This window comes from Bos javanicus, chromosome 8, assembly GCF_032452875.1.
Source record: "Bos javanicus breed banteng chromosome 8, ARS-OSU_banteng_1.0, whole genome shotgun sequence".
In the NCBI taxonomy this organism is placed as follows: Eukaryota; Metazoa; Chordata; class Mammalia; order Artiodactyla; family Bovidae; genus Bos; species Bos javanicus.
In genome coordinates, this window is record NC_083875.1 from 67842256 (window position 1) to 67986434 (window position 144179).

Consider the following 144179-nt stretch of genomic DNA (forward strand, 5'->3'; position numbering starts at 1 on the left):
AAGACTTATGCTGAAGCTGAAACTCCAATACTTTGGCCACCTGATGCGAAGAACTGACTTACTGGAAAAGACCCTGATGCTGGGAAAGACTGAAGGCAGGAGAAGGGGATGACCGAGGATGAGATGGTTGGATGGCATCACCAATTCAATGGACATGAGTCTGAGTAAGCTCTGGGAGTTAGTGATGGACAGGGAAGCCTGGCATACTGCAGTCCGTGGGGTCGCAAAGAGTTGGATACGACTGAGCTACTGAACTGAATATTTATTTATTTTAAAACTTTATTTATTTATTTTTGGCTGCTCTGAGTCTTTGTTGCTGAGCATGGACTTTCTCTAGATGCAGAGAATGGGGGCTACTCGTCATGGCAGTGCGTGGGCTTCTCATTGCAGTGGCTTCTCTTGTTTCGGGGTATGGGCTCTAAGGCATACAGGTTCAATAGTTGCAGTGCTCAGGCTTAGTTGCCCCACAGCATGTGGACTCTTCCCAGACCAGGATCAAAACCGTGTTCCCTGCATTGCAAGGCAGATTGTTTACCATTGGACCACCAAGGAAACTCCCTGCTAAGTGTTATTTATCTGAGATCTACATACACATTCTATGCCCGGCCCTAATGACTGATCCAGGGGGGTATTGTGATTCCCATTTTACAGATGAGAAAACTGAGACTTGCATTCCTTAACTTGACCACAGTCTCATGGAGGCTGGGTTGACAGTAGTCACCCTATCTGTTCTATGATTCCCAAGCCCTGGATTATGGAGCAGAACCCTCTCTCTCCACATGTTGGCTGTAGGCTGTGGCCTTGGTTTTCTTTTTCTTTTTAGCTGCACTGAGTTTTCATTGCTGTAGCGGGCTTCCTCTAGTTGCAGTGCTCAGGCCTCTCATTGCAGTGGCTTCTCTTGATGTGGAACACAGGCTCTAGGCACTTGGGCTTCAGCAGTTGCAGCAAGCAGGTTCAGGAGTTGCTAGTCCTGAGCTCTAGAGCATCTGGGCTTTAGTTGTTGAGGCACTTTGACTCAGTAGCTGTGGGTCCCAGGCTCTAAAGCACAGGCTCAGCAGTTGTGGTGCATGGGTTTAGTCAATCCACAGCACGTGAGATCATCCGGGATTGGGGATCAAATTGGTGTCTCCTGCATTGGCAGGCAGATTCTTTACCACTGAGCCACCAGGGAAGCCCTGTGGCCCTGGGATTTGAGGTGGAGTCACACGGTGTCACTGGACAGCCAGGTGGGACCCCCTTCTGCCACCCCGGTGCTCTGAACCTCCTTATCACCAAGCTTGCCCAGGGCCGCCTGGAAGTCAGCTGCCTTGAAACAAAGGGCCGCCCCGTGCCCTTCCTCCCCTCCCCCGTCACACACACACACAGCCCCGCGGGGACAGCAGGTATCAAAGCAAATGGGTAACAGGACGGCAGCTGCCGCCGAGCCCGGGCAACACTCGGTTTTCTTAATTCCCTTTCCCGCTAAGTGGTGATTACGAGACAGCCTGGGGCCTGATCCTTCCAGCCACCTGACTTCAGCCAGAGGGGCTGTGGGAGCGCTGGAGCAGCTGGCGGGGCGCATTTCCGGCGGCAGGGAGAGTGGCAGCAGCAGATGCCAGGCCCGCATTATCCCCGGAGGGGCCGCATTTGCACTTCAAAGGGGGTCAGGCCCCAGCGCCCCGTTCTAGGGAGCTGGGTCTATTCTGGGGAAAATCCAGTTGCTTTGAGTGAGTTCCCCACCCGGGTCCACCCTCTTTTTAACAGGAGGGCGGGTTTAAACAACCCAGGGAGTTACAGCCCACCCGCTGGGCCCTCTCAGGGACCCTCTGTCTGTCAGCTCTACTTCTGGTGGGGTCTATTCCAGGCTAAAGGGCTCTGGCGTTTAGCCCCCACTGTTTGAATGGCCTTTCATCTCAGTCCTCCCAACATCCCTCTTTAGGGGATAAATCACCAGCCCCCTATCCCCCACCCCACCCCACCCCCGCAATGTTGACGTCCTAACCCTCAGTACCTGGGAACATGAATTTATTTGGAAATAAGCTCACAGCAGACATAATTAGTTAAGATGGGACAGACCTCTAATCCAAGATGTCTGGAGTCCTTGCGAGAAGAGGAGCGAGACACAGATGGGAATGGCAGGCAAAGACAGAGAGGCGCAGGGAGAACACAGCCAGGGGGAGATGCAGGCAGAGATGGGAGTGATGCTGCCACCAGCCATGGGACACCAGGGAGGCAGAAGCTGGGAGAGGCGGAGAGCAGGTCCCCTAGTGCTTTCAGAGGGAGCATGGTCTTGCCAACACCTCAATTTCAGAAACAGACAAGACATGAACTTGCCCAGTTCTATCCCCCACTGCTAAAAAGCCACTGTCCTGGTTAGCCTCTGGGCAATGGGGCTATAACAGGCACACCAAGCTCAGGTGTGAGGGTCTTTGCATGCTGTAAATGCTGTTGTAAGCAGATAAGGATGTGGGGGCGGGGGGCGGTCCCTAGAGAAAGAGAATCAGACATGGCTCTCTCTCGACAGAAGAAAGGCCATTTTGGGGCTGAGTCATTTTGTGATCCAAGCCTCCCACAGTGAATGTTGAACCATTTCAGTCGTGTCTGACTCTTTGTAATCCCATGGACTGTAGCCCATCAGTCTCCTCTGTCCATGGGATTTCCCAGGCAAGAAATCTGGAGTGGGTTGCCATTTCCTTCTCCGGGAGATCTTTCCGACCCAGGGATTGAACCCGCATCTCTTACATCTCCTGGGTTCTTTATGACTAGTGCTACCTCGGAAACCCTTAGGTCTCAGTAATTAGTGATTTTAAGGGAAGTAAGGGAATGGCAGAACAAAGGGAAAGTAGTCAAAAAGCAACAGTCCAGTGATAAAGCAGAGTCCTAGTTCCTCCTCAAAGAACATATGTATTTTTGAGTTCTGCAGGGACTAAGACCCACACCCAAGTAGAAGATGGAATGATGATGCTGACCCTCCAGACTCTCATCAGCTAAAGCCTGGATTCTGTTCATCTTTGCCCCAGTTCTATGCTGAATTCTCTTCTGCTTAAGCCCCTTAGTGAATATGCATGTATCTTTAGCGTAAGTGTTAGTCACTCAGTTGTTCCTGATTCTTTGTGACCCCATGGACTGTAGCCCACCAGGCTCCTCTGTTCATGGGATTCTCCAGGCCAGAATACTGGAGTGGGTAGCCATTCCCTTCTCCAGGGGATCTTCCTGACCCAGGGATCAAAATCGGGTCTTCTGCATTGCAGGAGATGTGATTCTTTACCTTCTGAGCCACCAGGGAAGCAAAATTTCCCCAATTTTGCTGTTCAGGGAGGCGCTGGTTTGGGAAACATGCCCAATGTTCTCCTGACTTGCTGTTAGAAATGGGGCCTTCCTTCTCCTGCTCCTTGCCTCGGTTGCCTTTGGGCTCCGCATCCAGCAAGAGGCAAACCCCATTTTCAGGTAACACTGAGTCCTGTGAGACCCCAACCTACTCCCGGGAGTGGGTAACCTAACAGATGGGGTTGTGTCCCTACCCACAACCCAGCCCCCCACCCCCCAACCCCCTGGCTATGGCAGAACCGCCCTCCTCCTGGTCCTCCCCCGTCCTGGTCCTCCCCTTCCGGAGATGCTGGCCATCAGCTTTCCAGGGCAGGGCTAGTCCAGCACTCAGACCTGCAGAAGTTGCTAACATTTTTAAAATATATATATATTTATTTGTATTTATTTGGCTACATCTGTTACAGCATGTAGGATCTTCATTGCAACACATGGGCTTCTCATCGTGGTTCCCATGCTTGCCTGTGGCATGTGGGATCTTAGTTCTTGGACCAGGGATTGAACCCGCATCCTCTGAATAGGAGGGTGGACTCTTAACCACTGGACCACCAGGAAAGTCCCACTGCTAGCATCTTGGCAGGGTAGGGCAAGAGGCTGTAGAGCTAATATTTCTCAAAGTGTCTCTGCTGGCCTCAGAAGGTGCAGGAGAGATGAGGGGGACCGACAGACAAGCAGGAACCAAAGGGAAGTGTTGTTCCAACAGTCACTCGCCGTCTGGGTGACTAGACCTCATCCAGGGCACCAATGAAGTGGGGACAGCATTCCTCACAGTGCAGGGTCACTGTGCATCCTGGGAGCTATGGACCGGCAGCTGTACCACCAGCATACTTGCCCAGCAGAGTCTGCAGTCATCGGCCTCTCCCCACCAAGAGAAAGGAGGGCCAGTTATTGTGCTTGCCCTCATAGGGACACAGAGCAGGAGGACCCCGTCCCAGCTTCTTTGCAGGATGCTGCAGCAGCCTTAATGACCTCTGCCTCATTAGGCTGCTGAATGGACATTCGCTGCCCTCCCCAGGCCGGCCTCCCCATTGTCTGGCCATTTGTCCCCTGGCCTTTTCCCTTTCCGTTATGAACAGCACAATAGCCTGGAAATGGCCACTTCCTCTGTCATTTACTGTCTGGGACAGCCTCACCAGGCAGTCTGAGGATGAGAGCTTCGCCAAGTACTCTCCAGATCACCAGGGCCAAGGGGGTGGGGGACCCAGACCCTTGGAGGTTAAGGGGTTTGATCAAGGTCATTGTGAATTGTGGTGCTGGAGAAGACTCTTAAGAGTCCCTTGGACAGAAAGAAGATCAAACTAGTTGATCCTAAAGGAAATCAAACCTGAATATTTATTGGAAGGACTGATGCTGAGGCTGAAGCTCCAATCCTTTGGTCACTTGATGCAAAGAGCCAACTCACTGGAAAAGACCCTGATGCTGGGAAAGATTGAGGGAAGGAGGAAAAGGGGGCAACAGAGGATGAGATGGTTAGATATATCACCTACCCAACAGACATGAATCTGAGCAAACTCTGGGAGATAGTGAAGAAGAGGGGAAACTGGTGTGCTGTAGTCCACAGGGTTGAAAAGAGTCAGACCAGCTTAGTGACTGAACAACAACAAGGTCATTTAGGGGAACAGGCAATTGAGACCTGCGGGAAGTCTGACCCCCATCCAGAGCCTCCCTCTGAGCACTTGCTGTGGCCAGAGAAGTGCCCAGCCAGTTTCAAAGGCCCCTGCCCAGAAGTCACCTACAGCTGAACTGGTGGGCTGGCTCTTGGGCAACCCTCAAAACACAGAACACAGCACTCCCCAAACCCCCTCCCTTGCCAGCCCCAATTCCTCCCCATTCTGAAAGTCCCAACCCTGGAGATTTGATTGGGACAACCCAAGGGTCCTTAAAAGTGCCCACCATCAGGTACATCAGACATATCCAACCAGTTTTCCTTTTCTTCTCTGTAATTGACCCAAATGTGTAAAAAAGTATGGTTCTCGGCAGGCTTCCCAGGTGGCGCTAGTGGTAAAGAACCCATCTGCCAATATAGGAGACAAAAAGAGATGCAGGTTCTATCCCTGGGTTGGGAAGATCCCCTGGAAGAGGGTATCTCAACCCATTCCAGTGTTCTTGCCTAAAGAATCCCATGGACAGAGAAGCCTGGTGGGCCACACTCCATGGGGTTGCAAAGAGCCAGACACGACTGAAAAGACTTAGCACACATGTATGGTTCTCAGCAGTGAGTGTTGCTGAGCATCTACAGAGTTGTATTTTGGATGTGGAAAGAGCAGAGTTGTGGATGTAACCTGCACTTGAGCCTTGCCAGCTCAGGACTGTTGGCTTGATCTTGGTGGCATCCATGAGGGCTTGGAGGCTGTGGTGGAATAAGCTGGGATGGAGGCCCCCATCCATGAAGCTTTAGTTGGTGGTACTGGTGTTGCAGAAAGGGAGACCCCTTCTAGGACCCAAAAGTGGCCTCTTGCCTGACACTTGGAAATAAATTGTCCGAGGAGACACACATGCTGACAAAACAAGAGACTTTACTGGGAAGGGGCACCCAGAGGGAGAGCAGGAGGGTAAAAACCCAGGAAAACTGCTCTGCCACGTGGCCTGCAGTCTCAGGTTTTATGGTGAGGGAACTAGTTTTGGGGTTGTCTCTGGCTAATCACTGTGACCCAGGGTCCTTCCTGGTGGTGCACACATTGCTCAGCCAAGGTGGATTCCAGCGAGTATTCTGGGAGGATGCCTATGGGGTCACACAGAGTCGGACACGACTGAAGTGACTTAGCAGCAGCAGCAGCAGCAGCAGTAGGAAAGGTGGCCTCTCCTTTTGATCTTTCCTGAACTCTTCTGGTTGGTGGTGGCTTGTTAGTTCTGTGTTCCTTACCAGGACCTCCTGTGTAAAGTAACACACACATGGTTACCGTGGTGCCCGGCCAGGGCGGGCTATTTCCGTCAGTGCTTTCTTTAACACAGGGTTCTGAAGTGAGGGCGGGTGGTGAGGATGCAGAAAGGGAGGGGGGAGAGAGAGAGGAGGGGGTGTGGTGATCTGGTAGCCCAGACCCCTCCCCCCACCCCCCACCACAGGAGGAGCCTCACCCCTGTCCTGTCCAGGGTGCAGTGGCTGCCAGGCTCAGCCGAGTCCTTCTCTGAGTCTTGCCTTGTGTCCACAGCTGCAGTTCAGCCCAGGAGTGGGAACAGGAGTAAAGGCCCAGCCCTCCTGCTCCACCATGCACTAAGATTAGCAGAGACTCACAATGAAGTCTCCCTCCATGCCATCCTGCTGGCTTTCTTCTCTGCCATGCAGCCGGGAGAGATTCCTCCTCCAGGGAGACCTCTAGGGGAAACTCGTCTGTGTCAAAGGCACTTTTTGGAGGTTGATCTGCGCCCAGATGAGAGGTGAGGGTGAGAGAAGAGAACTGCAGGGCCTTTCCCCATTTAGAAGTGGCCTCCATCTCAGCCTTTCCCCCACACACCTACATACTCACACCTCTCGAGCCTTAATTTTCTTTTCCTTCATTTTTTTTTTTTTTTGGCTGTGTGGCATGGGGGATCTTAGTTCCTCAAGATTAGTTCCAGGGATCAAACCTATGCTCCCTGCATTGGAAGCTCAGAGTCGTAACCACTGGACCACCAGGGAAGTCCTGGGTCTTAACTCGCTTTTTAAAAATATTTATTTATTTATTGGCTGTAGTGGGTCTTTGTTGCTGTGCTCGGGCTTTCTCCAGTCGTGGCGAGCTGGGGCTACTCCTCACGTGGTTTCTCACTGTGGTGTGTCGGTTTCTCATTGCGTTGGCTTCTTTCGTTGCCTCCAGGCACGCAGGCTCCAGTAGTCGCAGCTCTTGGGCTCTGTAGCTTGGACTCTGTAGCTGTGGCACACGGGCCACACGTGGGATCTTCCTGGACCAGGGATCAAACCAGTGTCCGTTGCATTGCAGGGTGGGTTCTTAACCACTGGACCACCAGGGACGCCTGTGGGGTCCCAATTTTCAACATCAACTTTAAAAACATCTAGAAACCAGAGAAAAGTAGCACTGTTTTTTTGCTGCTTTAACCTTCTGCGTGTGTGTATTTGTGTGTTTAAGAAACGTAAATTAGCTTAGTAGGCATTTCCTTTTCTGTTTTTTGGGGGGGCAGTTATAATTAAATTTATTTATTTCTAATTGAAGGTAAATTGCTCTACAATATTGTGTTGGTTTCTGCCATACGTCAACATGAATCAGCCGTAGGAATACCTATGGCTTTTTCTTTTCTCATAGAGGTATGCCCTTTGGGAATCTGTAGAATTCCCTATGAAGCAAAGATATTTGAAAGAAGATGGCAGTGTGAAATTGAGCCTGAGAACGTCTACTTTTCTCGGGTTCAGGAAGAAGGAGGAGGGAGGGAGTAACCAGATTGAGAAAGACAGGCTTTGGGCTGGGGTGGGGGTGGGGGTTGGTTTACTTCAGTTTTCCCGGAGCTGTGTCTCTTTGCAGTGCCAGCTCTCGTTTGGAGCTGGCCAGTTGGCATCGCCGTGGCCCCTCCCGCTTTCTAAGTATAGTCTTTGAGGCCCAGCCAGCTGGGAGGTAGAGCCAGAATTTCCCTGGAAAGCATTTGCTTTCACAGGCCTGGGTAGGGGAAGCTGGTACAGGAGGCTGGGGGTCTGGATGGTTGGCAAAGGTGCTCAGACTCCTCCTGTTTCTTGTTTTCTTGGGTGGGCCTGGTTTCCTTGGGCCCCCTGTCTGTACAAGAAGGGCTTGGAGGGATGGTCCTGGGGCTCCTTCCAGGCTGGACGTCTGGGTGGGCAGCCTCTCCTCCCATCTGCATGCTTACTAAGTCACTTCAGCGACCATATAGACCTCTCCTCTGTCCATGGGATTCTCCAGGCAAGAGTACTGGAGTGGGTTGCCATGCCCTCCTCCAAGGGATCTTTCTGATCCAGGGATGGAACTCGTGTCTCTTATGTCTTCTGCATTGGCAGGGGGGTTCTTTAGCACTAGCGCCACCTGGGAAGCCCCTTCTCCCATCTGATGGTGACCAAAGCAGAGGCCAGGAATGGCCGTGCTCTGTGCTGCTCAGACAGGCATTTGCAGGGGCTGGGGGTCAGGTGGCCCCCAAGGGAGCCTGAGCCACTCAGATGGGAGTGAGGGAGAAAGGCAAGGTAGCCTTGAGCAGCTGACCCCCTTGCTGAACCCCTGTCCCATCTGCCCCCCATCCCAACCCTGAAGCCCAGCAATCTCACATGACCTCACTCATCTCCAGTTTGGGAAATACTTCAGAAACCAGTTCACTTCCTCTGGGGTCCCTCTCATGGGATATTGATACTTCTGAAAGCCCAGCCTAAGGACAGGCATTGCTAACAGTGGAATTTCAGGACTCTGTAAGGGACGAGCCTGATTGAGGGGAGGTGGGGAAGAGGAGCTCAGAACACAGCCTTTTATGGCGCTTCCAGATCTGCCTGCTGGTAGAAAGAAGGGTGAAAGGAAGAGACAGGCTCATGCCAGAGCGAGAGACTGGGCAGTGGCCACAGTCAGGCCTGATGCATTGGGGCAGAGGGTAGGGGGCTGGCTTCTCCGAAACACAGCTGGTGTGTGTGTGCTCAGTCATACTCAACTCTTTACAATCCCATGGACTGTAGCCTGCCAGGCTCCTCTGTCCATGGGATTCTCCAGGCAAGAATACTGGAGTGGGTTGTCATTTCCTTCTCCAGGGGATCTTCCCAACCCAGGGATTGAACCCGTGTCTCCTATGACTACTGCATTGGCAGGCAGATTCTTTACCACTGTGCCACCTGGGATGCCCAAACACAGCTTCTTCATGTATAAAATGCAGCCTCCAGTGAGGGGCAAACCTCATGTGGATTTGGGAAGTCATCCAGCCCCCACCCAGGAACTGGTAACTTCCCTTTTGGGAGTGGACTGCACCCACTGGTCCCCACCCCACCGTCTGCTTGCTCTGTTGTTCTCCTCGTTCAGCCTGGAAGAACCAATTAAGCCAAGGGAACGCTGGGCCTTGAACCCTCCGGCTACATACTGCCTTGCACTTGGCCCCACAGCCCAGGAGGGTGCCACCGGGTGACGGATGCTGGCAGGCAAATTGTCCTGTTATTTTTTGGTGCAAGGAATTTAATTTGCCTCACCTGTCACTGGTTACAAAAGCTGGCGTGAGCCTACTTACCGCTCAATTAGCCATAATTAAGGCAGTGGAGTTGGGAGCATGGGGAGAGTGGAAGGGAGAATACGATGGGGACTGTGTGTGTGTCCATGGGGGCACATGCGCATCGGTGTGTGCAGGGTGGAAAGAGGGGAGGGGCTGTGAGAGCAGAGGGGCTGCCCTGGGGAAGGTGGTGAACTGCCTTCTAACTGGCTCCCTCCAGGCATGGGGTTTGGCCTTTGTCACAGTCTGGCTGGGGCTCAGGCCTGCTCCATCATCACCTCCTCCCCCATCATCACCCCCAACCCCCCATGCCACCCCAGCAAATCCTTCTTTGTTCCTTTCTTCCCTCAGCTGCGCCCTCTGTCCCAGGAGCTTCTCCCCACAAGTCAGCCTTCTGGAGTTTAGAGCTGGGGAGACAAAGCTGCGGGGTGGTGGGGAGACAGCTGACCAGAGTAAAGTCAGCTGTTCTCCAAGGCAGGGAGCTTTGCTGGGGCTGCAGGAGCCTGGGCCACCACTGCAGTTTATCCCAGCTTGAAGCAGTGACATTATATTAACAAATAATAATAATAATGGTGGGCTTCCCAGGTGGTGCCAGTAGTAAAGAACCTGCCTGCCAATCCAGGAGATGAGTTGGGTTGGGTTGGGTAGATCCCCTGGAGAAGGAAATGACAACCCACTCCAATATTCTTGCTTGGAGAATCCCATGGACAGAGGAGCCTGGTGGGCTACAGTCTATAAGGTTGCACAGAGTCAGATATGACTGAAACGACTTTGCATGCACACACAAGCATGCAATAACTATGGTAACAATAAAGTATGATAGCAGTATAAAAATAATAGCAATGCTCGAGCTAACTTTTATTGGACATCATCTCACTGAATTGTCAAAACCACCCTCCAAAGCACAAGGAGGTTAAGTCACTTATCCAACATCACACAGCTCAGTAGCAGCAGAGGCTGGAGGTGAACTCAGCTAGCTCTGAGTCTGCATTTGACCCTTGCTGTGCTGCCTCCCATTGAGGCTCCTTGGCGGGGTCTCAGGGTAGAACACAGGACTGGGCAGCAAAGTGTGTTTTATTTATACACTTATTTATGGCTGTGCTGGGTCTTTGGTTGCTGCATGGACTCTGTCTAGTTGCAGTGAGCAGGGCCTACTGTCTAATTGTGGTGCACAGGCTCCAAGTTGCAGTGGTTTCTCTTGTTGTGGAACTCGGGCTCTAGGGCATGTGGGGTTCAGTAGTTGTGGCATGGAGGCTTAGTTGCCCTGAGGCACATGGGATCTTAGTTCCCTGACCAGGAATCGAACCCATGTCCCCTGCGTTGGCAGGCAGATTTTCAGCCACTGGACCACCAGGGAAGTCCGAATGGGTTTTTTACTTTTCATAAATATTGTGTCTGACAAGAAATGTCTTCATGTTTATTGAGCTTATGATGGTAGTTGTGATGTTTTAGGGCTCTGCACTTTGACCTGTGGTTAGTCAGGTTTGCTGAGATAGATGTTGGAACCATAAAAGGCAGAGACTTAAAGCCAGCTAAGGGGGCTCAGCCTTATCCTGAGGTTTGAGGGGAGCCCCTGAAGGTTCTGAGCAAGTGGGGAACCTAGTGGGAGCAGCACTGGGAGTATAAACCCGAGTGTTGTGTGTCCCTGGACTTAATGGACCAGAGTTGGGAGGGAGAAACCAGTGGGCATCTGAGAGTCATCAAGGTGACTACGCTCTGTCATTCACTAGCTGTGTGACCTTGAGAAAGCCCTCTCCCCTGTCTGGCTAGCCTCTCTTTTGCACATTTGTAAAAGTGAGGTGGTTGGAACTAGAAGACGTCTAAGATGTCTTGGGCATTCTGTGATTCTTTGGATGACCTCTGCTGGGTCAGTAGATGTTGGAAGAAAAGAGGACAGGAGGAGGGCTTTAAAGAGGGGACTCTAGAGGATGTGGGATCTAACTGGATAGACAGGATGATGGAAAAGCGGTGGTGGGGATCAGTGATGGCTCCAACCTGCAAGGATATATTGAGAGAATAGGGACATTGTGGGAAAGCAGTTTGGATTATACAATAGGCTGATAAACTTCTGCTTTCACACCCAGTAAGGCAGACCTCTCCCACCAAAACAAACAGACCAAAAAATACATAAATACATAGAGAAAGAGATGGCTAAGTTAATTGGCTAAGTTAGTTAAAATTGAACATTTCTCTATCAAGTTACATGGAAAGATGCTCTTTTAGCACTTATGTAAGGATTGTGCTATTTCACAAAATTTGGTTTTTAACTTTTACATGTGGAAGAACAGCTTTTAATGCTTCAGACTTCTCAAGGGTCTTCATGGGACGTGCTGGGCGGAGTTGTTTTTGAGTGAAAGGAAAGGGAGGTTCAAGGTTCCTCAGGACTGGGGATGTTTGGGGCCAGTTAACAAGTGGATGCTAAGGTTATGGGAGCATGGTGAGCGACCTACCAGGAAAAGGTCTGCTGAGACCCTGCGAGAAGGTGAAGTTCCCAAGGGAGAGAAATTGGGGTGAAGAGGAGTCCTTGTTAGGAAAGGACAGTGGTTGGCACAGTCTCCCCAAATGTTGAAATGAGGGGATAATTTGGTTTTCTGATCTTCTTTTCCTGAACCAATTCCCCCCACCCTTCCAGACACAGTACCACCTGGGTCCCACTGGCTCAATCACCCTATTTACTTCCTTCATCTCATTTCTCAGAATTGAGAAATTGATTTTATTAGTTTAGTTTTTTATTATTAGTTTAGTTCCAGAGTGTGAACTCCATCAGGAGAAAGAACCTTGACTATATTTGTTTGCGGCTGTATAATTCTTGGCCTTTAGAACAGGGCTGGGCATAGAGTTGGAGTTTGGTCAACATGTGTTGAATAGATACATGCATGCAGGCTTTCCAGGTTGCGCTGGTGGTAAAGAACCCACCTGTCAATGTAGGAGACATAAGGTTGCGGGTTCAATCCCTGGGTCTGGAAGATCCCCTGGAGGAGGGCATGGCAACCCACTCTAGTATTCTTGCCCAGGGAATCCTGAGGACATAGGAACCTTGCGGGCTACGGTCCATGGGATCACAAAGAGCTGGACACAACTGAAGCAACTGAGCACAGCACAGCACAGCAGATACACGCACGCACACGTGAATAAATGCAATGGTGATATTTCAGGCCTTGAGAAGCCTGGGCTGGGAAGAAATTTAGGGCAGCATGACCTTCCTCATATAACTCAGAAGGCACCTGCTGCGGGGGCTGCTGGGGACTTTCGCTGGTCTGCCTCCCTCCTGATGGGCACAGCACACACAGTCTGTCTATGGCTCTGTGAGAAACTCTGAGAAGCTATATATATAGTTCCCCTTTTGTTCTATTTTTTCCTAAAATAATAAGGAGGTGAGGTGTGTGTGTGGGTGCTCAAGGAAGGCTTACAGCCTTGACAGCACTCCAGAGGAAGTGGGGTGGGGAAAGTCTTTGCCCCCCACCCCTCACTTGGCTGCCCCAGCTGTAGCTGAAGCGGTTTCCCATGGCCCTGTCCCTTTCCAGACACCTGGCTTTTCTGTTAGCCCTTTGGGGCTTCCCAGATGGCTCAGTGGTAAAGAATCCACCTGCAATATATATAGGAGATGCAGGAGATACAGGTTCAATCCCTGGGTTGGGAAGATCTCCTATAGGAGGGTATGGCAACTCACTCCAGTATTCTTGCCTGGAAAATCCCATGGACAGAGGAGTCTGGCAGGCTACAGTCCAAAGGGTGGCAGAGTCAGACACGACTGAGCACGCGCACAAGCCCTGTGAACGGAGAGGGGGTTGCCACGAGATGTTTCTGTGAAGTGAAAGTGTAATTTTCTCAGTTGGGTCCGACTCTTTGCGACCCCATGGACTGTAGCCCACCAGGCTCCTCTGTCCATGGGATTTCCCAGGCAAGAATACTGGAGTGGGTAGCCATGCCCTCCTCCAGGGGATCTTCCCAACCCAAGGATCGAACCTACATCTCCTGTATTGCAGGTGAATTCTTTACCGTCTGAACCACTAGGGAAGCCCACCCTTTTCTGTGCCACATGGTAAATCACCCCCGGTTTACTAAGAGGCTTAAAAACAGTGCCATTCCATGTGCTCTGGTAAAGACTCTAGAAGGGCTGAATGGGGGAAGTGAACCTCTGCTTCATGAGGGTTAGCTGGGTCCTGGTCACTCGCAGGACAATAGGGCCTCTCTTGCTCCAGGGGGTCTCCCAGCAGACTTGAAGGTTTCTCACATGGCAGCTTGGGGGCCCCGAGTATATGTAAAAGTGGAAGCTGCCAAGCTAGGCCGAAACTGGTGGAGCATCACTTCTGCTGACTTGGATTAATTTAAGTGAGTCCCAGGGTTTGCCTGGACTAGAGGGGAGAGGGCTACACAGGGTCATCAGTGCGGGCATATTCCCATGGGTGTCACCAATGCAGCGGCCTGCCAGCCTTGGGCCAGGTCCAGGAGAAGGGGAGGGGTCACCCAGGCCTGACATGACATGCCCCAATACTGGGGTTCTGGATTTAGATGTGGGCTCCTGTCCAGGCTTGGCCAGCTGCCTGACCTTCTTTGCACTTTGATAGCTCACCCCCTACCCCCCCCCCACACCGACCCCCTGCCCACTGGTGGGACAGGACATCACCTTTCTTACTTCAAATGCAGGAGCTCCAGGGAGCTTCCAGGACACAGCCAGGGGAAGGAGGGTAGCTTGCTTGGGAGGGTGTGACTGCCTCCCCCGCGCCGACCCCCTGCACATCCCCATCGGCCTCGTTGGCCTCATGTGCTCCTTGCTGGCCTGTCACCTATGCAGACAGGCAGGGAGACCACAGCTATGGGAAGGCCGCCCTGGGGTGCATTTCTTGTCTTCCCTCTCCTCTCCACTTCTCTAATGTTCCACTCATGCTACCAAAGCCCCCTCCACCCATCACCTTCCCGGAGACCCTGATCTTTCCCACCCAGAGGCACTTACATCTACCCAACACATGTTCCACAGGCTGCCTCGTATTTTTAATTCCCTCTTTACAAGTCCCTTCTGTCTCCTGCCACCTGAGTAGAAAAGCCCTTTGAGTTTCAAATCTGGGCCCAGAGCGGTAGGGATTGCTTGTCAGTGAACAAGGCAGGCTGGCACGGAGAAGGCTGGACAGATGGCCATTGTGGTGACTGCACCTTCCTAGCTGGGAGGCCCGGGGGTGGTGACAATAGCCACCCTGGTCTCCAGCCAATGAGGCCATATGTAATAGGCCAAGGAGCTGGCTGGCGAGGTGAGAGGCTGGAGGGAAGAGGCAGGGAGGTCTGAAGTTGGGGCTGGGGGAAGGGGGCTCTCTTTCGGAGAACCCTCTGCCTTTGCAGGGGACCACAGCCCTTGGTTTCCTTTCCACCTCCTCAGGTTCTCCCCAAGACCTGGTCACACAGATAAGGTCACAGGGTTGGTGAGGGGCAGGGACCAGCTGAAGGTCTATCTGATGCCAAGGCCCCTGCTTTCCTACCAGCCAATACAGCCACTATCAAAGCTGTCCCTACCCCTCCACCCCACCCCCAAACCCCTCCCCCAACCCGCTGCAAACCATCCCCACCACTGGTGGGAAGGGACATCACCTTTCTTACTCCAAATGCAGGAGCTCCAGGGAGCTGCCATGCCACAGCCAGGGGAAGGAGGGTAGCTTGGGAGGGCATGAGAAATGGCATTCTTTATTCATAAATAAAAACATAAAATTACCAGAAATAGTTTACATGGCCAAAAGGGGGCATCAAAAATAAATCAAAGCTGTCAAAAGCAGAGCAAACCAAACAAGACACAACCAAGAGAAAAATAACTCTGTACATAGTCTTCCAAATGCTAGTCCATCCATAGCCAGCCTGGGCCGGAGTTCCCGCTTAGCCTGCAGAGGAAGCGCAAGGGGGAGCACAGATAAATGAGGAAGGCGGAGCATGAAAGCACACAGGTGCATACACAGGTGCGTGTCCTCCTGGCAGGGACAGCTGCAGCTCTGACCACCCAGCCTGCCTGACCCCTAGGATCTCTCTCCCAAGAAGTGGCCCAGGCTAGGCCGGGAGTCGAGCAGGGGCAGAGGCTCGGTGGGTGCTTCTCAGGGGAGAGGTACCCCCCAACGCAGTCCCCATGGAACTCGGTATTCATGGGGACCGACTGTGCCCAGCAGGGGTTAATCCAAATGCAGAGACCAGAGGATAAATCCAGGGTGGGCGCCACATGAGAGTCTGGTCACTCTAAAGCCCAGAGGCAGAGCCCCCCTCGGTGTGGCTGCCTCCTTGCTCACAGCAGAGAGCTTCACCATCCTTTGGCTAGCAGAGCCGCAGCTCTGATCCAGCGAGCATGCGTCTTAGCAGCCACTCTCGGGGGAAGAGGCGGCGAGCTCCCGCTGGCCCTGGGCCAGGCCGCCTGTTCCGAGGCCTGCGTGGCCGACTTCTCCAGTCCTGCTCAGCCTCTGCTGCTCAGAGGCTCCTTCCGGAGAGAGGCTGGGTCTGGCAAGGTCCAGGAATAGCATGGAGGTTTTAGCACAGCGAAGGGAAGGGAAACCACACCGCGGCGAGGTCGCTATGTTATAGGACACTCTCATTCTGGTGCAACTGGGCCACCCTGGAGCCTTGGGCTGGTGGCAACCCAGGGAGGGCTCCATGGGTTGGCCTGGGGCAGAGATGGGGACAGGGGTGCAGGGCACTATCACACTGAGGTGGAGCTGCTGTGCCCCTGAGCGCCCTCCCCTGGGGCTTAGCACCCACCTCTTTGCAGCGAGGTCTTGAGGGCAGAGCAATGGGCTTTTGGCTGCCCTTTGGGGGGGTGGTCTCCAGCCCGAGGAGGGGACAGCAGCCTCTTTCTATCCATCAGGACAGCCTCTGGGAGGAAAGGACTCAGACAAGGCACAGGCTGGTAGAGATGAAGCAACCAGGAGACAAGGGGTGGGAAGTCTTTGACTTGGGGAGTGGGGGTGATCTGCCTGTGTCCTGTGGAGGGGACTGGCCTCCAGGCAGAGAGGGAGCTCTGGGCCTGTGGATTCCGGGTTTAAGTCTAGCCTATGACTAAGAGTAATGGCTTGAAATTCCAGAGAGGCTCCTCTGTCACGTGAAGGCAGGACAGGCACAGCCTAGCTTGGGGAATGGAAGGCAGAGCCAGCATCCGGGAAGGCGGCCCTGCTCTCAGTCCAGGCTCAAGGAGGGACTGTGGGGGGACCCTGGCAGGATGGGAGGCTGGAGGAGAAGCAGCTCCCCACTACCACCTGGGGCCTGGAGGGGTCCACAGTCGGGGACAGAACTGGGGAGCAATGGCCTGGGGCTGCTGCATACTCAGACATTCAGTTAACCCCCCTCAGCATGCGGGCGTGAGCCCAGGAATCCAGCCGGGGCTGGCTGTCCCAGGAACAGCAGCTGCAGCTCGAGGCAAAAATAGAACATGGAACAGCCTGGCTGCCTGCGAGATCTGGCTTGTGTCTGAAAAGACAAGAAAGGAAAAAGAAGAAGAAAATTCCCTGAACCAAGCAACTGAGAAACAATCTTTTCTCCGCACATCTTTGAAAAGGAAAACCAGCCTTCTGCAGGCCAGGAGTCCTTGATTATGGGGCTCAGGTGGGGCTAATGCAAGCAGAGGGGGGTGCAGCCGGGGGCCCCAGGGCTGTTCAGAGGCTGTGTTTGAGCCTCTTACTGTCTTTGGACACTGGCACTTTGGGGCCCCTCCCTGACCTGTAAAGGCTCTGTCTGTACTTAGCCCTGGAGGTGACAAGGGACATGACCGGCAGCAGGATGGAGCTGAAGGTGAAGGGGGAAGGCCTAGCCCAGATGACCCTGTGCCATCTCAGTGGACAAAGGTTATTCTGAGTTCAAGCAAAGACTTGGTTCTTAGGAATCAAAACCAATGCTGAGCAACTTGAACAGGAGGGGAAATCCCTATCTCTGGTCTCATGATGAAAAGATCTGGGGGCTCCCCTGGGGACAGCTTGGAGTCACACACTCCCTGCATCATCTTTCTTCCTCAGCACCCATCCCAGGGCCTTGGGGCTATGGCTTTAAGAAGAGATCAAAGGCCACCAGTCATCCCGAGGCTGCTCACGTCCAGTCAGCAGGGCTAGAGGGTCTGGCTGTCACCACCTAGCTTCTCCTTCAGACACCCTCTGGTCTGGCTGAGTCTCGACATCCGCCGGGTAGCCCCAGCTCTCCCCTCCTTTCTGAGACCTACAGTGTTGGGAAGCTCTGATTGCTGTTCAGCCAAGTTCTCCACATCCCACTCCAACCCCTGTCTCTCCATGGCTGGTGGGAATAGATGAGGTATGACCAGGTCAGATTCCAAAGCTTCTGGTCATAAATGCTTGTGTTCTGTTCCCAAGGGGCAAACCCAGTGTGTTGGGAGCGGGGGTGGGAGTCAAGAAAAGTTGTAGGAAAAGAGGTGGAAGGGAGCTTCCATCAGTCACCACCCTCTCTGGGAGAGCATTTAGGGAACCCTCTAAATGCTTAGAGGGTTCAAAATCTCTAAGCATTTTGAACAAAGACCAAGTTTTAGGAAGCCAGTAACCAAATCTTGATGATCCCAGGACTCCTCTCTTGGCAAAGCTGGAGGTCTGGCCGGCTGCAGGGTTGCTAAGCGCTGGATCTTGGGAAAGGCCAGGAGAGGCCCTGTAGCAGCAACCGTTCCCCACCCCCACCCCGCAACCAATCTCCTCGCCTTGAAGTCTGTACTTCTCTCTGAGGCCTGAGCAGGGAAGCAGGGCAAGGGAGCCCCCATTGACAGACTCAGCACCCCTGCCTCCCAATGCCAGGTCCCCGGCCCTCTCCCAGGAGGCCCCTCAGATCTCGGTGGCGATGATGTCCTCGTAGGGGATGTCAGCCCCTTCAAGGTCGATCTCAAAAGGCTCCCCTGCGCCGTCCCCCCGGGCCAGCTGCTGCAGTGCCTTCTCCAGGCGCTGGTTCCGTTGGTACATGGCCAGGTAGCTCTGCTGCAGCTGCTTCTGGTACTGGATCACTTTCTCCTTCTCCTCCTTCCACACCAGCCGCTCGTGCTGGAAGCCAGAGGACATCTGGTCATGCCCCTGCCGCTCCTCCTTGAGCTCTGCGCGCAGCCTCTCCAGCTCGCGCTGAAGGGCGGGCACGTCGTCCGCGGAGGCGGGACCCAGGGCAGCCGCGTCCCTGCTCCGCTGCAGGGCGGCCTGGGCCCGCAGCTCCAGCAGCTCCTGCTCCAGCAGGTTCACCTTCTCCCGCAGGAGCTCCGCCTCGTTCTTCTTGCGCTGCAGCTCGTTTTCGCACACCTCCAGCTCCAGGCCCTTGGTGCGCAGCGCGTTCTCCAAGTCCTGCGTCTTCAGCTCCAAACTCTCCAGCCGGCCCCGCGTGTCCTTCAGCTGAGCCTTCAGGTTGAGGATCTCGCTGGCCTTGGCGTTGATCTCTGTTTGGGACTCCTTCAGCTGCTGCTTCAGGAGGGAGATCTCTCCGGACTTCTGGCACACCTGCCACGAGGCAGGGCAGGGCAGGGACAAGAGAGAGCCAAAGGGTGAGAGTCCGCACGTACGGGGCACCTGATTGCTTAAAAGCACTTAATCCTATGTGATCCAGTGATTGGGACTCGTGGTTTTCACTGCCGAGGACGCGGGTTCCATCCCTGATCGGGAAACTAAGCTCCTGAAAGCCACCCAGCCCCGCCAAAAATAAAAAGAACTAAACTAGTCCTCACACAGTGCCTGGAAAGAGCCCCCAGCATGGTGGTCTGGGCGACCCACGAAGGCCAAGCCCTGCTGTGAGGCTCCTTTCATTCTGAATCTGGCTGGGTCTGTCCACAAGCCTGCCTCACCCCCCATTCAGTCTAAATCTCAGTCCATACCCAAACTCGTGTCCCTGTTGTTTGGTCGCTAACTCCTGGTTTTGAGACCTCATGGACTGTAGCCCGCCAGGCTCCTCTGTCCATGGGATTCTCCAGGCAAGAATACTGGAGTGCCATTTCCTTTTCCAGGGGATCTTCCTGACCCAGGGATTGAATCTGTGTCTCTTATGTCTACTACTTTGGCAGGTAGATTTTTTTTTTTTTTTTTTACCACTGGGGAAGTCCACCCAAACTTATAGCTATGTATATATTAAGGGCCAGTGGTTTAATCTGCTCACAGCCGGTAGCTCCACTATCTACATTAACATCGATGATGTCAATTTTGGGTCTAACTTCTATCATCTGTGTATATGCTCACACCCTCTGGCCTCACCCCTGCACATATTCTCTTCTCTTTCCTCTTGGGATAAAGACAATATTCACACAATCATGGCTGCACCCCAGCAACCTATTGGGCTCAGAGACAGTGCCCAGCTGGCATCTGCCAAATGATGAGCCGCTGTTCTCCCCAGTGCCCTCCACCATTTCTGCTTCAGTCTCCATCAAAAGTTGGCTAAGAGCAGCAAACAAAACTAATGACACTAATGAGACTGACTCAGACCCGTGTGTCTATGGAGTCCTGGCCACTGGGGGTCACGTGTCCAGGGCCAGTCTGGCTGGCTGTGTCACAAGAGCATTTTCTGCCAGCCTGCAGGAAAGATGGCCAGAATGAAGGCCAGGGTCTGGGCCTCCACAGAATAGATTCTTTGAGCAAGACTGGAAGTATTAATATTTCCTCTTTTCTTCTTGAGGCAGAACCACCCCTTTTTCTCATGCACCACCTCTGAAGTGTGCACAGCCCTACCACCATGCTTGGCTGGGACTGAAACAGCCTTCCGAGGGTGAGCCTGGATTTGCGTCATGCAGGGGGCAGCAGAGCCGTGGCTGAGGATGGGGCCTCGCTTTGAATCCTGGCTCTACCAGAGTGACCCGGCCAATTCTGCATCCATTAGCACAGTAGCATTATGAACATAAAACTCTGAACTCTGGGACCTAATTCAGGATCAGATCCTGCCTCTGATATCTGTTATGTGGTGACTTTGGCAAGTCATCTAACAAGCTCTTTGCTATTATAATTGTTCTCCGTGCTTCAGTGTCTTTAACTCTAAATTGAGTTTCACAGGGCTGTTGTAAAGGTTAAATGAAAGAACCTGAGGCCTGGCATTAATAAACACTCTATGAATTATTGTTGTTATGTTTGTAATATATTTCTATGTTTTTGTGAAAATTTACTTCATTTATTGTTTTACTAATAGTCTGACTGGACAACCTGGGAATGAGGTCACAGCCATGTCCAGGTTAGTTCTGGATTAGACAAGCAAGAATGGATGCATAATGCTAGCGTTGGCTTATGTTCTGAGATGGGCCAAAGTGTTCCCAAGTCCTGGCTGAGAAACCATGGCTGGGAAAGGGTCTCCTGAACCAACACTGATGAGAAGAAAGGCACTGGTCCCATGGATGAGGTCCTTTCCTCTTTGGGAAACCTGGCAAACAGAAAGTGACACTCCCTGCCCACCTGTCTAGCGCCTCTATCCATCACTTCCTCAGAAAGGATCTTTTTTCTCTACCCTTGATAACACCTGTCACTCTAATTTCCAGAATAAGTACAGGAGATCAGTTCAGACAGATGGCTGCATGGCTGATGGTGTGTCACCCCTACCTAGGGATGATGCTGGTCTAACCAGACCCAGTGAGTCCTCAGCCCCTTCCCAGGGCAGCCCCTTCCCAGTCTTTGAGGTGACTGCCATGTACACGCCTCTTCTGGTCCTTGCACCATCTTTAGAGGCCCATCAGGTGAGAAAAGTGAGCAGGATATGGGGGTTAGGCTGTTCTCCAGTGAGACCAGGTGCAGCCACCTAATTTCCAGGTGTGCCTGAGGATGTGCATGTGTACATGAGTCCTCTTTCTTCCTGTTCTATGCTTCCATCTCAGTCCACCAAACAGAAGCTCCACTTGCTCTTCTATGAGGACTGGCCAACTCTGTCCCTGAGACCTGCACAGATGTGACCACTCCCACCAGTGGGTGAAGTCCCCTTCCTCAAATGTCACAGATGAGGGACTTCCCTGGTGGTCCACTGGTTGAGACTCCATGCTCCCAATGCAGGAAGCTTGGGTTCGATCCTTGGTCAGGGAACTAAGACCCCACATGCCGTGTTGTAGCCAAAAAGTTAAAAAAAATAAAAAATCCCACAGCTTTGGAACTGTGATGTTTTCAGAGTGCACACAGAACCTTCCATAAAGAAAACAACAACAAAAAGATGAAGAAAAAACATCGCAAATAGTGCTATGGTCTCTTGTGGCTTTGGGACCATCAGGAACCAGGGATGGTTTGCGGTCCTGCAGAGCCTCTGCGATGCACAGAGGTGGCCCTCAGACAGCCTGGCTGGGACTTGGTTCTCTTGTTCTAGTTTCTCAGCCAATGACTCAATTAGTAAATTCAATTCTGGCCATGAGGCATGGGGTTGGGGAGATGAAGAAGCCCAGGCTAAGAAAATCTTCAACATGGTTTACTGGGAAGCCCTTTCTTTGGGTCAGGGAGCCATCAGTCCAGCCCAGTTTTCCGGGGCAATTGTGTTCCCACCCCTGTTGCTCCGGTAGCTCAGCTGGTGAAGAATCTGCCTATAATGCAGGAGACCCCGGTTTGATTCTTGGGTTGGGAAGATTCCCTGGAGAAAGGATAGGCTACCCACTCCAGTATTCTTGGGTTTCCCTGATGGCTCAGATGGTAAAGAATCTGCCTGCAGTGCAGGAGACCTGGGTTCGATCCCTGGGTTGGAAGATCCCCTGGAGGAGAGCATGGCAGTCTGCTCCAGTATTCTTGCCTGGAGAAGCCTGGTGGGCTACAGTCCATGGGACTGCAAAGAGTCGGACATGACTGAGTGACTTCACACTTCTCCCTGTTGCTTAGAGCCTGGAGGAGACCTGGAGAAAGTGGTGGGGAATGCAGGCACTGAACCCCTGCCCGTCCCCTGCCCACGCCCTCATCCTCACCTCCCACTGCGTCTCCTCCAGTGCAGGGGCAAAGCTGGTCTTCTCTTTCTCGTAAGACCTGAGTTTGGTCTCCAGCAGGTCCTGCTCCTTCATGAGGCTCTCGAGTTCCTGCCGGAGCTGCCGTTTCTCCTGCTGAAGCTGGAGCACCTGGAGATGCAGGACCTGCTGAGCGCGCTGGCTCTTCTGTGTGGCCACCTTCATCTTGCCCTTGGCCTCCAGCCCCTCCAGCTCGTCCTTGCAGCGCCGCGGCCGCTCCTCGTAAGGTTGGCTGGCGGCCAGCTCCTTCTCCTCGAAGCTGCGGTGCAGCCTCTGCAGCTCGCCCTCCCTCTCCAGCAGCTGCTTCTCCAGCTCCTGGATGGTGCACTGGTCCGTGGAGATGGGGGAGCGCACAGAGCCCTTGTCTTTGCTTGCGTGGGCCAGCTTGCTGCCCCCGTCAGAGAAAGACAGGGCCTTTAGGCTCATCATGTTGCTGTCTTGGAGGACAATGCCCTGTGTGATGTTGTGGGCTGAGCCCCCAAACCGGCTGGCGGGCCCCACAGGAGTGACCAGCGGGTCCAGCTGGTAGCTGCTGCTGGTACTGTGGGTGGGCAGGCTGGACATGGAGTTCCGGCCGGAGTCGGACAGTGCCCCGGAGCACAGGCTGGGCTTCAGCTCCTGCTCCTTGGGCTTGTCCAGAGGCGCAGGATGCAGCTGGTGGCCGGCGCTCTCAGGGGATGAGTGGAGGATGGCGCCTGACCGTGGCAGCACCGGCTTGAAGGCCGTGGGTCTCACAGCACCCTTCTCAGAACCCTGGGGAGGAAAACAGCCATACTGACCCTGTGTCTCCCTGCGATGAGCCCTGAGTCAGGTATGCAGGCCAGCTACATGGCACCTTCCTGGTCAGGGGCTGCAGGTGACCTCACCTGTTACTCTGAAGGGACCAGAAGTGGTGAATCTCCCTCAAGGAGGAGGAATTCCTCCATGCCTGTCCTTAAATATCATTAGGCCCTTTGTTCTGCAAACTGCCAACCAGTTTGTCACCAGTTTCTCCGAGATGACAGCCCTTTTAGGTTCACTGGCTGAGACCCCTGTGCCAGGGTTCTGGGGCTCGGTGTGCTGCAGGTAAGGATGCTGGACACACTTTCCTCGGGGAAGTTCATCCCTGCTTCTTCCCCATTACTTCCAGTTGGCCAGCAGCTGGAACTCTGGCTGTGGCCTCCCCCAATGGTTGGGAGAACCACTTGAAATAACAGTCTTTTCCCTAAAGCCATCATTTTCTTTATTAGAGGACTTCAAAGTTTACAAGCTCTTTACTTTGAAAAGTTGAAACTCTATCCAACATGTGGGCTGTTTCCTAGCATATCAATGCATAGATTCATCCTCCCAGGTGAGGCCAGGGTGCTGAATAGGAACAATACTTCTAGCACCGACTGGCAGGACCCATGAGAACTTAAACTGGGACGTGGGCTGGATTTCTGAGCACCTGGGACTCTCTGCCCTCATCCTTGCTAGATTGGTGATGATAACAAACCCGAGGGACTTCCCTGGTGGTCCAGTGTTTAAGACTCCATGCATCTACTTCAGGGGGTGCGAGTTCCATTCCTGGTCAGGGAACTAGGATCCCACAAGTCACGCAGCATGGCAAAAAACTAACTACCAAACTCACAGCTCTTATCCCAACAAAGATGCTTTAGGGCTGGTTTGAGTGAGAGCTGCTGTCCCACCAGAGAAGCAAAGGAGGAGAAAGCCCACCTCTGTGAGTCCTCTAACAAGAGAGCCTATCAGATCTCTTCAGGTGGGCTCTCCCCCTGCTTTTCCAGATGGTAAGGGAGCCCTTCCTGCTTCCCATGCACTTGAAAACATGGCTATGGGTCCTGCCTTGGCAATCCTGAGTTATAGCCCAGCAGAGTTCAGAAAGGCTTGCATTCTCTTATTGCTCTGTGCTAAAAAGCTCACCCAGGACTTTTGCATTATGAGACTGATCAATGTGTTCATTCCTTTGTCCAATCTTGCTCTCTGGTGTGGCTAAGTACTCCTGCCCTCTCTGCATCATTCAGTAATGTAAGCGTTCTCAGTGATGTAAGCACTTAAGACCTTCCCCACCACCGCTCTCAGCCCCAGGCCTCTTCCCTGCCTTTCCAATCCAGCCACCCACACCAGAGACCCCTCCACTTACCATCTCTAGCTGATTGGAGAAGGGCATGAGCTTCGGTGGGGTGGATGGGTCAAAGTCCACTCCTGCCTGGCCCCCTAGGTCCCCACTGGACAGTGCCGTGTAATCAGGGCGGTGGGAGCCCCGGGCCTTCTGGCTGACCTTGATGTAGAAGAAGTCTTCGCTCTTGCCCATTTTGGAGCTGGACTTGCCATGTCCCGAGTCTTGGGAGAAGCCGAACCTCAGCAGCCCGTCTGAATAGCGGTTGAGCTTCTTGAGGTGGGAAGACTTGCGCAGCTTGTACTGCGAGGCCCGGCAGTGCTTGCTGTGGAAGCCGTGGCCAGAGATGAGGCTGCTGACGCTGCCCATGGCGACACGGGGGCCGAGGACAGGTGGGGCAGAGTGGGGACCTGGCGTGGCAGGGGCGGCGAGGGGCAGTCCTGGCTCCGAGAAGAGACTGCAGTCATAGCAGAAGCCTCACAGAGCCTGGGAGAGCTGAGACCTGGAAGAAGACATAAGCAGAAGTCAGCCTGGATGGGGTAGTCATGGCACGTCCCCACTGGTGACCAACCTCGAGATCTGGGCAGCAGAAAAATGCATGTTTCCCTTAACAGAGGCTCAGCCCTGTCTCTGTCTCAATGAGCCCCCCTCTCATTCTTCCTTTGTTCTCTAATTCAGCAAACATCTGCTAGAAGCCTACTATGGGATGGCTCTCTTCTTTTTTTTTTTTAATTTTTATTCTTTTTTTAACACCCAAAACATTTTGTATTGGGGTACAGCTGATTAACAATGTTGTGATAGTTTCAGGTGAATAAAAAGGGACTCAGCCATACATATGCATGTATCCCTTCTCCCCTCAAACTGCCTCCCATCCAGGCTGGCACATAACACTGAGTAGAGTTCCATGTGGTATACAAAGGTTTTTGTTGGTTATTCACTTTAAATATAGCAGTGTGTACATGACCTTCCAAAAGTCCGTAACTATCCCTTCCCCCCAGCAACTGTGAGTTTGTTTTCTAAATCTGTTAGCTTTTTTCTGTTTTGTAAGTCAGCTCGTTTGTATCGTTTCTTTTTGGATTCTACATAAAAGGGATGTCATGATATTTCTCCTTCTCTGTCTGATTTACTTCACTCAGTATGATACTCTCTAGGTTTATCCATGTTGCTGCAAATGGCCTTATTTCATTCTTTTTAATGGCTGAGTAATATTCCATTGTATCTATGTACCACATGTACAATCTTCTTTGAGATGGCTCACTTCTCAGCACTGGGATGCAGGGGTGAACAGTTACAGTCCCTGCACTCATGGGGCTTGTGTGTGGTGTAGTGTGGACTGGCCATAAACAGATCAACGTATGTGACCTCAAGCGATCTGTGTGCTACAGGGGAAATAAAGCCAAGTGAATGGGATGGAATTCTGTTGTTGTACTAGTTGCTCAGTCAGACTTCTTGTGACCCCACAGACTATAGCCCGTAAGGCTTCTCTGTCCATAGACTTTTCCAGGCAAGAATACTGGAATGGGTAGCCATTCTCTTCTCCAGGGGATCTTCCCAACCCAGGAATCGAACCCAGGTCTCCCACACTGCAGGCAGACTCTTTAGAGTCTGAGCCACCAGGAAGAGGAGGTGGTTGTTTTACGCAGGAAATACAAATGAAGCCTCTCTCTGTTTGGTGTTATTTGAAGAGAAATGACACCAAGAAAATGAAGAAGAAAGCATGTGGAGACCTGTGGGGAGAAATAGGAAGCTCAGGGGTAGACCCAAATGCAAAGCCCTGAGTCCCTGAGTGCAATGTGTTGGGCATTTGTGAGATCAGTAAGGAGGCCAGTCTGGCTGGAGGGTAGTTAGCAGTGGGGGTTTGGAGGATGCAGACGTCAGAGAGATAGTAGGTGCCAGGCAACAGAGAGCCTAACTGGCCATAAAGGTTTTGGCTTTAGTCTGAGATAAGAAACCCCCAGATGGCTTTAAGCAGCTGACAGCTTGATCTGACTTGGGTTGTGGAGGGTCGTTCTGGCTGCTGTATGGAAAAGAGCCACTGGAGAGCTTGGGTGGAAGTGCTGGGCCTGTTATAGCAGGTGAGTGACTAACATGGCTAGGCTAGTGTGGTAGCTGTGGATTCCATTTTTTTTTCAATTGTATTTATTTATTCTTGACTGTGCTGGGTCTTCACTACTTTTCTCTAGTTGTGGAGAGAGGAGGCTATTCTCTAGTTGTGGTGCACGGGCTTCTCAGTGCAGTGGCTTCTCTTGTTGTAGAGCATGGGCTCTGGGTTGCACAGGCTTCAGTAGCTGTAGCACATGGGCTCAGTAGTTGGGCTCCTGGGCTCTAGAGCACAGGCTCAATATTTGTGGCACGTGGACTTAGTTGCTCTGCCGCATGTGGGTTCTTTCCAGACCCACATGGGTCCAGGAATTGAACCCATGTCTCCTGCACCACTGAGCGAGCAGGGAAGAATTAAATTTTAGATGTAATTTTAAGGTTGAGCTGATGGTACTAGTTAAAAGACTGAATGTAGGGAGGGAAAGAGTGGAATCTAGGATGACTTCAATGTTTTTTATCCAAGTATCCAGAAGAAGTAAGTTGCCATTTATTGAGATGCAAAAGACCACAGAAGGAACCAGTTTAGGATGAAGAGGGGGTGGAAATAGGACTTTGGCTTAAGACATTAAGATTGCAAAGCCCATTAGAGATCCAAGCAGTGATGTGGAGTAGGATGGGTGTGGAGCAGGGCAAGCTGCAGATTTCCCTGTGTGAGCTGTTTGTGCATAGTCTCGGAGCTAGGTCTGAGACTAGATGAAAAAGCAAGGGCAAGAAGGCAAGAGAAATGTGAGGACTGGTTCACTGAGGCCGGGAAGATGAGTGGAAATGAGGAAGAGACACTAAGGGGTCTTTGACAGACATGCAGGAGATGCGTGAAAGGTAAGGATGAAGATGGTGTCAAGTGATGCTGAACTAAGATGGCGACTAAGAATTGGTCAATGGATGTGGCTATGTGGAGGCACCAGTGACCTTGACAAGAGTGGTTTTGGTGGAATGGTGCGAACAAAGGCCTGACTGGAGAGGGCTCACAGGAAGAAGAGAGAAACAACTGTACCCCTGAACAATAAATAGTAACTTGGCTGACTTGGTTTGGATTCCTAGTTATGCTCCCTGCCAGCTATGATGTGGGAGGTAAACTCTCTTACGTCTTTACCTTCTGTGTCACAAACCAATTCTAAGATACACTTAAAGTTGTTTTTTTTTTTTTTTTTTAAGTAATGGGACTGCATCTTATAATCAATGCTGAAAACAATAACAATGGCCTTGCCGGTCACCAGACAGAGGAATGCGATAGAAGGCAATGTGGGCACCCTCGTGGATGTAGGCAAATCGCTCAAGCCTGGGTCACCTGATTGTCAGAGCTTGGAAATGCTGTGTGATTGTCATGCATTGAGAAGGAGTATTTCTTAGTCAGTCAAAAGACAGATGATTCAATTAAGAAGCGGGGGGAGGGGAGGCACACGGCAAGTTTAATAAAATAGGAAATGCAGAAGGAACCCTGCATTCTTTATTCTGCTCTAAATTACCCTGTCAACTGAAAGGGGCAGAAGACATCCCAGGTGGGTGATAAGGGGGTATTATGACTGAGGGAGCCAGAAGACTCTTCAGACTCTGAAGATGAAGGCTCAGATTCAAACATGCATTGTCATCTTGAAGAATAAAGTAGCTATGACATGAATAAATACATCCTATATTCCAATCATAAGAGCAACCACACAACAAAACAGCGTTCCATAAGTGTAATATATGCTTTTCTATGAAAAGCTTTTATTATATTGATGGTCTCTTAGAATCAGGGAAACATGATGATACCTCATGGGGCCATTACAAGCAGTTTATTGGATCTTACTGGAAGCTAATAGGTCTGATACATTTATTTGAAGCCTAGTATATAGTAGGCACTCAGTGAATAGGAGGTATTTTCACTGGCATCTATGATTTATATTATCATTATTGTTCTCTCCAGGCATACATCAGCCCTGTGTTATCTTCAATGGCCACATCTCATTTTCCAGAACTAGTTCTCTCCTCTCCAAATGCAAGTTTCCTGCATCCCATTCCCTGACAGCACTACTTAGGTGCATGAAGTTCCTCTGCTAATTTAACAGCTGACAATGACAAAATGTGTTTCTCATGCCCCAGGTCATCCATCTCTTGCTTAGTTGAGGCCCCAGGGGCCTATGAGGCAATATTTTACTGCTGTCCATATATTGGGAAGCTATTTTTGGCCAAAAGACTCTTGCGCACTCTGCATGCTCTACCAGTTGGACAACTGGTGACTTACTTTTTGCTCATCCAGTTACACATTTATGAACATCTGCATGGACAGTGTTGTAGAGATAATACCATAGGCTATGGCATCAGAGAGACTTGGATTTGAAAATTAACCTCTCTGAGATTTCTTTGCCACAAAATGGAAATAATCAGAATTTCACAGGCTCAGTATGAGGATGAAGCAAACTCACAGAAGTCAAGTGCAATGCCTCACACATGGTAGGTACTGTCCAGGGAGTCCATGATCAACTGAAAGACAGGATTAGGGTGCCTTCTAGAAGTATAATAGCTGGAACAGAACTATAATACCAGGAAGACATGTGAAATGAATCTGTTTGCAGCTCATATAATTCAATAATAAAAAATGAACAAACTTAATTGAAGAATGGGCAGAAGATCTAAATAGACATTTTTCCAAAGAAGACATACAGATGACCAACAGGCACACAAAATGATGCTCATCATTGCTAATAATCAGAGAAATGCAAATCAAAACTATAATGAGGTACCACCTCACACTGCTCAAAAGGACCATTATTAAAAAGTCTACAAATAACAAATGCTGTAGTGGATATGGAGCAAAGGGAATCTTATACTGCTGATGGGAATGTAAACTGGTGCAGCCTCTATGGAAAACAGCATGGACGTTCCTCAAAAAATGAAAAATAGAGTTGCCATATGATCCAGCAATCCTGTTACAGGATGTCTATCTGAAGAAAACCATAATTTAAAAAGATACACACACCCTGGTGTTCACTGTGGCACTATTTACAATAGCCAGGGCATGGAAGCCACCTAGATGTCCATCAACAGATAGGAATGGTTAAAAAAGAGGTGGTACATATATACAATAGAATATTACTCAGCCATGAAAAGGAATGGAATAACGTCATTTGCAGTAACATGGATGAACCTAGAGATTATCATCCTAAATGAAGTAAGCCAGACAGAGAAAGACAAATGACATATGAATAACACTTATGTGTGGAATCTAAAACATGACACAAATGAACATATCTACAAACAGAAACAGACTCTCAGACATACAGAACAGACTTGTGGTTGCCAAGGGAGGTGAGGGAAGGATAGATTGGGAGTTTGGGATTAGCAGATTCAAACTTAGTATGTATAGGATGGATAAACAACAAGTTCCTACTGTATAGCACAGGGAACTATATTCAATATCCTATAAACCATAATAGAAAAGAAAATGAAAAGAAAATAAATACAGATAACTGAATCATTTTGCTCTACAGCAGAAATTAACATTGTAAATCAACTATACTTCAATAAAGTTAAAAAAAAAAAAAAAAGAATCTGTTTGCAGCTCTCCTGATGCACTGCCATCTCCTTTCACTTGGACCCTGAGACAGCCTCCAAATTTATCTTTTCCCCATCTGCTCATCCTAAGCATCTGAAGTGTCAAAGTTCTTCCGCTCACAGGTGAAAACCTTTCAAGGCTTCCCATTACTCGTAGAGTGAAGCAGGCTCCTCATGAGGTCATTGGGTTTGGCTGATTTGCCCACCACTCCAGACTCCTCACCTCAGTGACGGCCACACTGTTGCTTTTCTGCTGGTGGAACACACCAAACCTCTTCTCATCAAGGAGCTTTCATGCCTGCTGTTGCCTCTGCTGACAACTCTCTTCCCTTAGCTCTTCCTCTTCACACAAATTTCCCTTTCTCACGCTTTAGTTTTGAATTTGAATATCACCTCCATGGCTTTCCTAGTTACTCATAGAAAAATCCATTTCTCCCCTTCCTCTCTGTTAGAACCAGTCTGTTTATTTCCTTCACAACACTTGATTTAATCAGTCGATTCTAAAGAAAAATCAGCCTTGAGTATTCATTGGAAGGACTGATGCTGAAGCTGAAGCTCCAGTATTTTTGCCACCTGATGCAAAGAACTGAATCATTGGAAAAGACCCTGATGCTTGGAAAGATTGATGGCAGGAAGAGAAGGAGGTGGCAGAGGATGAGATGGTTGGATGGCATCACTGAATCAATGGACATGGGTTTGAGTAAACTCTGGGAGATGGTGAAACACAGAGGAGCCTGGCATGCTGAAATCTGTGGGGTCTCAAAGAATTGGACACTGAGCAACAACAAAATCTTTTAAAACAAAACTTTTTATTATATATTGGAGTATAATTGATTAATAATGTTGTGTTAGTTTTCAGGTGTATAGCAAAGTGATTCAGTTATACATATACATGTATTTATTCTTTTTCAAATTCTTGGCCCAATTAGGTTGTTATATAATATTAAGTAGAGTTCCCCGTGTCATACAGTAAGTCATTGCTGCTAACCTATAATAATCTGCTGCTAACTTATAATAATAACCACCAGAATTTCAGCTCTGTGAGAGCAGAGACTTTGTCTCTAGACTCCTAGGGTGAAAATGAAGCAAAACACAGAGGGGTTAGATGACTTGGCCTTTGTCATTCAACTGGCCAGTGACCAAGGTGGGATTTGAACCCAGACCCAAATTCCATGATATCCACATGTGAGCAGATTGCTGAGGACTATAGGTAGAGGCTCAGAGATAGGGTGCCTAGTTACCCAGTCGCTGACTCTTTGTGATCCCATGGACTGTAAACTGCCTGGCTCCTCTGTCCATGGGATTTTCTAGGCAAGAATACTGGAGTGGGTTGCCATTTCCTGTTCCAGAGATCTTCCCAACCAAGGGATCGAACCTGCATCTCCAGCAGCTCCTGCATTGCAGGTGGATTCTTTACCACTGTGCCACCTGGGAAGCCCCCAGAGATGTTAGGGATCCTATCCTGGAAGGCAGGTCAGTTTCAAGGGTTGACAGAAAGAAAGTCAGGAGGGGAAATTAAGCTCATGGCCTCCAGCCATAGCTTCATTTCCCAACTGGGCAGGAAACAAGGTTCTAGGTATGGGTGAGCTCCTTCACTGACCTGAACGGCAGCCTGGAAGATGTGCGAAGGGCAAGCACTGTGCTGGGTCCCAGGGGACCGAGAGGGAGAAGACAAATGATGCCAGGGAGCAAAGGCATGGAGTGGGTGAAGGATGCTGGCTCTGATCCTGAGAGCATTTCTGTCCCTTAGCCCTGGAGCCTCTGCTCTCCATTCCCCAGGTCTTAACACACAGAAGAGCTTTGAAGTTTGAGATTCTCCCCCAGATATATTTGAAGCTAACCTAATTACCTTTAAATGTCTAGACTTGTTTGGTTTTCAACTTGGAGAGAGCATCACAGAAAACCTGGCCATGATCCACCCTAGTTCCCAAATCTTGGGTCTTCCCACCCACCCCCTACAAGACTCATTGTCTCTGCCCTCAGGCAGGCAAGGGGAAGGGCACATTTTTCTTCCTGGGAAAGAAATCCTCACTGGCCCAGAGTGTGGGATACGGGATGAAAGTGAGCAACCACACAGATCTTGGAGACTGCAGGAGGGGAAAGGAAGAGGCAAGAAGGACTGGAGAGGAAAAGGTAAAGAAGCTACAGCTCCTCAGGCTGGGCTCAATTACGTGAGCTCCATGATCTCCATGGATGTTACAAAAGAAATCCAGCAAACATTAGACTTTATGAGAGGAAAGAGAAGGACAGCCAAGAATAGGTGGTGGTAAAGGAGCCCCTAGGATACACGTCTCAGAATCTGGCCCCAGGGAACTGAGGGGACTTGCCTCTAGGAGTGCCAGCGCCTCCCCACCCTGCCACGTGACCTTCCCCACCGAGGATGGCTTCCCCACCAGGAATGCAAGGACCTGGAAGCCCTGGACTTTGAGCTGCTGCTACTCCCACGGCAGCTGCTCCCTCCCCATCCATCTTGTACTCTTTTAACCAGGGCTCACACCAGGGTGACACATTCCTCCCTTTCTGGAATATGGAGCTAGAGACACAAACATGAAAAGGGGTCTGTCAGGACTCAGGAAGGTGAGTATTACTGCATCCCCCCTCATCTCACACCAAAGGGAGAAGCAGATATGGCCTTTTGTTGTTCAGTTACCATGTCGTGTGGACTCCTTGCAATCCCATGGACAACAGCACACCAGACTTCCCTGTCTTTCACTGTGTCCCAGAGCCTGCTCAAACTCATGTCCACTGAGCCAGTGATGCCATCCAACCATCTCATTCTCTGTCACCCCTTCTCCTCCGGCCTTCAATCTTTCTCAGCATCAGGGTCTTTTCCAAAGAGTCTATTCCTCACATCAGGTGGCCAAATTATTGGAGCTTCAGTCCTTCCAATAAATATTCAGGATTGATTTCCTTTAGGATTGACTAGTTTGATCTCCTTGCTATCCAAGGAACTCTCAAGTCTTCTCCAGGACCATAGTTTAGAAGCATCGATTCTTCCGCTATCAACCTTCTTTATGCTCCAACTCTCACATCCATAAATGACTCAGGAAAAACCACAGCCTTGACTATACGGATCTTTGTCCACACCAAACCCAGACTTCCTGCCTGGGGAAAGTGAGGATACACAGCTGCCCTCTTGTTTGCCCTCTTTGTCTGGAGAGATCACCTACAAGATCAGGATGCTAGCCTCCAGCCACCCTGCTCCTTCTCATGCCTCGCTCTTTCTCAGTCCAGGTCATTCCCTGACTTCTTTCCTTCCTTTATCCTCTCCCCATCACCACCCAGGCCAAGCTATCGGGCATCTCTATGTTCTCAGCACTCTCCCACCAGGTGCATCCATCTGGGGCATCCACTGGGCTGTGCTGCTGCTGATGGAGCAGGGGAAGCCCTTGCTGAACCCTGAGGAATTCTGCTCCAGCACCCATGGAGAGGGGGAGGGCGCCCACACCAGAACACACTCCATGGGGTGTTTCCTCAGTGAGCACCAAGTAATCTCACCTGTGGCCTGAGCTGACGGGGTTGCTGTGTAGGGGTTCATTGGGTCACTAATTCAACAAATATTTCTTCCTCATCTGACAAGGGCCAAGTACTATGCAAAGTGCAGGTGGAAGAGGGTGAGGAAGGAAGGAGAGGAGAAAATGCATAGAAGGAAAAAAAGAAAAGCCAGGGATAAGTGTCAGTCGTGTGCGTCTGTGTTCATGTGTGTGTGTGCATGTGTGTGTGTGTGTTCTCCACTTTAGTTGCAGCATCCAGGGAAGATCTTGGAGAAGATGGTATTTAGGAAGAGCCAGGCTGATGAAGGTTTTGGTAGAATGGCCCCTCGGCTCTGATGCAGGAATGGGCATAGGGGTTTAGAGCAGAGGGGTCTCCAGGGTGGTGACCTGGCAATATGTGAAGAAAAGACTTCTTTGACTGTCATGACCAGGGGTGCCACGGGCATCTGGTGGCCAGAGCACAGAACAACTCTCAGGACAAAGAATTATCTCACCTGAACCCTCAATAGTACCAAGGTTGAGAAACCTGGATTTAGAGGAAAGGAAAGAAAATATGAGATTTAGAGCCTCAGGTCTGCCACTCTTGCGGTGTGACTTTGAGTAAGTGGTTTAAGCTCCGTGCCTCTGTTTTCTCACTTGTAAAATGGAAGTGGCCACATTTGCCCTGCCACAGGGCTTTATCATGAAAGGAAGTGAGAGCTTAGAATATACCAGAAAAATCACCAACGCTGGTTATTGTATGATTTCTCACTGTCATCCGGGACAGTTCTCTGAGATATTCTATTATACAATATGGTTTATTTGAGAAGCACCATGGAGCTGCACCCCCAGTACAGACCCTGGCCTGGACACAGAAGTCTCATCATGATGGCTCGTCTTGCACAGCACCCATGAACTGGGGTGTAGACAGAGACTGGGCTGCAAGATGTAACAATCCTCCCCTCAGTTGGTGCAAAGCTGGGCTCAGTTTCCAACCAGAACAGGAGGGGCTGGATTCAGTTCAGCTCTTCTCTGAGATCTGAGAATTTAATCTCCTAAAATCTCGTGAGAGCTATCCACACCCTCCTCACAAAAATGTCACCTCCCACCCCGACTCCCCCGCACTCCAACATTTTGACTATCATGTCTTAAAATTCCTTGACCCCAAACACCTCTCGATGGACCTAGTTTAGAAACAGATGAATACATCCTGCTCTGGGGGATCAAACATGAGCTTTGGAGTTCCAGGTAAAGGGGCAATTGCTAAGTCATGGCCAACTCTTTGTGACCCCGTGGACTATAGCTCTCCAGGCTCTCTGTCCATGGAATTCTCCAGGCAAAAATAGTGGAGTGGGTTGCCATGCCCTTCTCCAGGGGATCTTCCTGACCCAGGGATTGAACTCAGGTCTCCGGCATTGCAGGCAGATTCTTTACCATCTGAGCCACCAGGGAAGCCAGAATGAATACTTTGCCTTGGATCATTGACTTAACTAATGACTCCCTGCTTCTCTGTAGAAGCAGGGGAGGAAGTGAACTAAAAGGATTGTGTGTCACCTCAGGGCAGCCCCCCACCTCCTACACTCAGGACCCATGACTTGGACATATCTCAGACCTACTACAAAGGGAGTCATAAGGTAAAAGGCTAGTTGTAGTGGGCAGCTACCTACCTACCTACCAGGGGATGAACAATGCTCCCCCAGGTAAGATTTTCACCAAAGCTTACCCTAGTTCCTGATGGGCCATTATTAAAACTTTCTTCTATTCAATTCTAATTTTAATTGATTTTTACAGTACTGAAATCCTATAAAAATCACCTAAGTAACTCATGCAGAACTAACAACTTTGAAAATGTTGTCATATCTGTTTCAGAAATAAAATATCTGCAAGTGGAAATCCCCGTTCCCTGCTCTTTTTCCTGCCCCATCTCTCTCTCCCCAGGGGGAATCCTTATCGTGACTTCTGTGGGTACATTTGTTTATCATTAAATGCATTCTTCACATAAGAGAATAGTCTATGTACTGCTTTGATTTTTGCTTTATAGAAATGTTATCCTGGGACCTAGCCGGTGGTCCAGTGGTTAAGAATCTGCCTTCCAATGCAGGGAGTGAGAATTCAATCCCCGGTGGCAGAACTAAGATCCCACATGTCACGGAGCGATTAAACCCGTGCGCCACGACTACTGAAGCCCAAGTGCTTGCTGCTGTTGCTGCTAAGTCACTTCAGTTGTGTCCGACTCTGTGTGACCCCGTAGACGGCAGCCCACCAGGCTCCCCTGTCCCTGGGATTCTCCAGGCAAGAATACTGGAGTGGGTTGCCATTTCCTTAGTGAAGCCAAAAGAAATCATCTCCTGTTGTGTGTGTCACTCTGAAACCGTGGTTGCTTTATTCAGTGCTTTATACTCGGGATCCATTTGTATCTTTCCTTTGGGTTTCTATGTGGCTCAGATGGTAAAGAATCTGCCTGCAGTGCAGAAGACCCGGGTTCGATCTCTGGGTCAGGAAGATCCCCTGGAGAAGGGCATGGCAACCTGCTCTAACCTTGCCTGTGGGGGCAGTGATCCTCACATGTCCTTCACCAGTCTCTGCTTAGATGTTCGCATTTCATTACAAGAACCCTGTTAGGTGATTACTTCTCCACATGTGTGGGAATTTTTCTAAGGTTCATTTTTCTCTGAGTCTTGGAAGCTATTTAGTTTTTAAAGCCACTCCCCACCCCCTTAAGTTGAAATCCTGGAGGAGAGGAAGCATCTGAGACCCTTATGGGCCAAAATATCAGAGGAGGGCGCCAAGAGTGGGAGGAGCGCCTCCAAATCACACTTGGAGTGTTACCCTGGGGTGGGGGAGGGGCACACCCGCTGTTATTAACAAGAGAGTGTCACCAGCGCAGCTGAGGCGGGGGAGAGGGACCTGGAGGAGCCTTGGCCAAACAGACAGGTCCTCCGCTGCAGGTGATGAAGCTGCTCTTCCTCGCTCAGAGGCAGCCTGGATGCCAAGGGTAGCATCTTCCCTGATCAAATCCCAGACTCTGGAGCCACATGGGACATTTACCCCAATTCCTTCACCGCCCAAAGGTGACATGGAAGTCCCAGAGCAGGGAAGGGTCACGTCACAACTTCCGGACCTGAAACTAATATCCTTTCCATTCTATCCAGAGCGCAGGACCAGTTGGAATCCATTTTCCAGATGAAGGGTGGGCAGTTCCTGCTTTATGTGGGCCACGTGTGTAAGGAGGAGGTATGGAGTGAGTGTGTGTGTGTGTGTGTGTGTGTAAGGCTGCCTGATACAAATGAGATTCTGTCCTGTGGGCGGGCGGCATGCTCCATTCAGAGATGCCCAGCCCGTGGGTTCAGTGCCGGAGAAGGCAGAGCCTCAGCCGTGGGTGGCAGGGCTGGCTGGCCTCCAGGAATAGCTGGAATAGCTGGTAGCTGCTGGGCTGGGACTGGAGCTCTGCCTGCATCACCAGCCCAGGACAATTGCTAATCTTGGGAACCACACCTTTGCGTTCTTATGTTCCGTTCCATCTGTGGGACTTAGCAAACTTCACACTCACTATTATTCATCCACATGGTCCTCAGGGTACACCACGTGCAAGCATTGAGTGCTGAGAAGGAGGGGACAAGTCCTCTCACAAAGAACTTGAATGTGGTTGTGAAACCTCAGCTTCCTTTTCTTTTTTCCTTTTTTTTTTTAAGGCTGCAACATGCAGCATGCGGGATCTTAGTTCCCTAACCAGGGATCGAACCCATGCACTCTGCATTAGGAGCATGGAGTCTTCACCACTGGGAAGTCCCAACCTCAGCTTCCTTTGAAAGGAAGACTTGGTTTCCAGACCTGGCTCTTTTCTCTCTACTGTGAGAAGCCCCACTGACCACCAGAAGCCCCCCACTCTGGGCCCAGAGCTGCTACTCAGCTCACTTGGCACTCAGCCTGTAGAGCCTGCAGACAGCTCTTGCATTACTGAGTTTTTCAGAATCTTAGGGTCTTTAAACTTCCTTAAAGGCTGGGATGGCACCCCAAAGCTTCCTTGTATCTCACATGGTATGGTGAACAGTGCTGAGAACACAATACATATTTTTAATGAAATCAGCTCCCAGAGGGCTCAGGCTTTACTGGCCAAGCTCAGTGGGGAGGATAGGTGACTTCAGCTGGGGTCCCATACCTGCAGACTGGAAGCCAAGTCTATAAAACTAGAATCCAAGTCTGTTTTCAACCCAAACTTCCATCTCTTGGACTTCATTGGAGCCAACTGGTCACCTTGGGAAGAAGGAAATTTACCCTCTCATTGACCTCCCAGTCCTGTTCAAACCTAGGGCCAAAACAAAGAAATACTGGGTTGCCCAAAAAGTTCATTCAGGCTCTTCTGCAATATGAACTTTTTGGCCAACCCAAGAAAAAGCAGAGTTATCTGGTTTCAATTGTTGAGTTGAAAGATAAGACAGAGACACTTAAAGAGAATTTAAAAGGTAGCACCAGTTTAACTAAAGATGCAAGACAAACCAGCAGGAGTTTGCTGGATTAAAGCCAGCTCTCTGACTCCAGCATATGATAAATTTTAAATGTTTTCTCTTATATAGGAGTGAGATAATTGTCTGCTGTGAATGCTTGTGTGCATGCGTGCTAAGTCGCTTCAGTCATGTCCAATTCTCTGTGACCCCATGGACTGCAGCCCACCAGGCTCCTCTGTCCATGGGATTTTCCAGGCAAGAATACAGGAGTGGGTTGCCATTTCCTTCTCCAGGGGATCTTCCTGACCCAGGGATCAAACCTGGGTCTCTTACATCTCTTGCATTGGCAGGTGGGTTCTTTACCACTAAAGCCACCTGGGAAGCCCTTATGAATGTCTGTGTCCCACTAAAATTCATGTTGAAGCCAAAAGTGATGGTGTTGGGAGGTAATTAGTTTTAGATGAACATGTGGGTGGGGTCTTTAAGATGGGATTAGTACCCTTATAAGAAAAGAGAGAGTACCTGTTTTTGTCTCTTTCCCATTCCCTTGTCCCCCACCACAACCAACGTGAGGATACAGTAAAAAGTCAGCCATCTAAAGAAAAAAAAAAAAAAAAAGCCATCTATAAGCTAAGCAGAGAGGTCTCACCAGAGACAGAATCTGCCAATGCCTTGATCTGGGACTTTCCGGCCTCCAGAACTATGAGAAGTAAATGTCTATTGTTTAACTCCCCCAGGCTTTGGCTACTTCATTCTAGCAGTCTAAGCTAAGATGGGCTTCCCAGGTGGCACTAGTGGTAAACAACCCACTTGCCAATGCGGGAGACATAAGAGATGTGGGTTCAATCCCTTTGTGGCAAAGATCCCCTGGAAGAGGACAAGGCAGTCCACTCCAGTAGTTTTGCCTAGAAAATCCCATAGACAGAGGAGCCTGGAGGACTATAGTCTATAGTGTCACAAAGAGTCAGACATAACTGAAATGACTTAGCATCCATGCACAAGCTAAGCTACTGTCCCTCTCCCTACCCTCCAGACACCCTGGCAGAAGGTGCTGTCTGGGCTGTCAGGTCACCCCATTTCTGGCATTGTCCTTTCCTTATATTCTTCCCTCCTGCTTCGCGGTTCACATGGTGCTGGCAGCCTCACAGCCTGCAGACATGCCATGCTCTGTGGGGAGCTCCATAATGGACAGACACTTGCTGAGAAGTTCAGGTACTCTAATCCTGGTTCTGCACTCCACACCCCTCCACCCCATCCCCAGCTCTCGGACTCCAGCAACCAGGTTACTGTCTGGCCCCATCTGCTATGACTTGCCTGCCCCTTCAGGTTGTGGGTCCACAGGAGAGAACCTCATATATGATAATATATGATAAATACACATTTATCAGATCCCATCCATGGAGCCTGTTCTACTTGCATTATTGTGTTAGGCCCTCAACAGAGAATCACAGAGTGATGGGTCTGTTTTGTCATCTGGCAGAAGAGTGAACCTTTCAGCATCTCTACTTCCTTCTGTTAGATAAGCACAGCTGATTCCCACACCTCACAGAGCAACCGTCAGGATTAAATGAAACCACATTTATGAAAATGCTTGACCACAGTAAAAACAGTACACACAGGATGAATTTAAACCAAGTGCTTGTGGAAATATAAAGCAGTATGGAAAGGTGCTAGAACTAGATTCTCTGAATCTTTAAGTTAAAAGGGCGAATCTTTAGGGAAGGACTACAGCACCCCCACCTTCCACCTCCCACCCCCACCCCCACCTCCTGCTATCTCCCTGTGGCGACAGGCTGGTGTCCTGGGGACCTGGCAGCCGCCAGACCTGCCTCTCAGCCTCCAGAAGGGCAGCTGGGGCTTGCAAGGATGTGAGAGCAGTCTCGTGGCATCTGCCAGCTGGGGCTGGGAGGTGGCGGGGGGAGGGGGCAGCGGGGTGGGGGGCGCGGTTGCAGGCTGCACCAGGCTGGTGGGAGGGCTCCCAGCCAGCTCCCCAGCAGAGGTCTCTCGGGGCTAAATGGGGCACGTGCCCAGGATTAATTGACTCCCCTTTTAAGATGCCTCTCCCCCTGGCCCCTCTGCCCCTCCCCACAGCATGTTGCCTGATTCAGCTTTCCTTATCTGGAATTCCAGTGCTAGTATTCCTGTCCTTGACCTCTCCTCCCATTTGTCACTCCTAAAGGAAGGTTGGGCAGGGGCTGGGGCCAGCGCTGGGGCAGGGGTGAGCCAGGGTGCTGGTTAATCATCTCAGCCCAATCTGTAAACCTCCCAGCACTCACTTGGTTTCTTCTTGCCTGGAGGGCTCCATGTGCAAAGCACAGTACATCTTTTTTTTTTTTTTTTTTGAGTGAATGGATGAATGAAAGAGAGGTGAGGATGAAGGAGGGAGGGGGTGGCGAGTGTGGGCAGTGAGACGAGAGGTTGAGGGGGAGCAGGGGCCCACGCAGCTCTCAATTAAGTGTACTTGGGTTCCGTGGAAAGGCAGAGAGTGAAAGAAAAATCGCTGGCAGGCTGAGTCACACCATCGGGGTGAACAATCGGAAGCAATTCTCCTTCCCACTGCCGGGGAGGAATCAAAAGCCATTTTGCCCCGCCGCCTTTTGTGTGCAGGCTGGGGCACTGCAGCTGAGCCTTCCTCCGTCCTCGGTGGGCAGCTTGTGTCTTAGCAGTGCTGATTGACGGTTCTCCCCAGGAACCAGATTACCCACCAATCCCAACCTGCCCTTCTCCCTTCCAAAAATAAAGCCACAGTTACATGCAAAGCTCATGCAAATTTAACCCCACAGCTGCTAGAGCAGTGGCTGCTCCCACGTGAGGGAGCAGAAGGCGAGCCTCATGCACATTCATGACTCGGGTACCACCGAGCCCCAGGGCCCTGTGAGCTGGGCAGTGCAGGGGTGAGGGGAGCCGCTTTTCCTCTTGGTCAAGGGGGTGGCATGTAAAGAACCAGATCTTAAGTAGAGGAGACATGAGACATCCAGGAGGGCTGGGAATCTGGCTAGACTCCTTCCCGTCCTCTCTGGTCAGAGATTAAAAATCCAGGACCAGTTGGGCTTTGGAGGCCTGAACGAAAGGGACAGATGGGTCCCCCTGTCTGCCAAACCCTTGCCAGCCTAGAGTACAGACTAAGTGGGTACCTCCTAGAAGAGTAAATTTGAAGGTACTAGGTCTGTGTCAGAACCAACTGGGTCTTGGACAGGCATTCAAACTTAGGTTTGACCTATTTATCATCTCCGAAGTGTTAGTCAGTTGTGTCCGACTCTTTGGAACCCCATGGACTGTAGCCTGCCAGGCTCCTCTGTCCATGGGATTCTCCAGGCATGAATATTGGAGTGAGTTGCCATGCCCTCCTCCAGAGGATGTTCCCGACTCAGGGATCGAACCTGAGTCTCTTACGTCTCCTGCATTGCAGGTAGATTCTTTACCATCTGAGCCACCAGGGAAGCCCTACCTCCCATCTTGGTGGCTGTCTAAAGGATACTGAGTCAGATTCAGGTTCAGTATGGACAGATCTGTGTTAAATCAGCCACGTGGGTCACGGGCTTGGAAAAGGGCCGTGGGGACACGCTGTTAGCTACGTGACACCCCCGGTACATGTGCCAAAGTTGGTACCTGGTTGCTGCTGTTGTTCTTTACTTGCTGACTTCTGTTCAGTGCTTTTGCAACCCCATGGATTGTAGCTTGCCAGGCTCCTTTTTCCGTGGGGCTTCCCAGGCAAGAATACTGGAGTAGGTTGCCATTTCCCTCTCCTGGGAATCTTCCCAACTCAGGGATCAAAACTGAGTCTTCTTCATTGCAGGTAGTCTCCTGCATTACAGGTGGATTCTTTACCACTGAGCCACCTGGGAAGCCCTGGAACCTGGTTAGTCTTTGGCAAATCAGGTGACCCAGCATCTTGAGTGGGAGATGTCTCGAGTTCTCTCAGGATCTCTGACACTGTGGAATGCCTTTGTGGCTCCACCTCTCCAGAATCATGACCCTTCCTTCCCCTGGCCCGGCTCCACACTGTGGTCCTCCTTCACTCTCCAGACCAGGTTCCTGGGTTCTGAGGAAATCAGCAAGGGAGTGACCTCACATTCCATTTCATCCCAGGAGCCAGGGAGAGGGAAATGCAGGGAGCCTCTCACTAGAGGTGCCATTTGAGCAGGAAAAGGGCTTCCGGGGCATCATAGATATACCTACATAATCACTCCACCTGTGCATGAGGTCTATCCTAAGACAGTGGGAGCCCCCAGGGAAATTGGTAGGACAAGAAACAAGTTGGTACCAGACCACAGAATGAAGAAAAGCTTTTAGAGACTAGAGGTGCTGCTTCAATGCTCCCCAGTAAGAGGCCAGAGAGGTGGGGTGACTTGTCCAAGGAAACACAGCAAGGCAAGTACAGAGCTGGGGCTCAAAGCCTGGCCTCCTAACTCCCCAGATGGCTTACTTCCCACTTCCAGCTTTCTCTATCAAGAGAGAAGGAAGGGCAGGAGTGAAAATATCATTCTGTACTGAGAGGTACTGATTTAAAAATACTCAGATTAGGGACTTCCCTGGTGGTCCAGTGGTTAAGAAGCCACCTTCCAATGCAAGGGATGCAGGTTCAATCCCTGGTCAGGGAACTAGAATCCCACGTGCTGCAGGGCAACTAAGCCCACCTCCCACAACTAGAGAAAGCCTGTGGTGTCACAATGAAGACCCAGCACAAAACAAAAAACAACAAACTCAGATCAAAGGATCCAACTAAAGATGAGATGAAGTTCCCCACCCCACATCCCAGCAACCGGCGATGCGTCACCATCAGCCATAAACAGGGGCTGAGGGCAGGTAATAAGTGGTATTTCTCCATGAAAAATCAATGGCAAACTGGAACTTGTAAGTTTGGCTGGTGCAGGGCTGTGACAAGGACTTCCCTGGGGGGCTCAGTGGTAAAGAGTCTGCCCTGCCAATGCAGGAAACACAGGAGATGTGAGTTCAATCCCTGGGTTGGGGAGATCCCCTGGAGGAGGAAAAGGCCATCCACTCTAGTATTCCTGCTGGGAAAATCCATAGACAGAGGAGCCTGGTGGGCTACAGTCCATGGAACTGCAAAAAAGTCAGACACAACTGATCACACACATACAGAGTAGAAAGATCTTGACCACCTACAACACCCTAGGGAGAGCTCTGCCTCAGGAATAAAAGAGGGAGATCTTACAACAAAAGGCTCTGAGTCTTCTAGAAGGTTGGTAGGTGTGAGAGAAGGATGGAGGGTCAGTGCAGGAGGAGACTGCTTGATCTAAATAAGCTCCCCTTCCCTCCTCACCTCTCCCCTCATCCCCACCACTGACTGGCTTTTATACCCATTGAGTGAATTCAGTACATGGGCTTCCCCAGGTGCCCCTAGTGTTAAAGAACCCGCTTGCCAATGAAGGAGATGTAAGAGACGCAGGTTCAATCCCTGGGTTGGGAAAATCCCCTAGAGGAGGCATGGCCACCCACTCTAGCATTCTTGCCTGGAGAATCCCATGGACAGAGGAGCCTGGTGGGTTACAATCCATCGGGTTGCAAATAGTTGGACGTGACTGAAGTGACTTAGCATACACAGCACTGAGTGTATTCAGTATGTGTGAGTTTATGCATGGGGTGGGAGTTGGGGTGGGCATCTGATAAGTTTCAGAACTCAGGAAGGAATTGGAATTGAGGAAGCCCTTGTTCTGGATGCTGGAAATGACCTAGAGGAGCTTGAATAATTTAACCTGGTCCCTTAGGGAATGTGCCCCTCAGTATTTGGAGTTGTCTGTGGGCATCTGACTGTTCTTTGTGGGCTCAAAGGAATGGCCTGTCTGTTGAGATCTCTGTGCATAGCAGGGGAACCTCCCCAAACCCTGATCATTTCTGACGAGTCTCTACAGGTCCTGAGTTAATCCTTTCTTCAGAGCATCTGATGTGTCTGGCTGGGGAGTTTTGACTTCTGCGTCAGTTCTGCCCTGATCTCTCAACCTTCTGCTTCTTCCTCCTCCAGGGCACATTCCTGGCAGTGAACTAGGAGCCAGAATAGGAGCCTCTGGTGAGCATGAAGCGCCCCCATACCTTCTTGGAGCCCCTGGCCCACACTGGCCCTGACATTGAGATAGGTAATCTCTCTTCAAAGCCCAGGGATCCCACAGGGCTGGCCCATGGCCGCCCCCTAAGTCTTCATTACTGTCCCCCCCACCACTGTGACACTGTACCTGGTAGACGTTACCACCTGACAGCCACAGGTGTGCAGAGAGGCTCCAAAGTACCACGTGGCGATGCTGAGCCTTGGGGGTCTCTTCCACTGCGCTTACGACCCTCTTTGCCCTTTGTGCCCCAGAGATGTTGCAGAGCTCCTGGTTGTCCAACTTGCCCCTTAGGGCTTTCTAGCATGCTCCTCCCTCTGCCAGGAGGACCCCCCCCCCCCCACCCAACCTTGGCTGCTTCGAGGGGAAAGATGGACAAGCACCCTTCCTTCCCCACTGCCTTCCTCAAATTGTCTGAAGGAAGCAAGGCCAGTTCTGTACCCTGCTAGGAAATCACATTCAAGGACACAAATACCCACCCCCTGCACTCTGGGAAGGAGGAGGGCTGGGTACCTGATTGCTGCTGGGGATGTCCTAGCAGATGCTGAGATCTGGGCTGGGGAAGGGATTTAGATCAGGAGTTTAAGATTATTGCCCCTGCCCCAGGACTGTCATGAAGACTTCTCAGGCTGAGCTGTCCTCTCAAAATGCAAAACTGGGGCACAGGGTTCTGAGTCCCATTTCCGCAGCCCACAGATTCCTTCCAGGGTATCCCTGAGCAGCCTGTGTATTGTAACCCACTGCACTGTACCCAGGTGGAAGAAAGCAGAGGGTATCCGGACTTCCCAGTCCCCACTGGGGCTTTGGGGCTCCTTCCCTGGGGCCTGTGGGCAGTGTCACTGAGAGACCAGGGTGACTACACCCGAGGAGACTTGTATGCAGCAAACATGCCAACCAGACTTGGTTCTCTCTGTATCCAACTAAAGCCACTGACCTGCAAACATAAGCTTTCCCAGGGACACGCAAACTTTGAACAGAGCACAGGCTCTAGAGAGGGTAGCCATATAATCTGGACACTTTCATAGTTAGTGGTTGGGAGGGAGGCTCTAGAGGGAGGGGCTATATCTATACTTATAACTGATTCATTGTTGTACATCAGAAACCAACACAACATTCTAAAGCAATCATCCTTCAATTAAAAATAAAAAAATAAATAAACAAATAAAACAGATAACAATGACAAAAAAAGTTAACGGGATCACTAGAATTAAATAGACTACAACAATGTAACTAGGATGTGTTTACCTATCAACCATATTTCTCATGAGGGCCAGACCAGGGGTAAGGATGTCAAGCAGGAAGTCTGACATCTCTTGACCTCCTGTCCCCTTGCCTTAGTCACTTGAAATTTTGTTGACTACATAAGGGACAAGGAAAGGGAAGCAGCTAGGAAGCAGAGTCCCAGCTAAATGGACCACTTACCAGGTGCTTTGCATACAGTGGTCTGTAGGGAGCTATGGCCCCTGATACTTCAAGCTGCTTTGAATTGGGTCCTGATCTCATCTGTCCTTCACGGCCCTATACAATCTCCCTTCTCTCTTTACCTCCCGTTATAGCACTTCCCAACTGGTCAGGGCACAGGGTCGTTGACACTCAGGGGTGCATCTGACATTGAGAGTGACCTCCTCGCCAGCATCCCTGATGCCCTAGAAATTTTCCTGTCTCCATGCCTTTGCTCATGGGGCTTCTTCCTATCTGAGGTTCAGATACACACACACACACACACTCTCTCTCTCTTGGGTCCAGTCCTCCCTGGTTTCTCCTGTTCAGTAGACTTTGTACTTTTGGGCAGTACTTTTGTCAACCAGATAGTAAATGCCTTTTGAGCCCAGATTCTCAGAGACACACCAAAGAATCAAGATCTCCTAGCAAGCCTGGACTGTGACTACTGCCTTTTGAGCTTCTCAAGTTACATCTATTAAAGCTTCTCTACTCCAAGCCCTGTACGCACTTCTGCATCTTACTACCTGCAGGCAGCTTCATCTCTACAAGCACTGGGAGGAAACTCCATCAAGTTCTTCAACTCCTAAACTTACATGCGATTGACATGATTCTTGCCTGTCTGTGTCTGTCACAGTGAACTTACATCAGGCTAATCTTTCCAGCCCTACTATGATTCCACCAACTCCAACCATCTCAGAGGTCCGCCTCTAAGAATCATGTCCTTTTCTTCTATTTCTTCACATTCTTGCTTTCTGTTATTCTTTAACAAAGAGCACTCAAATATGCAGAAGTCTGCCAACTCCAAAGCAACATCTGAACTCCATTTTCCCTCCCCAAATCATCATCTTTCCTCCTGTGCACAGCCAGCTTCTGCTACTTCTTTTGTGAAAACATTTATTTCTTTGGTAGCACCAGGTCTTATTTGTAGCACAGAGCATCTTCCATCTTCGATGCAACATGTAAGATCTTTTAGCTGTGGCATGTGGATTCTTTAGCTGCAGCACGCGGGATCTAGTTCCCTGACCAGGGATTGAACCCAGGCCCCTTGCATTGGGAGTGCTGAGTCTTAGCCACTGGACCACCAAAGAGGTCCCCAGCCAAGCTTCTTGAGAAAGAAGGTTATTCTCTCTTTTTCCACTTGTTCCTTCCCACTTGGCTTTAGTCCACAAAAGCTTGGCTTCTGTCCCTCCCAATCCACTAGAATTTCTCTTCAGAGATGTTGCTCATCCAGCTGATACTTTTCAATAGTTATCAAACTTGACCTCCCAGTCACTCCATATTATTTTTTAACTCCATCCTTTTGGGAACACTCTTTCCTTTACTTGCTGTGCTCAGTCACTCACATGATATTGTATCCCTTGACTTGTCTCCTATCACCTTCGGCTACTCCCTCTGTCGGTCACTTTTATTTCTTTCATCCTGAAAAGCTGGTGGCTCTTAAGGGGTCCACAGTGGACCCTGTTCTCTGCTCCTGGTTGGCCTGTCTTTTACATGGTTTCAGCTGCCCCCACACCATGATTTCTGGATTCAGGTCTGCAGCCCAAACATCTCTCCCAAGCTTCTGACTTGGAACATCCAACTGCTCACCTTCACTGGGATGGGCCAATGCATCTGAAACTAACGTGTCCACAGTGGAACTCGCCACTCTCTCCTCCCTGCTGCTACCCACCTCCCCACAACAAATAGGTCGCTCCTTCTGAGTTGCTAGGCTTGAAGAATGGTACAACCCACCCAGACCTCTAATTCTGAGAAATCTGACCAAGACGGGAACCCTTGATCCCTTCTTCTCCTTTCATCTTGTATCTGAGCAGTCACTATGTCTTATTTAATTTTTTTAAAACTTAAAAAAATTCATTGCACATCCAGGTGGGATCTTTAGTTGTGGCATGTTGGATCTAGCTCCCTGACCAGGGATTGAACCTGGGCCCCCTGCATTGGGAGCTCAGGGTCTTAGCCATTGGACCACCAGGGAAGTCCCAATCCCATTTTTATTATTGATTTTCCTCAAAACCATCATTTCCCTCCAAATCCACAGCATTGTCTTAGTCTGTTTCCATTATATTTCCCTTGGGATATTGGTAGGCCTGTATTTTGCGCTTTTCCAAGCTTTCCCAAGGATTCCCTATTGCCCAAAGTTTAAATAAAGTCCAAAGTAGCAGAGAAGCCCTTTGTGATCAGAACTATCTATCTTGTATCTTCATATTATATAGCACCATGCCCTTCCTTCCCTCACCTCCATCCACTTTCTATGGATTTGTTTTGGAAACGTATAGTATTGTCCAATGACCTTCATCCAAGTTTTCCCACACTGATCCCTCTACCCAAGTACCCAGGACTTTGCTGAGCTAGGACTTCCAGTCTGAGGCCTTCCTGCATATCCTCAATGTGTCCATATTCCTATCACGGCTTCAATCACCCCACAATGCAGGTCCTCTTCATTCATGTCTCTTTCTCAACAGACTTTTAAGACTATGTTTCATTCAATGCTGTATTCTTAACTCCTAGCATTGTGCCTGATCCAGAGCTTTATAAACATTTTCTGAATGGAGAAGCACATGTTTGAAAATCAAATTCTAGGGACTTCTCTGGTGGTCCAATGGCTAAGACTCTGTGCTCCCAAAGCAGGGGGCCAGGGTACAGTCCCTGGTCATGGAACTGGATCCTGCATGCCTCAGCTAGGAGCCTTCACGCCACACTAAGACGTGGTGCAGACAAATACACAAATAAAATAAAAACCATATTCGATTTCAGTGCATGGATTCTGTGAGCTGCAACACCACAGAACATTTCACAGTGATGTTTATAAACATTTTCATCCTAAGCCCGACCCTGGGGGGCTCCCTGGAACACACTAGAGCAGTCTGGAACACAGCTGTGACCATCCCCGCTTGGCCACACTCCAGAGAAGGCTCCTTTGGATGGCACTAGTGTCTCAGAGGCACCACGTCTTGAGTGTCTGGTGGGTACATTGGAGTGTCTTGACCTGCTAGGCCTAAGTGTGTGCACCATATTCAGTGCCCCTATTGGCATCAGGTTTTTCTAAGTCATCTGCACTCTGAACTCCATTTGTGAAGACTGTGGGATTCACAGAGTGACCACCCATCCTGTTGTGCTTGGAACTTCCCTGGGAGGTGAGACTGCAGCACTAAAACCCGGAAAGTCCCAGTAAAACTGAGATAAGTTGGTGGTCTCATCTAGTCTGGAGGGTGGGATTAGTACAAGAGAAGACTGAATTAGTCCTGGCGACACCCTGAGTTTCCGCTTGGCCTCTCACTGAGTGGCTGCTGTCTGGGGTGATGTGACAGGAAACCAAGGAAGGACAGCTGCCTCAGTACCTCTCAGGGCTGCGATCTTGGGCTCCTGGAGGGAAGTGTCTATAGGGAGGGCTGAGTCATGAATTGGGGTGGGGATTGGCAAAGAAGAATGTACGTGGATGGGATGGGTGATTCATTACGTTGGAGGGAGAAAGAAAGGGGAGAATTGAGCATATGGGTTAGCCCTCATGCCCAACATTCCAACAGACCTCGGAGAGACAGGGAAGCGGCAAGTGGAGGAAGGACCTGAGAGGGGAAGAAAGGGTGATGAGGAGGAGGTCCAAGAGGATCTGAGATGGGGAGGGTCCAAAAGGCTGAGGGGGACTCTCGAAAGGGGAAAGAGCATGGAAAGGAGACGATGGAGAGGGCGGGAGTAAGACGGGAGTGCCAGTTGGTCCAGTGTGCAGCAGCAGAAGGAAGGACCAGACAAAGCTGCTGGGTGAGGGTGGGGCCTCATTGTGATGTAAATGCAGCGATGGGGAGGGGGAGGCAGCTGCGGAAGGAAGGGGGAGGGTCCACTGCAGAAACAGCAGTGGAGATGAATGCAGAGATTATATCAGAGCTGCTGCTTATGGAGATCTAATTTCTTTTGTGCAGCTGTCACAGGCCGGGTGAGCTGTTATTAACTAAAAGAAGTCAGGGCTTAGCAGAAAGGAGGTGTGTGGTTGAGTGTATCTTAGTATGGCAGGAGAAATCATGTAGCCTGCAGAAACGAAGCTTTCAGGGACAGAGGCACATTTTAATAGCAAGAGACTTCTGAAAAGCTAGTAGCTACTACTCTCTCCCCCACTGCCAAAACCCAAAACATTTAAGAGTAAAAAATAAAGAATAAAGTCAAAATGAATCTTCAAAATCCCCTAAATTAAAACAATTTTTAAATTAAAAGATAAAATAAATTATAGAACCCTTGAAGATACTTGTTTTATTTGGTTTAAACCACAAAATGACTTAGACTTCCTTGGTAGTCCAGTGGTTAAGACTTCATGCTTCCAATGCAGGGGGTGCAGGTTTGATCCTTGGTCAGGGAAGCAAGATCCCACATGCCTCAAGTGGTGTGACCAAAAAGAAAAAAAAAAAATACAATGACCTGATAAGTAGATAACTATTAAAGGTATTTCCAATACTGGACATCAGAAATGAAGGTAAGTATACAAAAGTGGTGTTTTAACAGGACAAAACCAAGAAAAGAATGGTTTAAGAACAAGGCTTTTACCTGGGGGTTTTCATTCTTGAAAGTCGTTGGGTCAAAGAGAAGAGGGAAGAGCACTAGAAAAACCCCAGGAGCCTTGGAATGGCAAACTACTAAAAGCACCATTTTCCTCTTGGGCTTCCCTGGTGGCTCAGAGGATAAAGAATCTGCCTACAATGCAGGAGACCTGGGTTCGATCCCTGGGCTGGGAAGATCCCCTGGAGAAGGCAATGGCAACCCACTCCAGTACTCTTGCCTGGAAAATCCCATGGTCTGTGAAGCCTGGTAGGCTACAGTCCATGGGGTCGCAAAGAGTTGGACACGACTGAGAGACTTCACTTCACTTCACTTCTCCCCACTGAAGAGCCAAGAATCTCACGCAAGCTCCCAAGCCACAGGATGTGTCAGGGCCATCTGTGTCTACTGCTAATCCTGGTTTAGCACAGAGTTTGGGGATGCTGGGGCTGGAGGGAAGAGAGCAGTAAGAGGTTATGTGTGAGAGCCCCTCCGTAAACCAGGCGGGTTCTGGTGCCTTAGCAAAGAAGGGTAGGAATAGCCCCACTGACTGTGAGTCCCTTGGAATGTGTCACCACTGTGTCATTGAGCATAGTCCCTGGCACACAGTTGGAGCTCAATAAATGTTCAATGAATATATACATAAAACAGATAACCAACAAATACCTACTGTATAGCACAGGGAACTATACTCAGTGTTTTGTAATAACCTATAAGGGAAAAGAGTCTGAAAAAAGAATATATATACATATGACATGACTGAATCACTTTACTGTATACCTGAAACTGACACAAGCTTATAAATCAAATATACTTCAATAAATTAAAAAATAAGTTTAAAATAACATGTTTTCAAAAAGTTCAATGAATGAATGAACTTCCTACCTTAGAACTCTCCTAGTGCAAATGGATCTTCCCCATTCTAGCAGCTTAAGTTTCATTTCTAAAACACAGACCTGATTGCTTCAGGTTGAGATTCTTTACAGCCTCTCCCCCTTGGCAACAACTGTCCTAATTTCCTTCCTCGGAGACTTGCACTCCCAGGGCACTCACGATTCCACACGACCTACTCCCAGCCCCGCTTTCCAGCTCTGTTTTGCACTTCACCCTCCACTGACTGCTCACCATTTCCTCCAGACACCTCTCAGTACATCCTACACCCAGGGCTTTGCTCAGGCTGTTGGCTCAACCTAGAATCTCTTTCACCACTTGCCCCTGTCTCCCCAGCCTTCAGCCTGTAAGAACCGCCTCTTCAAGGTCCCACTCAAATATCACCTCCTCAGGAAGTGCTCCTGTGTCTCCCTTGCTACTTTGTCTGTCATTTCACAACGGGGGTGCCTGGAGGAAGATGAAGCCCTGCACTGGTTTCCTTCTTTCTCTTTAAGTCCTTTATTCTTTACTTACATTCTGCCCTAATCTTTGGGCTTCTTGAAGACTAACACTGTTGTCTTTGTCTCCATAGACTCAGCTATATGACTCTTAAGAAAGGAGGGAAAGAGAAAGTGTCAGTCGCTCAGCCATGTCTGACTATTTGTTACCCCATAGACTGTAGCCCACCAGGCTTCTCTGTCCATGGAATTCTCCCAGCAAGAATACTGGAGTTGAGTTGCCATTCCCTTCTCCAAGGAATCTTCCAGACCCAGGGATCAAACCTGGGTCTCCTGCATTGTAGGCAGATTCTTTACCATCTGAGCCAACAGGGAAGGAGGGAGGGAGCCAAAGAGGCTCAAAGAGGTTGGAAGAAGAAATGTTAATGGGTTGGTGTATAAAATGGCAGATTTCCCAGACTTCTCTGATAGTCCAGAGAACAATAAGACTCTGCATTCCCAATGCAGGGCCCCGGGTTTGATCCTTGGTCAGGCAACTAGATCCCACATGCCGCAACTAAAGATTCCGCATGCCATAACAAAAATCAAAGATGCCACATGCCACCAAGACCTCGTGCAGCCAAATAAGGAAATAAATATTTTGTTTTAGGGACTTCCCAGGTGGTCCAGTAGCTAAGACTCTGCCTTTCCAATGCAGGGGGCTGGATTTTGATCCCTGGCTAGGGAACTAGATACCACATGCAGCAACTAAGAGTTGACATGCCACACCTAAAGATCCTGCATGCTGCAAAAAAATAAAACAAAAATAAACCTCAGGTACTTATTCACCTCTAAAATATATAAATATTTAAAAAATGACTAACTCCCTAGCTTTTTGCCGCAGAAATTGCTGTCATCGGCACTGAACTTCCTTCTCCTGACACAACTTCCATCCCAAGAGGTACAATTACTACTGAGGGGAGCCGGAGGAGGCATGGACCACCCTCCTATCAGGGCAAGAGTGAAGATGCTCTCATTGCCTTAGGCACCCACCTCCATTCTGAGTTTCATCAGAGAAAAGATGAGGGTGGATTTCCCTCCTTTTCTCAGTTCTTTCTTTGGAAGAATTGGCTGTGATCTTCTTAGAGCATCCTACAGCTGGCCTGTGCCCTTCTTCTTGCTTTAATCTAGCCAGTAATAGCACTAATTGGCAGGACTTGGGCTCTTTCTCCAGTCTTGTTTTGTCAGGCGTAAAAGTCCTCTCTAATTTTCTGGTCGTGGACACTGTTCCCGCTGGCACTCTTCCTTGGGAGCTCCATTGTCACTTGGGCCTCATGAAAGGCCCCTTGCAGCTCGCTCATTTACTGTACCTCATTGTCCACATCCATTCATTGACATTCTTCAGGATAATTCCTTCTCCCTGCTGCCACAGGCAGGGCGGCACGTGCACATGTGTTCAGATCCCTGGTCCCATTAGCAGCAGGGACACTTGAAGCAAAGGACAGTGCTGCCTGAATGGGGAACGGCCCTCCCCCTCTAATAGCTGAGGAGTCCTCTGTGCTTGTGTGATTTCAAGAAGTATCGGGAGGATTGGTATCCTCTGCAGAGCAGGCTGGGAGGAAGGGGCAGGGGGGCTCCTAATCTCAAACACTGTCAGCTACATCAGTCTAGACAGATAGCTTTACCCTCCCATTCCTCCCAGAACCAGCTAGTTCTGTTAGGGGAAACATTGAAACTGTCCACCCTGGCCAGGCACCATAGTAACTTCTCGCCCGAGTTATCTTACAACAGGAGGTTCAGGTAAAGAACACGGAACTAAAAGCTACCACCAACTAGAAGAATTCGGCAAAAAAGAGAGGAGATGCCAGTCCCTATGTCCTACCAAACTCCCAGAATCCTCCTCGCTGGAGTCTATCTTGCCTGAGAGATGCACACACCACCAGGAAGGACCCTGAGTCAGAGTGGTTGACCAAAGATGACCTGGAAACTAACCCCATCACTATAAAACCTGAGACTGTGAGCCATGTGGCAGAGCAGTTCTGGGTTCACTTACTCTGCTGCTCTCTGCCCAGGCCCCCTTTCCCAATAAAATCTCTTGCTTTGTCAGCACGTGTCTCCCTGGATAATTCATTTCTTAGTGTTAGACAAGAGCCCACTCTTGGGCCTTGGAAGGAGTCCCCCTTCCTGCAACAGTTCCAGAGACTCAATCTTCACCTCCCTCTTGGCTGTCAGCCTGGCATTCAAGGCTCCAGAAGACAGCTCTCAAGTGCCTTCCAGGCTTTTCCTCTGTTTCTTCCCTACACTGAATTCCATTCCAACCCAGTCAAGTCTGCTTCTAGGATCTGTGGCTCATACTTGGCTTATGCATTCTCTCCAATCACTGCTTAGGGACCGGGTGGTTGTGATGGCAGAATGGCTGTTCTATCTCAGTAACTCAGCAAAAACAGTCTTTCAACAGTTTTTAAGGTAATGGGTAACAAGATGGTTATTAGGACTGTGGAGAAAGTCATTAGAGGAAGCAGAGCAAAAGTAAGTCTCTTATATAGGAAATAAAAGAGAAAATAATCAGTGGACCGGAAGGGCTTTCATTATGACCTAACTCTGTCACCTCCCCAGCAAACTATAGGCCCAGCCCCTCCTGACCTGAACCCGGAATCAGGCTTGTTTCTCCCTAATTAGGACAGCAATACTCCCCTGAGTACTGAAATCCCACCACCAGGCCTTCCAGGACCTACTCTAGGCCTGCCGTTTCATGAAAGAACACACTGTTCTGTTCCCCACCAGGGCCTGCAGTCCTTCTGGTGACTGTGGGCTTCATGGCAGTGCCCTCACGCAGCACTCAGAAGGGTCCTGCTTGTGCTAACTGAGTAGGACCCTATGGGGCCTGCCCCAGACAGACCTTCCCGCTTATCCTCGGCTTTAGCTCGTCTGGGAAATACCTAGATAATAGTATTTGATGCACATTTCCTGAGTTGTTTTACTTATTCGAAGCCTCTGTTATTTTACTGCATAATAAACTTGTGAATTAGTTGGAGAAGGCAATGGCCCCCCACTCCAGTACTCTTGCCTGGAAAATCCTATGGACGGAGGAGCCTGGTGGGCTGCAGTCCATGGGGTCACTAGGAGTCAGACACGACTGAGCGACTTCACTTTACAGATGTGACCTGCTCCCCTCCCCCCAAATGGAGGAACTGCTTGATGACCATGAGCACATAGCCCCAGGCGTCCTGGAGCCCAAGGACAGAAAATGCTAAGCCCCATGACATCACCCTCGCCATCAGCCAATCAGAAAACTGTGCACAAGCTGATCAAGCAGCCTGTGACTCCCCACCCCACCTCCACCTGGCTTTTAAAAATGCTTTGCTGAAACCTTTTGGAAGCTCAAGGCTTTTTAGGGCATGAGCCATTCGTCTCCTTGCATGCATGCATGAGAGTATATCCAAATGCTTCAGTCGTGTCCAACTCCTTGCCTCCCCATGGACTGTAGCCCACCAAGCCCAGAGGTCCATGGGTTTCTCCAGGCAAGATTACTGGAGTGGGTTGCCATTTCCTTCTACAGGGGATCTTCCCAATTCAGGAATCAAACCCGTATCTCCTGCATTGCACTCAGATTCTTTAATACTGAGCCACCAGGGAAGCCTGTCTCCTTGCATGGCCTTGCAATAAACCTTTCTCTGCTCCAGACTCAACATTTCAGGTTGTTTGGCTTCTCTGTGTGTCGGGTACATGAACTTGTGTTAACACATGTGCACACATAGCTATTCAGATGACAGCCCTGATGTCTGGAGGGAAGAAGCAGGGGCTCATAGCTCTGTGATTCCCTAGAGAACCCTGTGGGAAAAGTCTGCACCACAGCAGCTGCTCCCAGCCTCCCTGGCTGGCGGCGCAGATCCGTGTTTGCTTGCCTAGAGAAATGATGACGTTTGTTCTGCTGGAGATAGGACCTGGTGGGTCACTGCTTTTGCATAGGGGCATTTTGTAGTCAAAAGATCACAGGCTTTCAGATCACACTGATGTGGACTGTACTGTCCCTGGCCATGGACTACTAGCTGTAAGGCCTTGGGGAAGCTCCTTAACTGCTTTGAACCCCCAGTCTTTCTGTTTTTGAAAATTGCAGTTGAATTTCTTGGGCTAAAGAATTCTTTATTATAAGCTGCAGTCCCATGTATTGCAGGAAGTTTAGCAACATCCCTGGCCTCTATTTACTAGATGCCAGTTGTACTGGCTCTCTGCCCCACCTCCCCTGCCCAGGCATGACAATGAAAAATGTCTTAGGGACTTTCCTGATGATCCAGTGGTTGAGAATCCACCTTCCAATACAGGGGAGTAGGGTTCGACCCCTGATTGGGGAACTAAGATTCCACAAGCTTGGGGGTAACTAAACCTGCATGCTGCAGCTAGAGAAGACTGTGTGCCACAACAAAGACCCTAGCACAGGAGGAAAAAAAAAAGGCTTAGATAGTGCTAAATATTTCCCATGGGAGGAAAATGGATCCCAGTAGAAAAGCACTGATATATACAGCCTAGGGTTGTTCTGAAGTTTGTGCTTAACTGCTCAGTTGTGCCCAGCTCTTTTCGACCCTATGGACTGTAGCCCACCAGGCTGCTCTCTCAGTGGGATTCTCCAGGCAAGAATACTGAAGTGGGCTGTCACTCCCTTCCCTAGGGCATCTTCCTGGTTCTGAAGATTAGATGGTGTGATAGTGAATGTAAAATAAAGTATCTGCATAGAATAGGTGCTCAAAAAACTTTAGTTCCATTTGCCATTGTAAGTAGAATTTGGCATTTCCCTTCCATCCTTTGGGGCTTCAGAAGTGGGTGGAGTGGGGATGGCTCAGCTAGGTGGAGGATGTTTGAGCCCAGGGACCTCCCCCAGAAGCTTCCTAGGTCTCAGAGGAGACCTTTCATGCATGCTCAGGTGTGTCTGGAAGTATCTGATGGGAAAGGGGCGGTAGACCCGGAGGTCCAGAGATGGATGTGGGTTCAACAGTTTTCTCTAGAAGACTTTTCCAAGGAGACAGCCTGTTTCGGCTTCAATTTCTCCTCCCCACCTGGTTGTTCTGGGGAGACACATGGTCAATTCTAGACAAAGGACCACAGCACACAAAGAGAAGCAGTTCATAGCAGGAAGGACTGTGGAAGTACTGCTGAGATGCTACATTGGGTGGGGCACAGGAAGGCAGGACTCGGAGCCTCCTGGCTGTACTGCAGACCCCAGAGGACAGACTGCCAGCCTGCCTTGGCCTCAGCACATCTGGCCAGTGCAGCTACCAAGTCCTGCCTGCCCAGCTCCAGGCCTTTCCATGGAGGCAGGAAGACAGAGGAAGGAGAGAACTCTCTAGAGGCTTCACTTCCTTCTGGGCCAGAATCCATGGAAATCTTTCAAGTTCACAGTTGGGTTCCCATGGCAGGCAACACTGACCCAATATAGGGAATTTCAGAGTTGCTCATTATACATACCCCTACCACCCGCCTCCCCCCAACTCCTGTGAGAGTTTTTTGGATCTTTTGTTGATGTTGTTGTTTAATGGTGGAGTAGTAAATATTCATCAGAAGGAGTGAAGCTGAAGCTCCAATACTTTGGCTATTTGATGCAAAGAGTGACTCACTGAAAAAGACCCTGATGCTGGGAAAGATTGAGGGCAGGAGGAACAGGGGGTGACACAGGATAAAATGGTTGGATGGCATCACTGACTCAATGGAGATGAGTTTGAGCAAATTCCTGGAGATGGTGAAGTCAGGGAAGCCTGGCGTGCTACAGTCCATGGGGTTGCAAAGAGTCAGACAGGACTTAGCAACTGGACGACAACAACAGCAAGTAATGACAATGGCCTAGAGGCTTAAACTTGCTCCCCTGGGCTGTTGACTAGTGAGGTCTTGCGCGTGGTTCTGAGTGAGTAATTCTCTCCGAGGCTCCTCTCCATCCTCTGCTCTTGGGCATCGAGGTCAATAGTCTCTCTGATACAGACACTTTAAGAGAATCTGATGAGATCAGAAACCAAAGAGGCTTTCAGTGGAAAGACTGGACTGTTGGTGTATACCCACTGCCAAGTTCAGCCTCATGCTGAGAGCAACAGCCTGCAGCAGAGCCATTTAAAGAGAGTCCTGGGATGAAAGAACCAAGTTAAAAGAGTGAGCACAGACCACAGCTGGCCATCTCTGAGAGACCAGAGCAGACTGTCCTTGGAAGATTAACGAGGTCAGTGTGCTCAGAGGTGGGAGCCCACAGCCTTCTGCTGGGAAAGGGGTCCAGCAGAGCAATGGGCAAGGTGGGGAGAATTTATTGTGTTTGGATTGGCTTTAATCATGAGAAGGGCTTTCCAGGTGGTGCAGTGGTAAAAAATCTGTCTGCCAGTGCAGGAGATACATGAGATGTGGGTTTGATCCCTGGGTCAGGAAGATCCCTTGGAGGAGAAAATGAGAACCCACTGCAGTATTCTTGCCTGGAGAATCCCATGGACAGAGGATTCTGGTGGGCTACAGTCCATGAGGCCACAAAGAGTCAGACATGACAGCACAAAACACAGCAACAACAAGAGAAAGGGTAAAAGAAAGGGACATTACACAGGTTTTTTTAAAAATGGGACACTGAGCTTCAGAAGCCCCAAAGGTACTTTCTACAAGTGGATCTGTCCTACGCAGAGGGAGCTGTGGATCTGACTGGGTGGGTAACTGACGCATCCTCACTCTGTACCCACTCTGCCCTCCTTGAGCATCTGCATCGTCTCTCCCTGGCACGTGGCATGACCTTTAAGAGGGCCTGCTCAGGGACTTTCCTGGGGGTCCAGCAGTTAAGATCTCATGCTTCTAGTCAACGGGCTCAGGTTTGATCTCTGGTTGAGGAACTAAGATTCCACATGCCACATGGAAAGGCCAAAAAATAATAATAATAACAATTGTTAAAAGGACTTCCCTGGTGGCACAGTAGTTAAGACTCCACACTTCCACTGCAGAAGGTTTTGGTTCAACTCCTGGTTGGGCATGTTCTGTATGCCATGTGGTGTGGTTGGGGGTGGGGGGAGGGGAGAAAGAGGACCTGTGTCTCTTTCAATTAACCCATCTGAACAAAGGTCTTCTAAACACAGATTTCAACACTCACATCTTATCTTCCTGATAACCTTTTCCTACTCCAAAGGCTTATCTCATCAAGACCCACAGCACCATCTGATAGTATCAGCAAACTTCTGCCTTAAGAGGGGAAATCAAGACTTGTGCTTGATGCCTATCTTCCCACTGACTTCCTCATGGACAGAGCTTGGCCAAGAGTCTTAACTCTCTGAGCCCCTTTCTTATCTTTGAGAAGGACAGAAAGATCTTAGTCAGTCTAGTTCAGTCCCTCAGTCATGTCCGACTCTTTGTGGCCCCGTGAATCACAGCACGCCAGGCCTCTGTCCATCACCAACTCCCAGAGTTTACCCAAACTCATGTCCATCGAGTCAGCGATGGATCCAGCCATCTCATCCTCTGTCGTCCCCTTCTCCTCCTGCCCCCAATCCCTCCCAGCATCAGAGTCTTTTCCAATGAGTCAACTCTTTGCATGAGGTGGCCAAAGTACTGGAGTTTCAGCTTTAGCATCATTCCTTCCAAAGAACACCCAGGACCTGTCTCCTTTAGAATGAACTGGTTGGATCTCCTTGCAGTCCAAGGGACTCTCAAGAGTCTTCTCCAACACCACAGTTCAAAACCATCAATTCTTCAGGGCTCAGATTTCTTCATAGTCCAACTCTCACATCCATATATGACCACTGGAAAAACCATAGCCTTGACTAAATGGATCTTTGTTGGCAAAGTAATGTCTCTGCTTTTCAATATGCTATCTAGGTTGGTCATAACTTTCCTTCCAAGGAGTAAGCATCTTTTAATTTCATGGTTGCAGTCACCATCTGCAGTGATTTTGGAGCCCCCAAAAACAAAGTCTGACACTGTTTCCACTGTTTCCCCATCTATTTGCAATGAAGTGATGGGACCAGATGCCATGATCTTCGTTTTCTGAATGTTGAGCTTTAAGCCAACTTTTTCACTCTCCTCTTTCACTTTCATCTAGAGGCTTTTTAGTTCCTTTTCACTTTCTGCCATAGGGTGGTGTCATCTGCATATCTGAGGTTATTGATATTTCTCCCGGCAATCTTGATTCCAGCTTGTGCTTCTTCCAGCCCAGCGTTTCTCATGATGTACTCTGCATAGAAGTTAAATAAGCAGGGTGACAGTATACAGCCTTGACGTACTCCTTTTCCTATTTGGAACCAGTCTGTTGTTCCATGTCCAGTTCTAACTGTTGCTTCCTGACCTGCATGTAGGTTTCTCAAGAGGTAGGTCAGGTGGTCTGGTATTCCCATCTCTTTCAGAATTTTCCACAGTTTATTGTGATCCACACAGTCAAAGGCTTTGGCATAGTCAACAAAGCAGAAATAGATGTTTTTCTGAAACTCTCTTGCTTTTTCGATGATCCAGCGGATGTTGGCAATTTGATCTCTGGTTCCTCTGCTTTTTCTAAATCCAGCTTGAACATCTGGAAGTTCATGGTTCACATATTGCTGAAGCCTGGCTTGGAGAATTTTACTAGCGTGTGAGATGAGTGCAATTGTGTGGTAGTTTGAGCATTCTTTGGCATTGCCTTTCTTTGGGATTGGAATGAAAACTGAACTTTTCCAGTCCTGCGGCCACTGCTGAGTTTTCCAAATTTGCTGGCATATTGAGTGCAGCACTTTCACAGCATCATCTTTCAAGATTTGAAAGAGCTCAACTGGAATTCCATCACCTCCACTAGCTTTGTTCATAGTGATGCTTTCTAAGGCCCACTTGACTTCACATTCCAGGATGTCTGGCTCTAGGTCAGTGATCACACCATCATGATTATCCGGGTTGTGAAGATCTTTTTCGTACAATTCTTCTGTGTATTCTTGCCATCTCTTCTTAATATCTTCTGCTTCTGTTAGGTCCATACCATTTCTGTCCTTTATCGAGCCCATCTTTGCATGAAATGTTCCCTTGGTATCTGTACTTTTCTTGAAGAGATCTCTAGTCTTTCCCATTCTGTTATTTTCCTCTATTTCTTTGCATTGGTCGCTGAGGAAGGCTTTCTTATCTCTCCTTGCTATTCTTTGGAACTCTGCATTCAGATGTTTATATCTTTCCTTTTCTCTTTTGCTTTTCACTTCTCTTCTTTTCACAGCTATTTGTAAGCCCTCCCCAGACAGCCATTTTGCTTTTTTGCATTTCTTTTCCATGGGGATGGTCTTGATCCCTGTCTCCTGTACAATGTCACGAACCTCCGTCCATAGTTCATCAGGCACTCTATCAGATCTTACATCCATGAAATTAAAAAGATCTTACATCCATGAAATTAAAAGACACTTGCTCCTTGGAAGAAAAGCTTTGACAAACCTCGACAGCATATTAAAAAGCAGAGACATCAGTTTGCCGACAGAGGTCCGCATAATCAAATCTCTAGTTTTTCCCGTAGTCACATATGGATGTGACAGTTGGACCATAAAGAAGTTTGAGCATCATAGAATTGATGCTTTGGAGCTGTGGTGTTGAAGAAGACTCTTGAGAGTCCCTTGGACTGCAAGCAGATCAAGCCAGTCAATCCTAAAGGAAATCAATCTTGAATATTCATTGGAAGGACTGGTGCTGAAGCTGAAGCTCCAATACTTTGGCTATCTGATCAGAAGAGCTGTCTCATTGGAAAAGACCCTGATGCTGGGAAAGAGTGAAGGCAGGAGGAGAAGGGGGTGACAAAGGATGAAATGGTTGGATGGCATCACTGACTCAATGGACATGAGTTTGAGGAAACTCCAGGAGACTGTGAAGGACCAGGAAGTCTAGCATGTTGCAGTCTGTGGGGTCACAAAGAGTTGGACACAACTTAGCAACTGAACAACAATGACATAGCTATGCAGTGAGGATCAGTTACTCAGTGGATAAAAACTGTAAAGTGCAGTACCAACATTACATCCTGTTCAGGCCTCTGGGACCTTTCTCAAGGTTGATTCAAGGTGGTGTTCTGGACTCTTCTTGTGTCCCAGTGGCAGTGAATCCACCTAAAAATGCAGGGGACTCAGTTTTGATCCCTGATCCGGGAAGATCCCACATGCTGCAGAGCAACTAAGCCCATGCACCACAACTACCTCTAGAGACTGGGAGCCTCAGCTACTGAACCCACATGCCACAACTACTGAAGCCCGAACGCCTTAAAACCTGTACTCTGCAACAAGAGAAGCCGTCAAATGAGAGGCCTGAGCACCTCTACTAGAGAACAGCCTCAGTTCACCACAACTAGAGAAAAGCTTGCCTGCAGTAACGAAGACCCAGCATAGCCAATAAATAAATAAATAAAATTAGAAGGTAGTTTTCTTATGGTTCTTGTGTTATTTCTCTCCATATGGATTCACCTTCCTTCAGTTGGCCCAGCAAATCCTGCCCTCGAGAGCTCACTGACTTTCCCAACCTGATGGCCTCATCCCCTTACTAAACGTACCCTTAGTAGCGAGTCCCTCACCCGCCTCATCTTTGGCACACAGATAGGAGTTGGCTAGCTCCGACAATGTGCTGGCGGTTTACCCATTATCTCATTTAACCCTTGCAATAAATTTAGAAAAGTCTCTGGATACAAAGCCAGTATGTAAAAAACCATTGACTTCTGTATACTAACAATAAATAAAGAAAGAAAAATTTTAAACATTTTAAAAAATGTGTATGCCTGGAAACAACAGAAGGTATACATGACCTCCACACCACAAACTGTAAAGTATTATTGTGATAAATTAAAGAAAGTCTGAATGAATGCAGACATATGTCAAATTCATGGATTAGAAGAGTCAGTATCGCAAAGATCCGAATTCTTTCAAAACTGACTGATACGATCCCAGTCTAAACTCAGCAGTTATATATATCAGAATGCAAAAGACCAAAAATAACCAAGACTACCCTGAAAAAGAACAAAGCTGGAGGGTGCATGCAGCCAGATTTCAAGATTTACAAAATAACAGTAATTAAGACAATGTAATTGACATAAAGGCAGGTAAATCAACAAATAGAATAGAGTGGAAATATTCTTGCACATGTACAATTACGTGATTTATGACAAACAGGACAATGCAGAGCAATTGAAAAATAAAGATCATTTTTAAAATTGCTGCTGGATCAGCTTGTATCCATCTATTTAAAAAGTGAATCTTGATTCCTACCTCATACTGCACACAAATAATTTCAGATGAACTGTAGATATAAACGCAAAACATCACACACTAAAGCATCTAGAAGGAAGCAGAAGAATAACTTCTTGGCTTTGGATAGGCAAACATTTCTTTACCAGGACAGAAAAAACAGTAACCATAAAGAAAAATTACTGAAAAATGAAGAATCCATCTTCATCCAAGGTCTCCACTGACAGTGAAATGGCCAACCAGAGAGTGGAAGAAGGTATTTATAATACACTTAACTGACAAAGAACTGCTATCAAAACACAGAAAAAAACTCGTACAAATCTCTAATAAAAAGACAGAAGCCAGGGGCTTCCCTGGTGGTCCAGTGGTTAAGACTATGCCTTCCAATGCAGGGGACACAGGTTCAATCCCTGGTCAGGGAGTAAGAACCCACATGGTGTGGAGAAACAAAGCCCACGCACTGCAACTACTGAGCCCACGCACGATAGAGCCCGCACACCACAACTGGAGAGAAGCCTGGTGCCGCAAACCAGGAGCCCACACTGCAGTGAAGACCCAGCCCAGCCAGAAAAATAAAAAAACAGCAACCAAATTAAAAATTAACACCAGATTTGAATTAGGCACTTGATAAAATAAGATATGGAAATGGCCAAAATGTATACACAGGTGCCCACCATGACTGGTTCAGGAAAATGCAAATTAAAACCATAATTGCGTGTGTTTAGTCACTCAGTTGTGTCTGACTCTTTGTGACCCTTAAGACTGTAGCCCACAAGGCTTTTCTGTCCATGGAAATCTCCAGGCAAGAATACTGGAATGGGTTGCCATTTCCTCCTCCAGGGGAACTTCCCAATCCAGGGAATGACACCTCTCCTGGTGTCTTCTGCATTGCAGATGGATTCTTTACCCATGCACTATAAGTGAAGTGAAGTCGCTCAGTTGTGTCTGACTCTTTGCAACCCCATGGACTATAGCCCACCAGGCTCCTCCATTCATGGAATTTTCCAGGCAAGGGTACTGGAGTGGGTTGACATTTCCTTCTCCAGGGGATCTTCCTGACCCAGGGATCGAACCTGGGTCTCCCACATTGCAGGCAGACGCTTTACCATCTGAGCCACCAGGGGAGCCTATAAAGGCAAATGAAAAAGTCCTCCTGACAACATCAAGCATTAGTGATGATGTAAAGCAAGTGACATCTCCTATACCATTGGTAAAAGTGCAGATACGTTTAGCCACACTTGAAAAATACTTGGCAAGGTCTATTTAAGTTGGACATATGCACACCTAATGACCCAGAAATCTCACTTCTAGATGCACACCCAGTAGACGCAATCACATGTGTTTCCTAAAAAGTCCTAGCAGCACTGTAAGAGTCCCAAACTGGAAATACCTGGAAACCTACATTCTATCCAAAGTAGAATAAATGAGCCATGACCTATTCTTACAGTAGAATGTTATGGAGCAATAAGAATGATGGAATTACTGCTATATGGACCTGTCCCTCAGAAATGAGTGCATACTATTTGATTCTATTAATAAGAAGTTTAAAAAGAGGTACCAATTATGGTGCCATGGTGAGTGACTGGTAGGGGGACCAGAGGTGTTTCTAGAATACTTCTAATGCTCTATATTTTAACTTGAGTTATATTTGTATGAAGTTTTTGAAGTTCACCTAGTTGTTCATTCATGATTTGTGTACACTTCTGTATATAAATTATACTTCAATAAAATTTTCACTTAAAATTATTCTCATAATAACTTCTCCAAGATGGTTCTTTCTTTCTAACTCACCAATGAGGAAATGAAACTTGGAGAAAACAAAGAACTGGTCCAGTGTCACATGGGGATGAGAGGCAGATGAGGATTCAAATCCACCCTGTGTGCATTCCTGATTTTACATGCAGTGCTGTTCTCTTCCAAGTGTTCCTCACTGGGGCTTTGTCCCCTCAGAGGCAGGAACCCTCATTTCTACTGGTCTTGTGCTCCAAAGGCTGGACACTACAGCCCAACATACGCTCAGTGCTATGGACTGAATATTTCTGTCCCCTAAATTCATGCATCAAAGCCATAACCTCACATGCGATGGTATTTGGAGGTGGGCCTTCGGAGGTGATCAGATTTAGATGAGCTCATGAGGGTGGGGCCCCCATGATGGGATTAGTGCCCTAATAAAGAATAGAAAGATATTAGAGCTTCTCCTTCTACCACTCAAGGACACAGCAAGAAGGTAACCATCGGCAAAGCAGGAAGTGAGCCCTCACCAGACACCAGATCTATAGGCAACTTGATCTTTGACTTCCTGGCCCCCAGAACTACGAGAAATGAATGGTCAATTTTTAAGCCATCTACACTATGGTATTTTGTTATAGCAGCCCCAGCTGACTGAGGCACCCAGTGAGAAAGAGAGGAAGGCCAGAAGCTAAATCTATAAACCTGGCCACCTACTCTTTTTCTCTCCCTCCCTTCTACTCTCCTTTACTTCCTGGTTCCCCAAAGTGCTCCCGAGCTTGCCTGGTTCTTGACTTGGCCTCCCTACTTGGCACAGCGATGTCATCTTTAGGACATGGGAGGCAGGGTGACCTCAGCAGAGCTCCACAGTTGGAGTGGTGGGGGAGAAGGGGGAGGAAGAATGCTGTCCTGGCTGCCTGCCTCTCCCTCAGGCCACCTGCACCTCCCACCACCAGGCAGGATAGGGTCTTTTCCACTCAGCTGCTCCCGGGCGAGGTCCTCAGGGTGAGGGGAGGGGCTGGACTGACCTGCTCAGCTCCCCTTTCTGGGCCTCCAGCGCGTGGCCCTGCCTCTTCCACCTCCAAGTCAGCTTTTCTCTTCTGCCCACAGAGAAGAGGGAGTGAAGCTGCTGTCTGTGATGGCAGATTACCAGAGCAGGGATTCCTTCCCTCCAGCTCCCTCCCTCCCCTGCACAGTTTGGGGGTGTTTGAGTTTCTGCCTCGCTGAAGAATCAGGACCTGGATATAGTCAGGAGCCTCCTCTGAACAGACTGATCACCAGCCTCCCACAGCTTAGGAAGGGAGTCGCTGCCAGGAAAGGCTGGGGGTGGGGGACAGCCGGCTTCTCCTTCCATTTCCTCTGGCCAGAGGAGAGCGCTCAGCTGACATGCAGAGTCTGAGGATGTCCAGCAGGAGGACTGGTTTCCTCCCAAGCTCCCACTGCTGTCTCCTCAGGTCTTGGACTAAGCACTATACATACATGATGGGCTGCAAGCTGCACCCCAAGGTGCCCTGAGAGGGCACCATTATTATCCCCATCTGACAGAGACAGAAAATGAGGCCTTGGGTTTGAAACCTAGCAAGTGGCCATGCCTGACTTTAAACCTGGCTGAGGCCAACAGAGCACTAGTTCTTTACCTCCAACGGCGTCAGGGTCGAGCATGCAGGGCCTGGCTCAGGGCAGACCTCACCGCCAGTCAGGGAAGCCAGCTCCCACCCAGGCTTGCAGGCTCCTCTAGACCTCACCTTAACTATGTTTGCTCTTTCACCAACCCCTGTACCCCGGGTTGGTCTATAATCTCCTTTAACCCCTTTCATCCCTAGTCTTGGGACCTTGCTCTAAGCTTCTTCCTTGCTTGTAAACTGAGGCTGACCTTAGTACCTACTCCATAAGGTTTCTGTATGTACTGACTGACTTTTTTTTTTAAAGATCAAATGAGAGTTTGTTACAATGCAATTGACAAGAAAATTTAGTTACTTCTGTGTCACACAACATTATAGGATAATAAGAATTACAGTAACATTATACCAGGACATATCATATGTTCTTAAATTTCATGTAATTTCTAAAATACTTACATTAATAATGTTCATCCATACAATATAACCTAAGACTTTTTCCAGGTAATATAAAGTACCAGATAAACCTAATTAACGTAATATGTCTCTTTCTCTCTCTTGTGATGTTTTATTTGCAAATTAGTCAGGATATAATTAAAAGCTTAGTAAATGGCAGCTAGTTTTTGTTTTTGTTTATTCAACATTCAGGATTTGGTAAATCAAGATACTTTGGGGGGTCTAACCCTAGGCTCAAACTCTTGATATATTTTTCTCCAACTTTCCCTGGGCTCTATTTCTTTTCCTTCATTATCTAAGGAACTGGAGACACTTCCATTTTGGACCTTTGGAGACTGTGTGTGCTGTGTTCAGTTGTGTCTGACTCTTTGCAACCCTGTAGACTGTGGCCCACCAGACTCCTTTGTCCATGGGATTCTTTAGTAAGAGTACTGGAGTGAGTTGCCATTTCCTCCTCCAGGGGATATTCCTGACCTAGCAATCCAACCCACAAATCCTGTGTCTTCTGCATTGCAGGCAGATACTTTACCTCTGAGCCATTAGTTTTTTTTTTTTTTTTTTAAGGTGAGTAATCAGTATCCGTTGTTAGTCAATATTGTTCTTAAAGTGCTTAGAAATCACGGATCTGACCAATAGATAGTAAACTCCCGAGGACACTGATATCCCTGGGGACTTAGAGTCTGCCAGGCAGGAAGAACTCAGCATATTCAAGGAGAGGAGGAGAGTCAAAACATGGTTCAGTATGTCCAGCATCTTGTTAGGGTGATACAGAAGGCCAGAGGTTAGGGTGCAGCTGGAGCCACCTCCTTGTGCCCCCTGTAAGCCCCCTGAGTCCCAGCCAGGAACACCTGCTCAGGCCCAGGGATGGATGAGATGAGACTTCTCTGCCTCCCCTGGAGGCATTTCTGGGGTCTCTGGCTTTGATGTTCCTTTGGGCCACCCCTTATCTTTTGCCTCCATGTTCAGCTCAGGTTGTTTTCATCACCACCTCCTTGTTGTTTAGCACGAAGTTGTGTCTGACTCTTTGCAACCCCATGGACTGCAGCACAGCAGGCTTCCCTGTCCTTCACCACCTCCTGCAGCTTGCTCAAACTCATGTCCATTGAGTCAGTGATACCATCCAACTATCTCATCCTTTATCTCCCCTTCTCCTTTTGCCCTCAATGTTTCCCAGCATCAGGGTCTTTTCTAATGAGCTGGCTCTTGGCATCAGGTAGCCAAAGTATTGGAGCTTCAGTTTCAGCATCAGTCCTTCCAATAAATATTCAGGGTTGATTTCCTTTAGGATTGACTGGTTTGATCTCCTTGCTAACGAGAACCCTTGTGGGTTTCCTTTTCACCTGAGTCCAGGGAGGGGAGAGGGGAGGACAGAGCTGAGGAATCCAGGGTACCACCCCCACTTAGCAGCTGAGGGCACGGAGAGTGACATGGAGCAGTGCCAAGGCTGCACCCAGCAGCAATGCTCAGTTTCCCAAGGGATCTGGTACATGCTGAACACCCTGAGATGAGATTTTCTGGCCAAAGAAACCTTTACAGTTACCTCTCTTAGAAACCAGACTCTCCCTCGTGGTGGCAACATATTTGTCGCAAAGATTGAGATCTTAAAAGGCCTTTCTGGTCCTCAGAAGCGGCTGATCACTGGAGTCCCTTTGCTCCTGTGGCCTCAAAAACGCTGAGCAGCCTGGACAGGCCTGTGCAAGGCAGGGAGACAGTGCTGTTGCTCCCAGAAACCGCCATGGCCTCCTTGTCCCTATCATTCAGCCATTCCTGGGCCAGGCAATAGAGCACGGTCCTTGTTGCTGGTGGAAAGGATGGCAGGGAAGAAAGTGAGGGAAGAAGGGTTCTGGGCTAGTGTTGTCATCTCTTCATCTTAACTTCCTGTCTTAGGACACATTTCCCTGCGGCCCTGCTGGGTGGAGAATCTTAACATACACCACTATATCCAACTCTTGGCAGACTTCCCTAAAATCACATCATGCCAATGAGACAAGACCTAATTTTGGGTTGCCTCATGTGGCTTTCACAAGCTCTACATCTCAGCTTCTGAATCCAAGAAGCAAGGTCAAGTGGGAGTTTAATAGCTGCCGGCCGGGATGGTGCAGAGGGCAGTCCTTTGAACTACGTCTCCAAGGTTCAAGGGAGGTTCCCACCATCCCTTAATTTAAAGGAGGAGACAGAGATAGCCTGGAGGCAAGTCCCATGGTTTCCTTTGTTCTAGGCAGCTCACTGAGGTCTCTTCACGTTCTCTAAGTCTTAGCACTTGCTGGCCCCTCAGCTGAGTTAGCATCCCCTCTCCCAAAAGCTCCTAAAAACCAGGTGCTCTGTCCTCAACAGATCCCAACATGCTAGAATGGAGAAATTGCTGGACTCTGAAGATAAGACCTAATGTCAGATCAGGTACAGGAAGTCACCTCAATTTTCTGGGTCATGCCATTACCACGGGAAAGCTTTCTTCACTAAACACACACACAGGGACTTTCCTGGTGGTCCAGTGGTTAAGAATCTGCCTTTCAATGCAGGGGACCAGGGTTTGATCCCTGGTTGGGGAACTAAGATCCTACAAGCCTCAGAGCTACTAAGCCTGCACCATAACTAGAGAGCCCAGGCACTACAAGGAAAGATCCACAGGACACAGAAAAATCTTCATGACAAAACTAAGACCTAATGCAGCTAAAAAAATGAATATTTACACACAAACACACACACACAACCACAGAGGAGGAGGATAAAGAAGGCAATATTGAGCTCTCCTGGAAGGAGCATGAAACACCAGTTTGCTTGTTTCACTAGAGAGGACTCAGGTATGGGATCCTGAAACTGACTCTGTCCCAAAAAGGAGCCATTTTTCCTGGGTCCCCCCAGGCTGCCTGCTCCCATCTTAAGTGCCATTTGCGTGCGTGCATGTTCAGTCACTTTAGTCATGTCCGACTCTTTGCAACTGCATGGACTGTAGCCCACCAGGCTTCTCTATCCATGAATTCTCCAGGTAAGAATATTGAAGTGGGTTGCCATGCCCTTCTCCAGGGGATCTTCTCGACCCAGGGATTGAAACTGCATTTCCTGCACTGGCAGGCAGTTTCTTTAACCTCTGAGCCACCTGGGAAGACCTAAGTGCCACTGCTGCTGCTGCTGCTGCTAAGTCACTTCAGTCGTGTCCGACTCCGTGGGACCCCAGAGACAGCAGCCCACCAGCTTCCGCCGTCCCCGGGATTCTCCAGGCAAGAACACTGGAGTGGGTTGCCATTTCAATAAATGTCCCTCAGATTCTCCAATGTGGAATTCAACCCCCTCAGCCTTTTGCATCCTCTTATGGGAGTCTCTGCCAGACCTGGACCGTCTTGCAGCTGTGCATCTCCCACGGACAGAGTGCAGAGACAGAAGTTTCATTTTATTTGTTTTTCTTTCTTCCCCCTTTCCTGACCATACGTGCTATCTAATCCAGAAAACATCCAGATCGTAAAAACATTGCCTTTGAAGCCAGAGGCAGGAGAAAGAAAGGGATGCAACCTAAACTGCTTCTCTCCAGCCATTCACCCTGGGGAGAAATCTTCCTCTCCTAAACTCTGCCCCACACACGTGCACAAGATGGCTTTGTGGGGTCTTCCTGAGGCAGCAGAAAATCCCAAGGTTTCTGAGTACCCCCCTCGCCGCTCATCCTCCTCTGCACACACATTTGGTACACGCCAATGTGAGCATCAGGGCTTACCTGGTGGCTCACAAGGAGAAGAATCTGCTTGCAATGCAGAAGAACCGGGTTTGATCCCTGGGTGGGGAAGATCCCCTGGAGAAGGGCATGGCAACTCACTCCAGTATTCTTGCTTGGGAAATTCCATGGACAGAGGTGCCTGAGGGCTATAGTCCATGGGGTCTCCAAGAGCCAGACACTATTAAAGCGATTTAGCACAATGTGAACAAGAGATTTACTTTCAGTGCTGAGCCTTGATGTCGGAGCAGTCAAAGATGTCCTGTTCATCTGTTCTACATAATTTTATAAGTCAATTTTAATGTAGTCAATTTGACAACGGCGGTGGAGATCCAGAGTGACAGAGGTGGTAGGGATTCCCTCCCATCTGTTTTCGGTTACAATTACCCCCTTTCACCAGAGTGAGCAGACAAGAGGGAAGCTGTCATAGGCATCATTGCCTGACCCCTTGGCCATGTACCTGGGCCAACGGTTCACGACGCTTCTGCATGGACAACTCAGCCTCCTGCTGGGTTTCTGCCGTTGGAGCTGATGGAAAGGGGATGAGACTGACATAAATTGAGCTCCTACTATGTTTCACATGCTTTGACTTATACTCACTCTTGTAATTTTCATAAAAATTCTATGTGGGACACAAAAAATCTTACAGATGAGACAACTGAGGCTCAGAGAGGCTAAGTGACTTGCCCAATATCACACACAACTCTTATGTAGCAGAGGTGAGATGTGAACGCTGGTCTGATTCCCAAATATACATTCTTTCTGCTGTCCCCTCCCAGACTCATCCATAGTACTGGCAAGCATGAAAAAAATCTATGCTTTACCTCTATTAGGATTTACCTACTCTCTCTACTAGAGCTGAAGGTTGCCATCCAGGTGAGAAAGAACTGCTTTGGGAGCCTAAGAGCAGGTGGCATAGGCTGGAGTGTTTTGGGAGAAAGAATCTGTGTCCCGGTGACACCTCACTGGAGACGTCACAGGACACTGCCACAGCCTTGCCCCTCCCTTGGCTAGCCAGGTTTTAGCAGGTAAGAGGTAGCTAGCTCTTGGGTAGATATCTTGCTTGAGGAACCTTCCAGAGGAAGATGGGGAATGGTGTTCCAAGAGCTTCAGAGATAAGGGCAGGGGACCCCTGGCATCCTGTCCTTCTGAAACTGAAGGAGGTCCCTGATTGATGAGACCGGCCTCTCCAGGCCCTGGAATGCACACCTGCCTCCTGTCCAGGAGTCTCTCCTGATGTGGCATCAAACATGCTGGGTGGCTACAGTGACTGGTGGCACCTGCAATCTTCCCATTTAAATGTCCCAAGCTGAAACTGAGCTCCAATCCTTTGGACACCTAATTCGAAGAGCTGACTCATTGGAAAAGACCCTGATGCTGGGAAAGACTGAAGGCAAAAGGAGAAGGAGGCAACAGAGAATGAGATGGTTGGATGGCATCACCAACTCAATGCACATGAATCTGAGGAAACTCTGGGAGATAGTAAAGGACAGAGGAGCCTGGCGTGCTGCAGTCCATGGGTTGCAGAGTCAGACACGACTTAGCAACTGAATAGCAACAACAAATCTTCTCATTTAAACTGAGCACATGTGAGACAGAGGCAGAGACCTCATTTCTCATTTTTGAAAGACGGCAACTGGTAACTACAGCCAATGGCCTCGTAAACCTTACTCTCATGTTAGCCAGGAGCCCCTCAGAACTTTTAAGACAAAGGAACCATCAGAGGAAGAGAAGGAAATAAAGCAGCTGAAGCACTCAGAGAAACAAGACAAGAGAGAAAAATGGAGACTGTGGGTATCAGCTGTCTCTGGCATACAAGGAGAAAGCCTCAAAGACTGAGAGCATCCCACTACTGATAAGCTCTCAGACGTGCCCTTGGGCAAACCTTCCTGACGCCCCAGGTTGGAGGACCTGATGCATCCTACTAGCCCCCAGTCCTTGTCTACAATTAGCAGTGGGTGAATGAAAGGAGTCTGAAGTGGGAGCACCAGTCCTGGTTCTACACAAACTAGCTGTGGGACCCTGAGCAAGTAAGTCCCTTTCCTGCCTAAGTCTCTGTCTCCATCCATTAAAAAACAACAACAACAAAAAGCCCTGGGCTTCCCTGGTGGTCCTATGGTTAAGAATTCATCTTGCAATGCAAGGGACACCGGTTCGATTCCTGGTCTGGGAAGATACCACATACTGCGGAGCAACCAAGCCTAAGGGTCGCAACTACTGAAGCCTATGCACAGAGCCTGTGCACTGAAAGAAGAGAAGCCACTGCAATGAGAAGTTCGCACACTGCAAAGAAGAGCAGTCCCTACTCGTGCAACGAGAGAAAGCCCTCATGTAGCAATGAAGACCCATCACAGCCAAAAGATCCCTCCCCCTCCCCCACCCACTCCCTCATCCTCCTTGATTTCTTCCAGGTCCAAAGCTATGAGGTGTTGCCTGTATCTTCTGTCATAAATAAGGCCTAGACCCTGCACACTGACCTCTGACCTTTGAACCTGGACTAGGAACTCCTCTTTCCTTGAAGCCTCGGCCACACTATGTTTCCAGACTGCGTGGGATCTCTGGGAATGTGTTCCATCAACTGGGACATGGGAGGAGACTAGAAAAGCATTCTAATAAATGTTATTTCTAGAAAGAAGCCTCTCTACCTCAAATCCATCCTACACTCCGTTGCTAGATGAACTTCTCAAAACCAAGGTCTGTTCAATGTCACTCTTCTCCCTAGGACTTCAGTGGCTCCACGCTGCCTGCCGAACTCTGAGCCAGGCACACAAGACCATTCTTGATCTAACTCAACTTGCTTTTGTCTCCCTGCCATTTCGGGTCCCTATCTGTGCCACCCACTCCCCCATCTCTTTGAATCACACCCAACCCACAGGGTCCTTCTCAAATCTTCCAAGATGATTTTAGACCAGCTGGGCTTTGTACTGTGGTTTTGTAAAATGTGTCTGTCTCCTGTCCCAATACAGGATGCTCCAGGATTCAGCAGAGTATTTGACACGAACCTAGCATTCTGTGACTTTAAAAGAATGAAACTAAAAGAGAATGAATTGTGTTCCTGGATTCTGATACAGCAGCTCTTAGGGGTAAGTAGAAAAAAGACTTGAGGAAGGTTTTGTTGCAGATAGATTGGGATTTAAGGAGATTCCCTAGCGGTCCATTGGTTAGAACTCTGTGCTTTCACTGCCAAGGGCACAGGTTTGATCCCTGGTCAGGGAACTAAGATCCCTGTAAGCCCTGTGGTGTGGTAAAAAAAAAAAAAAAGATATTTAAGGGTCCTTTCCACCCAGAGACTTTGTGTTTTATGCAGAGTAGGTTGCACTTCTTCAAAGAAGGCTCTTTAATTTCCTAATAAATCTTGGAATGCTGGCCTTGATGGTCCTGTGACAGCTCTACCTAGAAGTGAGTCTATCATCTAGAGAAGGTTCTAAGTCAGCAGATGGCTGAGGCAAGGCTAGGAGGCCTGGGGACACTGACAGCCCTGCACTCCTGGTTATCCTTGTAGATGAGACATCGGCTCGGGAAAAGCCAAGCACCCTGTCCTTGCCTGACTGCAGCTGGCCCGGAGCCTTTGAGCAGGGCAGCTGCAGGCCCTCTGAGGGGAGGGGCGCCGGCAGCTGGGGTGCCTTCCTGGGTCCCTAGGCTGGGGCCCTCCCTTCTCTGTGCAGGTGGAGGGCTGGGGACTCTGCCCACTGGCTCTTGTTTTCCCCACCTGCCTGCAGTGCGGTTTGCCTGCCGGCGCCGACAAGGCGTAGGGGCTGGGGGAATTTGATCAGCAAGGAGGGGGAGGTTGTCTCCCTGAGATATGAGCACAGTCTAATCCCTCCCTCCCTCCTCCAGGGCAGGCAGGCTTGCTGCTGAGATGCTGGGCAGGCAGGGGAGCAGACAGGAGCTGAGGCTGAATTAGCTGAAGGTTACCATGGGTCAAGAGGTACCCTGGTTGCCTAACTGTCCTTCTGAACCTGTGCTGCCCTGACCTCTTGACTGCTAAGGTGCTGAGGCAGATGTGGCCCAGGCATCCTCCAGGCGCTGTCTCTGAGCGATTGGTGGAAGGTCAAGGGCAGGTTCAGGGCTCCTTCACCCAGACTTATGCCCTTTGATATTCTCAGCATGGTTCCCTGGTGTCCCTACCTCCCTAGCTGTGCAGAGGCTTCTGTTCACAGGGTTTTCCCATTATCTTTCTTGAGAAAAGGGTGGGAGGGAAAGGAGGCCGGGTCATGGGCCCACCAGGTTTTAAGCCAGCTGGGGTTGGCACTGAGTTCTTCCAACCTCTCCCAAGAGACCAAACAAATGTTATCAGTGACTCAGAGAGCCTCCTGTCAAGGTCACTCTGTTCTGCCTGATGCTGTCTCTGCTGTTTGACGAGAACTGACTCTGCTGTCCGCCTCCCACCAGCTCCAGTGCACTGCCCAGGCACTGGGTGGCCTCTCTCCATGACAGTCTTGACCCCTGGCTGGAGATCACGGGGCCTTCCATGCCAGGGCAGAGGGCCTCCAGCTTTCTGCTTCCTTCGCTCTTCTGTTCTTTTGTGGTATTAACCCTTTCCCTCCCTGAAACTTCCTCACCCAGATAGGAGACCAAGCCCTGAAAGCTCCCTTGGGATTCCTCCTCTTCTCATGTGCCTGAGATCCCAGACCCTATGGTCCTAGGGCAGCAGGTAAGGAAGTGTTAGTCTCTCAGTAGCCCCCCATACTCCTCTGTCCATGGAATTCTTCAGGTAAGAATACCTGAGTCGGTAGTCATTCCCTTCTCCAGGGGATCTTCTCCACCTAGGGATCAAATCTGGATCTCCTGAATTGCAGGTGGATTCTTTACTGTCTGAGCCACCAGGGAGGGAGACCTGAAATGGCTGGCTAGGAAGGACCACCATAGCCCTCACTACCCTCAATCTCGACTATGTGGGGCTCAGCCCCGAGTATGTCCAGGGCCTGGTGCTAGGCACAGGGGGCATGACACACTTTCCTTTTCAAGAAGTTTATCTCTGAGAATTCCTGGGCAGTTCAGTGGTTAGGACTCCAGGCTTTCACTGCTGAGGGTCTGGGTTCAATCCCTGAGTGGGGAACTAAGATCCCACCCTTGCAATATTGCTAAAAATAAAATTTTAAAAGTTTATCAACTAGGCAGGGAGGAAGGATATATAAGTTACATTTTAATTCATGGGAACAGATGTTCAAGGGAGAAATAAAGGACCAGACTGGGCAGGGCAGCCCCAGTAGTGAGCATACCCCTCTTACCCTGGAAGGCCTGGGTCTCCTAATAGTCCAGCACCCACTCACCTATGGCCCATTGCCCCACCACCCAGGGTGGCTGGGGTCACAGGGACAGGTGCTGGCAAGCCTGAGCTTTGTTCTCCTGCCTCCCTTGCTTTCTCTTACCTCCTTCCCTCTCCCCTTTCCTTGCATGCCTATGCTCAATTCTCTCTCTCTTCAGCAGGAATATAATGTTCGGCTGCTTTCCACCCACTCTCTGAATGCTGCCAGCGAATAATGACTAAGGTGGTGGGTGGAAGTACAGCAAGTTGAGACCAATTTAGCAGTCCGGGGTGCCAGGAGGAGGGTGATTTAGCAGCAAATAGCTTTGCAAACAGCAAGGAGAGTGAAGATGCCCCCAAAGCCAACAGACCAGTGAGCCAGGTGCACAGCCCTGCCCAGGTGCCTAGGGCAGGGACTGCCTCAGCTGCCTGGCAGCCTGTGCAGGGAGGTTAGGTCATGTGAGGGGCAGGACTTGTCCTGAAATGCCAATTCATTTTCAGAGTCATGCCCACCCCCGATCTCAGCTCTATTTTGGACGTCTTTGAGGGGTCCACGTTCCTGTACACCCCTGGGGCTGGCAGTTTCACTAGTTAGGTCCTTCTTCTAATGGATGCTGGGGCCTCAGAGGATCTACAGCCCTGAGGGGCTGATGGGAACTGGAAAGACTGCTCTGGGCATGGAAGAAACAGAGGTCCTGTGGTTTTGGGGGAGGGGGCTGCCCCCAGCATGCTGTGGACCATGCCCCAGAGAGAGGCCAACCCAGGTGGACACTGGTGTGGGGCTTGCAGGGCAGGCCAGCTGGGAGTCTTGAGGACTGGTATTATGGGATATGACTGCAAGTGTGGTGGGTATCAGAGGAGAGCTTACCTGAGATGAAGAGATGATGAGAATGCATGGGATGTGTGTGTGTCTGTGTGCGTGTGCGCGCGCGCGTGCATGTGTGCACATGTCTGCCCACAGTCATCTTAAAGGCAGTTCTCTTCTTCCACAGTGATTAGCTGACATGGAAGCAAATCTGTGGGTGATCTGGGGAGGGCGGCTCTTTCCTGCCTTTGTTCCAGACGCTGGACGAAACCCACATCACATCTGTTCAGACACCAATTTGGCCTGTCACTTATGAAGAAAAATCACCTCTCTGCTGGACTGATTAGGACAATTAGTTTTAGCTGTTAGGGTACGTATGCACCCGCACATAAACACACACACTCACTCTCTCCTCTGTCTCTTTCACCCTCTCCCCATTCCCTGCCCCGCCCCCCCCCCCCCCCCCCCGACTCCCTTGCCTCCCCTACTTGGAGCCCCACTGCACTCTCTTGCCACCAACCCTCCATCCAATTCTGTCATCTGGGAGGCAGCCTCCGTATGTGACCACCCCTGAAGTCTGGTTTCCACACGCTGCTCACACTACCAACGAAGAGACCGCTAATCCCATTTTAGTTTAGGACTTTGTTGCATATGGATAAGGTGGGAACACTGAATTAGATTATAGATGAAAACTCGGTATTCCAATGAAACGTCATTAATTCAGACTCTGTGAAGACAAAATCTGCATAATTTCAACATGGCATGTACTAAACCTTATGAGTTGACTAGCTATAAAGAGAAAGAACCGACATAAAATACATTTCATTCCTTAAAGTGCATCTCAAGTAGAGATGCCATTATGCCAGATACTTGTTTCTTGTTTATTGAGCTTAAGCTATATGCATAACAAGTGCTTGGGGATAAGAAGGGGGCGAACAGAAAAAGGGGAGAAAAGTCTAAGACTTTCAACAAGCTTGAATTATAATAAATATGGAAGTAAACAAGTTCTTATAATTTTAAAAATCTTTCTTCTTTCCGTACGTTAAACACTTGACAACAATTCACTGAACCTAAATCTATTTACTTAATTCGGCTGCGTGGTTACTGCTCGGATTGGGAGTCAAGATAGAGCAGTTCAACCCTGAGCATTCCACTTAAAGTCTTGGGTAAAACTCCTTTACTTCTCATCTAATTTTCTCATCTGTCAAATTGCAGAAGAAATCTCAGAGTTGTAAATAATAATAATAATCCTTTTGAAGTTAAAAAGTGCTATTAAAATCATTACAATAGGAAACCCAGGGATGGTCAGGCTGTCTGGTGGGAGCCTATCATCTGGCAGGAAGTAAGAAAGAGAAGTAGGATGAAGATTGCAGGTACACAGGCAACTATGCAAAGCAGCAGCAGCTAGAAGCCCAACTCACCCCACCTGACTCTGGATGACAGTCAGCAGGCCGACTTTTCCGCACCCCTGGAAGAGCCCATCCGTGGCTAAGCTATACACTCACTCTGCTGGAGGCAGTTGTAAAGAGCAGAGTTACCTCCCACCCGGCATTGCCCAGTTTTGTCTGGTCTGCATGGCTGGTCAAGCCAGTTAAAAGGAGGTAACAGGCTCCCTCCAGGGGCTCCCCTTGGAGAGAGAGACTCATCTCCTGGACTGTGAACTTGCATCTGGGAGCTATGACCTTGTTGCTGCTATGCTTCCTCTCTATAGGAAAGGTATAAATTCCTTCCTTAGGTTCAACTTCAAGGTCTCATTCACAGCCACCTCCACCCTAGAGTCTTCTAGCTTACCTCCCTCCTGGGGAACAGCTGCCATATTCAAAGTTGTCCCGATCTAGTTTTCAACGTACTTGTCACTGACTCATGGGGGCTGGCTCCTCCTCAATCCTCATCACAAGTTTTATTTAGCAAGACCATTATTTAGTCATTTTGTTTATCCCCCATCACCTTGGCACCTTGCATGGATAAGACTTTTAATAATGAAGCAACTTAGGACGCATGCACCTCCATATAAGGTGCCAGGGAGATGAGGGATAAACTGGGCTTCCCTGTTGGCACAGTGGTAAACAATCTGCCTGGTAATACAGGAGATGCGAGTTTGATTCCTGAGTTGGGAAGATCCCCTGGAAAAGAAAATGGCAATCTATTACAGTATTCTTGCCTGGAAAATTCCATGGACAGAGGAGCCTGGTGGGTTATAATCCATGGGGTCATAAAATAGGCAGACATGACTGAGCACAAGAATGAAAGAACGCGACACATGAGATTTTCAAACTTGGGTGATGATCTTTGAAAGGAAAATGAAAATCATCAAGGATCCCTGAGAAAGCATGTGAAATACTGACATGAGGAATAACGGGGTGGTGCAAAGAGCATGGGAAAGGAGTCACCGGACTCTGAACCGTGTGACCTTGGGCAAATCACAGCCTGATGACCTCCCCAAGCATGGGAGCAACTCATACTCCCAGCAGAACTGTGAGAGTGTCCATTCCAGAACAGTGTTTTTTAAACTGCAGCAGCACAAAAATCTATTCAAAAGCCAGATCAGTGACCCACCATGTAAATCGTCTAAAGATGTCCCAGGCAGTTGGAAAGATTTCCCAGGTTTGTTGGCCAGACCCCAGAAACACCTCATCACTGCCCTGGAACCACTGCCCCCTGGGGGTTCCAACTGCAGGATTTTGAAACCTCAAATCTAGATCACACCTATCACCTCCTACTTGTATAATTATACTTCTCGGTCGAAGGACCTGGAGATATAGTGCGTAGGCTGGCAGGGTGGGTGGAGGCTGGGTTTTCTTTAGGCTCCCAAACTACTGGAGGCAGGAATCAGGATGGAGGAGCTCCAGTTAGACAGAAGCCCTGAAACAGCTGGCCCAGTAATACAGACAGGAAAATCAGAGGTCATGCCAGTCAAGTGTCCTTCAGCAGAAACCTGATGCTGGGAAAAGTGCTCCCACCAAGTCTCTGATACCTCTTTTATGTCCAGTTATTTTATTAAACACGCATTTCCTAAGGACTTCCTCCTAGAAGCCAAACACTACTCTGAACTGGGAATTGATGACACAATCTCTGCCTGTAGGAACTTTGGAGGCTCTTCAGGAGCCTGTGGGTAAATGCCAGGAGAGCAAGGAATGACGGGAAGGCAGGTGACCCAGACTTAAAGAGAGAAGGGACAAATTGTTGGAGGAGTTGCTCCTGTATGGTTAAAACCTGAAGTACAAACGGGGGCTAGCTGGGTGGAGGTAGAGGAAGAGGGCAAGAATATTTTGCACAGAAGAAACATGTTCAAAAGTAACAGAAGAATGTGCAAAGAGCCAGGGTCAGCGCTAAGCTGAGCTGAGACCCTTGCTTCTCCATTTCCTATCCTAGCAATGGGATTGACGTCGCCTCCTCTAATAATCATACATACCCTGTGGGGCTGTGCTGAGAATTAAAGGAGATAATGAGCCAAAAGTACTGGGCACACAGGGTACTTAGTGAAGGGTATTAAATGTTGCTAAATATTTCCCACTACACTAGTCTGTAAGCTGTGTAACCACTGGCTTGCCATCACAGGTTTATTCATCCTTGTAGACTCACTTTCAGGCCCAGGGCCTTGCCTTTTGTAGACACCGAATGAATATTTTTAAAATGAATGTTGAAAAAGTGCAAAGGAGTATATCTATGTTTTGGGGATCAAAAAGCCATTTTTCCATAGCTAGAGCCCATCTATCTCTGTGGCCATATAGGCAGATGCATGGTTTCTCGAAATAGCTCAGCAAATTTTCCCCTCACATGGTCCCAATGCACTGGCTCTCCCCAAGCCACACTACCTAGCCGCCCCCCTTCAACGGCAACTATCCTGACACATATCCACAGGGACACATGGGCAGACAAGGGGCTCTTCCTATAGACAGACAGGAGCAGAAGCCGAACTATTAAAACAGGTTCTACCTTGTGAAGCACAGAGGCTGCCATCAACATTCAAAAACCCCACCATCTCAAATGTCCCATCCTCCCTCTTGCTCACATGCTGGAACCTTCAAAGAGACACCCTTCTTTTCCAACCTGAGTTTCTTCTCATCACCAACAGATGAGTGTCCCCGGCTCACATCCACCCAGCCCTGATCCCTTCTGCTTGGACTCCTATTTGTTATGCCTGACTTTGCTCCCATGAACTGTGGACCTCAGGAAAGTCCTGCCGCTCTGTGGCCTCACTTTTTTCACTGTCAGAACACAGAGAGTCAGCGATGCTCCATGCTCACCTGGTAGTTATGTCTCAAGGGTAAGGGAGATAACAAATGAGATAACGTCTATGATGCACAGAAAACACCTCAAGAAGAAAGGCTCTGGATAAATACAAGGTGTAAACGCCACACCTGATTAGCGTGTATGCCTCTGTCCACAGACTTCAACCATAGATTCCTCTCTCCTCCATCCCTGAACATAAACACCCTTCCTGCCTGTAATCACTGTCTCTGCTACACATCTTCACGTGCGTACATATACCCACAGACTTTCAGCACCTATATTTCCCCCAACATGCCCAGGGAAAATTTTTTTTTTTAACTCAGAGGAAGCTCAGTTTACAAACGCTCCCTTGCCCCTACACACAGGCTCTTTTTCAGGACACAGGAAGAAGTGCCAAGCAGACAGCTTATCTCTCAAGCAGGGCATTTCAGCTCCCACCATGTGGCTTCAGGAGATCCTTACCTGGCACAGCTCCTGCCAAGGGCTTTCCAGGACGAGGTAACTCCTTACTAGTTTGCCAGTACCCAAGACCAGAACAGAGCAGCTGATGGCAGCGAGAGGATGTGGCTGGAAGGCCAGAGCAAGGACCCAGACACTTTAGATGCTCAGCGCCCTAAGTACTGCTCATTCCTGGGAAATTAGGGCCCCGAAATCAACGAATCAGGAGCACTTTCCTAGGCACGACACAATCGTGAGCAAGCAGACCGCTCAGGTCCTCCCAGTTTAGTCCTTTCCACGTGGAGCATCAACCGGAAAGCCTGTAGTGGTTGGTGCCTGTTGCTGCTGAGTTCTGTGCTCTAAAGGCTGGAGTTAAGCGTGTGGAAGGGTGAGTGTGTGTGTGTAGGGGAGTGGGGAGAGAGTGAGGGGCTGGCTGCCTGTGGTGGGTGAGGGAAAGAAATGAATGTGATATGTGTGTAGGTGGGAGACTGTGTGTGTGTGTTGCTTTGGCTGAATGAGTCCAGGCAGTGCTAATTTGCTTCACTCGTGTCCGACTCTGTGAGACCTTGTGGACTGTAGTCCTCCAGGCTCCTCTGTCCATAGGATTCTCCAGGCAAGGATACTGGAGTGGGTTGCCATGCCTTCCTCCAGAGGATCTTCCTAAGCCAGGGACCGAACCGGTGTCTCTTACCTCTAACCTGCATTGGCAGGGAGGTTCTTTACCACCAGCGCCACCTGGGTAGCCCCAAGCAGGCAGGGGGCCACTTAAATACCCAGGTTCATCACCCACCTTCTCTATCGATCTCAGCCCCTGTGACCTATTCCTTCAGTGGAACATTCTAAACCTCCAGCTGCACCCGTGTCCCCGCCACCAGTGCAGACACACACAGCCCGTCTCCAAAGTTCCAGACAGCAAAGTTCAGTGGCCCGGCCGCGGCTGTCAGACCCTGCCTGCACATCTCCCGCTTCCTCATTTCTGGACTTCAGTGTCACCCAACAACTCTGCCCTCGTAGATCAGACTCGGGACGGGGAGTAGATAAACCCGGTCTGTAGGAGACAAAGCCGGAAGGACGGGCGCACCCTCCTTTCTTCCAGGCGGGGACCAGACTCGCCGCACGAGCCCGGGCAGAGGGGAGACCCTGACAGTTACATGCGGAGACAAAGACACCTGGACAGACGCCGGCACAGACAGACAAAGACCCACTGACGCGCTGGCACGCCGCGGGGAGCGCAGTTTCCCGGGAGCCCGGCTCCCTCCTTGGGAACTGAGCGAGACCCCTGTCCACCTCACCTTATCTGTCCCTGCTCCTGGGGCTGACTTCAGGTTTTTTTCTTTTCTTTTCTTTTCTTTTCCAGTGTGTTTGGCGATGTGCTCCCGTCTCTCTTCTCGCGCTGGCCGGGCGGGTCCCGAGATTGCTCTCGGCTCCGGCTCGCTAGATGAGGCGAGCAGAGAAACTTTCTACCTCGCCTCCCGCCCGGCGCCGCCCGGCCGCCTGCCCGCTCGCTGGCTCCCTGAGCGCCGGCCCCAGCGCGGGTCCGGGAGCCTCGGGCAGGCGGGAGGGCAGGGCGGGGCGGGCGGACCGGGGCGGGGTTGGGGCCGCTCATTGGCCGGGGCGGGGCGGGGCGGGGCGGGGCGGGGCCGGCGCCGGCGCCGCTCGTTGGCTAGGGCTGCCGGCGGCTCTTCCCAGCGGCTCGGCGGCCTTTGTTCCCAACTGACAGCTGGGGTTGCCCTCCACCTCCCGCTCGCCTGCATCCGCCTACCGCGCGGGGTCCCGACTCCCCCAACTCTTCGATCTCACTTTCAGCAGATCCCTCCGGGTAGCCCCGTCTGCTCGATCTTTTTCTCCCCCCTCTTTTTCTTCCCCCATTCCTTTTTTGTCTTTTTCTTATTTCCCCCTTCTTTTCACAGCCTTCTTCTTACAATGTTTCATTTTCCCCAGCACCATCTCCCCACTTCAGTCCCCTGGATTTCTAGGTTCAAAGAAGGCACCAGCAGCCTGGTAAGAGGCATTGGCTCGCCAGGATTGCAGGTTGGAGCCTAGACCACTGGCACTCCCACTCCGAAAAGTTTCAGGTGAAAGTTGAGGACTGTTTATAGCTAGTAATCTTACCCAGTACCTTTCTAACACTATCATTTTCTCCACCACCCACTTCCAACTTCTAGCATTTGAGGTAGGAGAGGACCCAAGTTTACAAGATTTGGTTGGACAAAGGGCCAGTTTATTGGGTTTCCAAGGGTTGGATGAGGCTGGGGTCCTGAAGATGCGTGGAATCTAATTCATTAAAACCAGGCATGACCCTGCCCAGGGAGTGTCGAGGGCGGGAGCGGGGGTGGGGGTGGGGAGATTGAAGTGCCTGGCTTCTGATTATAAGTAGAATGATGAGGGAAGATGGCCTGAAGGGAACCACACCATATTGTTTCTGCCATTTCTCCACCTGAAACCCTGTAGAGGATCCTCACTGTCTCCAGTTCTTGATCCTAAAGACTCCATCTTTCAATCCTTGGCTTCCTGGGAGACAGCGAGGCATGAGGTTTAAGGGGTCAGTCAGACAAGCTCTGCTACTTATCAACTCTATGACCCTGAGTCACTGCCTTAAATTCTTTATATCCCAGTTCCTTCCTTTATAAAATTGGGATAACAATTCCCAGAATGTAAACTCCCTGAGAGCAGGGACTTTCTTTTTTATTCATGAATGAACAACTTGATCCCTTTTGTTCACATATATCCCCAACACTCAGAACTTGATACATAGTAGGCACTCAGTAAATAATTGTTGAATGAATGAATGACTTCTTTATGGATTTGTTGTGAGGATTTAATAAAAATCCCAGTATGTGGTAGGTATGGGCTTCCCAGGTGGTACTAGTGGTAAAGAATACACCTGCCAATGCAGGAGACATAAGAAACGTGGGTTTGATCCCTGGGTTCAGAAGATCCCCTGAGGAGGAAATGGCAACCCGCCCCAGTATTCTTTTCATACTGTCATGAGGTTCTCAAGGCAAGAATACTGAAGTGGTTTGCCATTGTCTTCTCCAGTGGACCACATTTTGTCAGAACTCTCCATTTTGATCCGTCCGTCTTGGGTGGCCCTACACAGCATGGCTCATAGTTTCATTGAGTTAGACAAGGCTGTGGTCCATGTGCTCAGTTTGATTAGTTTTCGTGATTGTGGTTTTCATTCTGTCTGCCCTCTGATAAGGATAAAAGGCTCATGGAAACTTCCTGATGAGAGTCACTTAGCACACATGCAAACGCGTGGAAAGCACATATGTGTGCATGCTAAGTCGCTTCAGTCGTGTCTGACTCTTTGCAACCCTATGGACTGTAGCCTACCAGGCTCCTCTGTCCATGGAATTCTCCAGGCAAGAATACTTGAACAGGTTGCCATTCTCTTCTTCAGGGGATCTTCCTGACTCAGGGATTGAACCCACATCTCTTATGTCTCCTGCATTGGCAAGGGGGTTCTTTACCACTAGCGCCATCTGGGAAGCCCTGAAAGTGCATATACATGGCAGCAATTATAAATCTTGGGGTTGACACAGAGAAATTGTAGCATTGTTTATAATAGCTGCCATGAAAGTACATATACAGAACAGCTATTATAAGTAATACTACAATTTCTTTGTGTCAACCCCAAGACGGGTTACTCAGCTTTCTCAGACAATACTTCCTACCCACCTTTGTATGTACTCATCCCTCATTGGAAAAGTCATTCTCTATTTGTCAAAATTTAAGACCTAAAATGCATTCTAGGGTTTGATGTACAGCCCACTTAGAAGGACTGAGTTAGGCAAAGGGTCTGGGCAGAGCAGTGATGTGTGTGAGAGGTGAAAGCCAGAAACAGTATGGAAGAATAGAAACACCCTGTGCAGGGAAGCTTCAGAGATAAAGTGGGGTGTATGGAGAAAGGGGGCAGAGTAAGGATGAAGAATGAGAGAGGAGAGCCATGATGGTACAGTGTGTGTGCATGTGTGTGGTCAAAAAAGCCTCAGGAATGTGGTCTCCTGAAGTTCGAGGCCATAATTAGCTTCCTGATTCAGCTGTTGGGTATGGAAATGCAATGCCTGGGTGTGTCTGCCTCCGAGACCTCTGGTGGGAGTCTCACTGTGGCTCCTCTCCTGTTGTCTAGTGACGGCGTGTCATCCTTCTAGGTCCTGGCTATCCCCCTGCCTCTCTCAGGCTCTCCCTTGCTTGAGGTGAGTCTAGAAAACTGGGTCACGAACTATGCTCTTATAAAATATTCCCTGCCATCCTCATCAACTCATTATCTGAGGCTCAAATGGCTTACTGTTCTAGCTTATTCTGTTACTTATTCTGTTACTCAGCTCTAGGACCTCAGACTGGCCATGGAGGACCAAGCCCATGGCCCAGTAACCCGACAGCTGGTCTGAGCTAGAAGCACCTCTGCTTTTTTCAATGTACTTTCTCCTATCACAATTTAAATAACCGCCTGACTTGTTTGTCTTCAACTCTCCTGTGAGTTTCTTATTCAAAGCCCAACATCTTTCTTATTTGACATTGAATCCCCAGCATATTGTTAGTATGTAGCAAGCACTCAAAGAGTACTTAAATAAATTATATGGTGGAAGGCAGGATGATGTTGCAGAGAGAGGAATGAACTCGTATACAAAAGATTCACATCTATTCCCACTTTTTCAAACTTGTAACCTTGTAGTCACCGTATTGAGACTCAGTTTGCTCATCAGTAAAATGGGCCTAGTAATATTTGCCCTGTCTGTGGCACTGATGCAAATATGAAAACCAAAATATGAAAATATGAAATCAAAGTGGTAAGAAAAGTAAAAAATGTTAAATAACAGTTTAACGTTATTTTGAGTCTAAAAATTCAGGGCTTTGTGTTGGGAGGTAAGAAAGGATGACTGTATTTAACTGAGGCTGGGTAATCTCTGAAAGCAGGTGAGAAAATATTATTATGCTAGAGCATGTGGCGCTAGTGGTAAAGAACTCACCTGTCAGTGCAGGAGACATAAGAGACATGGGTTCGATCTCTGGGTTGGGAAGATCCCCTAGAGAAGGGCATAGCAACCCACTCCAGTATTCTTGCCTGGAGAATTCCATGGACAGAGGAGCCTGGCAGGCTACAGTCCATGAGGTTGCAAAGAGTTGGATAAGACTGAAGTGAGTTAGCATGCAGCAGAGCATTGAGAAAAGCTTTAACAGATCAACAGGCTTCCACTACTCCATCTATCTTCCAGCTAGCCTAGGTAAGTGGGGGTAGGTTGATTTTCCTTCAGGCAAAGCCAATGCCTCCTGATCTTAGAAGATGCCCAACCAATGTCCTGTCTCCCTCCAGGATGTGAAGCTCTTAGAACCAGAATTTACATTTCTTGTACATCTCTGGGCACCTTACATCTCTTATCTCTGGATATCACTAAACTCCTGTGCTTTGAGAGGGCCATCTCTTCCCTTGACTTCTCTACCTGTTAAGAAAACAAGTTAGATAAAATGCAAATAGTCTTTCTCCTCTCCTAGAAAGTACTACACAACTTCCAGAAGTTGTTTAGCATTATTGTTATCACCACCATTATCATCGGTGACATTATTATCTGACATTATTATATTATTACTCTGAATTCTTAACCTATATTCCCATTCAGGAGACCAGGGAAGTTGTGGAGGGAACAAACACACCTCCAGGCCCTGGGGAGAACGTGCTGACCTCAGAATTCCTATCCTGGGATGACTCATCTCCAGTAAGATGTTCAAGTCACCTTAGGAAATATGTCCACCCCATTCTTTCATCTAAAGGAAAACTGAGTCAAAGAGCAAGATAAGAAATTGGCCCAGTTTCACTGGGATGCCAGGGTCTAAGGCATGGCTCCTGTGCCTACCTCAGCAACCGTGTGACTGATCCAGTGCCTGATGTGCTTTGGTTTGGGCAGTGGAGACCACAGGTAGGCAGCCTTCCCCTGAGCAGAGAATAGTAAAGCAGTCACCTTAGCTAAAGCAAAGGGTTCAAATGGTGATCATGCATTTTAAGTTGCTTCAGTTGTGTCCAACTTTTTGTTACCCTATGACTGTAGCCTGCAAGTCTCCTCTGTCCACAGGATTCTCCAAGAAAGAATACTGGAGTGGGTTGCCATGCCCTCCTACAGGGGATCTTACTGACCCAGGGTTCAAATCCACAGCTCTAACACTGCAGGATTCTTTACCGCGGAGCCACCGGCAAAGCTTGCTCAAATGGCACTAACTAGCTTTAGTGTGAAGAGGTTTTTTCCAGCCACCAGCCACCAAAACTCACAAGATAACTGTTTAGCAAAAGCTTCAATGTAAATGCAAGGTTAAACTAGATTATGGAAAAACTGAGAAGAAAATATTCTGACTTGATTCCTCGTATCCCAACACCATTTTCAATAGGAGGTGGTTGGTTATTTCTCATTCAGCATCCTTGCTTTGAAAGGTTCTGGGCTATATCACTTGTTAGGGAATCTGTCTCTTCCAGGGTTTGGACTAGTTTATCTAAAAGTCTGAAGCAGGCAGATGTTTCCATTTTGTTTCTATTTATAGTATTAGGAAAGCTTGAATCAAACTGGGTTAAACAAAAGGAAGAAAACCACTCATGAATGAATAAGTGAAGAGATCAGCTCCCAGGTTAGTGCATACCGTGGATTCACAATATCATCAGAGAACAGGTCTCCATTTCCTGGTTTGGTATCTTCAGAGTAAGTGCTTTGCCCTCACAATGATTGTTTAGGACTATAGGCTGGATCTTTCTGTCCCATTGGTACACCCAAAATCCAGCAATGGTCTGAGGATTAAAGTACTTTTGTTTCTGAATCTCTTTCCTAGGATCAAGAAAACCTTTCCTGAAAGGTGAGAAAAATCTTTCCTGCTGACACTGAACAAGCTTAGCCACATCAGCAAGCAGGCATTGGCAAATCCAGTGAGATTATTTTGATTGGCTTTTACCAAGGGATTGGAAGTGGAATAGATATTGGGACATACCTGTATCTCTTGTCTTCAAGTGAGAAGGGGGAACCTGTGGCGAGAATTGACAATCATTGCTTGTCTATTTCATCCCTCTACTTTGCTGGGCATTTTATCTACATTATCTTACTTAGTTATAGAAATCATTATTATTTCTATTTTCCAAGTGAAGAAACTGCAGCTAAGTAATTTGCCCCAAAGTGTAAGTGAAAGTGAAGGTGTTAGTCACTCAGTAGTGTCCAACTCTTTGCCACCTCTTGGACTGTAGCCTGCCAGGCTCCTCTGTCCATGGGATCTTCCAAGCAAGAGTCCTGGAGTGGGTAGCCATTTCCTTCTCCAGGGGATCTTCCCAACCCAGGGATTGAATCTGGGTCTCCTGCATTGCAGGTGGATTATGTACCACAGAGCCACCAAGGAAGCCCTCCACCATCAGGATTAAACTTCTTTCTTAGCATCTCTGCCGTATGCCTCTTTCTCACCTATGCATTCCTTTTCCTCCCTCCTCCCGATATGTCTTTTTACTTCCACACAACTTCCCCACCTCCATCAAGGCCACCACCATGCCCTTGCCTTCCTTCAGGGCAGAATGGAAGGAAGTATCTTTCAAGGCCCTCCCCAAGCCCTGACCCCGCCCTCTTGTATCCCCTACTCCCACTCCATGATTGGAAGTCCTAGCAAATGTGTCATGTCCGTGTCCTGCTCTTCTTTCCTTCTTGCACACTTTGTGACTTGCGCTTTCTTGTTTTAGGTGAATGCACCTTATTTTCCTACTAGATTTTTCAGTGGCCAGCTCCATGCTTGGTCCATGAGAGGGCCTTCCACAAATAGTTAATGACTAACCGAGGTCAGCGACCACCTCTTACTTCTCTATCTCTCTCGTAACCCTCAGTCTGCTGCTGCCCATGGATGGTGACTAATGGACTAATTGGCTTTGGGCTGATTCCTCCCCAGGGCTGAGGAACGACAGGCAGACAAAGAAGCTGGCATGGCCTTTGTCAGTACTGAGAGAGGCCTTGGGTAAATGGGCCCCATCAAGCCCACATTTGCTTGTAGCCCTCAACTCATTTAAGCAAATAGAGCATATGAGACCGTGACTTCTGGGTAATCATTTAGTTCCCCTATGGAGCATGTTGGCAGGCTCATTTCCCGTGCCCAGGGGGGAGGAAAAAAAAAAATAGCAGAGAGGCTTTTGAGACCCTTTGTGCTGAAACAGAATTTACACATTTACTCAGCTCTTTCTGAAGAAGCAGTTCAGGGAGCCCTAGACTGAAAGGCTGATGCTGTCCCCTAAGAGTTGGTGACATCAAGACTGGTCGCCTGGGACCTGCCCTGGACTTGAGCTCCCGCTGGCCTGCCTGGCTTTCTTTTTTTTTTTAGAGGGGGGGATGTATGTACTGGATCTTCATTTACTGTTGTGTGTGGGTTTTTCATTGTGGCATGTGGGCTTCTCTAGTTGTGGCACTTAGCTGCCCTGTGGCATGTGGGATCTTAGTTCCTCAACCAGGGATCAAACCCAGGCCCCTGCATTGGAAGATGGAGTTTTAGCCACTGGACCACCAGGGAAGCCCCCTGCCTGGGTTTCTAACTGAATCCTCCAGGTCACTCCACTCCTCAAGTAGCATTGCCATTCTTCCCTCCCATCTTCTGGGACTAACTTCACTGACTTTACTTTGTGTATCGAATTCTCTAGGTGTTCACCCTGTATTTTGCCTTTATTCCCCGACTCACTGTATTTGCTCCATGCTGACCATTTCTTTTGCTTTCATTCCCAGAATGATTGAGAAGGCCTCCATCTCACCAGCTCCAAAAATAGAGGGCAGAAAAGGGGCAGAGAAGGGAAGGTGGTGGGTGGCTGTACCAGGTGATCTCTGAGGTTGCTCCTGGCATTTTCTGACTCTTTTACCTAAGGTGGCTGCTGCTGCTGCTAAGTCGCTTCAGTCACTGGGAGCAGCAAAAAAGGACAGCTGCAGGTGCCACTTGAGCACTTTGGCAAGAAGAGGCTCTTGGTGATCTTGAACTAACTTTTCCTGTGAGAGAGCCTCAGTTTGCTTGAAGTTCCCTATTACACCTGCCTTGCAGAGTCGCCTTGAGTGTTTAATGCATCAACACTTGTGACAAGCTGAGCCCAGCATCCAACCTATAGGAAAACCCTTCAGCTGCTCTTGTTCTCTGTGCAACCTCTCCTCCCCCCATCAGAAACCCAGGGCCTTTTCTGCCCTATTTCTTCCAATTAAAAAATCCTCACGATTTGGCCCAAAACCCATTCAGCATGGTGAAGTGGAAAAGAGAACATTTTTAAAAATTCATTATTTATTTATTGTTTTTGGCTGTGCTGGATCTTTGTTGCTGCATGCTGGCTTTCTCTAATTGTAGAGACCCAGGGCTATTCTTCATGGTGGACGTGGGCTTCTCATTGCAGTGGTTTCTCTTGTTGCAGAGCACAGGCTCCAGGGTAAGCGGGCTTCAGTAGTTCTGGTGCACAGGCTTAGCTGCTCTGAGGCATTTGGGATCTTCCTGGTTGAGGGATTGAACCTGTGTCCCCTTCATTGGCCGGTGCTTTCTTATCCACTGCACCATCAGGGAAGTTCTGAGAACAGCATTTTGAGTCTATCGATTGCAGCTGCAGCCTTGAGTTTGAATCAGACTCTGCCCTCAGTCCCTATGTGATCTCAGCCAAATCTCTTGCTCCCATATCCTCTGCTTCTGGCACTTTTGAGTGATTTTAACACTATAATCTCACAGAGAGGGATGCAAGAAAAAATTACAGGTGATTAAAATAATATCTACAGAACTTCCCTGGTGGGCCAGTGATTAAGATCTGCTTTGGGGTGGGGTGGATTCGATGCTTGGTCAGGGAAGTTCCACACACCTCAAGGTGCGGCCAAAACAAACAGCTACAATTCTGTGGGTACTGTGATTGTTATTTTTTTTTTAATTTTTATTTTTTTGGTCTTAGTTGCAGCACACAAGGGGCTTCCCAGCTTGGCACTAGTGGTAAAGAACCCATCTGCCAATGCAGAAAATGTAAGAGGGGAGGGTTTGGTCCCTGTGTCAGGAAGATCCTCTGGAGGAGAGCATAGCAACACACTCCAGTATTCCTGCCTGGAGAATCCCATGGACAGAGGAGACTGGCGGGCTACAGTCCATGTGGGTCATAAAGACTTGGACAAGACTGAAGTGACTGAGCACACAGCACACAAGATCTTCCCCATGTCATGTAGAATCTTTCCTTGTGGCACATGGCCTTTCTAGTTGCCAAATCTGAGCTCCAGAGCCTGCAGGCTCACTTCTGCTTCATGTGGGATCTTAGCTCCCCAACCAGGGATGAAACCCCTATCCCCTGCATTGCAAGGTGGATTCTCAACCACTGGACCACCAGGGAAGTCCCCCATGATATGAAAGAGCCCTTCACACCAGAGTGAATATGATTCGTCCTCCACAGATTAGGACTGCTCCTTTTCTGTTCCACTTCGTGCCCACCCACTGCCCTAAGGTCTGAATTTTATCACAGAAGATAATCAGTCTCAGTGAATACAGCAGAGGGCACTTCCTGGCAGTGGGTGGACGACACTCATCTGTCCTTGAGCTCCTAGCGAGGTTCTGAGCAGAGAGCTGTAACGCCCAGTGGGAAAGAAGTAGCTGGAAGTCAGGAGGGCAGCCCGGGGAATGAGTCCAAAATGGCAGCTTGAGAGGAAGTAGCCGGCTGCTGGTTCTGGAACCTCGCAGAGCAGTGTTTAGAATGTTCTCTCTCATTAATCCTATTTAAAGCCTGGCTGCTGAGAGGGGAGGGGGGAATCCTGTTTCAACTAGCAGTGCTGAGGTTCCCCGCCACCCCCGCACCACCGCCCCGCAGTGGGAGGGGAAAGGGGTTCAATGGGGCCACCCTGCCGGCTCTCACAGCCTCTCAGAAGAGCGTCTCCAGCTTCCCCTCCCCCGAGACCTGCATTTATTGGCCTGCCCCTGGACCTAATCTGTGTGGAAGGAGCAGCTGCTTGCTAAGAAGGCGGGAGGTGTGGACTGGCAGGCTGCCCTGCTGGTGATGAAGGGGTGAAGGGGTGCTGGAGAAGGTAAGGAACCCTGCACTGAGGTGCAGAGGGAGGGACAAAAAGTGGGGGCTCTTGTACAAGAGGGATTTCTGGGAAAGTCCTGCTCCCTCTGGCATGGGGAAGTCTCTCACTGGTTTAAAAGCTAAGAACAAACATTCCCAGCTTGTCTCTTCGAGATTCTCATGGAAAAGCCAGGTCTAGGGAAAGGGGGCCTCCCTGGCCTTGAAAGGAAAAGTGTGAGTGAACCTACCGTTTATAATGCAGGATCAGTGGCAGCCTGGATGGGAGGGGAATTTGGGGGAGAATAGATACAGGTATGCTGTCCTGTGCTCAGTCACTCAGTCTGTCTGACTCTTTAAGACCCCATGGACTATAGTCCACCAGGCTCCTCTGTCCACGGAATTCTCCAGGCAAGAATACTGGAGTGAGTAGCCATTCCCTTCTTCAGGGGATCTTCCCAACCCAGGGATCAAACCCAGATCTCCTATACTGCAAGTATGTGCTTTACTATCTGAGCCACCAGGGAAGCCCCAGATACATGTATATGTATGACTAATACATAATAGGACTAATACTAATACATAGAACATATGTTGCTCCTGCCCAGTCACAACACTGTTAATCAGCTATCCTCCAATATAAAACAAAAAGTTAAAAAAAAAAAAATAGTGCAGAGTCAGCCTTTTGCAGAGAGAGAGAATAACTGACAGTGTTTCCCTCTGTGGTATTATTCCTGGGAGACCAAAAAGAGCCTTTCCAAATAAATCCCTGTAAATGTGAGTCAATCCTTGAGATTTATTTGTGAACAAAACAGCATCTTCTAGTGTTGTTTTCCAAAGGCCAGAGTTCATGAGTATCTCTATCTAGCTGCATGACCATTAATATCATTTAACCTCAGATGATTAGCTGTAAAGTGGAGAGATTCCCCCTCCTCCTGGTCAGCCCTGCCCCTCACCCCCATCTGACACACATCTCACTGAGTTATTACCAAGACCAAATCAGGTGACAGTGTGAAAGTGCTTTTGAGTTGAAAGTCACTGTCTACACTTGAAGGGCGCATCTTTTTAACTCAGAGTTTCCTCCTGTCTCAGGCAGACTTTAAGCCCCTCGCTGGTGCTTGTTGCCCAGTATTCTGATCAGCTATAAGAACCAACACTGAAATTTCACAGAAGAGACAAGTCTGCTCTCCTGGTTACTTTCTCTTGTTCTGAGACACTTTCTTTGCTTGGGCCTCTCTTGGGTTGTCTGAGAAGGTGCCGTGAAAAAGGTCAGAGCCTTTCCTAGCAAGACTGGTCAGGATTGAAAAGTCTGCATGCCATGATCCTAAGAGTGGATTGGAAGTACAGTCAACCGATGGGAAAGGCAGAGTCATCGAAATGTGTCTGAAGATATAGGAATAAGAGTACTGGGCCAATAGGAAGCCAGATTTGTAGGTTTAGGTCCAGCCTTGCTAGGATCCAGGTACTGTATTATTGTTTAGTCTCTAAGTCAGGTTCAACTCTTTTGCAACTCCATGGGCCGTAGCCCGCCAGGCTCCTCTGTCCATGGTATTCTCCAGGCCAAAAGACTGGAGTGGGTTGCCATTTCCTTCTCCAGGGGATCTTCTCGGTCCAGGGACCAAACCTGGGTCTCCTTCATTACAGGTGGATTCTTTACCACTGAGCCACCAGGGAAGCCCAAGGCACTTTACAAAGGCATTTAATTGTTTTGTACCTTAGTTTTCCCTCTCAATTTAATAGGAATAATAAAACCTATCTTGTGCATGAAGGTTACAGGGAATTGTGAATAAAAGGCTGCAAATGTATGGTTATTTGGGATTGTCAGGCTGCCCTTGATAAATGCCCATTTGGCGGTGCTGTTGCTATCTTGAAGAACAGTCAACTTCACTACAATTTGTTAAATTCCCACCATGGCAGGCAGTATTCTCATTGCCTTGAAAGCAGTAAAGTGGTGGGGTAGAATATGCTATTTTTAGCACTTAAAACTGAAAAGCAAAAAAAAGAAAAAATCAATGTGTGCATAAAGGGATAATTTAACAGGATTGTGCTCATGAGGGAAGGGAAGACATTATGTATTAACTTCTACCCAAGTGGAACTTGACATTTATGTAGCAAGTGAAATCACCACAACTAAAAAAACAAATTAACAGCCCTGTTATCACCAGGCAGGGAGACAGAGAGAAGTGCAAACTATCTCTGAGATGTCTAGGGGGATTTGAGGAAAAACACCCTTGTTTTAGATTGACAGAATCTTGGCCCAGGCGTCAGATGTGGGACTTTAAGATTTCCTTTTTCTCAACAGAGCAGAGACTTAATCTATTTGTAGAGCACTTCATACTTTTGAACTTCAAACATTCTCTTGTTTGATCTTTGCCAACCTTGTAATGTAGGAAGGGTAGGTATTATTTTTTAAAAACATATTGACGTAGAGTTGACTTACAGTCTCATGTTAATTTCTGCTGCTGCTGTTGTTGCTCAGTCACCCAGTTGTGTCCGACTCTTTTTGACCCTATGGGCTGCAGCACGCCAGGCTTCCCTTTTCCTTCACCATCACCCAAAGTTTGCCCAAGTTCATGTCTGTTGTATTGGTGATGCTACCCAACCATCTCATCCTCTTGATGCCCCTTTCTCCTTCCGCCCTCAATCAGGGACTTTTCCCAGCAGCAGGGACTTTTTCCAATGAGTCAGTTGTTCGCATCAGGTGACCAAAATACTGGCGTTTCAACTTCAGCATCACTCCTTCTGCTATACAGCATAGTAATTCATTTGTACATATATACGTATATATATATATATATATATATTCTTTTCATATTCTCTTCCATTCATATTATTTTCCATTATGGTTTATCACAGGATATCAAATATAGTTTCCTGTGCTATATAGTAAAACTTTGTTGTTTATCCATCTTATATATATGAGTTTGTATATGCTAATCTCAACTCTCAGTCCATCCCTCTCCCACCTCCACCCTCCTTGGCAACCATAAGTCTGTTCTCTATGTGTGTGAGTCTGTTTCTGTTTCCTAGTATGTTCATTTCTGTTGTATTTTAGATCCCACATATAAATGATATCATATAATATTTGTCTTTCTCTTTTTGACTTACTTCACTTAGTATGATAATCTCTGCATCCATCCATGTTGCTTCACATGGCATTATTTCATTGTTTTTTATGTCAAGTCAGTCATTTCAACAAGGATCCCTGAATCCTTTTATTGGAGAGTGGTAAACCAGCATTTGCTCTAATCTCATTGTTTTGAAATTGGAATGTCATTGCCTTTAGGCCCTGTCAGTGCTAGAAAGTAAAAAAGAAAAAAAAAATTAAGTCATTCAGTTGTGTCCAGCTCTTTGCCACCCCATGGACTGTAGCCCACCAGGCTCCTCTGTCCATGGAATTCTCCAGGTAAGAAAACAGGAGTGGGTAACCATTCCCTTCTCTAGGTGATCTTCTCTACCCAGGGATCGGATCCAGGTCTCCTACATTGCAGGCAGATTCTTTACTGTCTGAGCTAGAGAGTAAAGGTATGTATTAATATGTTAAACTGTGTATCCATACAAGTCTATGTTATTTCTACTATTACTCACCAGTTCCTAAGTTAAGCTAAATAAGAATTTCCACTGATGTCACAGACTGTAGTTCAGAACTACATGGTTCATTTTAGTCTTTGCCCCTTATCTGTAACCTCCTACTCCAACTATGAGAAATGTAGCTTCTACCATTCTCTATCCTTTTATTTATTTTTTCAATCCCAGTGTTCAGAACTCAGAGTTCTGACTACTAGTCCAGTACTCTAGTCCCTACCATGCTCATTCTGCTCATTGAGCAACCCAGGTAAACAAATTCCCTTTTCCACTTGAAAATCTTGCAGATTTTTAAAAATCAGAATCTGGTCCATTTTGAACTACTCATTTCCAAATTTAACGTTCCCATTTTTTCCCCCACCATTTTATTCATGTAATATGATTTTCTTATTTATTCAACAAATATTTCAAGAGAACCAGTCATGCTTTTCACTGTGCTGGGAACAGGGCAGTGAACAAGACAGATACGTCCTTGTCTTCATGAAACTTACAGTTTTGGTAGGGAATATGGTCATTGAGTAAGTAAAAGAGGGTGCAGTAAATGTGATGCTGTAGGAGGTACAGGGAATCCAGGAACTATGTTGAGGAGGCTGCCTAATCTATGCCATCACTAATCTTTCTTATATCTGTGTGTCACACCTATCTAATTAGGGTCACCATGAAGTGTGAGGCCCTGAAGAGGTCACATTAATTCAAATATTTTTTTATTGGAGTATAATTGCTCTACAATGTTGTGCTAGTTTCTGCTATACAACGAAGTGAATCAGCTGTATGCACACATATATGCCCTCCCTCTTGGATCTCCCTCCCACCCTCTTCCCATCCCACCCATCTAGGTCATTGCAGAGCCCTGAGCTGAGCTCCCTGTGCTATACAGTAGGTTCTCATACATATGGCAGGACACATACATCAATCCCAATTTTCCAATCTCCCCCCCATCTCCGTGACCACATATCTGTTCTATATGTCTGTGACTCTATTCCTGCCCTGCAAATAGGTTCATTGGTGCCATTTTTCTACGTTACACGTATATGTGTTAATATACGGTATTTGTTTTACTCTTTCTGAATTACTTTACTGTGTAAATACTCTACTGTGACAGACTCTAGGTCCATTCATGTCTCTACAAATGACCCAATATTGCTCCTTTTAATCACCGAGTAATAATCCATTTTGTATATGTAGCACATCTTCTTTATCCATTCATCTGTTGATGGACACTTAGGTTGCTTCCATATTTTGGTAATTGTAAGTAATGCTGCTGTGAACATTCTGGTGCATATTAGTGTTTTTGTATTTTGTTTTATTTTTTCAGATATATACCCAGGAATGAAATTGCTGGGTTTTATGGTAGTTCGAGTTTTAGTTTTTTGAGAAACCTCCATACTGTTTTCCACAGTGGTTGTACCAATTTACATTTCCACCAACAGTGTACAAGTGTTCCCTTTTCTCCACATCCTTGCCAACACTTCTTACTTATGTTTTTTTTTGATGATAGCCATTCTGACAGGTGTGAAATGATACCTTACTGTGGTTTTGATTTGCATTTTCCTGATGATTAGTGATGTTGAGCATCTTTTCATGTACTTATTAGCTATCTGCATTCTCTCTTTGAAAAAATGTCCATTCAGTTTTCCTGCCCATTTTTAAATTGGGTCTTTTTTTGATTGTTGAATTATATGAGCTGTTTGTATGTGATAGATATTAACCACTTATCAGAACTGATATATTTTTATTTTTTATTTTATTTACCTATTTTTTCAGTTGCAGCATGTGGGATCAGGTCCTTGACCAAGGATCAAACCCTGGCCCCTTGCGTTGGGAGCACAGAGTCTTAGCCACTGGACCAACAGGGAAGTCCCCAGACTTGATTAATTTTTAAATGGAAATTAAACCATTTACAGTTTTCCCACATATTTTTGGTTTGGGCCCAAGATTCTAGTCTGTAACAATTTCTTCTTGACTCTGTTTCTGTTAACAAAGATATCTTTGAAAAAAACTAGAAACCTGCTCAGGTTATGTCAACTTATGGGAGCTTACTGTAAAGACAAGAAAAGCTTCTCCAGACCTCAGTCAGGGTTCTCGGAGGAGGAGAGGGAGGGGCCACAGCAGCTGCATAAGGTGAACAACCCTGGGGCCCGCCGGCCACTTATGCATCCTCACTCCTCCACCTCTTCTTCCTTCTCTACTTCCTTTTCTTTTCCTGTATCTGCCTGTAGTTTCTTTTCATTCTTGTTTGTTTTTTTCTTGTTGCCTTTTCTCTGTGCCTTTCTACTTCTACACTGTTCTGTCAGCTGCACTGGCTGCCTTTGAACATCCAGAAGATAAATCAGCCCCATCTCTCCAGAATCAAGTGCCCACATGGGCCTGGCTATTTGGATCAGGCAGTCCTCCTGATCTAATCAGCTATGGGCAGGACTGTGGCCTTCTGTGGGAGCAAGTACACTTGCCTGCACATAAGGAATATCTCAGAAGAGGTGTGTGGATGCTCCAGCTCCAGAGTACAGATTCTTAAAGACCCTAAAAGTTACTGAGTGCTTCATAATTGTCTCCTCACCTGCATAAGGATTCCTGTTTTTTGAGCTTCATCAACTCGTGTCTCAGTTTCAGACCTGGTACCTCTTTACAAAATGAATACTTTCAGGGACTTCCCTGGTGGTCTAGTGGCTAAGATTCTGAGTTTGCATTGCAAGGAGCCTGGGTTCAATCCTTGGTCAGGGAACTAGATCCCACATGCTGCAACTAAGAGTTCACATGCTGCAGCTATGATCAAAGATCCTGTGTGTGGCAACTAAGATCTGGCATAGCCAAATAAAAAAATACAAATAAAATATATCCCAACCATTTGTCAATTGAACAAGAGATTTTTTTTTTTTCTTCTAAATGATGCCTGTTATAACAGGAATGTCTTGAAGTGAAAGTGAAGTCCCTCAGTCGTGTCTGACCCTCCGTGACCACGTGGACTGCAGCCCACCAGGCTCTCCCGTCCATGTGATTCTCCAGGCAAGAATACTGGAGTGGGGTGCCACTGCCTTCTCCAAATGCTTATCTCAGTTATGTTAAAATATTCATGAAAAATAGTCATAGTAAAATATGCTATGCTAAGCTAAGTCACTTCAGTCGTGTCCAACTCTGTGCGACCCCATAAATGGCAGCCCACCAGGCTTCCCCGTCCCTGGGATTCTCCAGGCAAGAACACTGGAATGGGTTGCCATTTCCTTCTCCAGTGCATGAAAGTGAAAAGTGAAAGTGAAGTCGCTCAGTCGTGTCCGACTCCCAGCAACCCCAACGACTGCAGCCCACCAGGCTCCTCCGTCCATGGGATTCTCCAGGCAAGAGTACTGGAGTGGGGTGCCATTGGCATCAACAAAGATATTATCCAAATCTGTGGTGGAATTGGCAGCCATTCCATTTCTCTTCTTGTCATTACATCCAGCCTTTGAAGGCCAACAGGGAAATGAGACTCAGAGGCTGATTTTCTGAAGGGATGAATGCATCTGTGGCCTAACACTGTCTGTAGAACTTGAAGCTGCCATTCAAAATGATACCTGGCCAAGTATTCATTGGCTGTTGCCTACCTCAAACATGGGATATGATTCCTCCTTCAGTTGAATGAAGGTGAAGTATACCAGTGGCTGCTGCTGCTGCTGCTGCTAAGTCGCTTCAGTCGTGTCCAACTCTGTGCGACCCCATAGATGGCAGCCCACCAGGCTCCCCCATCCCTGGGATTTTCCAGGCAAGAGTACTGGAGTGGGTTGCCATTGCCTTCTCCAATAAGACTTTATAATATATGTTAAAGATTGATAAGGTGAGAGAGGTCCTTAAAGTATGAAATCAAAGTGTTATCCAAGGATAGATGTATCTGTGGGATCAATATGCTCATCTTTTGTCCTGTCATTTTCTAAGTGTGGGACCTCATTCAAGATGCAGATTATTAGGCACCACCCTCTTCTATTGGATCAGAAACTCTGGGGGTGGAGGCCACTAATTTGTGTTTAACAAGTGGTTTTGATTCACATTCAAGTATGAGAACCACTGCTTTCAGTCTGAGAACTGGAGTCATTTTTACTTTTGCAAATAATACTAACCAAGGTAAGAATCAAAATAGATGGACATTTCTAAACATTTATAATGGTGAATAATGAAGCTGTATGTGTGTGTGTATGTATTATAGTGTATATATATATTTAAAATACGTTACATATTATATTTATATATATCATATGTTGGAGAAGGAAATGTCAATCTACGCCAGTATTCTTGCATGGGAAATCTCATGGACAGCCTAGCGAGCTGCACTCCATGGGGTCCCAAAGAATCGAGCACGACTTAGCAGCTGAGTACATCATATGTATTTCTTACGTATGTTTCCTGTATGCCAATATTTACTTTCACATTTTATGAAATTATTTTGCATAATGTATGGAACCATATGGAAAAATATAAAATATATTTTATTGATAATATTTATAAAATTCATATTGTATAGTACACACATGTGTGTGTGAATACAAATAATAAGCCTTGTAAACTGCTATGCAATTTGACGATGATGTTCTTTTGGGGATTTGAATAGCATCATTCTTTTTTACTTCACACTTACAACCAGTTAATAGGACAAAAAGAAAGTGAATGTGGTTGAGAAATCGACATACTACCTTTATGCCTAACAAAGAATAGATTGGAAAATGATGATTGAGTCAGTGGGCAAAGAACCTCTTAATATACCAGGAAACCTTCCTATGTAGAGATAGAACACTTCACGTTTAAGGAAGTATCAAGAATGGGGACAAATAGGGAAGGATCAACCGTTGAGACTGGGATTACATATGCATACTACTAGGCTGCGGCCAGCACAGCAGGTAGGGATCGAAAGTGGTCGACACACAGTTTGGGAAAAATAAACTAGAGACAGAATTAAAGTTTTAAAGATGGGACCAGGGGACTCAAGACCTCTTGGGTCAAGAACCTTGTTTCTCGGAGTCCCATCATTTTATTTAGTGTTTTGGCAAGCAGAAAGTATCTGTTGTGTTATGATGAAGTCAGCCTCCTGTGTCCCTGGTCACATCTCCCATTTTATTGATTACTTTAAACTATCTTTCTTATTTTCTTGCACAAGGGCTATCACCTAGCTGGAGATCATAGACCCACATATGCTTTGGGAAAACATCTTAGTGTGTGCACAAGCAGTGTTCTGCACTGGCACTTACCTGGTGTTAAAAGGTCCACACTGTTTTTCCTTAGCTTAGCAGGGCATGACAACCCCAACTGAGAAACCTGATGTACTTTTATTTGGGTTATGCTGTATTGCTATATTTTGTTTTTATTCTTTTCTCATGGTGATTTTCTCATGGCTTAGCCAGAGCAAGTGGCTATTAACCCCTGCACTACTATATATACAATAGAGAACTAATAAGGACCTAGGAATCAGCGAACTGAAATGGACTGGAATGGGTGAATTTAACTCAGATGACCATTATATCTACTACTGCAGGCAGGAATCCCTCAGAAGAAATGGAGTAGCCATCATGGTCAACAAAAGAGTCCGAAATGCAGTACTTGGATGCAATCTTAAAAACGACAGAACGATCTCTGTTCATTTCCAAGGCAAACCATTCAATATCACAGTAATCCAAGTCTATGTCCCAACCAGTAATGCTGAAGAAGCTGAAGTTGAATGGTTCTATGAAGACCTACAAGACCTTTTAGAACTAACACCCAAAAAAGATGTCCTTTTCATTATAGGGGACTGGAATGCAAAAGTAGGAAGTCAAGAAACACCTGGAGTAACAGGCAAATTTGGCCTTGGAATACGGAATGAAGCAGGGCAAAGACTAATAGAGTTTTGCCAAGAAAATGCACTGGTCATAACAAACACCCTCTTCCAACAACACAAGAGAAGACTCTATACATGACTATCACCAGATGGTCAACACCGAAATCAGATTGATTATATTCTTTGCAGCCAAAGATGGAGAAGCTCTATACAGTCAGCAAAAACAAGACCAGGAGCTGACTGTGGCTCAGACCATGAACTCCTTATTGCCAAATTCAGATGTAAATTGAAGAAAGTAGGGAAAACCACTCGACGATTCAGGTATGACCTAAATCAAATCCCTTATGATTATACAGTAGAAGTGAGAAATAGATTTAAGGGCCTAGATATGATAGATAGAGTGCCTGATGAACTATGGAATGAGGTTCGTGACATTGTACAGGAGACAGGGATCAAGACCATCCCCATGGAAAGGAAATGCAAAAAAGCAAAATGGCTGTCTGGGGAGGCCTTACAAATAGCTGTGAAAAGTAGAGAAGCAAAAAGCAAAGGAGAAAAGGAAAGATATAAACATCTGAATGCAGAGTTCCAAGGAACAGCAAGAAGAGATAAGAAAGCCTTCTTCAGTGATCGATGCAAAGAAATAGAGGAAAACAACAGAATGGGAAAGACTAGAGATCTCTTCAAGAAAATCAGAGATACCAAGGGAACATTTCATGCAAAGATGGACTCGATAAAGGACAGAAATGGTAGGGACCTAACAGAAGCAGAAGATATTAAGAAGAGATGGCAAGAATACACAGAAGAACTGTACAAAAAAGATCTTCACCACCCAGATAATCACAATGGTGTGTTCGCTGACCTGGAGCCAGACATCCTGGAATGTGAAGTCAAGTGGGCCTTAGAAAGCATCACTATGAACAAAGCTAGTGGAGGTGATAGAATTCCAGTTGAGCTATTCCAAATCCTGAAAGATGATGCTGTGAAAGTGCTTCACTCAATATGCCAGCATATTTGGAAAACTCAGCAGTGGCCACAGGACTGGAAAAGGTCAGTTTTCATTCCAATCCCAAGGAAAAGCAATGCCAAAGAATGCTCAACTACCGCACAATTACACTCATCTCACACGCTAGTAAAGCAATGCTCAAAATTCTCCAAGCCAGGCTTCAGCAATACGTAAACTGTGAACTTCCTGATGTTCAAGCTGGTTTTAGAAAAGGCAGAGGAACCAGAGATCAAATTGCCAACATCTGCTGGATCATGGAAAAAGCAAGAGAGTTCCAGAAAAACATCTATTTCTGCTTTATTGACTATGGCAAAGCCTTTGACTGTGTGGATCACAATAAACTGCGGAAAATTCTGAAAGAGATGGGAATACCAACCACCTGATCTGCCTCTTGAGAAATTTGTATGCAGGTCAGGAAGCAACAGTTAGAACTGGACATGGAACAACAGACTGGTTCCAAATAGGAAAAGGAGTACGTCAAGGCTGTATATTGTCACAATGTTTATTTAACTTATATGCAGAGTACATCATGAGAAACACTGGACTGGAAGAAGCACAAGCTGGAATCAAGATTGCCGGGAGAAATATCAATAACCTCAGATATGCAGATGACACCACCCTTATGGCAGAAAGTGAAAAGGAACTAAAAAGCCTCTTGATGAAAGTGAAAGTGGAGAGTGAAAAAGTTGGCTTAAAGCTCAACATTCAGAAAATGAAGATCATGGCATCTGGTGACATCACTTCACGGGAAATAGATAGGGAAACAGTGGAAACAGTGTCAGATTTTATTTTTCTGGGCTCCAAAATCACTGCAGATGGTGACTGCAACCATGAAATTAAAAGACGCTTACTCCTTGGAAGGAAAGTTATGACCAACCTAGGTAGCATATTCAAAAGCAGAGACATTACTTTGCCAACAGAGGTTCGTCTAGTCAAGGCTATGGTTTTTCCTGTGGTCATGTATGGATGTGAGAGTTGGACTGTGAAGAAGGCTGAGCGCCGAAGAATTGATGCTTTTGAACTGTGGTGTTGGAGAAGACTCTTGAGAGTCCCTTGGACTGCAAGGAGATCCAACCAGTCCATTCTGAAGGAGATCAGCCCTGGGATTTCTTTGGAAGGAATGATGCTGAGGCTGAAACTCCAGTACTTTGGCCGCCTCATGCGAAGAGTTGACTCATTGGAAAAGACTCTGATGCTGGGAGGGATTGGGGGCAGGAGGAGAAGGGGACGACAGAGGATGAGATGGCTGGATGGCATCAACGACTCGGACGTGAGTCTCAGTGAACTCTGGGAGTTGGTTATGAACAGGGAGGCCTGGCATGCTGTGACTCATGGGGTTGCAAAGAGTCAGACATGACTGAGTGACTGATCTGATCTGATCTGATTTGAAGGACCTTCTGTATAGCACAGGAAACTCTATTCAATACTTTGTAATAACCCATATGGGAAAATAATCTAAAAAAGAGTAGATGTGTGTGTGTGTGTGTGTGTATATATATATATATATATATATACACATACACATAACAACTTATTCACTTTGCTATATAGCAGAAACTAACAAAACATTGTAAATAAACAATTTGTTGTTTGTTTATTGTTTAGTCACTCTGTCTCTTTGCAACTGCATTGACTGTAGCTTGCCAGACTCTTCTGTCCATGGAATTCTCTAGGCGAGAATCCTGGAGTGGGTTGCCATTTCCTTCTCTACGGGATATTCCCCACCCAGGGATCAAATCTGTGTCTCCTGCATTGGCAGGTGAATTCTTAACCACTGAGCCAATTATCAGTTCAGTTCAGTTCAGTTGCTCTATCATGTCTGACTCTTTGCGACCCCTGGACTATAGCACGCCAGGCCTCCATGTCCATCTCCAACTCCCTGAGTTGGAATCAAACTCATGTCCATCAAGTTGGTTATGCCATCTAACCATCCTCTGTCATCGCGTTCTCCTCCTGCCTTCAGTCTTTCCCAGCTTCAGGGTCTTTTCCAATGAGTCACTTCTTTGCATCAGGTGGCCAGACATTGGAGTTTTAGCTTCAGCATCAGTCCTTCCAATGACTATTCAGGACTGATTTCCTTTAGGATGGACTGGTTGGATCTCCTTGCAGTCCAAGGGACTCTCAAGAGTCTTATCCAACACTACAGTTCAAAAGCATCAATTCTTCAGTGTTCAGCTTTCTTTATAGTCCAACTCTCATATCCATACATGAGTACTGGAAAAATCATAACTTTGATTGGACAGACCTTTGTTGGCAATGTCTCTGCTTTTGAATATGCTATCTAGGTTGGTCATACCTTTTCTTCCAAGGAGCAAGTGTCTTTTAATTTCATGGCTGCAGTCACCATCTGCAGTGATTTTGGAGGCCCCCAAAATAAAGTCTGTCACTGTTTCCACTGTTTCTCCATCTATTTGCCACGAAGTGATGGGGCCGGATGCTATGATCTTAGTTTTCTGAATGTTGAGCTTTAAGCCAACTTTTTCACTCTCCTCTTTCACTTTCATCAGAGGCTCTTTAGTTCCTCTTCACTTTCTGCCATAAGGGTGGTGTCATCTGCATATCTAAGGTTATTGATATTTCTCCCGGCAATCTTGATTCCAGCTTGTGCTTCATCCAACCCTGTGTTTCTCATGATGTACTCTGCATGTAAGTTAAATAAGCACGGTGACAATATACAGCCTCCTTTCCCTATTTGGAACCTGTCTGTTGTTCCATGTCCACTTCTAACTGTTGCTTCCTGACCTGCATACAGATTTCTCAAGAGGCAGATCAGGTGGTCTGGTATTCTCATCTCTTTAAGAATTTTCCACAGTTTGTTGTGGTCCACACAGTCAAAGGCTAGTCAATAAAGCAGATGTTTTTCTGGAACTTTCTTGCTTTTTCAATGATCCAGTGGATGTTGGCAATTTGATCTCTGGTTCCTCTGCCTTTTCTAAATCCAGCTTGAACATCTGGAAGTTCACAATTCACATACTGTTGAATCCTGGCTTGGAGAATTTTGAGCATTACTTTACTAGCGTGTAAGATGAGTGCAATTGTGTGGTAGTTTGAGCATTCTTTGGCATTGCTTTTCTTAGGGATTGAAATGAGAACTGACCTTTTCGAGTCCTGTGGCCACTGCTGAGTTTTCCAAATTTGCTGGCATATTGGGTGTATCACTTTCACAGCATCATCTTTTGGGATTTGAAATAACTCAACTGGAATTCCATCACCTCCACTAGCTTTGTTCATGGTGAATCTTCCTAAGGCCCACTTGACTTTGCACTCCAGGATGTCTGGGTCTAGGTGAGTGATCACACCATCATGGTTATCTGGGTCATGAAGATCTTTTTGTATAGTTCTTCTGTGTATTCTTACTACCTCTTCTTAATATCTTCTGCTTCTATTAGGTTCACACCATTTCTGTCCTTTATCGAGCCCATCTTTGCATGAAATGTTCCCTGGGTATCTCTAATTTTCTTGAAGAGATCTCTAGTCTTTCCTATTCTATTGTTTTCCTCTATTTCTTTGCACTGATCACTGAGGAAGGCTTTCTTATCTCTCCTTGCTATTCTTTGGAACTCTGCATTCAAATAGGTATGTCTTTCCTTTTCCCCTTTGCCTTTAACTTCTCTTCTTGTCCCAGCTATTTGTAAGGCCTCCTCAGACAACCATTTTGCCTTTTTGCCTTTTTTTTTCCTTGGGGATGGTCTTGATCCCTGTCTCTTGTACAGGTCATGAACCTCCATCCATAGTTCTTCAGGCACTCTGTCTGTCAGATCTAATCCCTTGAATCTATTTGTCACTTCCACTGTATAATTGTAAGGGATTTGATTTAGGTCATACCTGAATGGTCTAGTGGTTTTCCCTACTTTCTTCAATTTAAGTCTGAATTTGGCCATAAGGAGTTCATCTACTCCAGTAAAAAGAAAATAAAATGAAGAACCCTATATTGCAATAAAAAGAATCGGGACAAGTATTTCCCTCCAGTCACCCTAGATATTTAACCATGGTGCTTAACCATTAAACCAAGAGTCAACCAAGAATATGGTCCTACCCACCAAGGCTGGGAATCAGCACTAAATTAGGTCAGTGGTGCTTCCTCGCTTCAGTCTACTTCCCAGGGACCAGCTATGGCTTCTTTGAGAACCTTGCTGGAACTTCTGGGCAGTTTAAAATTTATCCTCAAAAGCTCTGAAATGGATTAGAACAATCCCCTTGTTGTATAAGCACAAGACTCCTCTGTACCTCTGGTTGACAGACAACTCCCTTTCCCATCCCAAATTATGTCTGACCATATTTTCTAACAAAGCATATCAGAGGTTCTTTAATAAAATTACATGACCCACTAAGACCTTCCAATTATAAGTTATGTAAAGACAATTCAATAACAAAATGTCAACAATTTAGGAATGCCTCAGATTTGAATATAAATGTCCTTCTTTATCGAATTCCCAGGGAGAATTTAAAGTTCAAAAACTAAATTTCCTCGCCAAGTCAAAGTTCAAAGAAGCTGATCTCCATAATCAAATTCTCTTGCTTTTATAAGTTACAGTTCACAGAAATTAGACTCATCCTCTTCTAGCTCTTGCTCTGCCTAGACTCAGCCAGAGGATGGTTGTGTAAATGAGGATTCCTTCAGCGGCTGCACCCTGGACTCTCCCTGGATGGTGGATTTCCTTCAGAGCCTCAGGAGTTTTATTAATCCAATGCCAAGCCACAACAATCTCACTTTTAAAAAAGCTTGTTTGCTTAATAAAGCACATAGGTTGTCACAGTGGAAGCTCCATGTATCCCACACCACTGACAAAGGTTGTCTCCTGTTTTTTTTTTTTTTTTGATGGTTTACTTATTTGACTGCCTCGGGTCTTAGCTGTGGCACGTGGGACCTTTGTTGTGTCATCACCAATAGGTTTCAGCAGTTACTGCATGCAGGCTTAGATGCTATGAGGCATGTGGGATGTTTGTTCCCTAACCAGGGATCAAACCAGCGTTCCCTACATCACAAGACAGATTCTTAACCATTGGACCACCAGGGAAATCCTCAAAGATTCACTTCTTGACCAGACTTTAATCAGTTTCCTCTGAGCTCTTTCTCAACTAATCCTGGTCCTTGGCCATGTTCTCAAGAGCCCAATTTTAGCATGAATCTTTCTGAGTCAGTTTAGCCGGAATCCCCCATCCTTAATATATGATCACCCTAGCCAGCCTTCAGCAAGAATCCTCTTAGGATAATTTAATGAAAATCTCCCCTTCCTCCTGACGTTTCCTTTTAGTAATTTTCCATTCACTGACACCCTGACCCTCTACCCCTAGTCCTGCTCTTTGGCTATAAATTACCACTTTTTCTTCTTGTATTCAGAGTTGAGCCCAGTCTCTCCCTTACTGCAGTAATTCCTATAACCTATTGTGAAAGTTCCTCCAAACAAAGTCTGTCTTACCATTCTTTAACAACCAATCTGAATATTTTTGTCTTTCAGATCAGATCAGATCAGATCAGTCGCTCAGTCATGTCCGACTCTTTGCGACCCCATGAATCACAGCATGCCAGGCCTCCCTGTCCATCACCAACTCCCAGAGTTCACTGAGACTCACATCCATCGAGTCAGTGATGCCATCCAGCAATCTCATCCTCTGTTGTCCCCTTCTCCTCTTGCCCCCAATCCCTCCCAGCATCAGTCTTTTCCAATGAGTCAACTGTTCGCATGAGGTGGCCAAAGTACTGGAGTTTCAGCCTCAGCATCATTCCTTCCAAAGAAATCCCAGGGCTGATCTCCTTCAGAATGGACTGGTTGGATCTCCTTGCAGTCCAAGGGACTCTCAAGAGTCTTCTCCAACACCACAGTTCAAAAGCATCAATTCTTTGGCACTCAGCCTTCTTCACAGTCCAACTCTCACATCCATACATGACCACAGGAAAAACCATAGCCTTGATTAGACAGACCTTTGTTGGCAAAGTAATGTCTCTGCTTATATCTCCGATTAAGAAAACCAGTCAAGGGACTTCCCTGGCAGTCCAGTAGTTAAGACTCTGTGCTTCACTGCAGAAGAGTTCGATCCCTGGTTAGGGAAATATGATCTCATATGTCTCCTACATTGCAGGCCAATTGTTTACCCATTGAGCCACCTGGGAATGAATCTCAATAAAGCTGTTAAAGTGCAAACTTGTGTGCTTCAAGAAAGCAGAGGCTCATGCTTCTTTGTACAGTGAGTATGAACGAAGGAGTGGGTGTCCTTGATTTTGCCTTTGGTTGCACTCCCACCTGACAAGGCTTGATAGCGTTGAAAACAGTGAAAAGATTCCATTTCTTTTTTCTTTTTTTTGCTTGGCCTTGCTCAATTGCTTCAGTCATGTCTGACCCTTTGTGACCCCATGGACTGAAGCCTGCCTGGCTCCTCTGTCCATGGGATTTTCCAGGGAAGAATACTGGAGTGGGTTGTCATTTCCTCCTCCAGGGGATCTTCCAAACCCAGGGATTGAGCTCCAGTCTTCTGCATCTCCTGCATTGCAGGTAATACACCTGCAATATTCTGCCTTACCATTCAGCATATAGGATATTAGTTCCCTGACCAGGGATCAAACCCATGTTCCCTGCACTTGAAGCAGGGAGTCTTAACCACTGGACTGCCAGAGAAGTCCCCCAAAAGGTTTCATTTCTTAATGACAGTTCTGAAGACTGCTTAGCGAAGTGGAGTTCCCTACCCAGCCTCATCTTTCTTTTGCAGATTTTTTAATAAAGATTTTTTTTGATGTGGATCATTTTTAAAGTCTATTGAATTTGTTACAATATTGCTTCTGTTGTTTCTGTTCTGGATTTTTGATCCCAAGTCATTTGGAATCTTAGCTTCTAGGCCAGGGATCGAACCTGCATCCTCCAGAATTGGAAGGCGAAGTCCTAACTACTGGACCACCAGGGAAATCTCCTCTTAGGAGTTTCATTAAGGAGTTTGAGGGAGGCTGGGTCCAGAAATACCAGGAACAAGCACTGGAAGGCCGGCCCCCTCCTGTGTGTGCCATGGCTCTTGCACAGTCCATTGCAGTTGAATTGGACCTAGCCCTGACCCTGTTGGTCACTATCATTCACAGTACAGGGGTGCATGATCAGTGCCTCAATTCTGTCTAGACAAGTGAGGGACCCTCCATGCAGCCCTGAAGCATGAGCTCTCACAGGGTCTGCTGGTGGCCCTCCATTCCTGGAGAACCTCTGCCCTCAGACTCGTCCACAGACATTCCCCTATCTCCTTGTACTGAGCACTGACCCTAATACCACCTCCAGAAAACCAAGCCCGAGGCTCTTACCATGTTGAACCCAGAGCATCAGTTCCTTCTTCTGGCTGCTTCCACCATCATCATCTTCCCTTCTCCACCCTCTTCCTAGAGTTTCCAGCTTCTTTTTTGCCAAGTGGAATCAGGTATGACTTCACAGAATTTGAAGTCAGAGAAACCCTAATCAGCACCTACCCTCCTCCTGTTATCTGTGTAAACTCAGTGAAGTTACTTAACCACTCTGAGCCTTTATTTTAATTATTCTTAAGTAGTGATAATTACAACTTCCTGGGGTAGGGGGACTGAGTGATGATGGTGCGATGATTAAGTAAGATCATGTAACTAAGGCATTTAGCATAGTGTCTGGCCCGTGGGAGGCGGTCCAAAATTGGTAGCAGCTGTTATTATTTGTGCCTTGGACTTGGGCCGGAAACTCACTCCAGATAGTGGGTGTGGAGGCACCCTAGGGTGCTCAGCCCCACGAACCTCTTTGTCTGTGTTGTTCCCAGGGGACTGGGCTTGGAGGATCTTCCTTCCCTCTCTTTTTCTTTTAATACTTATTTATTTGGCTGAGGCATACAGGATCTTTAGTTGCAGCATGCGAATTCTTAGTTGTGGCATGTGGGATCTTGGTCCCTGACCAGGGATCAAACCCAGACCTCCTGCGTTGGGAGTCTGGAATCTTAACCACTGGACCACCAGGGAAATCCCTTCCTTCCCTTTCTTTATGAATTAGCACCCCCCAAGTGCTTTGAGAAGGAGAGGCAGTTTGCCCAACCCCCACATACAAAACAATGCTTTCCCAAGTTTGGCATTTCTAGGTTATTCCTGGGGTGAGAGCTGGAACAGAGCAGAAAGGGCTCACAGCTGTCACCCCATATTTCCACTGCCCTGCCTCAGGACACTCATCTATACCCTTCAAATCATTCAAAGTTGGAGAAAAGCCAGCTGTTCTTAGGACATGTTTGCATATGCAGGGACTTCTCTGGTGGCCCAGGGCTAAGACTATGCTCCCAAAGGAGGGGGCCTGAGTTCAATCCTTGGTCAGGGAACTAGATCCCATTCCACAACTAAGACTTTGCACGCCACAACTAAAGATCTTGCGTGCTGCAGTGAAGATTGGAGATCCTGAGTGTGGCAACTAAGACCCGGCACAATCAAATAAATAAATATTTTCAGAAAATGCATTTATGCACTGAGACCCTTTGGTCCTAGGCACTTTCTAGCAACTTCCCATCCCAAGCCTCTCTCCAGCCCCACACCCTCCAATTTGGCCAAAAGTGTTCTTTCCCAGGGCTAATGGGGTCCTTGCAAAGTCCCCAAGCAGCTCTGAAGCCCTGGACTTGAGATATTCCTTCTTGTTTCCTCCTACTACACAGTCCTTGGGCTGTGCTCAGTAAATATTTCTGGACTGATTAGTTAGCGTGGGCTACTTTCCTTCCCTTTCCTCCCCTTTCCTCCTCTGAGAGCCCAGCTGAGTATGGAATGAAAGGGAAATGAAATAAACATCTCAGGCCCTGCAGCCCACTGGGGTCAGGATATTCACAGTGCTGCTGTGAGTCAGAGCTGACCCTTCTTTTTCATCTACTGAGTCACCAGAACTGAGAGCATAAACAGAGGCAGAAGAGGAGGAGGGTTTCAGAACAGGGGGATTCATCCCTGGGTAATGCTCTATCAAAACCCACAGCTTTCAACAATAAACTTCTAGGAGAAATGCTTTTTAGGCCAGACCAGTTGGCCAGTGAGCTTTTGAACACAGCATCCCATGAAATCTTCATAATGCCTTTGCAAGGGGCAGTTTTTGACAGTAATTCAGTCAGAGCCATGATTGTGTTTTGTGCTAAGTTGCTTCAGCTTTGTCTGACTCTTTGTGACCCTATGGACTGTAGCCTGCCAGGCTCCTCTGTCCATGGGATTCTCCATGCAAAAATACTGGAGTGGGTTCTTCTCCAGGGGATCTTCCTGACCCAGGGATCGAACCTATGTCTCTTTCATCTCCTGTGATGCCTGGCAAGTTCTTTAACACTAGCGCCACCTGGGAAGCCCAGAACCTATGATCAAGTCCTTCAGATGACTTTCTCCTTTACCTTATTTTCAAAGAATTTCACTGCATTAGAAAGGGAGTTATGCACTCTGTCTAGTCAGGTATGTGGCCAGGACTTGGGAAAGGGGAACAGATGCTTCACTATTAATTGTTCCTCATTGTCTGGGGGTTCATGATTCAAAGTTAGGCTTTCAGTTTTGTCCACAGGCATTTAATGGAGGCATTTTAGGGCCATTTCCTTGGGGACTTGTAATAAATGTTGAACTGAAAGCTTTTCTTGAATTGAAACCTTTTCTTACACTTTTTGGTTTACAGATGCCTGTCAGCTAGAGTTAGAAGCATTTAAGTGACTTGCTCAAAACACTACAATAAGTTGTGATGTGATGAAGTGCTAAGTTGCTTCCATCATGCCCAACTCTTTGTGACACTATGGACCATAGCCTGCCAGGCTCCTCTGTCCATGGGATTTTCCAGGCAAGAATACTGGAGTGGGTTGCCATTTCCTTCTCCGGGGCATCTTCCTAACCCAGGGATGAACCCACGTCTCTTACATCTCCTGCACTTGCAGGCAAGTTTTTTTTTTTTTTTTAACCACTAGTGCCAACAGAGAATTACAATAAATTAGTGTCAGTAGTAAGACCAGAACCAAAATTTTCTGGTTCCCAGTTCATGACTCTTTTCAACTTATCAAGCTGGTTGCTCCAGAAGTCTGTGCCTTATTTCGCCTTCAAAGACTGTGAGCAGAGACTTGGAATGCTTGCTGGCCTCTCCTTCAAACTTTAGACTCAACTAACTGGGTTTAAGGGGGTGGATGAACAGAAAAGAGAAGAGTTTAAATCTCCTGCCAAGGTCAGCTTTGAAGAACACAGATTGTGGCAAATGGCTCAGAAATGCAGGGTTCTGTTGATCTGGCTACCGCCAAGTTTCTATAACAAATAATCCCATGCAATAAGCGATTCTCTTGGCCCATGTCTATGTAGTCTTACAGTGAAATAACATATACGTGAACACTTGCATCTGATGGGAGATTTGTTTGTAGTTAGTCACTGACCTGGTATGGTTAATATCACCTATAGATGATATTTCCTGATTAGATCATAACTTTCTTAACAGTGAGGACTATTCCTTACGTTCCTTTGTAATTTCACAATATCTAGCAATGCTGAATGTTATGATCATCATATTGTTAAGTGCTAGAGTATGTTGCAGGCTTCCCAGGTGGCATAAGTGAGTGGTAAGGAACCCACCTGCCAATGCGGGAGATGTAAGAGATGTGGGTTTGATCCCTGGGCCAGGAAGATCCCTTGGAGGAGGGCATGGCAACCCATTCCAGCATTCTTGCCTGGAGAACTACATGGAGAATCCCAGGCTCAGAGGAGCCTGGCAAACTACAGTCCATAGTGTTGCGGAGTCTGAGCGACTGAGCACACATGCAGAGTGTGTTGTAGAGTGGATGCTGAACAAACATGAATTAAATGGGAGTATAAACAGAGCTGGGATGAGCTCTCCTGGGTCCACTATCAATTTGTGCCAGTGCTTCTGCTTGCTTAATCTCTCACCTCTTCAAACATTGCAGACAGTAGACTGGCCACTTACAGATCAATTTTAGAAACCATGAGCTAGGTTGGAGGAGAAAAAAGGAAGTTCTTGACTGCATATGGAGATTTAATAACTGATAAGATGTTAAAGGTATGAAGACACCATAGGGATGAACTAGCTAGAAGCTTCTCATTATTTTTCTTCTGAAGCCAAAGCAGAATAAACATCTCCCCAAGAATGGTACATATACATTTCTTTGAATTGATGTGCTTTTTATTTTAAAAATCATGTATCTATGCCTGCTGACTTTCTGCACCCTCTGGGCTATAAGGCCTGCCTCCAAGCAAAGTGAGAGAAAGTCACTTAGTCATGTCTGACTCTTTTGAGTCCCCATAGACTATACAGTCCATCGAATTCTCCAGGCCAGAATGCCGGAGTGGGCAGCCTTTCCCTTCTCCAGGAGATCTTCCCAACCCAGAGAAGATGAACCCAGGTCTCTCGCATTGCAGGCGGATTCTTTACCAGCTGAACCTCAAGGGAAGCTCAAGAATACTGGAGTGCGTAGCCTATCCCTTTGCAAGCAAATCTTGCCAACCCAGGAATCAAATCGGGGTCTCCTGTACTGCAGGCAGATTCTTTACCTACTGAGCCATCAGGGAAGCCTCCAAGCAAATTTTTCACTTAACTAATGCATTGGCAGACCCCTTGTCCAGGCCAGGGTATTCAGATTCAGTCTATTGGGGAATTCAGAATTTAAACCAAGACAGACTAGGAGTCTAGAAGGACTTCTGCAGCTGAGGTTTTCATATTTGCCCTGGCTCCTACCCTTACCAATGCCACAGTGTTCAGACAATGAGATTCTCCAATATCCTATCAATACTTCCCTTTTGTTCTTAAGCTAGTTTGATTTGAGTGGACATCTGTTCACTTGCAAGTACAAGCTCTTTAACAAATATATGTCTGTTTTATACTCAGTACTGTTCTCCCAAACAATTATTTCTGACATTTTAATTTAATTAATGAAATCTTTTCCCCCTGATTTAGATAATCTATAATTTTTACTAGTGTAACACACTTTGCTAAATAGCAGTTCACAAATAAATGGAGGAGAAAGTGTATCGGACTGAATCATATTAAATTGCTGATATGTGACTATTTTTGAATCTCTAGCAATTCCAGATAGTTACAACTAATATATCTTAAATTAACTGGAAAGAATAACACGGGATGTATGAAAGCACCCAGTCATTCATCCTCTCAATAAATATTCACTGAGCATCCTTCTATGCAGTTCAGTCCATTAGAAGCTTAAGGATCACAAAAAGGAATGATATATGGACTCTACGCTCTAAAGGTTTATAGAAGGTAGACAGTGATGTATATGATAAGTGAGGTTTAGATTAAGTACTTGAGAGAGGAGAGGAGGATTTTTTGAAGAATATTGAAGTTTTCATGAATGTGATTGTGTCAGAATTGGGCTTTTAAAGATAGGTAATACTTCTGAAAGTGAAAGTGTTAGTTGCTCAGTTGTGTCTGATTTTTTGTGACCCCACAGACTGCAGCCCGCCACCAGGCTTGCCTGGGATTCTCCAGGCAAGAATACTGGAGTGGGTTGCTATTCTCTTCTCCAGGGGATCTTCCCAACACAGGGATCATACCCGGGTCTCCTGCATTCCAAGCAGATTCTTTATCATCTGAGCCACTAGGGAAGCCCAGGTAATAATTTTACATTTAAATATTTTGGATAAGAAAAGTATTCCAGAGACAGGAAAGAAAGTATGAGCTGGGAGAGAAAGAAGAAAACTGTGAAATTATGGTTTGTACCCAAGAGCCAGAAATAAATGTCTTGGATAGAACACAGGAAAGGAAAATCATGGTGCAAAACATCATAAGAGAAGATTGTAGCCAAATCATGGAGAACTTTGTAGCAATGAGGAATTATAAAGGTTTTTCAATGACAGCATGCTGTAATTAAAGTTGAATTACAGTAAGTTCCCTACATACAGCAAATTTCTTTCTGAGAGTACATTAATTTGTAAGTCCAAGTTAAGTCCAACAAAGTTAGCCTAACTAACTAGCCCAACTAACATTATCAGCTATGGAGTACTCTACTGTAATAGGTTTATAATACTTTCCACACAAATAATACATGTGAAACAAACACAAAAGATAAAACATTTTTAATTTTACACTACAGTACCTTGAAAAGTACAGTAGTGCGGTACAACAGCTGGCATGTAGGGGCTGGCCTCAGGTGAACAGGGAAGAGTTACTGACGGGAGGAGGGAGAGGACGTGGGCGGTGGTGGTGCGAAGGATCGTCAGCAATAGGGGATGGAGGGCAAGCTGCAATTTCACTCACACCTGACACTGATGGAACACATGTTTGCATTTTGAAAGTTCACAACTTGAAGATTCATATATGGGGACTTACTTTATAGGAAATAGTACCAGAAAGCATGAGGAGGTTGAATTGGAGTGGAGATGACCCATGGCAATAGTCCAGGAGCACGGCGATAGGAAAGAGCTAAGGCCACAGCTCTAAGATAGGCTCTTGAGACTTTGCCTGGTCTCACTAGACCAAAGGGACCATGCACAGTGTTGATTCTCTTTGATGCTTTAGAAATGAAGATCAGTCATATGGCCTCCAATCTACGAGATTCTTAGAGAAGGGACTTGCCTCCAACAGGCTTCTTGCATTAACCTGAAGTCAGCTGACAGTCAAAAGGACTTGTGTTAAACAAGAAAAAAATACCAATTTGGAACTCATTTATTATAACTTTAACTACATATTTAAATATGCATATATATATTTTTATATCTAGAAAAATAAAAGTTAGAACTCACAGGGTGTGTGTGAGCTCAGTTGTTGCAGTTGTGGCCGATGCTTTTCGACCCCATGCCCTGTAGCCTGTCAGTCTCCTCAGTCCACGGGATTCTGCAGGCAAGAATACTGGAGTGGGTTGCTATTTCCTTCTCTAGGGGTGAACTCACTAGTGAGGCCTCAATTCACTTCTTTTATTTGCTCTTAGGCGATTGCAATCCAGTGTTTCTCAGACCTATGAAAACCAATGTACAAAGAATTCTGAAGTTATAGCCAAGAAAAGCTCTCCAGGTGAAATAGGGTGACAATAAAATAGCTCTGAATGTTCCTCCTGTATTTAATCTTCTTGGAGGTCTCCCACATGTAGCCCTGTTGGCAGAGCCACACTGGGTGTTTGGATACTGTTCTGGAGCTCTCTGTTGCTCAAACCAAGGAAGTTTTGGTGGCTATAGACAATTAGAAAACTAGAAAAAAAGAATCTGAGACCATAGTTTTTTTACATTGCACAATAGATAGTACAGGACTGCGGTCCAAGAGAAAGAAAAAAAAAAAATGGTGAGCTCTAAGATTGTTCTAGCTTCCTGACTAAAGGCACTTTCTGGATGTCATCACAGGGAAATCATTCCAAATGGAACACAGTAGCCTTTCTGAGTGGAGCAAATAGAGAACACAATTTGGGAAAGCTAAGTAAGTCAGAATTTCTGGAACTATGTGCCAGAAATGAGTAAGCTGCTTGGCAAAAGAGACCCACAAGTCTGTATACTAGTCCCCTTAAATCTATATCTTAGTATTAGACTACACATGCATAGGTTGAAACAAAGACAGGCTAGTCAAAGGATAATTCAGGAAATCACTGACCTTAACACAGTCTGGAGGTGTTAGAGTTTGACCATGTGGAGAGGAGAGTCCTCACTGAGCACTCAGGGCTTCCTGTGGAAACTCCAGAGATGTCCTGCCTTAATAGTGAGGCTAAACTAATGATAATGTAAGGGTTTTTCTAAACCTGCTCTAATAAAGTTTAAAAACAAGCTTTGAAAGAATCAAACTGACCCACAGTGAACTGCCAGAATAAAGTCCAATACTCCCAATACCTTTAAAAATCCAACACATAAAATATAAAACATGATTTCTAGCATCCAGTTAGAGATTACTAGATATGTGAAGATGCAGAAATATGTAACCCATAATCAGGAAAAGAATCAACCAATAGAAATAGACACAGGAATGATGGAAAAATTGGGGTTAGCTGACAAGGACTTTTCAAACAACTAACACAAATATGCTCAGGAATTCAAAGGAGTACCTAAGTAAAAGAAAGAAATCTATCAGAAAGGAAACAAAAGGAATTTCTAGGAATAAAAAACAAAAACATGACTGTAAAGATCCACTCAATGGAATGGACAGAAGTTTAGATTCTCAGGGACAGGGAAGCCTGGCACGTTGCAGTCCACGGCGTCGCCAAGAGTCAGACATGACGTGGCAACTGAACACCAACCAAACAGAGATTGCAAAAGAAAAGATCAGTGAACCTGAAGATATGACAATAGCAACTTAGTCAAATAAGTTGGACTTCTACTTAAAAAATATAGAGGGGGGAAATGAGCAAATCAAACCTAAACTAAGTACCTAGAAGGGAAAACAAAGAACAGAAAGAAGTGAAATACGAAATCAGCAAAAATAAGGGAGATTTTTTTAAAAAGCACAGAACAAAAGCTTATTCTTTAAAAAGACAAATAAAATGTATTAATCTCTATTTAGACTTATCTCAAATAAAAAGAAGACATCAGTTAATATCAGGAGCAAAAGAGAATATGTCCCTACAGACACTGACAGTATGGGCATATTTCTTTGATGTATGGGCAAGACAATATCTGCCCTCATGAAGAAGCAGATTGAGAGGAGAAAGAGGGGACAACAGTGAGAAAGCGTTAGCTATATTTTGGATAACCCTTGCAGAAATCTTAACTTAGTCTAGTCATGGAGCTATGTTACATTTAAAGAGGAACAAGGAGGACATCAGCTTCTTACTGGTATCTCCCACAGTTGTTCAAAGGAGTGTAAGTACAGTCTGTTTCGCTTAGTCACTAAGTTGTGTCTGACTCTTTGTTACCCTATGAACTGTAGCCTCTGCCAGGCTCCTCTGTCCATGGGATTCTCCAGGCAAGAATACTGGAGTGGGTTGCCGTTTCCTTCTCCAGGGGGTCTTCCTGACCCAGGGATAGAACCTGCATCTCCTGCATTACAGGTAGATTCTTTACCGCTGAGCCACCAGGGAAGCCCACAGTCTGTACAGTCTCCTATTATGTAACATCCTCTGTCCTCACCTATTTTCTAGCATTTAGAAATTCTGGGAAGCCTCTAATTCACCTATCCTAGAAAATAATCTTACTCTCCAGGCTTTCTTGTCTTTACAATATTGCTTTCTTCAACTATCTTTCTTGATCTGTCCAAGTTCTACAGAAATATGTGCTTCAAATACTTGATCCCTCTATCCTGCTATGTAAAACTCCCTAGGGAGTGTGTTTCATCTTCTTTTTGATTACTTTTTATTTTTGGAATGAAAATTCTTTGGATTTTGTCCATGTCTTGCTCTTAAAATAGAGGAAAAGATGAAGCCCGTGGTATTGGTGCTGATAGTGGGATAAATTTTTGAATTCCCACACAAACATTTTTAATTGACATACTTGTAAAGCTTGGTTACTTAGTTCAGTGTTATTTTAGGCATTTATTTTCCCTTTTTATTCTTAAACTTTCAGAAATACTTTGTTGGAAGTTTTATCCTTTGTGCTATTAGAAAGAAATAAAATTTGTAGATGAAAATTAGCATAGTGTATCCCAAACCTTAAGAATATGCTTTTCTAAGAAAAAAAACTTAATGAAATCATTATGAAGTTGTGCAAGTAAAATATCTACAAGAATATTTCTATAATAATGTTTATAAAAAGTAATGTATTAGAAAAAACCCTGGGACTTCCCTGGTAGTCCAGTGGTTAAGAATCTGCGTTCCACCTCTAGTTGGGGAAATAAGATCTCACATACCTCAGTGCAAAACTAAGCCCTTGTGCAGCAACTACTGAGCTCATGGGCTCCAGAGCCTGTGCTCTGCCACAAGAAGGGCCCATGTGTCCCAAACGAAGACCCAGCACAACCCCAAAAAAAGTCTAAAAAGAAAGAAACTGATGTGAAAAATAGTGGAAACCATGTGGAAAAGGTTAATAAAATAAGTTATGATAGGCATCATCTAAAATTATGCTATGGAGTACTTCTTGATGGCAAGGTTTTAAAATGATCATAGAACATATTATTAAATAACCATGGAAAACAATAAAACATCTCACTCTTTAATTGAAGAATGTAGTTTATCTTTATTCAGAAAAAAATTGTCATGTGCAACAAAACATCATAGTAGTTGGGTAACAGATGATTTTTCACCTTTGTGCTTTTCTCTGTCTTTGACAATGTACATGTATGTATATCAGTTAGGAATATTCTTGGATTCCTATAAATTATAGATATCTGACTTTAGTGGCCTACTTAAGTAGATTCTCCTTTCTTTTATTAGAAGGCTGAAATGGATGGCTGCCAGTCCAGGTTCTTGACAGCTGGAGAGGACAATCTTTGAGATTCTTGTGACCTTTTCTTCACATTTGCCACCTGAACCACAAAATGGCTGCTGAAGCTCCAGTGGTCACGCCTGCATTCCAGCTAGAAAGAAAGAAAAAGGGGAACGTGGCTACACAACAGATCATCACTTCAGATTAATTGGCCACAATTTGAACGTGTGTCCTCTGCTCCTCCTCAGCTCTGCTTTAAAGTGAAAGTTGCTCAGTTGTGTCTGACTCTTTGCCACCCCATGGATTGTAGCCCGCCAGGCTCCTCTGTGCATGGAATTCTTTAGGCCAGAATACTGGAGTGGGTAGCCGTTCCCTTCTCCAGGAGATCTTCCCAACCCAGGGATCAAACCCAGGTCTCCTGCACTGTAGGAATCTGTAGGCAGATTCCAATTGCAGGCAGTTTCTTTACTGTCTGAGCTACCAGGGTAGCACTCAGCATCAAGGGATGCTGGCAAATTGAGTGTTTTAGCTTCTCCAACCTCATAACTACAGACAAGAGGCAATTGTTCAAGAATGTCTGGTTAAGCCAACTTCTGGTGTTTGTACTATTTTTCATGTGATATGTAAGTCTGTTAGTATGTATTACTTTGATAAAGAGATTAACTTTTAAAGAGTATACTAAAAATCAAATGGTCATTTTAAATGGAGACGAATAAATAATGTAGAATACAGAATGTGATATCTTTGAATGAGTTGTTTTGTTTATAACATTTGTTATATACACAGCATTGTGCAAAATGGTGTGAAGGAAAAGGACACAGTGGGAAATTGAAGACTTATAATCTAGCCTAGGAGATATGTCCTACACTCAGAAAATAATCTAGTATAGATATAACAGAAAAAAATGTGTCAAGCTGATGGTAAAAGCAAGTACCTGAACCTGAATTGTCAGCAAAAAAATGTTAGGTATGACCACTGGAGGAGAGACCACCTGAGCTGGGTTTTAAAGCATGTGAGAATTCAGAAATGTGGGTATAAAGAAGCAGTCCTTTTTTAAAAAAACTATGACCTGACTTCTGGGGATTAAGCAGGTATATTTTAATAAATGTTTTTATTTATTTGACTTAGCACCAGATCTTGGTTGTGGCAGGCAGGATCTTTGATCTGTGTTGAGGCATGTGAATCTTAGGTGCGGCATGTGGGATCTAGTTCCCCGACCAGGGATAGAACCGGGGCTCCTTGCGTCGGTAGCTCAGACTCTTAGTCACTGGACCACCAGGGAAGTCCCAGGAAGACTTCAAGCAGCCCCGAGGAAGACTGGAGATGTCAATGGAAATGCCACATATGAGTCTGCATGGGAGTTGGGTGAATTTGAAGAGTAATGGGTGCTATGAGGGACTTGAAAAAGTTTTCAAACGCATATTAGAATATTTTCATTCCAAGGTGACGGGAAGGCCAGTTTGTGCTCCAGGGAGCCCTGACTGCATTCCTGGGACATCTGTCTCGCTGACTCAGCATCTCTGCAGGTCTTTTCCTGTTGTTTCCAAGGGGCTTGGATGCCAAGAGCTAACACCTGCCATCAGGCACCTGCCCGCTCTTTCTGTCTCCCCAGGGATGGCCCAGCTTTGGCCTGTGGCTCCTGGCCTCATGCACCTGCTTTGCCAACTCTGCCAACTCTGGTTTTCTACCATCCACCAGGAAGAGACCAGGCCAAGACTTTGTGAGGCTGCTTCAAGTGCCAGCATCTGGGGTTTGTGCTTTATGCTGTGTCACTGGGATCCTTGACAAGATGCTTGAAGAAGGTGATTTTATGCCCCATTGGAAATAAGAGATGAATGATAAGTGTAGTATTGACCACAGAAGTATTAGTGGACCTGTGTGCTCAGTCGCTCTGTTGTGTCCAACTCTTTGTGACCCTATGGACTGTAGCCAGCCAGGCTCCTCTGTCCATGGGATTTTTCAGGCAAGAATACTGGAGTGGGATGCCATTTCCTATTCCAGGGTATCTTCCCAATTCAGGGATCGAACTCGCATCTCTTGTTTCTCCTGCATTGGCAGGTGGATTCTTTACCACTGAACTACCTGGGAAGCCCTCTATTGGTTGTAGTGGTGGTGGGATTGTAATAAATGTGACTACCCTGAAAAGTGAAAATTGCTAAGTTGTGTCTGACTCTTTGTGACCCCATGGACTATACAGTCCATGGAATTCTCCAGGCCAGAATACTGGAGTAGGTAGCATGTCCCTTCTCCAGGGGATCTTCCCAACCCAGGAATCGAATCCAGGTCTCCTGCATTTCAGGCGGATTCTTTACCAGCTGAGCCACCAGGGAAGCCCAAGAATACTGGAGTGGGTAGCCTATCCCTTCTCCAGGGGATCTTCCCGACCGAGGAATTGAGCTGGGGTCTCATGCATTGCAGGCTAAGACTCTGAGCTCCTGCTGCAGGGGGTCCAGATTCAATCCCTGGTCAGGGAATAGATCCCACAAGCCACAACTAAGAGTTCACGTGCTGCAACTAAAAGAACCTGCTTGTCGCAACAAAGATGGGAGATTGCTCATGCCACAACTTAGACTGAATGTGGCAGTCTTAGTATTATAAATAAAAATAAATACTAAAAAAAAATACTGCACCTCAAGTTGCTTCCAAACTTGGAAGGAGGCAGACACATACGTTAATACTGAAACATAGTGAGGTTTCAGAGGGTTAAGTCAGGGAACTGAGAGCTCAGTGATTCGGGAGAGGTTCCATAGCAGAGAAGATGTCTGAGCTTAGCCTATTGTGAGGAGTAAGTGTTGAAAAATAGAGTGGTGATCAAATGTAAGAGACAGTTATTACCTAATAAAGCTGCCAGGGACACGGATCATTGACCATTAGCTACTGGAGACTGGCTCTACTCTGCTTCTGTTTTACTAGTTGCTTCTTTCACACATAGGTGAGCAGGAAGAATATGAGACATGGAATTCTCAGCTACTAGTAAGTGATGGTGTGACCTGGGCATGTGCTCCGTCTGTCTGCATTACAATTGTCTCTGCTGTGAAACGGGGCTGGGGGGTGGGGGGCAGGGGGGTTGATGGATGTTGCCATTGAATCTCTCCCTTGGTTGGGAAATCCCCCACCCAAAGACTCTTGGTCAGAATGGAAGCCCACATCTCACTAAAGACAGTAAAAATGTACTTGTTTCCTGTCCTCCTCTGCAGCCGGGGTGGAGACTGGTGACCGAGGCTCTCCTGGTCAGGTGTGCACTGGTCAGAATCTGATCCAAAGGAATAGAGGACAGAGGAGGATCCTCCTGGCAGCAGTAGTTTCGCAAACAGGACTGCTTCACCTGGCAGCAGCGGCCACAGTGAAAGCTGAGAAGTTCTGGGCCCAGGGAGTGGTCGAGGTTTTCTCATCCGATCCGGATGTTGGGCTTTGCTCCAGGCCTGGGTCTCCAGCTCTCCCAGTCTCTGTCTGTTTTGTCTTGTTTTTAGTATTTATTTATTAGGCTGTACCAGGTCTTAGCTGCAGCACTCAGGGTCTTTTAGTTGCAGTGTGCAGGGTCTTTGGGTCTTCCCAGGTGGCGCTAGTGGTAAAGAAATTGCCTGCCAGTGCAGGAGATGAGAGAGAACGTGAGTTCAATCCCTGGGTCAGGAAGATCCCCTGGAGGAGGGTACAGAAACCCACTCCAGTATTCTTGCCTGGAAAAATCCCATAGACACGGGAGCCTGGTGGACTACAGTCCATAGGGTTAGTCGCAGCCTGTGGGATCTAGTTCTCTGACCTGGGATTGAACCATGAGCCTTTGCATTGGGAGCTCAGAGTCTTAGCCACTGAACCATTAGGGAAGTTTCTACCCATTTTTTGATAGGTAAGAAGTAGATTTATTACTATCCTTCTCAAAGAGGTTGCAAAAAAATCAGTCAGTTCAGTCTCTCAGTCGTGTCCGACTCTTTGCAACCCTATAGACTGTAGTATGCCAGGCTTCCCTGTCCATCACCAGCTCCAGGAAATTGCTCAAACTCATGTCCATTGAGTCGGTGATGCCATCCAACCATCTCATCCTCTGTCATCCCACTCTCCTCCTGCCCCCAGTCCCTTCCAGCATCAGGGTCTTTTCCAGTGAGTCAGTTCTTTGCATCAGGTGGCCAAAGTATTGGAGTTTCAGCTTCAGGATCAGTCCTTCCAAAGAATATTCAGGACTGATTTTCTTTAGGACTGACTGGTTTGATCTCCTTGCAGTCCAGGGTATTCTCAAGAGTCTTCTCCAACACCACAGTTCAAAAGCATCAATTCTTCAGCACTCAACTTTCTTTAGAGTACAATTCTCACATCCGTACAGAAGATGTTGATGTTCCAGGTCTTGGGCGAGTTCCTGAGATGAGCCACCAAATGAAAGGTCCTTGGCTTGGAGCAGGAAAAAATTCAAGAGCAAGCCATAGTAAAGTGAAAGCTGGTCTATTGAGAGAGATACAGATTCCATAGGCAGAATGCAGTCTGTCTCAAAAAGTGAGTGCAGACCTGGGAGATACATATTACTTAGACAGACTGTCTCCGTATTGTCCTTTTTTCAAAGGATTTTTTTCTTTTTTTGATGTGGACCATTTTTAAAGTCTTTATTGAATCTGTTACAATATTGCTTCTGTTTTATGGTTTGTTTTGTTTTGGCTGTAAAGCATGTAGAACCTTAGATCACCTGGGTTTGGATCAAGTTCTCTCCAAGGTTCCTTCCAGCTCAGTGTTCTGTGATGCTAGAATTTGTCTTCAGACCAGCAGATGTAGTGCTGGCCCCTTAGTGAATGCATATTGAACAAGGGACCAAATGGGCACAGGATCTCAGCCATTGACTTTCCCTTCCTCATGCTTTCACTATCTCACTCAGTGATCTAAATGATACCCACATGCAGGCAGCAGGAGTCACATCAGCAAGAAAGAGAAATGCTGAACCGCAAAGCCCTGTAATATTAAAAAAACTTTTTTTTTTTTTTTTTGGCAAATCAGTCAACACAGAAACACTGTCTCCTTGCATGGTGCTCATCCCAGGAGGATGCAGAAGAGGTGGGAGACATGTGGTCTGTCCCCAAAGAGCTAATAATTAGAGAGATGTGTGCATGCTCAGTCAATCAGTCATGTCTGACTCTTTCTTACCCTGCGGACTGTAGCCCACCAGGCTCCTTTGTCCATGGGATTCTCCAGGCAAGAATACTGGAGTGAGTTGCCATACCCTCCTCCAGGGTCTCTTCTCTACTCAGGGATTGAATCCATGTCCCCTGCTTCACAGGTGGATTCTTCACTGCTGAGCCACCCGAGAAGCCCATTAGGGAGATGAAACTAGCATATTTTAAACTTTTGGTGCTGGACAATGTGAAAGAGACATAAAGACTCAGAGTGGAGAAATCAGTGAATGGATAGAGGCAGGGAGGAAAGGTCAGAGTAGAGAATGTGAAAGTTTGAGTAGTATTTAGATCAGCAGAATGGAGATTGTGTTTGGTGAGGAGTGCAGCACCAGCTGGGGTGGGTGACCCCCAGAGGCAAGAATGAGTCAGAAAACTATGCAGTTTGCATAATTGTGGGGCAGAGGGTTCACAATGCAAGGTGGCAGGGATAGAGGTGAAGTCTCCGGTATTCTTGCTTGGGAAATTCCATGGATGGAGGAGCCTGGTTTGCTACAGTCCATGGGGACACAAACAGTCGGACACAACTGAATGCTGTACTGAGCTTTCAAGTGCCTTGATCGCGCAATGATTTGGGGGAAAAAACACAGTTTACATATTTTCCTTCCTTCCTTCCTTTATTCTCCTTCTTTCTCTCTTTTTCTTTCTTTTTTTCCTCCCTCCCTCTTTCCCTCCCCCCTTTCTTTTTAAATTGAAGTATAGTTGACTTACAATATTATGTTAGTTTCAGGTGTACAGCAAACTGATTCAGTTATACATATACATCTGTATTTCAGATATTTTCCATTATAGGTTATTTCAAAATATTGAATATTGTTCCCCATGTTTTACAGTAAATCCTTGTAGTTTATTTTATGTCTTGATGTGTCTGTTAATCTCATACTCCTAATTTATCCCCTCTCCCTTTCCGCTTTGTTAACCGTAAATTTATTTTCTATATCTGTGGGTCTGTTTCTGTTTTGTAAATAAGTTCATCTGTATTATTTTTAGGATTCCACATATAAGTGATAGCATATAATATTTGTCTTTCTCTGTCTGACTTCACACAGTGTGATAATCTCTCGGTCCATCCATGAAAATGGCACTGAAAATGGCAATACGTCATTTTTTTTAAGGCTTAAAAAATTGTGTATGTGTATGTACATATATATACATACACACAGATATATATCACACCTTGTTTGTCCATTCATCTATTGATGGACACTTAGGTTGCTTCCGTGTCTTAGTTATTCCAAATAGTGCTGCTATGAACACTGGGGTACAGGTTTCTTTTCAAGTTTGAGTTTTCAGCTTTCCTAGGTATATGCTCACATATTGGATTGCTGGGTTATATGGTAATTCAATTTTCAGTTTTTTAAGGAAACTTCATACTGTTTTACATAGTGGCTGCACCAGTTGAGATTCCCACCAATACTGCAGGAGTATTGCCTTTACTTTGGCCACCTGATGTGAAGAACTGACTCATTGGAAAAGACCAAGCTGTTGGGAAAGATTGAAGGCAGAAGGAGAATGGAGCGACAGAGGAAGAGATGGTTGGATGGCATCACCAACTCAACAGACAAGAGTTTGAGTAAGCTCCGGGAGTTGGTGATGGACAGGGAAGCCTGGCGTGTTGCCTTCCATAGGGTCACAAAGAGTCGAACACAACTGAGCGACTAAACTGAACTGACTAACTGATTCCTTTTCTCCACATTCTCTCCAGCATTTATTATTTATAGATTTTAATGATGGTCATTCTGACCAGTGTGAGGTGATACTTCATTTTGGCTCTGATTTGCATTTCTCTAATAATTAGCAATGTTGAGTACCTTTTCATGGAGCACATTTTATTTATGGGTTCAGAAAGCAAATAAATAAAAACATCAGCAACAAAAAAGGAAATCACTAGACCTAGTTCAGAAGAAAGTTATTCAGAGACTAAGGAGGAGAATTTACTTCAATTCTATAAGTATTTTGCTTATACTGACCCTACTATGGGTCAGATACTGTTCCAAGCACAGGGGTACAGCCACAAACAAAATGAGTCTATTTTGGGGGAGCTTGTGTTCTATCAGGATCAGATAGATTTCTCTCTCACATACACACACATATTAGGAAGCCATGAGTGTCTGAAGAAATTAAAGCCATTCTAAGGGTATACTGAGTGCCACTGTGAGAAGAAGGTGACTTGTATATGGATTATTTGGATAACTTGTCTATTCTAGACAGTGGAAACAGGTGCAAAGGCCCTGAGGCAGGAGAATGCTTGTGTGTTCAAGGAACAGGTAGGAGGCTGGTGGGGCTGAAGCAAAATGAGCCAGGGCTGAGTGCCGGGAGAAAGGCAGAGAAGTAGTGGGGTGGTGGTTGGTGGGCGGAGGGGTTGATCCTAATGGACCGTAGGAAAGCACACTTGAGGAAAATAGCCCAGGCGATGCACCAGGGTGACCCTATCTGCATTTTGGTGATTCCCATCATTGTGTGAGGTCTTCCTCAGAACGTCCCACTTCTTTTGCTCTTTCACACCATCAGCAAATCTCAAACCATCAGGCAGGAAGCTGACTTGAGCTTATGCTATCTCTGGGCCTCTCCTTGTCTTTGACAACAGGAGATGGGAGCTGATTTTCTGCAGGTAACTACAGAACCAACAACTGGTGAAGGTTTCCTCAGGAGTTATGCTTTGGGAATCCATTTAGGCAGTGTCAGCAGTCTCTACCTGGCTGGGGCCCCGTATTTGGTCCACTTCATGCTTCACTGCTCAGCCATGACCGATAGCAGTGACTTCACTCTGCATCAGGGCACAACCCCAGCTGCACTTTCGACAGACCTCTGAGTTTCTCTCCACCTCCCGCTCTCTTTCTAACATACTTGTTTTTATTTGACTGCACTGAGTCTTAGTTGCAGCACACAGGATCTTCATTCCATCATGTGGGATTTTTCACTGCAGCCTGTAGACCGTCTAGCTGTGGCACGCAGGCTCCAGAGCACGGGCACTCAGTAGTTAAGGTTGCATGGGTTTAGTTGCTCCAGGGCATGTGAAATCTTAGTTCCCCAACCAGGGATCAAACTTGCATCCCCTGCATTGGAAGGCAGATTCCTAACCACTTCCCTGGAGGCTTCCCTGGTGGCTCAGATGGTAAAGAATCTGCCTGCAATGGAGGATACACAGGTTCAATCCCTTGGTGGGGAAGATCCCCTAGAGAAAGAAATGGCACCCCATTCTAATATTCTTGCCTGGAAAATTCCATGGACAGAGGAGGCTGGTGGGTGGGTCAGTCCAAGGGGTTGCAAAGAGTTGGACACGAATGAGCAACTAACACTTTGACTTTCTTTCCTAACCACTGGACCACCAGGGAAGTCCCTCCTCCCCCTCTTGAAGGGGACCCACCAGGGCCTTGGTTCCCTACTACCCGAGGGGTGGTGGTTCTTTTCCTGCAACCCCAGTCTCCTCAACAATTAATGCTAAGAGGGTCCACCCTTTCCTAGCACCTTCTGAAGATCTCCCCTATCCTCACTAGACTCCCCCCTTTTCTTTTCCACCACTTACTCACAGGACAGAAGAGACAGATTGTGTGGTTGTCACCAGGTGATTTGAAGGTTAGGAGGGAGGTGGCTTTGGGAATTTAATAGCAAGAGAGCGGAGTGGAATTGCACAGAAACTTAAAGTGGGGAGAGTCGGGGTTGGAGCTGTTAGGGTTTTCTGTTTTGGGAGCCTGGCTAATCTCAGGTAGGCAGGAAAACCAGACTGCCTCTCAGAAGTTCAATATCAGCTGACTCTGAGAGCTCGAAGGAGGGGGTCGGGATGTCCTTATAAGGAGAGGGATCCCAGAAGTGGGAGTGGTGGCTCTGATTGAAGTGCCTGGCACTCTTCAACCACTCCCCCTCACCTGGGCTCTGCAGTCTCTCAGTGACGTCATGCCCTTTCCTCAGTCCTTCCACCCTCAGGTACCCTGTGACTCTGACCTGAGATGCAGTACAGAGAGTGGAATGCTTAAACACACAGATGGCCTGGCTTCTATCTGACTCTGTAGCTTACTAACCTGAGACCTTGGGGAACGACTTACCTCTATGCCTCAGTTTTATTTCTACAAAGTGGGCATAATGACAGCCCCTGCTTCAAAAGACAGTTCATGTTGGTAAATACAGGCAAAACTCAGAATCACTGACACATGGAAAGAATCCAGTACTTATTATTGTTGTTGTTCATTGTTGCTCAGTTGCCAAGTCATGTCTGACTCTTTGTGACTCCATGAACTGCAATATGTCAGGCTTGCCTGTCCTTCACTATCTCCAGTTTGCTCAAACTCATGTCCATTGAGTCAGTGATGCCATCCAACTATGTTATCCTCTTATCCTCTATCTTCCAGCATCAAAAGGGTCTTTTCCAATGAGTCGGCTCTTCCCATCAGGTGGCCAAAGTATTGGAGCTTCAGCATCAGTCCTTCCAATGAATATTCAAGGTTAATTTCCTTTAGGATTGACTGGTTTGATGTCCTTGCTGTCCAAGGGACTCTCAGGAGTCTTCTCCAGCACCATAATTTGAAAGCATCAATTTATTAGCACTGAGCCTTCTTTTACTGATATAAATCACTCCACAGCACTTGTTGGTTCCATCTCAAGGTCTGAGGGGACCAGGGTTGTGCTCATCTCTGGCCAGAGCTCCCCCATCAGGAACTATGCTCACAGATACAAGTACTCGGCTCTCCTTAATGAACAAAAAGGTAAAGAACATGGAAAGCCTCAGATCTCCAAGCAAATGGATAAGTGCTCCTTGGAGCTACAGGTTCATTTTGCCTTTAACAGGAGAATCAGGGTGAGGGAGAGTTCAGGAAAGTGGTCTTGTGCAAAATGAGACCCTTCAGTTTTTATACTTGGCATTGGACTAGGCCACCGTAGAGAAGATTTAAAAACAAACCAGGGGCATCCCTGGTGGTGAAGTGGTAAAGAATCACCTGCCAATGCAGGAGACATGGGTTCGATCCCTGCTGGGAAGATCTCACACGCCATGGAGCAACTAAGCTCATATGTCGCAACTGCTGAGCCTGTGCTCTAGAGCCTGGAAACCACAAATATTGAGCCCACATGCTCTAGAGCCTGTGCTCCAAAACAAGAGAAGCCACAGCAATGAAAAGCCCACACGCTGCAATGAAGAGTAGCCACTGCTCGCTGCAACTAGAGAAAAGCCTGTGCAGCAACAATAATCTAGCACGGCCATAAATAAATAAAATTATAAAAAATGAAAACAAACAGATAGGATTTCTGCCCTCTAAGAACTTACAGTCTTATTAAAGGATAAGATGAAAGAAAATTAGCTATTGAATCACAGGGAGACTTAGAGATGAATATCTATGAGGATTAGAGTCATCTGGGAGAGGATCCTCATGGCCAACATGGAAACATCAGGGATGAGGATCGAGACATTTGAACAGATAGAAGAGAGATCATTTCAGGGGTAGAGCAGACACTAAGTCAAGAATGAACATATATTTATTCATGAAGAGAACCAGGAAAGCAATTTTACCTTCCAAGGATGGTGCCAAACTATAGGCATATACATCATTTACATTCCTCTCCAGGCTGTCCTCTTAGTTTGGGGTAGACCAGAAGTCTGGATTCTCACAGAGACCTTTTAACGTCCTCAGATTATAAACATAGTCTGAAGAATAAATTCAACTCATAGCTGTCGGGGCAGTCTTTTAAAGTTGACATCTGTAATACTCTTTCACAGTGACGCTGAAGTTGATTTTTCTGTATATGTGTATTTTACAGGTGGCATCAGGAGACAAAGGTATACATCCAGCCTGCAGAGCTGGTGAATGGCAGAACTGAGGTTTGAACCCAGGACTTTGCTGATGTGTTCTTCCTACAGCACCTCACTGCCTTAAATACCCAAGGCCTCTGACTTGTTGCAAAGTAAGGTGAGCAGACCTTTATGGTTACTCTCTCTCCCCCAAATGGTGAGTCCACAAACAGTCATCTCTGGACCACCTCCCACACTTCCCTGATCCTCTTAGCTGCCCTTCTCCTCTTTGCAGCAGAATGTTTCATGCTCCCAGAACCTGGGGCCGGGAACTACAGGGGTAATGAACTCAGGGTGAACAAGTTTGGCAGTGAATGTCAGCAGAAAATGAGAGAGGGGAACTTCCCTGGTGGTCCAGTGGCCAAGACTCTGCACTCCCAAAGTAGGGGACCCAGGTTCAATTCCTGATCAGGGAACTAGATCCCACATGTCTCTCGTCCTGCAACTAAAGATCCTGCATGCTGCAATTAAGACCCAGTGTAGCCAAATAAATAAATATTTGTTTAAAAAAAAAAGAAAAAAAAATGAGGAAGGAAAGCACAGGCCTGGGAATCAGGATGGTTGCTTGTTCTGGATCTGCTGTGAGTTGTGACTATGTCACCCTCATTGATGAGGTTCGGTTTTTTTACCTTTAAAATAAAAGGTTTGGACCAATGGAGCATGTGACTTATTACTATTATTATTTTTTGCTCTAGAATTTTAAGGCTGGTGAAGCTGTGTGGATGAAATTGCAGGATTCCTCTTTGCTTTATGCTCTCACTATGGGCTGGTAACACTTTCATTCAAGTTGGGGACTGGAGGCTTCCTCTTGGTTTCTGTTCCTTGTCCGTTTTGCCAGCTCTCTTATCAGCAGCCTGGGGGCTTCCCGGGTGGTGTTAGTGGTAAACAAAGCGGGTCCCATCCCTTGGCCCGAATGATACCGTGGAGGAGGGCACAGCAACCCACTCCAGTATTCTTGCCTGGAGAAGCCCACGGACAGAGGAGCCTGGTAGGCTACAGTCCATGAGGTTGCACAGAGTCAGGCATGACTGAAGTGACTTAGCATCAGCAGCCTGAACTGTCTCAATCCCCCAGGAGCTGTAGAATCAGGAGCCAAAGATGCCTTTCTTATCCTAGTGCAGATGCATTTCCCTGGGGTGAGGTGCAGGAAATCGGATTGGCTTGACGCTGGCTCTCTGGTTCAGGCAGGTGGGGGAAGGCAGAGAATTGCTGGTTATATTCAGTGTCAGGGGATTTAGGGAGGGGGGACCCGGGGGCCTGGCAGAATTTCCTCACAGCTTGGAGGCCCCTGGGACTGGGGGCACTGCCTGCTCAATTCCTAGCACTCAGGCACAGATGGCTGCTGTCAGCCCTTGAATGGGGGCTGGTTCTCACTCTGGTGAGTCTAGGGGGAGGGGTCTCCAGAGGCCTCTGGCCAGCTGGCTATCTCCTGCCTGAAACTGTTTAGTGTAGAAGGAGGAGGGAGCAGGACCAGATGGGCCAAAGGCTTTGGGCCTCAAGGTGCAAACTCTATCCCAATCTCCATCCTATTGAGGAGGGAAGGGCAAACACCTCATTGTTAGGCAGCTGTTTGTTTGGCAATTAACCTGGGGGTTTGGAGAGCACTCAGGATTAACACCAGAGTGTAGCAGCTAGCTCTGTCATTCAGATCTTAGTGGGGTGAGGTAGGGGTAAAGAAAAGTCCTTACAAGCTGGCTGGTCCATGCTGCGTGCCTGGACACCGCCCAGTGAGATTTCTGTTGTAGGTGGGAGGGCCATTTGGAGGGGATGCTTTGGGGAGGAAGACAGTGCTCAGGGAGAATGAGGAAGCACTTTTCCAGACTCTGTTCTGGCTCAAGGTTTCAGGGGAGCTATTCCTCCAAAGCAAATGGTCCAAGAGAAATTTCTTGGGCTTGTTAGTTGCTCAGTCATGTTCAACTTTTTGAGACCCCATGGACTGTAGCCCATCAGGCTCTTCTGTGTATGGAATTCTCCAGGCAACAATACTGGAGTGGGTTGCCATTCCCTTCTCCAGGGGATTTTCCCAACCAAGGGAAGGAACAAAGGTGTCCTGTATTGCAGGCAGATTTTCTACTGTCTGAGCCACCACGGAAGCCCAAAATAAGTTGTGAGCCTTAGTTTAGGGCTGAGATTAAAGCCCTGGAGGTGCTGGGAGTTGAACTTTGGGCTTAGTTGGTTAGAAAGCCCTTGACAGTCATTTTCCTCCAAGATTGCTGCTGTGATGTTTTGCTGCCTAAAGCCATTATTTTTTCTGCACAGAGGCTGATCCTCTGTCTCCTGAAGGCTCTTGGGACAGAACTGTCCCTACCACCAAGAGGGTTGTCCTTTCATGCTGGCATGGGGCCTTAGAAACCAGAGGGCTGGAGAGAGTCTGTGCCACCAAACCTGGGCACCTGCTTTGAGCTGTCCAGGAATTCCCCATTGCCATGGCTGTAAGGGAGGTGATGGACACGGGTGGGGGTGCACTCTGGGGAGCTAATGAGGCACATCTAGGGTTTTGCGTCTTTCTTTCCCACCTGGTGTGCAGTGGTAAAGAATTCGCCAGTCAATGCAGGAGATGCAAGAGACCTGGGTTCAATCCATTTCCCCCTGGAGGAGGAAATGGCAACCCACTCCACTATTCTTCTCTGGAGATCCCAGGGACAGAGGAGCCTGGCAGGCTACAGTCTGGAGATAAGGGGTCAAAAAGAGTCGGACATGATTGAACATGCATATACACACAGAGCTAAGGAAACCTGAGCAAGTTGCTTAAATCTCTCTGAGCCTCAGTTTTTTGAGAAAAAAATGACAGTAATAATATTCAGTGGGTAGATCTGAGGATGAAATGAGTCAATACAGATATATATGCTGTATAGACTGTCAGATACTAGAAAAATGTTGTTTTTTAGTGTTGTATCATTTTTTACTAAGTAAAGAAGAGATGGTGAGAATAACTTTGGGTGTGAGGACCAGAAGGTTGGGCAGTGCTGACTATGCTGGGGGTGCAATTCTAGCTTGTAGTAAACAAGAAAAGAAGAAAAGCAAAATATACCTTGCAAGTGCCGATTGCTCTGCTGGTTCAGCAGGTTAAGAGAGATTATGGGATGGAGATCAGGGTCCTTAGCTAGTCCAAACCCCTGAGGACTTCAAGGTAAATTATTTCAAGGGGTTTTCTAATTCAGAGGCACAGGGAATATTTTAGTCAGTGTGAATAAATAATGTTTCCCTGTAAAACTGTTTTTCCAAAGTGCATAGCTACTGTTGTGATGATTAAAATATAGATTCATTTAAAAGCATCATGGAGCTCATGGTGGCTTTTGGTTTGATGAATGCTCTTAAGTAAGAGAGAGCCTATTTGGTGGGGATAATGGAAGATTTGGTAACTCTAAAGGATGGCTGGGAAAAGACAAACAAAAAGGGTGGATGGGGACCACTGTTGCAGGTGTCCTCATGGAGATAAGAGAAGATGCATCTGAGGCTTCCCTGGGCGCTCAGTGGTAAAGAATCCACCTGCCAAAGCAGGAGACATGGGTTCAGTCCCTGTTCTGGGAAGATCCCACATGCTGTGGAGCAACTAAGTCCATGAGTCACAACTATTAAGCCTGTGCTCCAGAGCCCAGAAGCTGCAGCTACTGAGCCCACATACTGCAACTACTGCCGGTTTCGAGCCCTAAAATCTGTGCTCAGCAGCAAGAGAAGCTGTGCACAGCAAGTAGAGAGTAGACCCCACTCTCTGCAACTAGAGAAAAGCCCAAGGAGCAGTGAAGACCCAGCACATCCATAACTAAATAAATTATAAAGAGAGAGAGAGAAGATGCACCTAAAGAGAGAGGGGCTAAGGACCCAGGGCCTGGATGAGGGGTGAGGGTGGAGGCTGGGTGATAGATAACAGACTTGTGCAGTCACACCCTGGGAAAAGTCTGAGCCCAGAGGCTCAACCAGGACTGGCTTCAAATCCCAATTCTGCCCCACCCCCACCCTCATATTGGCCTTGGGTAACCCACTCCAGTACTCTTGCCTGGAAAATCCCATGGATGGAGGAGCCTGGTAGGCTGCAGTCCATGGGGTCGCTAGGAGTCGGACACGACTGAGCGACTTCATTTTCACTTTTCACTTTCATGCATTGGAGAAGGAAATGGCAACCACTCCAGTGTTCTTGCCTGGAGAATCCCAGGGACGGGGAGCCTGGTGGGCTGCCGTCTATGGGGTCGCACAGAATCGGATATGACTGAAGTGACTTAGCAGAGTAAACAAACATATGCTGTAATCTTCAGCCTTCATAGAATTTATAAGGATCAAATGGAAGACTATTTTAAAACCATACTAAAGCCTTGAAAGTGTGAGTTGAATAACAAAAAGATGGCATTCTCTCTTTGACAGAATACTTCTCTTATATTTTCTCTAGTTCTCTGTTCCCTAGATTAGGAGCTCAAAGAAGCAGCTCTAAACTTAGAGAGTTTAATTAAGAAGAAAAACAACCTACGGTGTTTATTTTCTCTCTAAGAAGCGAGGAAGTCCATTATTTAGCCCTTGTTTCCTTGAAGGAAGGAGCTGCACAATTTTCGATGGGTTTTCTGGCTGCATCTCAGTCGTCTGGTCAACAATGCTGGTCGTAGGGGTTCAAGACCTGGATTAAACATCCTCCCTACCATCAGGGGAGCTTTCCTGGTGGCTCAGAGACAACGAATCCACCTGCAAAGCAGGAGCTGCCGGAGAAGTGGGTTCGATCCCTGGGAGGGGAAGATCCCCTGGAGGAGGACATGGCAACCTGCTTCAGTACTCTTGTCTGGAAAATCCCAAGGACAGATAAGCCTTGTTGGCTATGGGGTCACAAAGAGTCGGACACGACTGAAGCGACTTGACATGCACACATGCACCACCATCAGGAGCCCATGAGGCTGCCAGTGATAAGTGACGACCTGAGCGCCCCTGACCTGAGGTCTGGGACTGTCACTCACCTCCAGCTCAGAGTAGACGCTCGTACCCGGGCTGATGGATGAACAGATGAATGAAGGACTGAATGGTCAGCCCATGCCTTGTCTTGCCTGGGAGGCTGCTAGAGTTTTCCAAGTGGTCCCCTCTTCTTTCTCCTGCCCAAATGGTCACCCAGGCCCGAGTCAGAGTCTAGTTTGGGATCAGGGGTTGTTCTGAGTTTCCTTCTCCCAAATGAGTGTGTGCTTAGTTGCTCAGTCATGTCCAACCGTTTTTGACATTGTGGACTGTAGCCCGCCAGGCTCCTCTGTCCGTGGGATTCTCCAGGCAAGAATACTGGAGTGGTTTGCCAGTTCCTCCTCCAGGGGATCCTCTCGACCCAGGGATCCCACCTGTGTCTATTCTGTCTCCTGCACTGCAGGTGGATTCTTTACCTCTGAACCACCGGAGAAGCCCTTCGCCGAGGTGGTCAGACCCCTAGATGCAGGCTGTGTAGGAGCAGCACTCTCACTGGGCTGTCAGGCCCTAGGATTTGAGTCTCAACTTTGTTCCATGATGGCAGGAGAGGAAACAGATGCCTTTTTGTTTTTGTTTTTTTTTCCTGAGGCAAACTATAGTAGGAGGGGGGGCTGCCAAAAATCACAAAGTTTGCCCCTCCCCTGCCTCCTCCTGTACCCTTGACCAACCAGAGTGCAATTAAAGATGCCAGACCAATTCACATCCCTAGTATTAAGGTGCTAACAACTTGGATTGAGATCTCTTGGGGGGACATTTGCATTTGAATGCTTAGGGCTGGGCTTGGAAGTTTGTGAACTAGGAGTCTGGAGGTTTGAATTAGGTCTCCAGGGTACAATAGACAGACAGCCCTTCAACCTGTGGGTGAGTGATCTCTCTCTTTCAGTTCCTCTCTGAATCTTTCTCTCTCTAAGTCTGTAAATTTGAAATAGTTGAACTAGATATAACACTCAATATAACAGAGTTAGAATTAAGTGGTGCATTTTTTGTAACAATTTTATGAAAATGGCACTATTAATGGTACCATTTTACAGATGAGAAAACTGAGGTCCAGAGAAGGGCCTTGCTTGAAGTAGGTGGCAGTTTAGGAGCAGAACCAGGATGCAAACCCAGGCCATATTCTGCCAGCGTCCACCTATCACCTCACTCCCTTCACCTTCTCACTCCCTCACCTACTCACCTCACTCCTTCTCACCTTCACTCCCTCTCACATTCAAAAAACAAATAAATGTGTGTTGTGGCAACAAGGAGGAGATCACCGTGGGTGAGCGCTGAGGGAAAGTTTGCTTAGAGTCTGTCAGGTGTCTCCTCTCCTCCTCTCTTCCCGCCCCAGGGAAGTTGGAGTTGGCTGGAGTTGGGTAGTTTGATGGATGTATGGTGTTTACAGTTTCATGAAAGGCGGTCCCAGGCCTTTTAACCAGCTCCATGGCCCGGCCCCTCTTTCACGTATCAGGTAAAATCTTGCACAAAGTCAGATCTTTGTTAGCACCAGTTTCATTTTCTTTCCTTTTTTTTTTTTTTAACAAGGAAAGATTTGCTTTATTTTTCTTACACGTAACAAACCCCAAAGCATTTTGCCCTTAACATCAGATTATTACATTTAGAATGAATAAACAACAAGGTCTTACTGTATAGCATAGGGAACTGCATTCCATATCCTGTGATAAGCCATACTGAAAAAATTGCGAAAAAAGAATGTCTATATGTGCATAACTGAGTCACTTTGCTGTACAGCAGGGATTGGTGCAACGTTATAAATCAACTATACTTCAATAAAAAAAAACGCAAACAGTGTCTAATGATGATACTGGGTTTCATGAAAACAAAGATTCACCCCCGCCCACCACCATATCCGGTGTGTGAAAACATCATAACCAACTATCAGAAATGACAAATGGAAGCAATCAAAATAGAATTAGATTATTGAATATGCTAATGATGGGGTATGGGATGAAGGGTTGAAGCTGAGAAGTATGTCCAGCAGGGATGTCCTCCTTCCCCACAGGAGCCTCGGGACCCAGGACCCCAGGACATAGTGGTGGGAGGTGTGGGTGGGAACAGGGAGGTGCCCACACTTTGGCCTGGGGTTAGGGGAAGGGGAGCGAGGTAGCGGGGAGAGAAAGTCGAGTTTCCTGGAAGACCTGTGCCAGCTCCTTGGGAAGCTGTTTCGATGGAGTTCAGGAGGCCATGAGCATAGATTTAAACTCAGAAGCCAGAGGCTACCTGGGGGACAGACACTGTCTAAAAGCCTAAAAGAGAACATGCAGTTAAACCAGAGTGAAGAGGGAAAGAAGCATAAAGACATCTCATGTAAACCTCCCTGGAATAAGACGGAAGTGCTGACAGTATGGATCCTTCGAGGAGCAGCCAGGGCTCTAAGCAGTCACCACCGGCCCTGCCCTGTGGCTCCCCACTGTTATCCCTGCTTTAGACGGGGCTCCAGAGCACACAGGCCAAGACACTTACTCTTGGTCAAGGCTGGAACCTGCACTTGAACTAAGGCTGACTTAGAGCCATGCTCCTGCCCTCTCTTCTGTACCTAGAACAGCAGGTTGACAACAAGGCAGAGGAAATGACAGTGGATATTAGAGGGGAGGGCAAGAGGAGGTCAGAATCCTAGGCAGGGAGGAGCCCCACCCTCTGTAAAGGCAGTGAGAGATGCTCTATTCACAAAATGGGGCCCCTCAGTTAGGCTTCACTGGGGTCCTTCATTGGCCTCCTTTTGTCAAACTTCTTAAAGGTGAAGAAATTCTGATGGGCTACACAGATGGACAATCTAATTTTGCCAGCTTTAAAAGATCATTCTCATTTCTTCTTAAAATAGGATACCTGAATCTGGACTCCCTAGGGGACCTCAGTGTGGGTCACTTTGTCCTGAGTTCAGTCTTGGAGGAGCAGGTACTACTGTGGATGGAATGGGGTAGGGACCTGGGGATCCAGGCAGTCTGTGTACGGACTTTGATCCACCTCCCTTCTTAACCTTGCTTTCTGGATTTCTGGAACCTCTCAGGAATCTACAGGCAAATTGTCTCTCATCTTCTTGGTATTTCTCTCTGCAGGGTTTAAGTTATAAACATATATAACTTGGTATATAAATTGGTTAATCTTTCTCCAGCCACTCCTTTTCAACAGCTACATGCTGTGCTGTGCTTAGTCGCTCAGTTGGGTCTGACTCTTTGTGACCCCATGGACTGTAGCTCACCAGGCTCCTCTGTCCATGGGGATTCTCCAGGCAAGAATACTGGAGTGGTTATACTGAGATGTAATTGACATAGAATAAATCACACGTTTCAAATGTACTCCTTGAAAGATGTATCTCACACACACACACACAGACACACAGGGGAATACTACTCAGCCATAAAAAAGAATAAAATAATGCCATTTGCAGCAACTTGGATGGACCTAGAGATACTAAGCGAAGTATGTCAGATGGAGAAAGACAAATATTGCGTAGTATCACTTATATGTGGAATTGAAAAAAAATGATACAAATGAACTTATTTACAAACAGAAACAGACTCACTGACAAAAAACAAAACAAAACAAAAAAACTATGGCTGTCAAAGAGGAAAGAGGGGAATGGATAAATTTGGAATTTGAGATTAAAAGATACACTGCTGCTGCTGCTGCTAAGTGGCTTCAGTCATGTCCGACTCTGTGCGACCTCATAGACGGAAGCCCACCAGACTCCCCCATCCCTGGGATTCTCCAGACAAGAACACTGGAATTGGTTGCCATTTCCTTCTCCAATGCATGAAAGTGAAAAGTGAAAGGGAAGTCGCTCAGTCATGTCTGACTCTTAGCGACCCCATGGACTACAGCCTACCAGGCTCCTCCATCCATGGGATTTTCCAGGCAAGAGTGCTGGAGTGGGGTGCCATTACACTACTATATATAAAAGAGACAATCAACAAGGACCTACTATACAGTACAGGGAACTATATTCAATATCTTGTAATAACCTATAATGGAAATGAATCTGAAAAACAATATATGCATTATATATATAACTGAATCACGTTGCTGTACACATGAAAGATTGTAATTGACTGTACCTGATAAAAATTGTGCTCATTGATAAGTTATGGCAAATGCACACACCTGTGAAACCATCACCACAATCAAGATGTCCATCACCTCCAAAGTCTCCTCTTTAATCCACCATCCCATCTCTCCCTAAACACACCTGCCCAGACTCCATTATCAGCTTTCTTTCACTTTCAATTTGGTGACCTTTTCTAGACTTTATGCAAATGAATTCATATACTAAGTACTTTTTTGTCAGCTTCTCTAAGTATATTACTAATTTAAATATGTTAGTTTTAGAAAACAAGTTCCTATTTAAAATAAAAAGGAAACAATATGTCCATTCAGTTGCTAAGAAATTTTGCATCTCCAGTACCCATGTGCCTGCCTCCAGAACAGTCCTTAGTCCTTGCCTTGGTTGCTCCAGGTTGAGAACAGCATATTGCTTTGAGATTCATCCAGCAGTTATTTTCCATAGCTCATATCCTTTAGTCACTGAGGAGTATCCACTGCATGGTGGGGCTGCCTATTCAAGGCATCCAGTCCCCAGTCTAACCACATCCTACATCTAGAGGCAGATTCTAGTGCTCTGACATCCTCATTTTTGCTTCCCTGGTGGCTTGGTGGTAAAGAATCCACCTGCCGATGTAGGAGATGCAAGTTTGAACCCTGGGTTGGGAAGATCCCCTGGAGAAGGAAATGGCAACCCACTCCAATATTCTTCTCTAGGAAATCTTGTGGACAGAAAGGAACCTGGTAGGCTACAATCCATGGGGTCACAAGAGTCAAACATGACTAAACAACAACAGCATCCTCATCTTAAAAAATTAAGCATAATTGTATTTTTTTAATTTATTTTTGACTATGTTGGGTCTTAGATTGAAGAAAGTAGGGAAAACCACTAGACCATTCAGGTATGACCTAAATCAAATCCCTTATGATTATACAGTGGAAGTGAGAAATAGATTTAAGGGACTAGATCTGATCTGATAGATAGAGTGCCTGAAGAACCATGGACGGAGGTTCATGACATTGTACAGGAGACAGGGATCAAGACCATCCCCATGGAAAATAAATGCAAAAAAGCAAAATGGCTGTCTGTGGAGGCCTTACAAATAGCTGTGAAAAGAAGAGAAACAAAAAGCAATGGAGAAAAGGAAAGATACAGGCATCTGAATGCAGAGTTCCAAAGAATAGCAAGGAGAGCTAAGAAAGCCTTCCTCAGTGATCAATGCAAAGAAATAGAGGAAAACAACAGAATGGGAAAGACTAGAGATCTCTTCAAGAAAATTAGAGATACCAAGGGAACATTTCATGCAAAGATGGGCTCGATAAAGGACAGAAAAGATATGGACCTAACAGAAGCAGAAGATATTAAGAAGAGGTGGCAAGAATACACAGAAGAACTATACAAAAAAGATCTTCATGACCCAGATAATCACGATGGTGTGATCACTCACCTAGAGCCAGACATCCTGGAATGTGAAGTCAAGTGGGCCTTAGAAAGCATCACTATGAACAAAGCTAGTGGAGGTGATGGTATTCCAGTTGAGTTATTTCAAATCCTGAAAGATGATGCTGTGAAAGTGCTGCACTCAATATGCCAGCAAATTTGGAAAACTCAGCAGTGGCCACAGGACTGGAAAAGGTCAGTTTTCATTCCAATCCCAAGGAAAAGCAATGCCAAAGAATGCTCAAACTACCGCACAATTACACTCATCTCACACGCTAGTAAAGCAATGCTCAAAATTCTCCAAGCCAGGCTTCAGCAATACATAAACTGTGAACTTCCTGATGTTCAAGCTGGTTTTAGAAAAGGCAGAGGAACCAGAGATCAAATTGCCAACATCCTCTGGATCATGGAAAAAGCAAGAGAGTTCCAGAAAAAACATCTATTTCTGCTTTATTGACTATGCCAAAGCCTTTGACTGTGTGGATCACAATAAACTGCGGAAAATTCTGCAAGAGATGGGAATATGAGACCACCTGACCTGCCTCTTGAGAAACCTATATGCAGGTCAGGGAAGCAACAGTTATAACTGGACATGAAACAACAGACTGGTTCCAAATAGGAAAAGGAGTATGTCAAGGCTGTATACTGTCACCCTGCTTATTTAACTTCTATGCAGAGTACATCATGAGAAACGCTGGGCTGGAAGAAGCACAAGCTGGAATCAAGATTGCCGGGAGAAATATCAATAACCTCAGATGTGCAGATGACACCACCCTTATGGCAGAAAGTGAAGAGGAACTAAAAAGCCTCTAGATGAAAGTGAAAGAGGAGAGTGAAAAAGTTGGCTTAAAGCTCAACATTCAGAAAACGAAGATCATGGCATCTGGTCCCATCACTTCATGGCAAATAAATGGGGAAACAGTGGAAACAGTGTCAGACTTTATTTCTGGGGGCTCCAAAATCACTGCAAATGGTGACTGCAGCCATGAAATTAAAAGATGCTTACTCCTGGGAAGGAAAGTTATGACCAACCTAGATAGCATTTTCAAAAGCAAAGACATTACTTTGCCAACAAAGGTCCGTCTAGTCAAGGCTATGGTTTTTCCTGTGGTCATGTATGGATGTGAGAGTTGGACTGTGAAGAAGGCTGAGCGCCGAAGAATTGATGCTTTTGAACTGTGGTGTTGGAGAAGACTCTTGAGAGTCCCTTGGACTGCAAGGAGATCCATCCAGTCCATTCTGAAGAAGATCAGCCCTGAGTGTTCTTTGGAAGGAATGATGCTAAAGCTGAAACTCCAGTACTTTGGCCACCTCATGCGAAGAGTTGACTCCTTGGAAAAGACTCTGATGCTGGGAGGGATTGCGGGCAGGAGGAGAAGGGGACGACAGAGGATGAGATGGCTGGATGGCATCACTGACTTGATGGACGTGAGTTTGAGTGAACTCCGGGAGTTGGTGATGGACAGGGAGGCCTGGTGTGCTGCAATTCATGGGGTCGCAAAGAGTCAGACACGACTGAGTGACTGAACTGAACTGAACTGATGTTGGGTCTTAGTTGGGGCACATGGGATCTTTTGTTGGAGCAGTGGGCTTAGTTGCCCCATGGCATGTGGGATGTTCCCAGACCAGGGATTGAACTCCAATCCCCTGCATTGCAAGGTGGATTCTTAACATCTGGACCATGAGGGAAGTCCCAGCACAATTGTATTTAGCAGATGATAAGCTCCCAAAGACACTGTTTTAGATGGTTTTTAAATCTTTTCAAATATTTTAAATGGCGGTGTAATAATAAGCTGTACTGATTGATTCTTCTGTCTATATTTTCAAAGTTGGTTGATACCAGGCCATTTCTTTCTGAGAAAAAGTGTTGCTGGACTACTAATCCTTTTCCCCCACCATTTTACCTATCTCCAGGATAATTATATGAACAACAAGATGTTTTGTTTTTATTATCATTATCATTGTTATAGGACTTTATTTTTCTAGATCAATTTTAGCCTCACAGCAAAATTGAAAGGGAAGATCTGTTTCCATAACCCCCCTGCCCACCTCACCACAGGCATAGCCTCTTAGATTAATCAGTATCCCCCATTAGAATGGTGTTTGTTACAACTGGTGAACGTTCACGGATGCATCATACAAAGTCCGTGGTTTACATTAGGGTTCACTCTTACATTAGGGCGTTGTACTTCCTATGTGCTGTGCTGTGCTGAGTCATTCAGTCACGTCCAATTCTTTTCAATCCCACGGGCTGTAAGTCCACCAGGCTCCTCTGTTCATGGGGATTCCCCAGGAAAGAATACTAGAGTGGGGTGTCATGCCGTCTTCCAGGGGAACTTACCAACCTAGGGATCGAACCCAGGTCTCCCGCATTGCAGGCAGACTCTTTACCACAGAGCCACCAGGAAAAGCCCCAAAATACTGGAGTGGGTGGCCTATCCCTTAGCTAGGGGATCGGCCTGACGATCCTCTAGGATCGTCTAGGAATCTAACTGGGGTCTCCTGCATTGCAAGTGGATTCTTGGGAAGTCCTGTACCTCCTATTGGCTTAGACAAATGTATAATGATCCATCATTGTATACCCATCATTATGGTATCATACCAAGTTTTTTCACAGCCTTAAAAAATCCTCCATGCCCCACACATTCATTCCTTACTGCCTCCAACCCCTAGCAACCCTTCAGCTTTTTATTCTCTTCATAGTTTTATTATTTCCAGAATGTGATATAGTTGGAATCATACAATATGCAGCCATTTCATACTGGTTTCTTTCACTTAGAAATACTCTTTTAAGTTCCTTCCAGATTTTTTCAGGGTTTGATAGCTAATTTCTTTTTTAGCACTGAGTAATATTCCATTATCTGTTCACTCAGTCATGTCTGACTCTTTATGACTCCATGGACTGTAAGTCTATCAGACTCCTCTGTCCACGGAATTCTCTAGGCAAGAATACTGGGGTGGGAAGCCATTCCCTTCTCCATGAGATCTTCCCAACCCGGGGATTAAACCTGGGTCTCCTGAATTGCAGGAAGGTTTTTTACCATCTGAGCCATGAGGGAAGCCCCTGGATATACCACAATTTGTTCATTCATCACCGACAGGACATGTTGGCTGCTTCCAAGTGTTGACAGTTATGAATGAAGCTGCTATAAGTATATCCACATCAGGGTTTTGTGTGGACATAAGTTTTCAGCTCCTTCTGATAACAAGGAAAGGGGTTGCTAGATTGTATGGTAAGAGTATTAGTTTTGTGAGAAACCATCAAACTGTCCTCCAAAGTGGCTGGGCTGTTTTGTACTCTCACCATCAGTGAATTAGAGTTCTTACTGCCCCACATCCCCACCAGCATTCGGAGTTGTCAAGTTTCCAGATTTTGGCCGTTTTAGTAGGTGTGTACTGGTATCTTATTGCTTTAATTTGCATTCTCTTGATGACATATGATTTGAATATATTTTCATATGCTTTTCGGCCATCTGTTAATCTCCTTTGATAATGTATCTGTTAAGGACTTTGACCTTTTTAAAAATTGGGTTCTCTGTTCTCTCATTGTTGAATTTAACATGCTATTTTTTACCAAGAACTGTTTGTTAGAGGGATAAATGCTTAGCTAAAGTTCCTG

At 47.1% G+C, this 144179-nt stretch overlaps 1 protein-coding gene across 1 annotated transcript; it reads right to left on the minus strand.

The window, feature by feature from the left end:
* Positions 1–15060: 15060 nt before the first annotated feature.
* LZTS1 (leucine zipper tumor suppressor 1) lies at positions 15061–82212 on the minus strand. Its single transcript, XM_061425829.1, has 4 exons — positions 81947–82212; positions 24399–24876; positions 22244–23032; positions 15061–18842 (listed from the first exon to the last, which is right to left on the minus strand). The coding sequence occupies exons 2-4, from the start codon at positions 24741–24743 to the stop codon at positions 18189–18191; spliced, it is 1788 nt and encodes a 595-aa protein (XP_061281813.1). The 5' UTR covers positions 24744–24876; positions 81947–82212; the 3' UTR covers positions 15061–18188.
* Positions 82213–144179: the final 61967 nt, after the last annotated feature.

What these genes read in the sequence shown, in the direction of transcription:
- LZTS1 (XM_061425829.1), bottom strand. Translation starts at nt 24,743, where the DNA reads ATGGGCAGCGTCAGCAGCCTCATCTCTGGCCACGGCTTCCACAGCAAG. An exon ending in TCTCCAATCAGCTAGAGATG is followed by an intron (nt 23,033 to 24,398) that starts GTAAGTGGAGGG and finishes TTTCCTCCCCAG; the next exon opens with GGTTCTGAGAAGGGTGCTGT. An exon ending in TGGAGGAGACGCAGTGGGAG is followed by an intron (nt 18,843 to 22,243) that starts GTGAGGATGAGG and finishes GCCTCGTGGCAG; the next exon opens with GTGTGCCAGAAGTCCGGAGA.